The sequence below is a fragment of the Dendropsophus ebraccatus genome, chromosome 9, assembly GCF_027789765.1.
Source record: "Dendropsophus ebraccatus isolate aDenEbr1 chromosome 9, aDenEbr1.pat, whole genome shotgun sequence".
Taxonomy (NCBI): Eukaryota; Metazoa; Chordata; class Amphibia; order Anura; family Hylidae; genus Dendropsophus; species Dendropsophus ebraccatus.
The window spans coordinates 101,346,624-101,479,169 of record NC_091462.1 but is presented as its reverse complement, the minus strand read 5'-3'; the positions used below and the strand labels follow the sequence as shown (position 1 = coordinate 101,479,169).

Genomic DNA, 132,546 nt, shown 5'->3' with positions numbered 1-132,546 from the left:
TATATATAGGATTTATCATCATGGAGCTACAGAGAGGATTTCTCACACACACCTCCTATCCCAGGGAGCTAGCAATCCCATTCTTGCTGTTTGGTGAACTGCTTAAAGGGACAGTCCAACTGAAAAAAGGCAGAATAATGGAGAACAGATAAAATATTAAATTTTCATGTTATAAAGTGACGGCATATAACTTGGGTAAGTCATCTGACCTCTGTGACCCCCACCAATCCTGAAAATAAAGAGGACACAGCAATGTTACAGTGCCATGTCCAATGTTGGTGTATTTTAAAGGGGATATCCAGGACTAGAAATAAAAACAGTGCCATACATGTCATCAGGTTGTGTGTGGTATTACAATTAAGCTTCATTTATTTTAATGAAAGTGAGCTGCAATACCGCACTCAAACTGAGGACAAGAGTGGTGCTGTTTCTGGAATACATCAACTATGATTTTCTAGATAAACCCTTTAAACGAATGGGGTCAGTTGCAGTTCCAAGACTATCTTGTGGCGGCAAGCACTGCTAAACAGGTATGGTGGCACTCCTGCTTTTATTTTTAGTGGGCTGGCTATACCTTTTTCTTCTGTGGCCAGTAACTTGCCGGGCTGTTCCGGGGTCCCTTGGGCAATTGTCATGGTGGTCCGGAGTAGAGTAATGACCCACCCGGAGATAACCCAAGGATGTGATGATTACTGTGTCGGTGCTTAGTGAAGAACCAGAGTCCCGTTAAAATAAATATAATCTTGTTTACTGTAAAGATACTTGATACAGGAGAATACAGTATAGTTTAGTCTTGATAAGTTACCTAATACTGCAGATCTGTACTGAGAGTAGAAGGAGTAACACAGCCGTGCTGACTGAGTTGCGTGATGAGAGGTAGAAAAAGAAGATCAGAAGAGTAGAGAGGAGGATGTTGAAAGAGTCCCAACCCAAGTAGTACTGTGCTTTGCCGGAACTTCAGAGGTAGAATAAGGAGAATACTTGAAAGTAGAGAGAATACTTGTGCCAGTGTTTTGACTCTTTTGGTCTTTGCACCACCTATTGCCCACCAGTGTCGGGTGACCCGTTCTAGAGGATGACACAAGCCCCAGACCTTGTTACCTGGAATGAGCAGAGTGGTCAGAGGTCTCTGATTACACCCGCGCTGCGAGATAGAGTTCATAGGCTTCTAGCAACTTTGCTCTATCCAGATCAGTTCCTTTACTTCTTTGTGGATACTGTCCTGCACTGTGTTCCTCTTTGTCCACAGCATGGGTTAGGATGATCCCTGACTTGTCCTCTCTAGTAGTAACACTGCATAGTGTGAAGTAGAGTTACTGGAAGAAAAACTGTGTCTAGATGCATTTGCTCTACGTCTAGACCACAACTTGGACTGGGGACCTGGCAGGAGCCAGGGCCCAACTTGACTGCTGTAGGGAGCGTCCTAGCTTGCATCCTTCCTCTACAGCAGGGTTCCCCAAACTACGGCCTGCAGGCCGCATGCGGCCCCCTGAAGCCTTTTATCCGGCCCCCGCCACACTTCAAGAAGAGGTAAGAGCTTGTTTACATTTGTGTTGTTTGGCGTCCACTCTCCGCTGGTGGTGCCTGCGGGGTTCGGGGGGCCCTTTGGGGTTTGGTCCTGTGACATTGGAGTTGCAGGGCCATTCCGTGGCCCCCTATCTCTGCTTGCGCACTCTTTGCGGGGATTGTGTTCACTGACCGTCACAGTGATGTTTTTTGGTTAGGGACTCATGTGTATCAGAGTCCTGCATGTTGGTACATGAAGAAATATGGTTTGAGTATGGTTTATATACTTACTTCTGATGTTATTTTTTAATGTAGCTGAACAAGCTTTCGTGTCAACCATGGGTGCGATGTGCAGCCATTTCTGTCTTTTTGGCAGGAGCACCTCTTTCATTGGTGGTCAGTGAGAGGAGCGAATGAATACCGCTCCAGCATCGACAGCAGGTATCCTGCCACAGGCCGAGTGCAATTGACAGTTACGTTGCTCATGCACGCCCCGCTGCGTGACGTCACTTGTCTTGGTCTGCCACAGAACATATAGCTCCCGGTGTGGCGAGTATTCCTGCAGGGGGGCCCGGAGAGCTGGTTGAGGGGGTGAAGGGGGAGTAAGGGGGCTGTTTGAGGGGATGAAGGTAGAGTGAGGGGAGGCTGGGTGGGGGGGGGGGGGGGAAAGAAAAAGGGATGCTTTTACTTGGGGGGGGGGGGGGCATTTTGCATTGGGATTTGAATATAGCTTTTTTTTTAAAAAAAAATTTATATATAGTCTGTCCCTCTGACAGTCTTAGGGACGGTGAACTGGCCCCGTGTGTGAAAAGTTTGGGGATCCCTGCTCTACAGAATCCAAGGTAAAAGACCCTACACTTTCCCTACTCATGTGACTTCCTTCCTACAGCATGTGTAAACTGTGATGTGAGTGGGTAGGAGTGCGTGTAAAGAAGTAAAGAGAGAGATGATAGGTTAAGAGAAGAAAGAACTCTCATTGGTGTACAGATCCTTGTGACACATACATAAACAATAACCTTTTCATTACTACAGCTGTGCAATATCTGGATATACATACTTATAACAACAACATCTAGTGGCAAAACTCTGGTACTGCTACATTACCACTTACACTTTTAAGTACAGGCTTTTGCGAAGGGTGCAACCAATAGCAACACCCCAGGTGGGATACCCCAAGCATTGCCCCACTTTTCCTGTTGTGTAGGCCCATAATGCTATATTACTACTTCCTTGTCTCTCTCTCTAGTAAATTATGTAGTTACAGATAATACTGTCTCCTTGTCTGTAACTATTGTAAGCCGTGTTAGCACTGCTTCCCTGCAAATTATGTAGACACAGATAGTACTGTCTCCCTGTATCTATCTGTACGGACAGAAGATACAAAGAGTACTGCCTATCTCTCTGTAAATAATGTAGTTACAGATAATACTGCCTCCTTGTTTCAACCTGTAACCAGGCTTGAACTGGCCACCAGGAAATGAGGAGAATTCCCTGGTGGGCCCCTGAGGTAGAATGGGCCCTCTCTTGCATCTAGTTTTAACACAGTCGCTCATTGTCTCTATTGCTGACAAGAGCAGCAATGGGCCTATCTTCTCTCCATCTTCTTCACCCAAGTGTACCACAATAAGATGACATTCAAAAGTTCAACTGGTCCTGAAAAAAAAAGAGGGGAGATTTATCAAACTGGTGTAAAGTAGATTTGTCTTAGTTGCCCCTAGCAACCAATCAGATTCCACTTTTCATTTTTCAAAGAATCTGTGAGGAATGAAAAGTGGAATCTGATTGGTTGCTATGGGCAACTGAGACAATTCTACTTTACACCAGTTTGATAAATCTCCCCCTATATGTCACACAGTCATTTTCAATGTGCCCATTCGATCCCCAGCGATATGAACATGCATTTATGTGACTAGATGGGCCCCCAGCCCCCCCCCCCGTCAGGCACTGCCTATAACCATTGTAGGCACAGATAGTACTATTCCCCTGTTCTGTGCAGGAACAGACAGAACATTCTCAGCTTTAGGGTCGATTCTCTTTAATCAGCTCATTCTCTGGGGTCCGTAATAATTTGCGTCTATTTTAGATGTAAATATTGGATAATCCTTCAAAATTGATCTTCGGAGTTAAGATTTTCAGCTGTGGTTACACCTAGCCTTAGGTGTTATATGCATAAATGTATGATTTCATGGAAAACCAACATATCCTGTATAAATAGTGTTCTATACAGAATATAATACTACAACTAGTGGCATATGCTCTATTTAAAGGGATTCTCTGTATTTGACATACTTTTTGTCAGAATAGTTCCTCGATGATCAACTGATCACAGGCCGTCCTGTTGTTGGCACCCCCAGCAATCAGGTGTTTGGCTTCCCTACAGCACCACCACAGGGAAAATAAAGCATTACATAGGGCCACATGTATCATCCTGCGAACGGATGATTTTCGGCGGAAAGTGCCGATTTGCGTATTTTTTTATACGCAAATGGCCGATTTGCGAATAAAATATTTGCAAATCGGCACTTTCCGCCGAGTACGCCAGGGGGGCGGAAAGGGGGCGTGTAGTGGGCGGAGCGGAGGGCGCCCAAATATATGCCGAAAACCTACTCCAGTCCTCAGCTGGCGTAGGTTTTCGGCGGTGCGCACCGGCGCGCACGGGATTTATGTAGAGGCAGTCCGCCTCTACATAAATCTCCGTAGCGCCGGATCTGCGGGGGCATTTTTAAGTCCGGCGTAAAAAACGCCGGACTTAATAAATGCCCCCCATAGTGTCCATCTAGATCAGTGGACCTTTGCAATGCATGGATGTCACAAGCCCTCCAGAATGAGAGATGCTCTTTGTAGAATGTCTACTGTCTAATAGATAAGGATCCGGAACAGGGGCGTAACTAGACATGGCTGGGCCCCATAGCAAACTTTTGATTGGGCCCCCCCCCCCCGACTGACCACTAAACGGTCAAGTGAAGTCATAACTACATAACTGCTAGCTCTGGTCAGGAGTGCTTGCAGTTAAAGGGACATTTGCAAAACCCAGGAGACCAGCAGGGCCACCCAGTGCTGCAAATGATGACGGCTCAGGGGGCCCAGTGTATTGCAGGAGCAGGCCATGGGGCCCCCTGATGCGGCGGGCCCCATAGCAGCCGCTATGGCTGCTATAGTGGTAGTTACGCCCCTGATCCGGAAGCCTTTGCTATTCCAACATGCTGAGGGTTGCAGATTTGCAAAAAATGTGAAGATTGTGTTGCGGTGAGTACTCATCATGGCACTCAAGTGTAGTAGTCTTAAAGGGCCAGCTCGCAGCAGTTTACAATGTTGCAGTGGCTACTGTGGTTCTTTGGTCTGATCACAACTAATAAAAAAAATGGAGGTCCAGCACTGTAGATGTTAGTCTGCAATTGCTTGGGGCATTTCAGGGTTTACACCATCATGGTCAGTGGCAACTGAGGCCCCCTTGGTTGTATGTGTGCAGAAAGAAACCAAGATACCGGGACATGAGGAGCTGCTTCATAATAAGTAACTTTACCCAGACATGAAAGCCTTATCCGCATTGATGTGGTACTCAGCCTAAACAGTTCCAGTGGGTGCTGCCTGTGATGGCAGATGATATTACTACACGGAGCGATTTTTAGCGATTAACGACTAACGATAAACGATTGCAAATGATTGTTTATCGTTAACCTGAAATCGTTCACCATATTACACAGAACGATAATGGTTAGATATTGGGATCGTTACTATGATTGTTTACTCCATCTGATCCCAGCAAAACAATGAACAATGTGCAATTACACTGAATGATTAGTGAACAAATGCAGAACTTAAGCGAACAAATGTGGAATTACAGCGAACGATTAACGATGATTTTAGGTTCAGATCTAAATCAACGATCAATGACACACAAACAATTTTTCGATCATTGCCTGCAATTATGATGCATTTACACGGAGCGATAATTCGCCCGATCGTACGATTAACGATATCGAAAGAACAATGTTTTTTTTAGAACAATCAGCATTTAGACAGAACGATATATCGGATGGAAAAATCGTTTTGCGATCTCTTAAGCCTATTTTGCACATAGGTAAAATCGGTGAACGTCTGTTTACACGGAACGATCTGCAAATTTTTTTGCGAATGACGATGTAAGAACATGTTCAAAGATCAAAATGAACGATTTCTCGCTCATCGCTTGATCGTTCGCTGCGTTTACATGTACGATTATCGTTCGAATTCGATTGTTATCGTGCAAATTTGCTGTCAGCGCTTGTTTGCTCCTCGTTCCTCGCTCACTGCCACCGCTATTGCACGTGGGGGCAGCGAGCGGGTGAGTGCGGGAGGGGCTGTGGGGAGGCGCCCGGGTGATCGCTAGATTGTTCGGGCACCCCATAGAGGATAGTGGCGGTCTGCGGCCGCCACTCCTATTTCACGGTGTGATGGCAGCAGATCGCTGCTATCACAGTCGTTTGTCTTTCAACATGATGTCGGCTGATCGTTGCCTTCTAATACGTCCGATAATCGTTCCGTGGAATAGGGCCTTACGACGATTGGAGCCCTGAAGTGACAGATAAATCCTATTGGTTGGCTTCCGACTGTAGAAAGTATCCCGGCCCGAGAGGAGGTTCACAAAGGTGCTTAAAATTATTTGGTGGTAGCTTTTTTTGTTATGAAGAACTGCAGTTTTGTCCATAAGGAAGGGTATGTGCACACTACGGAATCCCGATGGAAAATCCAGCGGGTGCGAGCTGCAGAATCCGAAAAGGATTTTCCTTCCGGATTCCGTAGGGTGTACGTACCCTAAATGTCCAAAGAAATAACAGCACCAATGCACGCCTCACCAGACTGGGCTTCAGACCATCCAAATGAATCATTTGATCACGCATAATTTGATTCATTTGTCCATAAGTAAGGCTGGGTTCACACTGCGTTTTTGGAATCCATTTTATGCAAAAAACGGATGAAAACATGAAGTCATTTGTGTGCATACGTTTTGATCTGTTTTTCCTTTGACTTCCATTATAAAAAGAACAGATTAAAACGCAACAGTTTTTTTTTTGTACACAAAAATGGAAGTAAATGAGAAAAAGGATGCACACAAATGCATCCATTATTTAATCCATTTTTCATCCGTTTTTTGAATAACACGGATTACAAAAACGCAGTGTGAACCCAGCCTAACAAGTATGGGAGTATTTCTTTTTTAAGTAAGGGTACTATTACACGGAACGAAAATCGTCCGATTGGCCCGATTCGGCCGATTATCGCTCCATGTAATAAATGCAACGATCAGCCGATGACAACGATCATCGGCTGATCGTTGATATAGGTTAGACCCTATTTTTGTCGGGCGCCAAACGCGCACCGCTACGTGTAATATCGGTGCGTGGCCGGCGACTAACGATATACATTACCCATCCACATTCCAGGGCTGCTCCTGCCGTCCGCTTCTCCCGGGGTCCCGTGCGCGCTCTAGCTTCACAGCGGCCTGTCAGCAGATAGGCCGCTCAGCCAATCACAGCCCGCAGCGGTCCCGGCCTGTGATTGGCTGAGCGGCCTATCAGCTGACAGGCCACTGTGAAGCTAGAGCGCGCACGGGACCCCGGGAGAAGCGGACGGCAGGAGCAGCCCTGGAACGTGGATGGGTAATGTATGCCAGTTTAGCAAGAGCTGCAAGGACATCGGTAACGATATCCTTGCAGCTCTTGTCAAACGATTATCGGGCAGTGTAATAAAGCCAGTAAACGAGCAACGATCTAGCAGATCGGCGCTCGTTTACAGGTATTATCGGGCCCTGCTCGGCCCGTGTAATACCACCCTAACAGGTATCTGAGGGTATTGCTGCATACCTGGGGTCCAGTGGTTACTCACCTCTCCAGGTTCCAGAGATGTCCCGCTATCCTGATCACAGAGATAAGTGCAGGGAGTGATGAGAGAACACTGTGCAGCCATAATTGTACCTCTACACGGTTCTCTCTATGCCCAAATAGATTATGAAAGGAAGAGGAAAGAGGTCTGCGCAGCTGTAACTATAGGGGTACACAGTTTTGTCTATGATTATAGAGATAAGTGCAGGGAGGTGACAGAGAGAACTGTGCAGTATTAGCTGTAAGGCCACATAGTTCTCTCATCATAGAGATGAGTGCAGGGAGGCAATAGACATAACTGTGCAGTAATAGGTGTATGGCCACATAGTTTTCTCATAGAGATGAGTGCAGGAAGAGGACAGAGAGAACTGTGCAGTAATAGCTATATGGCCACATAGTTCTCTCATTATAGAGATGAGTGCAGGGATGGCATAGACAGAACTGTGCAGTAATAGGTGTATGGCCACATAGTTCTCTCATTATAGAGATGAGTGCAGGAAGAGGACAGAGAGAACTGTGCAGTAATAGGTGTATGGCCACATAGTTCTCTCATCATAGAGATGAGTGCAGAGATGGCATAGATAGAACTGTGCAGTAATAGGTGTATGGTCACATAGTTCTCTCATAGAGATGAGTGCAGGGAGGGGATAGAGAGAACTGTGCAGTAATAGGTGTATGGCCACATAGTTCTCTCTATCATTATAGAGATGAGTGGAGTGAAGGGAAAAGATAGGGAGAACTGTGCAGTATGCCACATAGTTTTCTCATCATAGAGATGAGTGCAGGGAGGGGATAGAGAGAACTGTGCAGTAATAGCTATATTGCCACATAGTTCTCTCATCATAGAGATAAGTACAGGGAGAGAATCGAGAGAACTGTGCAGTAATAGGTGTATGGCCACATAGTTCTCTCATCATAGAGATGAGTGCAGTGAGAGGATAGAGAGAACTGTGCAGTAATAGGTGTATGGCCACATAGTTCTCTCATCATAGAGTTGAGTGCAGGGAGGGGATAGAGAGAACTGTGCAGTAATAGGTGTATGGCCACATAGTTCTCTCATTATAGAGATGAGTGCAGGGATGGCATAGACAGAACTGGGCAGTAATAGGTGTATGGCCACATAGTTCTCTCTATCATCATAGAGATAGGCGCAGGGAAGGTAGAGAGAACTGTACAGTAATAGGTGTATGGCCACATAGATCTCTCTATTATCATAGAGATGAGTGAAGGGAAAAGATAGAGAGAACTGTGCAGTATGCCACACAGTTCTCTCATCATAAAGATGAGTGCAGGGAGGGGATAGAGAGAACTGTGCAGTAATAGCTATATGGCCACATAGTTCTCTCATCAAAGAGATGAGTGCAGGGAGGGGATAGAGAGAACTGTGCAGTAATAGGTGTATGGCCACATAGTTCTCTCATTATAGAGATGAGTGCAGGGAGGGGATAGAGAGAACTGTGCAGTAATAGGTGTAAAAGGACCTTTGCAGATTGTTTCCATCCAAGGAAAGCAGCATTACAGTGATCAGTTATCAAGAAGTAATTGGGACAGATGTAGCTTAGCAGAGTTATGTGTAATGTGGCACAGTTTATTGTGATATTCTGATGCGTCATCAGTTATTTTACATAGGACTGCAGGTTACTCTCCTGTAGTATCTCAGTTCAGCTTACTATCTCGATATGTAAATGTCTGAAGCACCGATGAATTCCGCTCAGCTGGATTTCCCACATTTGGTGGCCGGTAATGTACACCCGTGACTGTGTGATCTCAGTACAGATCGTCTCGCTGTCTTCCCTGCAATATTCTACCATAATTGCACTCGAGTCACCTCTCAATCCAGCAGTGTACATCAGTCTCTAACCCGTCTGACTGTTACACCTAGGTCTATTTCTGTCTCCTGTGCTCATTACTCCGGCCCATTCCTCCTCTATGAGAGGCGAGCATCTCTCGCCGGTTTGAGTTAGGTATGTTGGGGTCACTGTGTTGTGTGATGCACCCCCCCCCCCCTCCCTCTCGCATTGCTCAGGTAGGGGTGCAGTGCTGTGGGGCGAAGCACAGCCAGGATGAGGCGCGGGGCTGCGGATTGGATGTGAAAGCAATTAAAAGGGCCGTGTTGTGGTGGCTGCAGGCTGGCTCCAGGCGCTGGGGGGAACTGCCAGGACCGATAAGGTGCTTCATTTCTCTGTCCTAAACACTCCCCTCTGAGGCCAAACTGCATCTCGCAAAGTCCTAGAGGTTTACTAGTCCTAGACAATGCAGAAATGTGGTCTCATTCTTTCGGCACCTCTCCCCCCACTCGCTTTCCTTTAAAGCTGCCTTTAATTTTAACCATTTTGCTGCTAGGCACCTATGTGTACAGCCCAGCGCTGCAGGTCCCGCTCACTGAGCCATCACTATTTTAGGAACCTTTTATATTTGACACTTAGATCGCTGTGTGGTTGCTGGGCTCAGATATGCACAAGAACTTCTTCTTTTGGATCCTGAAGAAACTAAGAGTAGTACCGTCAATAGGATAATCTACCAGGAGTAACAGAGTATGATCAGTAAAAATCGCACCAAATTTATCAACATTTAAATAAAAATTTAAAGGGCAGCTCCATAATTTATTAAAATTTATGCGCATAACATTGTTGCTTTCAGAATTCAAAGTCCATATTGTAGAAGCATAGTACTACCGACACACAATGTATTCTCCCCTATGAGGAGGCGCAATATGCACCCATGGTGGTCCCATGGATAGTGCTTTATAACACACAATTCCAACTCCTTGGTAACATGGAGCTGTAATACAGTAGTTGAGGCCTAGGTCAAAGATGATTTATCACATCATTTTTCCATACAAAGCTTTATTAAGATAAGCCCGGCAATCCCTATATCACCAAATGCACCAAATTTCACCATATTAGCCATGTACCCAGATGCATACGCTAAACATACTCATATGTCCACATTCTTGTTGTCTGTGTGGTCAGACATGTATATGTGGGTAGATTTTTGTCACCGGTATGGAGTAGTGCACTGTGTTCTGTATAAAGGAGGCATCTGGGGCCTATAGGTGGAGGTATACTAGTGTATGGTCATTTGCTGGCATACATGGAAGGTATCTTCCTCATGTGTACCTCCAATATACAACATTAATAGTGGTAATGGTGAACACATTCAGTGCGTATGCTGAACATAGTCATAGGGGGAGATTTATCAAACAAGGTGTAAAGTGAAACTGACTTAGTTGCCCCTAGCAACCAATCAGATTCCATCTTTTATTCCTCCAAGACTCTTCGGAAAATGAAAGGTGGAATCTGATTGGTTGCTAGGGGCAACTGAGCCAGTTTCACTTTACACCATGTTTGATAAATCTCCCCCATAGTCACCACTGCCCTCATGGAGGTGTCCTTTTAGTCTCTGTCAGGGTGGTACCTAGTTAAAAGCAGTATGAACACAGTCATGATATTTTATTCATCCACATCCATATGTACAACATACAAGATTCCTGTTATCCATGAGCAGTGCATCGTGGGAGTTCAGCCAACAGTGAAAGGGTTTGTCAAGCATTAGAAAAACATGGCTGCCTCCTTCTAGAAACAACCCTACTCCTCTTCCCTGGGTTGTGTCTGTACTGCACATGGCTTCATTGAAGTGAATGGGGTTGAGCTGCAATACTACTTACAGCCTGTACATCTTAAAAGAAAGCGGCCATGTTTTTTTTTTTTCTCTAATCTGTGACACAAAGTTTAGTTGTTTGGTCACATGATCACAGGGGCGGACCTAAACTTATGTCCGTTTCCAAGGGCAACCAGCAAAACTTTGAAAGCTGTTGCGGGATTAAACGTAGCTCATGGCGCAACTGAAAATGACGTAATAGCTGCATGATATGATGGAGCATGGCGTAATTTTTTTTCACATCCCTATCAGTCTTTATGTTCTTTTTCTTCTATTTGTCATAGAGCACTTAACTTACCACCTTTAAAGGGAACCAATCACCCAGAAAATCAATGTAAAGACAAGGATATGTGCTGATAGATCACCCAGCACACTTCCCAAATATGCCCCTGTAACCTCTGTGCCCCCCTCAATTAGACAGTAATCTTACTTTGTTCAGGTCACGCGCTGTATGTAAATTTTTGCTAACTAGTCCTGGTGGGCGTATGTAGTCCTGGTGGGCGTATGTAGTCACGGTCCGGGGGCGTATCTAGTCACGGTCCGGGGGCGTATGTAGTCACGGTCTGGGGCTGTAATCACGCCCAGAGGGGCGTGATTCGGAGGCTTGCGGTCCAGTGACGTCATCCGGCGGCTTGCGTTCCGCGTCGCGGCCGCGCTGACGTGTTCGGGAACCCGCGCATGCGCAGTACGTCAGCGTCGTCTCCCGCCGTACTGCGCATGCGCGGGTTCCCGAACACGTCAGCGCGGCCGCGACGCGGAACGCAAGCCTCCGAATCACGCCCCTCTGGCCGTGATTACAGCCCCAGACCGTGACTACATACGCCCCCGGACCGTGACTAGATACGCCCCCGGACCGTGACTACATACGCCCACCAGGACTACATACGCCCACCAGGACTAGTTAGCAAAAATTTACATACAGCGCGTGACCTGAACAAAGTAAGATTACTGTCTAATTGAGGGGGGCACAGAGGTTACAGGGGCATATTTGGGAAGTGTGCTGGGTGATCTATCAGCACATATCCTTGTCTTTACATTGATTTTCTGGGTGATTGGTTCCCTTTAAGGCCTGCTTGGATTCCCTTTAAGGCAGTGTTCTTCAACCTGTAGCTCTTCAGCTGTTGCAAAACTATGATTCCTAGCATACAAGGCATGTTGGGAGTGGTAGTTTTTTAACAGCTGGAGAGCCGCAGGTTGGGGAACACTAAACCTTTTGACACGCAGGTTGCTATGGAGCTCTATTGAAATATTAGAACATATATATATATGTGTGTGTTCATATTCATGTATATGACCTTCTGCTGATAGAATCTCATTACAGAAGCCAAAGGTTTACAAGAAGAATTTACGCTTCCTCCCACCGTAGGTGTTAAGCACAGAGTATAAGTTTCCTCCAGCAGGCGGAGGGTTAAGCAGAAGTTCAGGCGCACTGACTGTTAAACTCTTTCTCCAGGCGCACTTGGTGGCTCTTCACTTGTGAAATGTCCCTGTCACTTGGCGTTAGGCTCCACATTACAGAGCAGGCCGCGCGGCGCGCTCGTTAACGCCACCCCTGCTCTTGTCAGCGCTTGTAAACGAGAGGTCAGGGGCAGCGGCCTCAACAACATGGAGCCCCCAGGGAGAGTGAGAGGTGTCAGCCAGGATGCAGGAGAGGTGTGCAGGAGATGTCTGCTCTCAGCTCATCTGTATTCTCTGGATTTGTAAAACGGACGAGAGAACATGGACTCATTGTACGAGGCGCACTATATATATATATATATATATATATATATATATATATATATATCACTAGTATATACATATACAATTCAGTAATCACATACCATATTTTTCAATGGTCACTACTAAGCTGTGGGAGTAGTATATACATCAACACACACATGCATATATAAATGCATACAACAAATATCATACATAAACATATACAATCCACATATGTATATATGCATACACACCTGCATATGTATAGCACACGTCATACATAATCATATCCATACATAAATACATATATATATATATGCGCACACATAGACATACATGTGTATGCACATTTTATTTACCGGTATATATAATCAGATGGCCAGCACTAGGCTTGGGTAGAAATGGAGTGACAAGAATATTTTGACAATAGACCCTCTGAATACAACTGTTGTAAATGTTATTGTTTCCACTAAATGAGTGTGAACAGTTCTATTATAATACAATATGATACATGTATAACTGCAGAATACTAGCTCTACAAAAATCTCTATCAAGAACAATGGCCACCTATCTGTGATTCTCATGAGAACATCATATCTTGGCCTTCAGTTATGGACAGGGCAAAATCAGCCCGACTACAGGAGGAGGAGGGGGAAGCCTGGGAGCTGTAAGTGCTGAGTCTGTGTCAGTGAGTGTATGTATCTGTGGGTATATATGTATGTGTCAGTGTATGTATGTATCTGTGGGTATATATGTATGTGTCAGTGTATGTATGTATCTGTGGGTATATATGTATATGTCAGTGTATGTAAATATGTATTTGTGGCTGTATATCTCAGTGAGTGTATCTACTGTATCTATGTATCTTAGTGTGTGTGTGTGTGTGTGTGTGTGTGTGTATATATATATATATATATATATATATATATATATGTCAGTAGTGTTTGTAACACTGATGTATATGTGTATATGTCAGTAGTGTCTGTGACAGTGGTGTATATTTGTCTGTCAGTAGTGTCTGTAATGCTACACGGAACGATAATTCGCCCGATCATATGATTATCGATTTTGAAGTAACAATTTTTCTTTTATAATGATCAGCGTTTAGATGGAACGATATATCGTTCAGAAAATTCATTTTGCGATCGTTTTGCGATCGCTTAAGCCTATCTTGCACATAGGTAAAATAGGTGAACGACTGTTTACACGTAATGATCTTCAAATTTTTTGCGAACAACGATTTAAGAACATGTTCAAAGATCAAAATGAATGATTTTTCGCTCGTCGTTCGATCGTTTGTTGCGTTTACACGTACAATTATCGTTTGAATTCGATTGTTATCATGCAAATTCGCACAATAAGCGTTCTGTGTAAACGCAGCATAACACTGGTGTATGTGTGTGTGTCAGCAGTGTCTCAAGTGACTGACAAGTTTGGTCCCAAAGATGTTCTGGAGCAGTTTCTATTATAAAGGGGTTATCCAGCGCTTTAAAAACATGGCCACTTTTCCCCCTACTGTTGTCTCCAGTTCAGGTGAAGTTTGCAATTAAGCTGCATTTACTTCAATGGAACTGAGTTTCAAAACCCCACCCAAACTGGAGACAACAGTAGGGGGAAAGTGGCCATGTTTTTGTAGCACTGGATAACCCCTTTAAAGCTGGGCGCTAATAAAGGACCCACCACTAAAAGAAAATGCTGCAGATATTATTTCTGGTTCAATAGTTTTTATTACACTTGGGAGATGATTTCCCTGTGTACAGTCTATTCATGGTGTATATGTCTGCACTAGTGTAATCACATTTCAGCGTAAATGTGTGTATGTTAGTGGTGGCCTCTGTGTGTATATATGTGCGTCATTGTGTTTGTTGGGGAGTTGGCCATGTTTGGTGGGGGGTGTACAGAATTCATGGGGCCCTGTACAGTTTTCGCCCCTGCCAAATACATACACATTTGCACATGTAAAACACACATTTCACAAACATATACACAAATACAAGCACATACGTATATGCCCTACACACAAAACTTATATGTGTATAAAAAACAAATCACACATAAACATACATATGTAAGCATGCCAACTCAAACATACAAAAAAAGACCTTATGGGAACATAGCCATGCATCATATGTATACACCAATCTCCATGTGTATACAAAACAAATCACACATAAACATACTATGCAAGCATGCAAACTCAAACAGCTTATGGGAACATAGCCATGCATCATATGTATACACCAATCTCCAAGCATCTACATATTCAAAATTACAATTAAATATAAACACACATATATGAACAACAGACATCCTACATAGATGTACACGTATACACAATCATAAGCACATAACATACACACCGTCAACAATTCATATAAACATACATACATACATAAACCACACATAAAAAAACACATAGGGAGGCATAACAGTTTTCAAAGTTCTTTACACTTATTTTTTCAAAAGAAGATGCATCAAGTTTCTTTGTCCTGCCTCATGTGGGTGTGTCACTGAAATTGACAAGTAGGTATGTCATTGAAATCGATAAGTGGGTGTGTCAATTAAATCAACAAGTGGGTGTGTCACTAAAATCGAGAAGTGGATGTGTCACTCAATTCAACAAGTGGGTGTGTCGCTCAAATCCACAAGTAGGTGTGTCAATCAGTTAGACAAGTAGGCGTGTAATCGTTAGAGATGATTGAACTGTTCAGACTTTTGGTCCGAAAGCAGTTCGCTCTCTCGTCATGCCTGTGATCCCGGCCGCATAGTTGCGCTCCCGGGAATATGCGGCCAGGATATTCCAGGGAATCGATGTTGAAATCCCTGGAATATCCTGGCCGCATATTCGCGGGATGCCAACTCTGCTGCCGGGATCACAGGCATGACGAGAGAGCGAACTGCTTTCGGACCAAAAGTACGACGGTCCGCTCATCTTTAGAAATCGTGCTTTATGATTGAAGCTGCCAAATTTTTTAACCTTTCTTGACATTTTGTAGTGCAGAAACACAACACACTTTACACAAACCAGACGGTGGTGTAAAACTATCATGTTTTTGCTCAAAACAAGTATAAATCAACGTGTGGTGACTTTCCTGCAATGTAACGACACATACTAATGAAAAGGGATGAGCGAACCGAACCATTACGAACCAGATTCGTTATGAACTTTGAGAAAGTTTGTTACGAATCTGCTAAAAATAACAACGGCGACCAGGATACAAGGGATTATTACTCCAATAATCCCTTGTATCCTGGTTTTCTGTATCAAGATGTGTAACGTCACCCCTGTTAGGGTGAGACCTTAAATTAGTCTCCTCAGATATACCTGGGTGCTGCCTAATCAAAAATGTAATGTGACAGCTGTCTGTGAGTATTAACCAAGACACATGAAAGCAACTTCAATGTTCAAACTTATCGAATTTATTAAGGTAAAATCAGTTCATATCTTTAAAATCAGGTTAAAAAAATAGAAGAACCCCGTTTAGCAGCCACAACAAAAAGTTAATAAAAAAAAGTCCCATCACTCCCAGAAACAAAAAAAGTTAAATAAAAGTCCCATCAGCTGTTCTATCGCCTGTCCCATCACTGCACAGTTGTGTAGAAAAATGTTGGCGACTCATTGGGATTCTTGGTGTCCAAGACCGTGCACCCCAGTGCTGATGTCTGGTCCTTTAATTATGGGCAAGGGCAGTACATGTCTGTTACTGCCCATTGGGTCAACATTATCCCAGAAGACCACCAGAAAGTTAGCCCATTCTTGCCACTGTCACCTCCCCGGTGCTTTACGGGGCCAGTTTTGCACAAGTTCTGCCTCCACCAGCTTGCAATTATCCACCGCTTTGACTGCAGTCCAACCTGCCACCGTGTCTAACCAACATTGTCAGGCCCGGCGCTCTCAGGCTGTCCTCCATCTTGTAAGGCTGGGTAAACAAAGCCACAGTGGGCAGGAGCTCCTCCGGACCATCAGGGAGGAGATATATGAATGGCTGACCCCACGTCAACTAACAGTGAGAAGTGTTGTAGCCGACAATGGGAGGAACATTGTCTCTGCAGTGCAGCAGGGAGGGCTGCGTCATACACTTTGTATGGCACATGTGATAAACCTCATAGTGCACAGGTTTCTTCAAACATGTCGTGCCAATTGTTGATCCCTTTTGAGGACGCGACTCTGTGAGCAGGCATCAAGGACATCATCCCACTCATCCGTATTCTGGAAAGTGCGGTGAACAACATCATCAGCAAGGATTCCCAGGCCACTACTTCTAGGCTGACCATCCTCCTGCTCCATGACTAGTCTGTTCTCAATCATACTGGCCTGAGTGTAATCAGGTGCTGCCTCCTCCTCCAATAGTCGCTTTTTAACCATACTGGGCTGTTTGCAATCAAGTGCTACTGCCTCCTCCTCCCCCTCCTCCACACTGGTCCAATACAGTACTATTACTGCTGCTGGTTCCACTGTCAATGTCTGTTTTCCACCCTACTGGGTCCAAGGAACTTTGTGTCCTATGTCCCGTGTAATCACTTACACCTTGGCTAATTTATTTTCACTAGTTTTGCACTTTGATTTATTCAACTTTTTTCATTGTAATAACAACTGCAACTAAAAAAAACTATACCCTATCACACTCCCACTATTGTGGCTGCAATTATTCAGCCTTATTGCAAGGTTTGTTTTATGTTCGGTTCGGTTCGCGAAAGTCCGCCGGATCGAACCGAACCAAACTTTTCAAAAGTTCGCTCATCCCTACTAATGAACCCATATCATTGCTCATCAGGATTGATTTAAAAAGTCCAAAAAATCATAACGCAGGGTAAAGAAAAGTGTGTTTTGTGCGAATGTAAAGCACAAGCAGCAATAGTGACCGTACATACTGATAAGTCTAAATTTATATGTTGACCTCTCTCTATGGAGAGAAGCCAAAAACCCAGGTAAAGGATGGTTTTTTAATTATATCTAGAGTTGGAATCCTGCAGTATTACCAGCTCGTTACTTATACGTCATGGACACAGATAAGACAATGTATCATGATTATAAGCCTGGAGAAAATGGCCCAAGTTTTATTATGGTCATCACATTTTATAGACAGATAAAATATAGGGTGGTAACAAATGCTAATAAGACATAGATGAGGCGGTGCTAGTGATTTAGATATTCAGTCATGCGCAATGGCATCTATATTAGTATTCATTATTATTATTCAAAAAGGTTAGAACAATACATTCTGTGCAATGATACTTTCACATTATTCCCACTGTAACAGACAGGCAGCTTTCCTCTGAGAACGGCCTTGGACGCTGATAAACATGTCTCTGAGGGAAATAGTTCTTGAGACAAAACATTCTTTCTAGTGTCCATATCAGAAGTTTTCCAAGGTAAGAAATGGTCCAACTATAAGTTAACCCTATCAGGGACTCTCTAATGTACTGGAGCTTCTGAGCAAGAGGCCTATATATATGTGTAGTCATATAGGTACGGTGCAGGTAGGTAAAATCGCATATCCTGGCCTTATCAATACAACATAGCGTGCACCTGATTTGCTTATATCATGCAAAATCCTCGTCAAATGTGCAAAAATTTGTATCCTGAAAACGTTCACTTCTTATTTATCCCCCCCCCCTCCCCCATAGTGCAGAGTACAGGTCATAGAGCAGGCACAGCAGGCCCTCTAGGCAGTGGTGTAGCTATAGGGGGTACAGAGGTCGTAGATACATCAGGGTCCTGGAGCCTGAGGGGGCCCAAAGGCCCCTCTACTATCTATGAGGACATCAGTGCAGTAAATGGCATGTGATGGTTGGGGGCCCTTTTTAAGTCAGAAGAGAAAGAATAATTTTCAGCAAGCAATTTCCCTCCATGCTGGGGGGGAGGGGGGAGGGGGAGATGATAGAAATGTTTAGATACAGGTCAACTGGATCCATTTATCTATTGTTTCTATTAATATATTGATATCCTACAATAGTAAGGACTGTGCAGGGACAGATGGAGAAGGGGAAGTCGGGGGATCTCAGCTCAAAGACGGCTGGTAAATTAAAATAAATAAATAACGTCCGTTATTACAGAATTATAATTATCTGCACTAAAGTCAATGGAATGGAATTGGCGGCCGGCCAATACACAAAGTGTATTCTATGTCCGATATTCTATGTAGTTCACATTTTTTTGACCATATTTTTAACAAAATCCAATGAACCTTTAATAATAGCCAAACTCAAAGGCCTTTGAAAGTGGCCATCAATTAGCCAAAGAATGTTAAACATCGGACGTTATTTTGTGTGAACCTAGACCTGGAGTATAATACAGGATGTAACTCAGGATCAGTACAGGATAAGTAATGTATGTACACAGTGACCCCACCAGCAGATTAGTGAGTGCAGCCCTGGAGTATAATATAGGCTTTAATTGTATATATTTATAGGTATATGTTATTTGTGTTATTGTTATGTTATAGTCTATTATTACTGTAAGTGTGGTGTCCCACCACGGGTGTTTCTTGTTTCTTTGTAAATTCTTTATTTTAGGAACAACGGAGAGGCGGTGCGACAACACACCTATCAATCCTCTCATATACAAATCACATTAACAGAAAGTGTAGGTGCAGAGAGAACATAAAACACACGCTTGACATAACAGATCAGCAGAATAAAAGTGGACAGTCTGGTGATCATGACACAGCTGAAAACTTATGCTCCCCACTTTTATGCGAGGGGTCTCCGGGGTCCTCGACCCCCTCACCGTCATTCGAGATTTTAATATAACAGAAAAGAATGAGGTCGCACCCGAGGTGCCGCCAGCGACCTCAGAAAAACAACTAAAACACGGAACAGGAGAGAAAGGAAAAGTCTGAAGTAAAGGGTCAGAAGCAAAAAGAAGAAAAGGCAAGGGGGGGGAGGGTTTGGAAGGAGGGAGGATCGAGGGGAGTGCAGTGTGTCAGGAAATCCGGACAGGATCAACCGTCCCGCCTCAGGCCTGAGCTGGGTTCCACTATTCCCCAGCACCGAGGATCCCTGTAAGCCAAAGGCAAGAAATCTACTACTGTCTAGTCCCCAGCCTCAGTACACAGCAAAGAGTGGTACTCCGGGGTATCCTGGAAGGACATCCAAGCGAACCAGGTGTTCTTGAAATTGGTATTCTTGTTATGCAGCGAGGAGGTCAAGTCCTCCATCCGCATGATGTCGTTCACCTTTGACACCCACAGGGAAGTCGGCAGGGGAACAGTCTTTTTCCAATATAGTGGAATACAAGCCCGAGCAGCCATAATCAGAAATCGGAGAAGAGACTTCTTATATGCTTTCAGAGTCATTCCACTATGTTGCAGGAGAAGTAGTGCAGGGGTAATGGCCCTATTGGTATTGGTCACTTGTTTAATAGTCCGCTGTACTGCATCCCAGAAGGGGGCAAGTACCGGGCAGGACCAGAATATGTGAAGATGCGTACCCTCCGCCACGCCACATCGCCAGCACATCGGGTCCACATCGGGCCACATAACATGTAGCTTAGAGGGAACTCTATACCATCGGGTCAAGATCTTATATCCAGTCTCCTGAAAGGACGAGCATATTGAGGATTTGTGCACCAAGGTAAGTATTTTCTCCCTTTGTTGGGGAGACAATGTAAGACTGAGGTCAGACTCCCATTTGAGCAAGTATTCCAGCGGTGGTTGGTCAGGCGGCGACTGCAATGCCGCGTATGTCAAGGACAGAGAATGACGCAGTGGGCCCTCATCCAGGCACAAGGCCTCAAAATGTGTGCGTGTAGTGCTGAACGAAGAAGGGGAGGGTAGAGAGTTCAAATAGTGGCGAAGTTGGGCCACTCTCCACATACCCAGCAACGAGGGTTCCGTCAGGGCCCCCAGTGATGTAGATGTCAGCCAGGATGCTCCCGCCCGGAACGTGTCTACTCTGAATTTTTTGGCTTCAAGCCAGGCTCTAAATATCGGGTCCTGCAGGCTGGCGGGGAACGCTGGGTTTCCCAGGACAGGATAGCAGGCGGATCTGTGAGGAAGGATGTATGCCCGGCTGGTAGAGTTGGCGCATGCAGTCAACGTGGGGCCTATTGTCGGATGGTTTCGCAAAGTTGGAACATTAGAAGGGTGTAACCATGGCAAACAAGTGAGGGGAACTGAGGACATAGACTGCTCTATCCCTACCCACATTTTGCTCTTCTCATGTCGGCACCAGTCTACCACTCTAGTTAGAAGGGCTGCCATATGGTACAGGCGGATGTCAGGTAAACCCACCCCGCCGCAGCTCTTCGGGCGAGTAAGCAATGTCTTGCGGAGACGGGCAGGCTTGTTATTCCAAATAAACCTTATCTGGAGAGTCGATAGTGCCTTAAAAAACGACGGAGGGATTTTGGTCGGGATGCACTGGAAGGCATACATCAATTTGGGAAGGATTGTCATTTTGAAGATAGAGCATCTCCAAAACCAGGAGAAGTAGCCCCTGGACCAGATCCCACACTGTTCTTGAATTTTGGCCAGTAAAGGAGGGAAATTCAGGGTATATAATTTTTTCAGGTCTGCCGGCAGCAAAATGCCAAGGTATTTAATCGCTGTAGTCGCCCATTTAGACCGAAAAGATGTTTGGAGAGCCAACATCAAGCCATCCGGCAGGCCGACGCCAAGTGCTTCTGATTTACTAAAATTTATTTTAAAATTGGAAAGGCAAGAATACGCCTCCAATTACCTCATCAAAGAAGGGAGCGATATGCGTGGGTTTGATATGAAGAAAAGCAAATCGTCGGCGTAGGCTGCTACCTTATGGCTGATGTCTCTCACCCGGATCCCCCCAATATCGATGTTCGATCTCACTTTACACAACAGGGGTTCCAGAGTGAGGATAAAGATCAGAGGGGACAATGGGCAGCCCTGTCTGGTACCGTTTGATATGTGAAATTCATCAGATAAGAGACCATTCACCCTCACTCTCGCAGTGGGTGTGCGGTACAAGGCAGAAACCCAGTTCAGAAAGCTGGGACCCAATCCAATATATCGAAGTGTCTCAGAAAGGAAGGCCCAGTTCACCCTATCGAACGCCTTCTCGGCGTCGGTAGAGAGAAGGAGCAGAGGCACGTCCGATATCCTGGCCTTGTGAAGTAAGTTAACGGCGCGAATAGTATTGTCTCTCGCTTCGCGGCCTTGCATGAACCCAGCCTGATCAGGGTGAATGGTCTCTCCCAGCAACGGTGCCAAACGCGTGGCCAAGATTTTGGTAAAAAGTTTCAGGTCCACATTTAATAAGGAAATGGGACGGTAGTTGGCGCACTGCCCACTGTCCTTACCCTCCTTTGGAATAACCGTAATATGAGACCGTGTGGAATCTACCGGCAGAGTACCTGAACCCGAAACATAATTGAATGCTGTGAGAAAATGGGGACTCAGCAAAGGTAGGTATGTTTTGTAATAGGCCAGTGAGAAACCGTCTGGTCCAGGGGCCCTGCCCATCCGGGAGGTTTTTATCGCTGTGGCCAACTCCACATCAGACAGAGGCCGTTCCAAGTCCTCCAGTGCACCTTCCTCCAACTTAGGCATACCCGAACTCTCCAGATATTGTTGGACACGCGACCTGAAGCCAGTGTCCGCTGTATGGGGAGTGGAAGCATCAATGGAATAGAGCCCTGCGTAAAAGTCTTTAAAAGCCTCAGCAATTGCGGCAGGGGTATGAGCAGAACCGCCCTGTAGTGTCTTAACCGTCGGTATATAAGAGCGTAGTTGCTGAGCCCAAAGAGCTCTGGCTAGGGCCCTACCCGGCTTATTGCCGTGTTCATAATAATATCTCCTGCATTTTGTCAGGGTGGCTTTAGCATTATGCAAAAGATGTGTCCTCAGTTCCTCCCGCTTTTGTATTAGGGTACCAGTGGTCTCACCCGTCGGGGACCTTTTGTGCATCGTTTCTAGTTCTCTAAGTTGTTCTAATAGCCGTGTCGTTTTTAGAAGCCGGTCCCTTTTCATACGGGCCCCATGTTTAACCAGTTCCCCCCTGACTACACACTTATGTGTGTGAAAAGGTGGGGGAATGGAGCAGGGGAAGAGAGGAAGAAAAAAAAAAAAAAAGGGGGGGGGGGAAGGGGATCGGGAGTGAAAATACAAGAATAGTGCGCGACACTGAAAAGAAAGGTGTATAGCACCAGAACCAGAAAAAGCAAAAAGGGAAAAGAAATAGAGCTAGAAAATCGTGTGAGTTAGGAAGAAAGTAAAAGTAGAAGGGCAAAGCCCAGAAGAATCTCGCCCAGAGAAGCCTACACGGACCGCCCAGGGGAGACTGAAAAGAATAGGAGGAGTGGAAGACCAGGGAAGAGGCCCATAACCATGCCCCACCAGACCTTAAAGAAACTCTAGAGGGTGGCCCACAGACGCCCCCACTTATTCGGGGGTGAGACCGCCGGCACCCTCCAGGGTAGTATACTTTGTTTGGACTATATATGCAACCATCATAGCAGCCAAAATAACATGTACATTACAAGCAACCTTGTAACCCTCGCACCCCGAAACTGTGCAGTCTTATACATCAGGTCCGGTCATTCCTCGGGTATCATCGGCGAGACAACGGAGGCCCTTCGTGGCGAGGATGAGATTGATCTCCCACGGCCTGTTGTGTAGTTGCAACGTGTTCTGGTAGGAGGTATAGGAACACGGTCCACTGTAAGCCAATTCGGGATCTGGATCGGCTCGGTTTCCAGGAAGGCAAACAAATTGGGTAAGTCCTCCGGGGTCTTGAGATGAAACGTGTGCTCCTCTTTCCGGACTATCACCTGAAATGGATGGCCCCATCTGTAACCAGCTCCACATTCACGGATCAGAATCAACAGGGGTTGCATCAGCCGTCTCATATACAAGGTGCGCGCTTAGACATCGGGAAATAACTTTACGTCAGCATTCTCAAAAGCAAGTGGACCATGGTCCCACGCCTCCCGCAGAATGAGTTCTTTGTCAGAATACAGGTGAAGTCTGCACAACACGTCCCTGGGACCCCCTGTCTGCATTGTCGGCGTCCTGGAGACCCTGTGGACCCGATCAATCATGAAGGTAGCATCAGCAGGCCTATGTGTGACCAGATTAAAGATGGTGGTAACTCTGTGCAGTAAGTCATCTTGGGCCCCCCTTTCAGGTACGCCCTTCAGGCGAATGTTGTTCCAGCGGCCCCGATTCTCCTGATCATCAAGGAGTAACGTCATAGTCTGTATATGCTGCCTGGATTTAGCAGACTCTGCTTCCAGACTTAGGGCAGTTACAGAATCCTCGGCGGCAGTAGTACGTGTATCGAGGGCAGCCACATCCTCCCTCACTGCTTCCAGTGCCTGCTGCTGTGCTGCCTCGATTCTCTGGACAACTGCATCCAGGTCCTGCTTTGATGGCAGGGCCTGTATAAGTCCCCTCAAGGCTGCAGCTCATTTTGCACCACCGCCGCCGGTGAATCTAGCAGTGGCGTGGCAGAGAGTGCCTGGTCTCCCTGGGTCACTGTGCCAGGAGTCGCCTGTCCTGATCCCCACAATATCGGTGGAAAGTCTTGTAGGGGAGAGACCGGAGTCCGGTCACTTACCCCTGCTTTCGGGGCTGAGTCCTGGCGCGCGGTCTTCTCCTGTCCGCGGGCCGTCGGCGCCATCTTGGAGTTCTGTGCCGCCTGTGGGGCCGGTGTCTGTGGGATGAAGAACCGGTCTATGCTGTGCGTAGACACTGCTGATCGGGTCACCGGTCTGCTCGGGATGTCGGGTGGGTTTCCCAGGTGCTTGGAGAGCATACTGTGCGGCTGCGAGTCCCGTAATAAGCCGGTCTGGCGGGATTAGGCACGGAGCTCCTGAGAGACGTGTCCTCACTCTGCCATAGTCAAGCCCCGCCTCCGTTTCTTGTTTCTCTCTTACACCTGTTGCAAAAGCTTCTTACTCTAGATTCAGTGGTGATGAAGGTAGTAGTCTATAGTTTCACTACAAGATGTCAGTATTCTATATGTATGCTTTAATGTATTGCACACCTGAAGTTGATAAAGGGTTACTGTTTTATGTGTACCATGTGCTTTTGCCAGCCTATAGGAGCTCTTTACTTCTAACCTATCACTCTTCTTCTTTCTCTTGCCCACATTCCTTTCCACCACTCTCAGGGTCCCTTACATAGCCCTGTAGGAAGTTACTTGGTGGAAGGAGGTGTAGCGTCAGTTCTACCCAGATTGTCCTGGGAAAAGGACACAAAGAGCAGATATCCCTGCTGTAGCCAAGCAAGGGCCTGGATTTTCCAGGACCCTTGTCCGAGACAAGTCTGTCTTGAGTCTAAGACACGTACGTATGCAGATGCAACTAGCAACAACCAGTTCTTTTAGTATACCTACTATATCTACTATGCAGTGCTAGACACTACAGAGGGAAAGACTCTGGGAACATCCTAGCCCACGCCGTGAACCAGTCTAAAAGGTGCAGGGCAGTATCCTGATACACAATAGGAACTATCCTGGATAAAACAAAGCTACCAGAGGGTCTACGTATCCTATCTCACAGTGCAGGTAACCGGGAAGACTCAGAAGCTTAGCTTCACCCAGATAACCTCTGCTGGGGCTTGTATCACCCTATTAGGATGAGTAGCTCGACATTGTAGGACAGAAGGTGGTCAGACTGTAGTCTATACACAGGTATCTCTCACTCTCAAGTATTCTCTCAAGTTCCGGAAGAGTACATTGCTGCATTGGGTTAGGACTCTGTTGACAAACTCCTCTCCTTTAAGCTGCTGTACTCTACTTTCAACTCTTCAAGCACCGCTACAGCTACCACTACTCTACTCTACTTCTTCAAGCATCTCCTCAGCACAACCAAGTTTAAGCACTACAGTCTGTGTAAAGATTTATCTATTTGCTGCCAAAGTGTTTTGTACTATTAAGAGACTGCACAGTAAAGCTGTTATATTTTTGCATCACTGGGACTCAGTCATCCTTTCTTCCGCACCAGCACCCCTACACACTAGTCGCACACCTTGGGTTATTATTCCCCCTTCTGTGGGTGGCGGTACTGATAGTCCGGGTGGGTCAATTGCCACTCAGGACTATCACGACAAGAGCCCAAAGGACCCATCACAACCGGGCAGGTCACCGACCATTCCTGGGGAATATAGTCGGCCACTATACAAAGCAGGTACCAACATGACACCTTTGTGCTGGACTAGCGCTGGCGTCACGACTATACCACCTCTGGCTGAGTTGTACCATACCACTGATACCATCCACCAAACAATGGCATCCATCTATCTCTCTCGCACCCACCACAGAAGGGTCGGAACAAGATACAAGACTAACACAAGAACTTGCAAGTCTGTAATACCCAACTTTTCTGGAAGCTGAAAAGCAAATCTTCCTATTTATGTGAAATACACTGTCAGGGATGTACCGCAGCATAGGGAAAAAAATTTACCGTTCAGCTGTGTAGAGTCAGGGAGACAACCCCTTTGAGTGGCCATATTGGTTGGTTTGTCACCCAGCTTTCCTAGTGACAGATAGGCAGATGTATATATGGTTTTTAGAGATATAATATACTGCACAGACTGTGACCTCCATCTATACAAGCAATAGACCCCAGTGCTGCGCTGTTTGCCAAGCAGGTTAGCGCTCCTTGTAAACACATCTAATGGGTTCTGGCTGGCAGAGAGAGACGCTGTAGTGATTTCATGCAATGCTACCAGCCAGGCAGGGAATGAGCACTGACAGCCTGACAAGGGTGGGCCCCCTGAATCCTCCGCAGGCCGCAGACCTCAGCTAGAACATATGGCACCGCTCAGCTGCCCCCAGCCCAATAATTACTGCTAACCACCAAGCTGTAGAGGGGTGCGCCAAGCTCACACACACTGCTATAGTGCGCTCAGAGCAAGAACACCAGGGGAGGGGGCGAGAGAGACGCAGGCTTAACCTATAGTGACACAAATATATGTATGTGTAATAACAGCATGATTTCTAATGCTCCAACATAATCTGCACAACCGCATAACATACATAATCATGTACTGAACACAATGGATGCCATCTCTACGAGGGAACGGGAATAAACTCCCTCTAATGGGAAATTACACATTAATAGACAATGTACCGAGCAGGGCCCAGGGCCTGAGCTAATGTGTGGGGGGGACATAGCCATGGCGCTACTGTAACTGTGCCAAGTCTGGTGGCTGCTGGCAAGACGCAACGGGTCTGTATTTGCATGACCCTCCGGAGTACCAGAGGGTAGAGATGAGGGAATGCCGGAGCCCGATCATTCAGGATTTGATTACTGGTGGGGGAGTCCTGGAGTAAGGGGGTTCTGCCCCGATACTACTGCCACATCAACTGCTAATACCGTAGGGGTTAGGGCAGCACGGGGAGGGAGGGGGGAATGGCTGTGTGGTGGCAACGGGAGGGCTGGCGGGGGTGGTGATGGGGATCGGCCCTGGTACTACTCCCCCATCATCTGCTAATACATATTATGAGAGGAGTAGTACTGTGTGTATGTGTCCCACAGCACAGAGCAGGGAGTGGGGGGTAGATAGATGCACGGGCACATCCCCCCCTCCCTGCTCGGTGCCATCCATTTGGGGAGCAAGTGTCCTTGCTCCTAAAAATATTCCACAAAGCTATTCCATCAATAAAGTGCATAGTGTACTGTAACCACTCTAACACTACATTACATCCCGTTCCATAGACTTCTACATATAGTGCCCCCTGCTGGACACTCCATATGAATTACACCTGATTATGATGTCACGGTTTTTTTGAGAATCTGAAGACTGCTTGATCTACTAAATTAAGGGAAATAGCAGTATATGTGCATTTCCCATAATTAATGTACATAAGGAACTTTCCTTATGTAATAACATTAAAAAATATGTTTTAGGTTTTTTTTTTTAGAATGGGTAAGGAGGTAATTTAAAGTTTTGTTGGGGTATATTTTATACAGGGTTTTTAAAAATATATTTTTTAAAGTTTTTATTTTTACACTTTTTTAAATTATCTATTCAGACTCCTTCCCCCAAATCTGAGCTGCTGTTTTCTGTTGAAGGCACAAAAATTGTGTATGAGCATTTCTCTCTGTCTCCTCCTCCTCCTCCTCCTCTTTCCCTACCTTTTGATACGGCTGATGTAAACAAATCCCCATCTGCAACTTTGTAATGCCGGGATAATCACAGTGAGTTTATCAGCAACTTTTACTCAGTTTAACCCTCCCAGCATTACAAGGAAGCTACAAAGTTGAAGATAAAGCCAGTCAGGGACTTGTTTACATCAGCCGTCTCGGAAGGGAGGGGCGACAGAGAGAAAAGCTCACACACAGATTTTTCAGCAGAATTCAGCAGCTCAGAACTTAGGGAAGGAGACTGAATAGATAATAACAAGTATGGAAGAAATTGTCTCACTATGGGCAGCAACATATCAAAACTTATATAGATGAGAGATAAATAGATAAATCCAGCACTCATTGAGCAGATACAGGTAAGTACTTCTATTTCGAGCTTCTTATGTTGCAGAGACTATAAGTAACATGAAATTGATTCTTTCAGATCCCTATCACGTTTGTGGAACTAAAAAATAACTATCACAGCCAGGCTTAATAGAGTATAGTGTCTTCCATGATTACCTCATTTCAGAGTCTCAAAAACCAGCGCCACCCCAGTCCTGAGGTTGTCTGTGGTATTACAACTCAGCTCCATTTACTTCAGTTGAGCTGCACAACCACAGACAAAGTGAGGAAAAGAGTGGCGCTGTTTGTGAAAGAAAGTTTTTCCAAACCTGGATAATCCCTTTAAGAATCTTTTAAAACAGTATTTTAAAAATCTCTCTCACCCTGAAGGACCTGGCATGTCTATGTATTGCACAGGCAGTTTATTAAATTTAAAGGGCTACTCCGGTTAAATAAAATTTTTTCAAATCATTTGGTGCCAGAAAGTTATAAAGTCTTCCAGTACTTATCAGCTGCTGTATGTCCTGCAGGAAGTGGTGCATTCTTTCCAGTCTGACACAGTGCTCTCAGCTGCCACCATTTCCCATGTCAGGAACTGTCCAGAGCAGTAACATCCCCACAGAAAACCTCTCCTGCCCTTGCAGTTCCTGACAGGGACAGAGATGGCAGCAGAGAGCACTATATCAGACTGGAAAGAATAAACCACTTCCTGGAGCAGGACATACAGCAGCTGATAAGTACTGGAAGACTTTCGATTTTTAAATAGAAGTAATATACAAATCTATATAGCTCTCTGGCACCAACTGATTTGAAAACTTTTTTTTTCTACTGGAGTACCCTTTAATGGGAAGTGTGTAAAGCTTAATATTCCTGTGGTGGCGCTGTAGGACAATTGAACACATTCTACCAGGCTCCCCACAATTTACAACCGATTATTGGGGGACCCTATGAACAGCTTATTATCAAGAGACCCTTCTTATTTAGAGGGATTGTGTACCTTAAAGGGGTATACTGAACAAGACAAGGGATAAGTGTCAGGTTGCGGGGGAGTCCCTGCCATCTCATGATTGCAGTCCTGACTCCTTTGTTCTGAACAGATGGCGACACTTCTGCTGCATCCACAGTCCATGGAGTAACCAAAAGTTGTACTCTGCTTTGTCTGGCAGATCCATAGACAATGAATAGAGCGGCAGCAGCGGACATGTGTGAGTCTCTGTAGTACGTTCCACATTCTCTAGAGCAGGGTAAGGCTAGGTTCACACTGCGTTTTCAGCATCCGGTTTTTGCAAAAAACGCATGAAAAACTGATTGCAAAAAACTGATTTATTTGTGTGCATCCGTTTTTCCATTGACTTCCATTATAAAAAAAACGGATCCGTTTTTTTTGGCGGACCAAAACGGACCCAAAAACGTTGCTGACCCTATTTTTCTGGCCGTTAAAAAAAAACGGATCCGTTAAACGGATGCTGAAAACGCAGTGTGAACCTAGCCTAAGGAACCTTGGCTCTTCATCTGCTACAAAACTACAACCCCCATCATGCCAAAGCTTTGTCCAGGCATGATGGAAGTTTTAGTTTTGCAACAGCTGGAGGACCAAGGTTCCCTACCCCAGCCCTAGATCATAGGCGTCCCAGCAGTCAGATACCCCCATGCGATCTGACATCAATGTGCACTAACTCGGATCCGTAATTACGGATCCGTAAATTACGGGACGTGTGAATAAGGCCTTATAAGTAGTTAAAAAGCTTGTACACAGAATTCACAAGGATTTAGAGGCGGATTTTGCTTAGGAATCTGATTGGTGGAAGGTCCCGGCCTTTAAACTTTATATTAAAATCCTAGAAAATCCTTTTAATATAGACATCCATTAGTACATCAAAATTTAGAAATTTAAAATAAAACTAATTTGGATTTAAAAAAAAATAATTTTTTTTTGAATCTTTAAAATTCCCAGTGAATTGCCCAGATGTATGCGGGAATGGAGCCCCACTTTCCATCTCTGGACGCATGTGTGTGCCCTGCCTGCCCCGCATCGTCTTCTTCTCCCACAGAGCTGATACAGAGTGACGGCGGATTGTCTGGAAGGAGAGAGGTGGCTCGCATAGACGGCATCATTGGACAGGCCTCCCAACACTCGGCGCCCCCTCCGCCGCCACACTCTGCACCCGCAGGAGAGATCATTTCCATTGAACAGATGTTCGGTGTCAGAGCGAGTCACTGTAACATTGCAAGACACACGGCACACAATGCATTGAGATTCCCCAGCAGCCACGATGCACCTCTAACACGGAAAGGTTCACGTTCACCCAGGGTAAAAAAAAAAAAAATAATAATAATTAACCCCTGAAATGCCAAAATGTGCAGTTTGTATAATTTAGTATGTCACGCGGTATTATATGCCGGTCATTCAAACTAATGGCCGACTATGGACTGAGTCCACCGCAGTATAAACTAATCACTTCTCTTCACCAAAGGGGGTTCAGCGCATAAGACCCCCCCTTCCTATAAAATCCATATGCTCAAATAAGGTGCAAAAAAAAAAAACATAGACACAGCACCACACCTGTCCTTTGGCTGAGCCTGGCATTGCAGATTTTTGTACAAGGGAATTATGCTGAGATGCAATACCACACACAACCTGTTCACATGGGTGGCGCTGTTACAGGAAGAAAGCAGACTTTTTTTTTTTTTATTCTGTCCATCCCATTTAACAATGACCTATATTATTTATGCATTATGTAGGTTGAAAACCTAATATTTCTCACAGAGGAGGGTTTGTTACACTTGTATGCCGTCTCAAGACTTACACCCTATTCACACATCCTGTTCCTGTCCGCAATTGCGGATCCGCAAAAAAATTGGACCAATGTATTTTAATGGACCCATACACACATCCGTGTTGTGTACTGGGCTGCAATCCGTTCCGCAAAAAAAAAAAAAAAAAAAGGACAGGTCCTAGTACGGACAGCTGACGCACCCAATACAACTCTATGGGGTCCGTATTTTTTTACGGATGCAATACGGATGCAATACGGACTGAATTTGCGGATTGTTACTGACTGAAATTTGCGGATTGGAAAAATATACTGACGTGTGAATAAGGTATTATAATGTTTTCCTGCACTGATACATTGTAGCAACTATCACAATGGCCCTCAGGCCCTCCTAATTAGTCTGTTACTATGTAAAGCCTCATCTTGTCTGGGCTCTGTACTGTAAGGCCCTATGGAATATGTGGGCACTATAGAAATACAAACTAGCAGTAATTATTATCAAGAGAGGGCACGGAGCGGGGACACATTAAAGGGATGATACTCCCCCACTTCTGATGGTACGGTGTTGTTCCCACTGAGATAGGACCCCAGGAACGGTGATGTATAGTTGGAGTGCCATTTGACTAATTGTCAGCTCTTGAGTCGGTGTAGGGCGACTAGGGGAAAAGTTTTGGCACTGATGTTACTAGGCGGCGCCCTGCCAGACCTCCCTTGTTTGTGCATGTGAATATGTGTTATGTAATTTATACAGTATTTATATTCATGTTCGGCCATTTACTCCAATGCTAACTTAAGTGTCCATGGCTTTTGTGGGATATGTTAGAAGGGAATAGTTGGGGTAGATGGGAGAATTTACTGGAGGTTGGGGGGGGCGGTTAATTGTAGCTCTGTACAGGTTGCCATCCTCCGAGTATCTGTGCATTAGGCTGGCACAACCTCTCTGCCCCTCCTTCCCGCCCTCCTCATCATTAGGAATGCCCCAGGCAGGAAGTGATGAATAGGAAAAATACTGCCCAGGGCATTCCTTATGGTGAGAAGAGTGGGGCACAGATACTCTAGGCCAGTGATTTTCAACCTTTTTTGAGCCGCGGCACATTTTTTATATTTAAAAAATCCCGGGGCCCACCACCAACCAAAATGGCACAAAATCACACTAAAACAGTACATATTATACACATAGTTAATAATATAGCTTCTAAATGTATTTATACTCACTCAGTGTGAAACCTGGGCCTGTTTTCTTCTCCCCCCTGTGCTTCTCTCCCCTACTTCTCTCCTGTGCTTCTCTCCACCATACTTCTCCCCCCTGCTTCTCTCCACCATACTTCTCCCCCCTGCTTCTCTCCTGTGCTTCTCTCCACCATACTTCTCTCCTGTGCTTCTCTCCCCTGCTTCTCTCCTGTGCTTCTCTCCCCCATACTTCTCCGCCCTACTTCTCTCCCCCATACTTCTCCGCCCTACTTCTCTCCTGTGCTTCTCTCCCCCATGCTTCTCTCCCCCATACTTCTCTCCTGTGCTTCTCTCCACCATACTTCTCCCCCCTTCTTCTCTCCTGTGCTTCTTTCCACCATACTTCTCCCCCTGCTTCTCTCCCCCATGCTTCTCCGCCCTACCTCTCTCCTGTGCTTCTCTCCCCCATGCTTCTCTCCTGTGCTTCTCTCCCCCATACTTCTCTCCTGTGCTTCTCTCCACCATACTTCTCCCCCCTTCTTCTCTCCTGTGCTTCTCTCCACCATACTTCTCCCCCCTGCTTCTCTCCTATGCTTCTCTCCCCCATGCTTCTCTCCTATGCTTCTCTCCCCCATGCTTCTCTCCTGTGCTTCTCTCCACCATACTTCTCTCCGCCCTGCTTCACTCCACCAAACTTCTCTCCCCCCTGCTTCTCTCCGCTGTTTCTCTCCCCCATCCCCATGTTTCTCTCCCCCCTGCTTCTCTCCCGTTTCTCCCTCATCCCCAGGTTTCTCTCCCCCATTGTTTTCTCCTGTTTCACAGGGGCACCATAGTTTGGGGAACTTTCCCCGCGGCACACCCGACCATGTGTCGCGGCACACTAGTGTGCCACGGCACACTGGTTGAAAATCACTGCTCTAGGCCACGCCAATTTGACACAGGGCTGCAAGTTTAAAAGTTGTTTTTTAGGACAATAACTGCATCACCTGCTGAACGGACCCCAGGACAGATGTTGGATTAAAATCAGCTATCTGATGGTACAAGTGGTTTGGGAGGGTCAGATTGTGGGTACAGAGTCACTTTAAAGTGTAAGTAGAATAAATATTTATATAAGAAATCAACAGGGGTTGTGATCACAAGCATTTCTGCAATATCAACGTTATACATATAGGTGTTTCCCTTTCTGTCAGACTATGTTCCATGCTCTCTTTGTGCTGATATATAATCTTTTTTGTGTTAAAAAAAAAAAAAGAGACCAAATACAGGAAGTCCCAGTCCTTTGCCCATTCACAAAAGGAACGACACCTGTTCATCATACAGGTTGCATGTCAACTCTTTCTAATTCTATTATCAGCTCTGCAGCTTACCAGGAGACAATGCTCTTTGTTATGTAACAATTCGGTCAGTATAATGTCCCTGTGTGGTTACAGAGGTTTTGGTGTGACAGGAGAGCTGACCATACGATGCAAGCATCCCCAGAATTCTCTGCTACTAATTGTGAACACACAGCAGCTGGACACATGAGCAGTAAAGACTTGTACCTCCTTTTTACAGTCTTGTGGGCAATTAAATACTATATAGTTAATATATAGTTCTGTATCTACATTTATATGTTATACATGATTCTATATTCATATATAATCCCATACACCATATAGGTAATATATAATTCCAATGTTAGATTTATTTATTGGCTCCTCTGGGGCGGGGCTTGTAGAAATGATTACTTCCTTTTTACAGGCTTGTGGGCCATTTAACACTATATAGGTAATATATAGTTCTGTATCCACATATATAGGTATATACATGATTCTATATTCATATATCATCCCATACACTATAAAAGTACTATATAATTCCAATGGTACATCTAGTTATGGGCTCCTCTGGGGCATGGCTTGAATGAAGGATAACTTCTTTAATTTTTACTATATAGGTGATGTAAATTTCCATATAAAATAAAGTCTGTAGACTGTTCCCCCCATGTGTCTTGTCCCACAATACTGTGTCAGACACACACCAGATGGCCGCCTACATATTTAAAGGTAAGGGACCAGTCAGTCTTGCACACATCCCTTTGCATTTGCTATAATTCACTGAACCTACATCCTGTATGGACATGCCGGGAGTTCATTAAACTTTTCCCATTCTGTACTTACAATATAGTATGAAAGTATTTATACCCCTCGAAGAAACACATATTACAAGTACTCCACCATCTTACACATAGTTCCATCCTGTCCATAGGGGGCAGTATTACAGGATATACAAATTCAGCAAAACCAGATAAGAAGCTGCTTCATTTGTGTATCCCACATTTTGTGTATCATTTGTTGGGGCAACAAAAAAGGATAGTCTTCTATCAATGTGACCACATTATCAGCTGATCGGTTCTTTAGATCCTGACCTAAAATTGTTGGCGCACATCGCTATGCGCAATAGCAATTTGTGGCCGATGGCTGATGATTGTAGTATAAAATAATAAAATATTAACTCACCTTACCACGTTTCCCTGGTGTCCTCGGGCCTTCTCCAGTGTCTTCAAAGGGTTTACTTGGTTTCTGCCTTATCTGCACTGACTGTCCGCCGGCTGTTCAGCCAATCACTAGCCGATAGAGGCCGCCCAGCCAATCACTGGCTGTGGGAGGCCGCACCAGTCAAGGCTGAGCCCCAGGACACCAGGGAACGTGGTAAGGGGAGTTAATATCTTACTATTTTATACTAAGGCAAGGGCTGCACAGACATCGCTCACGATGTCCGTGCAGCTCTTGCTGCCTGATAGTTGGCCTGCATAATGGCTCTGTAAACGAGCGCTGATCTAGCAGATTGGTGTTTATTTACAGTTTATGATCGGGCCGTGTAATAGGACCCTTAGAAGAAAAACATTATATCCACAATGTCAATTTTCATACAGAAAATTCTGCAACACGTGGATGAGATTTGTTAAGGTTTCACCCATTTGCCTGGAACTGCTTAAAAAAACACCCTCCAAAACAGCATTTCCCCTCCCCTATACGTTAATATTCAGCTCCCATCACCTTTAATGTAAGCTACCAAGCAGGTCCACACCGAGAGGAGTAACGTCACTCCTTCTTCAGCATTGATTTTCAGTGCAGTTTTGAAACTGTCTCAAGCATTTCCCATTGAAGTCAATGGGATTTGGAAAAAATACTTTTTTTAATGTTTTGGGGGATTTTTTTTTGTCCATGTGAACAGAGGGTAGATCCCTGTGCAGCAGAAGTTTACAAAAAATCATGTCCAATCTGCAGGAAATCCATGTGTGTTACATGCTACACTGACAGGTGTGAAAGTCACGGTGAAAATCCATAAACACAAACGGATATAGCACAAACCTAAAAATCTGCACTGCAGGTCAATATCCAGTCTGGATTCATCCCCCCCCCCCCCCCCTCCACTGTATTTCACTATTGATTTTACCTGGGCAAATCTATGGGTAAGGTTCAGAACAATTCTATCTATCTAATATCTCCTATATCTAGCTATTATCTATCTTTCCTATACCTATCTCTTATATCTTTCTCCTATCTATCTATCTATCTATCTATCTATCTATCTATTATCTATCTCTCCTATACCTATCTCTTATATCTTTCTCCTATCTATCTATCTATCTATCTATCTATCTATCTATCTCCTATCTATCTATCTATCTATCTATCTATCTATCTATCTATCTATCTCCTATCTATCTATCTATCTATCTATCTATCTCTCTATCTATCTATCTATCTATCTCCTATCTATCAATCATCTATCTATCTATCTATCTATCTCCTATCTATCAATCATCTATCTATCTATCTATCTATCTATCTATCTATCTATCTCCTATCTATCTATCTCTATCTATCTATTTATCTATGTATCTCCTATCTATTATCTATCTATCTCCTATCTATCTCCTATCTATCTATCTATCTCCTATCTATTATCTATCTATCTCCTATCTATCTCCTATCTATCTATCTATCTATCTATCTATCTATCTCCTATCTATCTATCTATCTATCTATCTATCTATCTATCTATCTATCTATCTATCTATCTCTCTCTCTCATATCTATCTTTGATTTATCTATCTCATATCTATCTATCTATCTATCTATCTATCTATCTATCCATCTTCTTTACCTATCTCATCTATCTATCTATCTATCTATCTATCTATCTATCTATCTATCTATCTATCTATCTATCTATCTCTTTCTTATACCTCTCTCTTATATCTATCTATGTCTATCTATCATCTATCTGTGGGAACTCTACCTATCTATCTATTATCTCTATCTATCTATCTATCTATCTATCTTTACAATATCATCTGGCTATAGATTACTTCTAGCTGCAAAATTCTGAAAAGAAACTTTTAAAATAAACTCTTACCTTCTGGGTAGAATGGGTTAACAATATGGTCACCAAGGAGGGATAAGAGCGCCCCCCCCTCCTTTTCTTCTTTTTTGCCGAACTCCTAAAACATGAAAGAAGGGGGGGGGGGGGGTCTTGGGTTTATTATTTACTGCATGGGGGGATCCCAGACCCTTTTTTCCTATCTCAGACCCCAGTGCATTATTTATGAGAGACAGAAACCTTTACAACATGCTCCTCTTTATCTTCTCCGCTCCCTAAAGCGTTGGTCTGCTCCAGTATCGATCAGGGGGATTTGGGATTTTAACATAGGCCTGTACATTGCAGATTCCCTCCCTGAAAAACGAAGAAGCAAGATTTCGCTTCCCTGCTCACCTTGATGTCTGCGCCTCCTCCAATTGGCTGCAAGCGTGAAATACTTCTTACAACTTTCATTGAGAAATGCGCAGTGCACTACACATCTCAAGTGTCTGGAGTCCTGGGACCTAACAGACAGTCCTATACATTCCCATACCGCCAAGGTTATTGTTACTACTGCAATTTTTATACAATGTCACATACATATCAACATAGGTTGTTATAGACAACATGAGAAGTGCCCTGTGTAATGCTCAGACACCAGTATTGTGTATTATCCAAATAATAGTGTCACACAGCGCCCAAACAATGACACCTAGGGATAAATAATACTGCCATACTGTAAGCTAACAATGTGACCTTAATCCAAATAATACTGCCATACAGTCCTCTTAACAAATGGCACTCAGGACCAAACTAAAGTGCCATAATGTACCCTAATAATGCCACCAAGGTCCATATAATACTGCTATACAGCACCCTAACAGTGCCATGGAGGACCATATCATACTGCAATAATGTACCCTAAAAATGCTACCTAGGACCAAATCCTTCTGCCATACTCTACCCCAACAATGCCATCAAGGTCCCTATAATACAGCTATACTGTATCCTAACAATGTCATCCAGGTCCATATAATACTGACATACTATACCCTAACAATGTCAACCAGGCCATATAATAGTGCTATATAGTACCCTAACTATGCCCCCCCAGACCAAATCATAGTATCATACTGTACCCTAACAATGCCACCTTACTCCAAATATTACTGCAATACAGGAACCCTAACCATGCCATCCAGGTGCAATTAATACTGCTATACTGTACACTAAAAATGTAATCCATATCCAATTTATACTACTATACTGTACCCTAACAATGTCACCTAGGTCCACATAATACTACTATACTGTACGCTAATAATGTCACCTAGGTCCACATAATACTACTATACTGTACGCTAATAATGTCACCTAGATCCACATACTATTACTATACTGTACGCTAATAATGTCACCTAGGTCCACATAATACTACTATACTGTACGCTAATAATGTCACCTAGGTCCACATAATACTACTATACTGTACGCTAATAATGTCACCTACATCCACATACTATTACTATACTGTACCCTAATAATGTCGCTTAGGTCCACATAATACTACTATACTGTACGCTAATAATGTCACCTAGGTCCACATAATACTACCATTCTGTACCCTAATAATGCCACCTTGATCCAAATAATACTGCAATACAGAAACCCTAACCATGCCATCCGGGTGGCAAATAATACTGCTATACTGCATCCTAATAATGTCACCTAGGTCCACATAATACTACCATACTGTACCCTAATAATGTTACCTAGGTCCACATAATATTACTATACTGTACCCTAATAATGTCACCTAGGTCCACATAATACTACCATACTGTACCCTAATAATGTCACCTAGGTCCACATAATATTACTATACTGTACCCTAATAATGTCACCTAGGTCCACATAATACTACTATACTGTACCCTAACAATGTCACCTAGGTCCACATAATACTACCATTCTGTACCCTAATAATGTCACCTAGGTCCACATAATATTACTATACTGTACCCTAATAATGTCACCTAGGTCCACATAATACTACCATACTGTACCCTAACAATGTCACCTAGGTCCACATAATACTACTATACTGTACCCTAATAATGTCACCTAGGTCCACATAATACTACCATTCTGTACCCTAATAATGTCACCTAGGTCCACATAATATTATGTGGACCTAGGTGACATTGTTAGGGTACAGTATAGTAATATTATGTGGACCTAGGTGACATTAGTAGGGTACAGTATGGTAGTATTATGTGGACCTAGGTGACATTGTTAGGGTACAGTATGGTAGTATTATGTGGACCTAGGTGACATTATTAGGGAACAGTATAGTAATATTATGTGGACCTAGGTGACATTGTTAGGGTACAGTATAGTAATATTAGTATATAATATAGTAATATTACTATACTGTTCCCTAATAATGTCACCTAGGTCCACATAATACTACTATATTGTACCCTAATATTGTCACCTAGGTCCACATAATACTACCATAAAGTATCCTAAACACTGTGCCATAAACTGGCCCAACAATGCTATAGGCTTCCTAATAGTAGTGCTATTCAGGGCCCAGTTCACACTTGCATGTTTTTTTAAATTTTATTTACTTAAAAAGGAATGATGGCTCCTATTCATTCCTATATTCTACATCAAGATTATAAGCCCCCCCCCCCCCCCCCCATCCTATCCTTATAGTGCTCAGCTATGTTTGGAATGGTGCTGCGGCTGAGCATGGGTGCCCCGATAACTCAGGGGACCTCCATTCTCATGATCGGTGGGGATTCAACATCCGAACATTGACTGTACTCCGCCATGTCCTGGAGTCCTATAGAGAGTGACTGTTACTGCTCGTAGTCCCATAAACAGCATGCTGGGGGTTGTAGTTTTGTAAGTCACCATTTGTTCACTATATGTGCATTATAATCCATCTTATTACGACCAGCTCAGACTCTACTGCCCCATAAAGTTGTATATTACAGTCAATATCATTGCTTTGTTGGGTGACAGATCCTCGTGGGACGTTTGCTGATCACTTGACCTTGTCGTTGCGGATCATTTATTTTTATTTTATTTGTACTCGCTGGACTCTCTTCTGGCTTTTGCTTTGTTTTGCCATATACAAACTCACACATGCAGCTGAGTATTGGACAGGCCATGTGAACATTGCCTAGTGGTGGCTGCATTCAACCAGAGTTTTAAAATACGATATATATATATATATATATATATATATATATATATATATACATACAGTGGTAACTCGGTTCTTGAACTTAATTGGTTCCGGAAGGCAGTGTGAGAACGAAGCAGTTTCTTCCTATAGGAAATAATGTAAATATGTTTAATTGGTTCCAGCACCCACCAATAATTACTTACAGAACCCATATATTACATTGTATAGTGTCCAGTGTAATCACTTCGGTACATTACAGAGCAGCACTATATACTGTACAGGACATTACAGAGCGGCACTATATACTGTACATTACAGAGCAGCACTATATACAGTACAGGACATTACAGAGCAGCACTATATACTGTACAGGACATTACAGAGCAGCACTATATACTGTACAGGACATTACAGAACAGCACTATATACTGTACAGGACATTACAGAACAGCACTATATACTGTACAGGACATTACAGAACAGCAATATATACTGTACATTACAGAGCAGCACTATATACTGTACAGGACATTATAGAGCAGCACTATATACTGTACAGGACATTACAGAGCGGCACTATATACTGTACAGTACATTACAGAGCAGCACTATATACAGTACAGTACAGAGCAGCACTATATACTGTACAGGACATTACAGAGCAGCACTATATACAGTACAGGACATTACAGAGCAGCACTATATACAGTACAGGACATTACAGAGCGGCACTATATACTGTACAGTACATTACAGAGCAGCACTATATACTGTACAGTACAGAGCAGCACTATATACTGTACAGGACATTACAGAGCAGCACTATATACAGTACAGGACATTACAGAGCAGCACTATATACTGTAGAGTACATTACAGAACAGCACTATATACTGTACAGTACATTACAGAGCAGCACTATATACTGTACAGGACATTACAGAGCAGCACTATATACTGTACACTACATTACAGAGCAGCACTATATACTGTACAGGACATTACAGAGCAGCACTATATACAGTACAGGACATTACAGAGCGGCACTATATACTGTACAGTACATTACAGAGCAGCACTATATACTGTACAGTACAGAGCAGCACTATATACTGTACAGGACATTACAGAGCAGCACTATATACAGTACAGGACATTACAGAGCAGCACTATATACTGTAGAGTACATTACAGAACAGCACTATATACTGTACAGTACATTACAGAGCAGCACTATATACTGTACAGGACATTACAGAGCAGCACTATATACTGTACACTACATTACAGAGCAGCACTATATACTGTACAGGACATTACAGAACAGCACTATATACTGTACAGTACATTACAGAACAGCACTATATACTGTAGAGTACATTACAGAACAGCAATATATACTGTACAGTACATTACAGAGCAGCACTATATACTGTACAGGACATTACAGAGCAGCACTATATACAGTACAGGACATTACAGAGCAGCACTATATACTGTAGAGTACATTACAGAACAGCACTATATACTGTACAGGACATTACAGAGCGGCACTATAAGCTGTACAGGACATTACAGAACAGCACTATATACTGTACAGGACATTACAGAGCAGCACTATATACTGTACAGTACATTACAGAACAGCACTATATACTGTACAGGACATTACAGAACAGCACTATATACTGTACAGGACATTACAGAACAGCAATATATACTGTACATTACAGAACAGCACTATATACTGTACAGGACATTACAGAACAGCACTATATACAGTACAGGACATTACAGAACAGCACTATATACTGTACAGGACATTACAGAGCAGCACTATATACTGTACAGTACATTACAGAACAGCACTATATACAGTACAGGACATTACAGAACAGCACTATATACTGTACAGGACATTACAGAGCGGCACTATATACTGTACAGGACATTACAGAACAGCACTATATACTGTACAGGACATTACAGAACAGCACTATATACTGTACATTACAGAGCAGCACTATATACTGTACAGGACATTATACACAAGAAACATTCAACAAAACCAGCAATTATAGTACAGTTATAGTACAGCTCCTCACTCATTATTTACTGTATAGAGTCGTCGTCGTCCCCCCCCCAGCAACCCCAGCACTCTGGAACAGATGGGAGATGGCGGTGCACAGACTGTACTACTACTGTAGTGTATATGCACTCTAGCAGTCTTATACAGTACTGTACAGTATGGGAGATGGCGGTGCACTGACTGTACTGCTACTGTACTGTATATGCAGTCCAGCAGTCTTATACAGTACAGGATGGGAGATGGCGGTGCACTGACTGTACTACTACTATACTGTATATGCACTCCAGCAGTCTTATACAGTACTGTACAGTATGGGAGTTGGCGGTGCACTGACTGTACTACTACTATACTGTACATGCACTCCAGCAGTATTATACAGTACAGGATGGGAGTTGGCGGTGCACTGACTGTACTACTACTATACTGTACATGCACTCCAGCAGTATTATACAGTACAGGATGGGAGATGGTGGTGCACTGACTGTACTACTACTGTACTGTATATGCACTCCAGCAGTATTATACAGTGCTGTACAGGATAGGTGATGGCAGTGCACTGACTGTACCACTACTACTGTGCTATATATGCACTCCAGCAATTATATACAGTACAGGGTGGGAGATGGTGGTACACTGACTCTACTACTACTACTACTACTACACTGTATATGCACTCCACCAATCTTATATAGTACAGGATGGGAGAAGGTGGTGTACTGACTGTACTACTGCTGTACTGTAGATGCACTCCAGCAGTCTTATACAGTACAGGATGGGAGATGGCGGTGCACTGACTGTACTACTACTGTACTGTATATGCACTCCAGCAGTCTTATACAGTACAGCATGGGAAATGGTGGTGCACTGCCTGTACTACTACTGTACTGTAGATGCACTCCCGCAGTCTTATACAGTACTGTACAGCATGGGAGATGGCAGTGCACTCCAGCAGTCTTATACAGTATTGTACAGCATAGGAGATGGTGGTGCACTGACTGTACTACTACTGTACTGTATATGCACTCCAGCAGTCTTATACAGTACAGGATGGGAGATGGTGGTGCACTGACTGTACTACTACTGTACTGTATATGCACTCCAGCAGTCTTATACAGTACTGTACAGCATGGGAGATGGTGGTGCACTGACTGTACTACTACTGTACTGTATATGCACTCCAGCAATCTTATACAGTACAGGATGGGAGATGGTGGTGCACTGACTGTACTACTACTATACTGTATATGCACTCCAGCAATCTTATACAGTACAGGATGGGGAGATGGTGGTGTACTGACTATACTGTATATACACTCCAGCAGTCTTATACAGTACAGGATGGGAGATGGTGGTGCACTGACTGTACTACTAATGTACTGTATATGCACTCCAGCAGTCTTATACAGTACAGGATGGGAGATGGTGGTGTACTGACTGTACTACTACTGTGCTGTATATGCACTCCAGCAGTCTTATACAGTACAGGATGGGAGATGGTGGTGTACTGACTGTACTACTACTGTGCTGTATATGCACTCCAGCAGTCTTATACAGTACTGTACAGGATGGGAAATGGCGGTGCACTGACTGTACTACTACTGTACTGTATATGCACTCCAGCAGTCTTATACAATACAGGATGGGAGATGGTGGTGCACTGACTGTACTACTACTGTACTGTATATGCACTCCAGCAGTCTTATACAGTACAGGATGGGAGATGGTGGTGCACTGACTGTACTACTACTACTATACTGTACATGCACTCCAGCAATCTTATACAGTACAGGATGGGAAATGTTGGTGCACTGACTGTACTACTACTGTACTGTATGTATAGTACTGTACTGTATGTGAAGCCTTATCAGTGCTAAACTCACCAGGTACAACCCACCATCCACGCTCGCAAAAACGTTCAGATACAGAGTACTTTAAGACTGAAACAGAACTGAAAATTACTATGGAAAGATTGGCCCAGTTTCTGTGTTTTTAACCCACTCCTGGTTTTGGTTGAAAATAAGACTGACAGAAATACTATGTAGGAACCTAGCCCTACATTGTATACTATTCACCAGCACCGAGGTAAGGTGGGAAGTGCAAAGGGTCTGCCTGGCATATAAATTTGCATAGTATATTACATCACTTCATTGTGTACTAGGTAAGGCTATGTTCACACAACATACTACTTTTTAAAAGAACGGCCGCTGTTTTCCATTAAAACGATGGCCGTTCTTTTCATACAGCAATGATATGTGTTGAAGTCAGTAGAACAACAGCCGTTGTTTTTACACAATGCATTGAACAACGCCCGTTGTTTGGCACTCAAAACAAGTCGTTGTTCCATTGACTTCGATGTGTAACATTGCAGTATGAAAAGAAAGGCCATTGTTTTAATGAAAAACAGTTGTGTGAACATAGCCTAAGGTTTAAATTGCATTGGGTCCGCCTGGTATACTGTTCTCATATGCAGAGAAATCTTTACATTGTATATTGAACATCTGATAGTCCAACACCTATCGGGTCCACAATAATAATAATAATAATAATAATAAAAGTATATAGTTATATACAAGTAGCTGGCTGCACAATGAGAGCCCTTTACTGTCAGGGAACCGGCCAAGGCCAGGTTCACTTATCCTATTATCAAGGTGAAAAAGGGAAGGAGGGAGAGCAGACCCCCAGGAGCCTGGAGCATAAAGGTTTATGACCTGGACAAGTCTTGTGGAGCCGACTGCTAAGAACTGGTTATTTTCCTTCCTCCGTATCTACAGAACATCATCCCCATTATCCAAGTTCAGAGTAAATTGTCTTGAATTTGGAGCGCCATATAGGCTGTTGTGGCTGCGCCTGGTACTGCAGCTCAGTCACCTTCTAGTGAAGTGTTCCCACAGGTTGGGGAACACTTCTTTGTAGCAATATCATATATATTTTAAATTCAATACCAGCCCTCTAATTTTTCAATGCATCTAGAAAAACCTTAAAATCTACCACGGTTTTGTGTATACAGCTCCCTTGCAGACCTATGTGTCTCCATGGTTACAGACTACAAACAAACTTTGTGTAGTCTGATCCTGCAGTTATCTGTTAAAGGGAAAAAGCAGGCTACACAAATCTAACTTGTCGATAAGTCTCTTCTGTGCATGGGGCAATAAGGATGAAGGTAAATCTATTACCTTAATTCTCAACATAATTTCTGTATATTTAGTAGTTAATTCCACAGGTTAATCGTGGTGTTTTGGAGCGCTGGGGGCGGGACTATCAACCCCAGATTATCTCCAGCCCCTCCTAAAGAATTTGGGGGGAGGCACTAGTCTCACCCCTAGTTATGCAAAGAGCCTGATTAGCCTTACCTTCATCCTCAGCATCCCGTGCACAAAAGAGAGATATTAACAGACATTAGTATATGTGTATGGCCACCTTTGCTCCATTTCCTCCATTATTCTTCCTAACCTGCAGTCAAAAGAAGGAAAAAGTAAGTTAGTAACTCATGATTGCAGGATCAGACTACACAGGGATTATTTGTAGTCTGTAACTATGGAGACACATAGATCTGCAGAAGGCACAGAAGGCGATTTTTCTTTTTAATCTAGATAAGGAGATAAGTGTCAGATTGTGCGGCGACCAACCAATGGCCGTCCCTGTCTTGTTCATCTGGAGAACAGGGAGCCAAGTCTCCCATGGGACTGGAGTGGTGGGTTGCGTATGCCCAAGGCTGTCCCATTCTTCGTCTATGGGAGCACTAAAGATAGCTTGGCTATATCTGGCATTTCCATAGACAGTTGACATGTGCAACTCGGCACTTTTAAGGTGCGACTAAGGTGCCTATTCTTCGCAAGGGGGGGGGTCCTAGTAGCTTCAGTCCTCTTTGATCTCACATTTATTCCGTATCTTGTGGATGGGGTAAGTGTTTTAAGATAGAAAAGCCCTTAAAGGAACATTCAATGTTACAAAAAAAAGTCTAATTTTAATGTTGATAGTTACAGAAATTAACGTAATGGACTAATCCATGGAATTTACAAAGACGCCCCCTCCCTCTGACCTGCCCCCTACTGTACAGTCAGATAAGAACAAGTACTAGTTACGCTCTCACAAAGCCCCTGAGCAAGAGTTAAAGAGTTATAGATATATTAGCCAAGTCAATGATTACAACTCAGATATAATATTTTATAAACAGGGATTTTTTTTCCCCGTTCCGCTCCAGCTGCTGGTTATAGAGAAGTGGAAAGCTGTAACACACGTAATTTTAGGTGACTGGCCTAACAGAACAATACCTCAAGAAAAATAGGTCAGCAAGTCTGCCGGAGGAGCGTCAGCAGGTAAGTGGCAAATACGATGGGAAAAGGGGCTTGTTTCGCTGCCGGTGCAAAAACTATTCCAGACTCCACCACATCTACATAATCTCATTCCACTCTGCTTCATTTTATTGTGTTAGTGTTTCGATGGAAAAAGCACATTTGTCCTATAAGTATTAGGGGTCGGGGTAAGGTTATTCTGCTCTACAGAGAAGCATGGAGCCACAACCGCCTATTGGGACACTAAATCTGGAGTTATTGCATACATTTTGTATCTACACAATGAAAATGTATATATAAGAACAGATATAGTATAGAAATTGAGGTCTATGAGGCTGAGCTCCTACACCTGCATGTTACCTGCACATGTTATAGTACTAGTTCCACCATATGGGATACAGGAATTTGGACTCTAGCGCCCCCTATAGTCAAATCAGCACGAGCTATGAGTACTCTTAAAGGGGAAGTCCTACAAAATCAAGTTCTTCCCTATTGTCAGGATAGGGCATAACTGACCATGAGGGGGTCAGACTGTTGGCATCTCCAAAACGGGGCGGTGAATGAAGTGGCGGTGTTACCACTGCTCCATTCATTCTCTATGGAAGCTTCTGGAGATAGCCAGCTAGGTGGCTTCCATACAGACTTAGGGGGCTGTTCTCTAAATCATGGGGGATCCTAGGAGTTGGACCCCCAGTGATCAATTAGCTATGCCTTATCATGAGGATTTCATGGGACAACCCCTTTAAGCTAGTCATATATATTGTGTAGTTATCCCTTGATAAACTACTGTTTACAGACTTAAAACTTCTTGTATGGTAATTTTTTAGGGGGAAAAGATTGAGAATGTTGGCTGTTAATATGTTCTATATTGTATTCCTGCTAGATAAGTGGCATTGGGTGCTTGTAGACGCTGATCCTGTCCTGCTGATAGCAGTCACACCTAAAGGGCTATGTTCACACACTGTCAAAATGACAAATAACGGGCATTATTTGAAAATAACATCCGTTATTATGCAAATAGCAGCGTTATTATAAAATAACAGCGGTCCAATACTTTTGACGGTGTGTGAACACAGCCCTAGGCTATGTTCACACACTGTATGAGACTGGCCGTTCCCAGTGCCGTAGCTACTATAGAGGCAGGGTAGGCAGTTGCTATGGGGCCCGTGCAGGAGGGGGGCCTGGGAGAGAAGGTAAGAGCATGTGTCCTTCTGCTTAACTCCTTACGTACTGCAGTGTGTAAGTGACCCAATGTTTACTTACATGCTGCAACACAAAAAAAGGGTTAAAAAGCAGAAGACAGAGATCTCTGCTTCACTGCTCTGATAACCTGTTCTCCAGCTGGCAATCAAGTAGAAAAGGAAAATGTGCAGAGCTCCTGCAGAGGTCAGGGGTTATCAGTGCACCAGCAGTAAAGCATATATATATATATATATATATATATATATATATTAAAATATATATATATATATATATATATATATATATGTTCAGCGCTTTGCGTTGTGCATAGGGGACCCCTTAAAAAATTTTGCTATGGGGCCCCATGAATCCTAGCTACACCCCTGGCCGTTACGTGACCTGGCCAGGCTCATTAAAGATCATCCCGGCCGGTACCGCAGTACCAGTCGGATGATCTCTAGCGCCGCAGAGTTCTGATGCGAGTGCATCCATGCGCGCCCGCATCAGAACTCCCCACTGCACACTATAGAGAGTGCGGCCGGAGCCGCACACTACATAGTGTGCACTGACAGGGTTTTCTGCGGACGCAGAAAACTGACATGTCAGTTTTCTACGGCGCAGCTAGGGATCCCGGACAGAGTGTATACTATGAGGGAGATTTATCAATCATAGTTTAAAGTGAAACTGGCTCAGTCGCCCCTACCAACCAATCAGATTCCACCTTTCATTTTCCAAAGAGTCTGTGAGGAAAGAAAGATGGAATCTGATTGGTTGCTAGGGGCAACTGAGCCAGTTTCACTTTACACCATGTTTGATAAATCTCCCCCATATATGTGTATGCGCTCCGGACGGGATTTTATAGAAGGCAGGTTAGCGTATAAGCACGGCCATTGTTGCAATCGGCAACAACGGCCATACTTTTACTAAAATTTACGTTGTGTAAACATGGCCCTATACTGTATATACAGGTCTCTGCACAAAGCAGGGCTTCTTTTGTATAAATGGATGAACACCACAGTTAGACTATTTGGAACGGCTGATAACAGAGAACAATATTCTGTATTTTGCAGCACAGTGCATGGAGATAAAATAGACTTTTCGGTTTTCAGTCTTTCTTAATGTAAAGCAGAATGAAGAAGTTCCTATTGTCAGTGATGTGGTATATAGGGGATCAGGAGCCTCCTCTTATAGGTAGAGAGTAGGGTTGGATGTGGCCAACCAGCTGCACAGAGGGAGGCTCCACACCATCCGCAGATAGCTTCCTACATTGAAAAAAACTGCACATTTTTTCTAAGGGAGAGGAGCCAGGGAAGGTCTGGAACTGTGGACACGGCCAGCACTGTGAGTACTTACAATATCGCTTTTCCAATCTTGCCAAAATTCATGTAATATTAATACTGAGAAGAGATCCAGAGAATGATTAGGATATAAAGTGATAAAGCAAAGTAGGCACATTATTACACATCGTGTATAGGGATAGAATAGTTTCTTCATGTTCATAGAGGGAATACTGCTACATTATATTAGTTATTATATTATATAGTATATAGTTACCAGAATGTTCTGTAGTTATTATATAGTTATCAGAATGTTCTGTCTATGTAAATATATCTACCTGCCGCAGAGTTCAGACTACTTGTAATAGTATGGACCAAATATTACAAGGCGTAACGATGGCGAGAATGTTGACTGACTTTTACATGGGATAGATAGAAAGATAGATAGATAGATAGAAAGATAGATAGATAGATAGAAAGATAGATAGATAGATAGATAGATAGATAGATAGATAGATAGATACTGTAGATAAATACTTAGAGATAGATAGAAAGATAGATAGATAGATATCACAGACGAAAGAAAGAAAGAAAGAAAGAAAGAAAGAGAGAAAGAGAGAAAGAGAGAAAGAGAGAAAAAAAGAGAGAAAGAAAGAAAGAGAGAAAGAAAGAGAGAAAGAAAGAAAGAGAGAAAGAAAGAAAGGGAAAGAAAGAGAGAGAGAAAGAAAGAAAGACCGAAAGAGCAAACTAAAGAAACTAGAGAGAGATACGACATAGGTAGGTAGATAAATAGCAAGCAGATAGATGATAAATAGCTAAAAAAGGGAGAAAAAGAACAAACTAGATAGATGGATGAGAAATACTATAAAACTGTATAAAACAAAGAAAAGGAAACTAGATAGATAGATGATAGAAGATATATGACATATAGGAGATAGATAGATAGATAGATAGATAGATAGATAGATAGATAGATAGATAGATAAAAAGGCTCAAACAAGAAAAACAACAAAGTACATAGGTAATATAAAAGATAGATAGATAGATAGATAGATAGATAGATAGATAGAAGATTGATAGATAGATAGATAGATAGATAGATAATAAATAGATAGATAGATAGATAGATAGATAGATAATAGATAGATAGATAGATAGATAGATAGGAGATAGATAGATAGATAGATAATAGATAGATAGATAGATAGATAGATAGATAGATAGATGCAAGTTAGATAGAAGATAGATATCTTTTAGTAAAGTCAGCAGCACAGTATAAAGATGAGGGTGCCAGATATAGCCACTTGTTTGCTGTGCTGTACACTCTGGAATAAACTCAAGTTTTTTGTTGCACCTTACCTGGAGTGCCATGAAGCTACTTTGCATAGATACATAGACGCTAGATACAAGTTAGATAGATAGGAGATAGATAGATAGATAGATAGATAGATACTATTTTCCACATGCTTTGACAATGCTAATGTGTAACTTGGACCTGCCAATAAAGCTTTTTTTTTTTAATTTGATTTGATAGATAGGAGATAGATAGATAGATAGATAGATAGATAGATAGCAGATAGATAGATAGACAGGAGATAGATAGATAGATATAGATATTCAGTGTATGTTTAGCAGCACAAGAATAAGAGAAATGGGTGCCAGTCGTAGCTCCAACCACAGGCTTCCTTATATAGTAAAGTAAGCCCAATGGCACTCCAAGATAAAGTGTAGAAAAAGTGTTTATTGTAGTGTCCATATATTCAGCACAGCAAACAAAAAGAGGCAACGTTTCTGTGGCCTCACGCCGCCATTTTTAAGCCTGAAAATGGTGTGGATGGATATCCGTTTTCAGGATCCCACAACCCCGATAATAATGTAATACAGTAAATCTACCCTATAGCAATCCCTTGTGTGGCTAATCCTATACTGTTCTATACTGAAGTTATAGGGAACCTTTCCAGATGAGGTCATTAAATTAATTAATATTCCCAGAAAATGTATAGTTTTATGTTCTATATTAATGGTTGGTTCTGTTTATTATCTGTCAAAGAAGAGGGATCAGCCGCTGCCAGACCCACCCTGGTAACTGCTATCTCTCATGGAACCAAAGGATCAGCCATGGTTACATCCAATATACCCAATCCTTGTATCCTTGTACTACGTTAGGTAGTCAGACACTGTGGTTTTGTTAGCCTGGCCACAGGACCCAACGTATAATAATGTGGTTACTACGTCTTGTGCCCTTTACCCCCCCCCCCCCCCAAAACTGCAGATCCAGGTGGGAGAATCTGTCAGCAGAGCTCCATGACCATAAGCTGCCTGGTCCCATAGCTACAGCTATACCTGGCCCTGCTGAGCAGTCATGCAGCTGTACTGCTGGTGGCCTGTGGGGGTGCTGCTGCAGGTGAGTGGGACATAGATATTACTTAGACTGCATTGTTAAGGATGGTAAAATCTAAGTAGGTCAATCTCCGATGGGGTTCAAGGCTAATTCTCTCTGTCCAATAGCCTCTCCTTCAGACAGACCTATATTTTAAAAAATGTTTGAACTCCCAGAAAGAAACAGATAGATAGATACTAGACAGATAGATAGATAGATAGATAAATAAATAGATAGATAATAGATAGATAGATAGATAGATAGATAGATAGATAGATAGATAGATAGATAGATAGGAGATAGATAGATAATATATAGGAGATAGATAGATAGATAGATAGATAGATAGATACAAGTAGTTCAGCAGCACTAGAAAGCAGTGTAGACGGCTGCCTATTGTAGTCTCAACCACGGACTTCCTTATATATTCTTAGTAAATTCAATGGCACTCCAAAAGATAAGATGCAAAATTGGTGTTTTATTCCAGTGTCCAAAAGGTATAAAAGCACAGCAATCAAGGAGAGGCAACGTTTCTGTGGCCTCACGCCACCATTTTCAAGCATAGATAGATAGATAGATAGATAGATAGATAGATAGATAGATAGATAGGAGATAGATAGATAGATAGATAGATAGATAGATAGATAGATAGGAGATAGATAGATAGATAGATAGATAGATAGATAGATAGATAGATAATAGATAGATAGATAGGAGATAGATAGATAGATAGATAGATAGATAGATAGATAATAGGAGATAGATAGAAGATAGATAGATAGATAGATAGATAGATAGATAGATAGATAGATAGATAGGAGATAGATAGAAGATAGATAGATAGATAGATATTCACAGTATTCATATTTGTATGTATTGCTACCATACAGGATTTCTTTCTCTACCCCTTATTATAATCTCCATTCTAGAATCCTCTGGGGCTCAGGCATGGGGTTATGGTGGAGGGCAGACTTGTAGGTTAGCTGTGGCTTCCACCTTGTATGAATATTAGTTATGCTGATTAACAAACAAGTTATTAGTAACTCAGTAGATGTGTTATGTTCTGGTGTAGAATGATCTTGGAGCGTCTCTGTGCCCTGGATATGAGGATAAGTAATTCCTGGCAGGGAGAGGGTTAACAATGTTTTCCGTTGGTGCTCAAGATGTAACCAGCAGTCTGTGCTCCCCCAGGGGTCTCTGTCTGGCCCTCGGGGGTCCCATACACAGGAGGCTGCACCATTTGGTGGTTGTTGGGAGCAGCCTGTAGCATTAAACTGTGGAATATGAAAAATGGGTCTGTACCAGGCTCTCTCACCAGCAGCTGCTGCGGGAAATGGGCATGTCCTCCCCCACCAACATCCGTGCCATCCCCCGGGGTGCAATCTGTGTGTACCAACACAACCCTCCACCAGGCTGCTCCAAGACTCCCTCCCTGCACCCACAACCCTCTTCTACTTCTTATTCATCTTTGTCATTGACATCTAGCCCAGGAGGACCTGTGAGGATACCTCACCTGCACCTTCTTCTTTACAGCCAAATTTCTTCTAATGTATATGTGCACCTTACGTGGCGTCTGCTGTATCACCCCCACAGACATCAGAATGGGTGCAGATCTCCCCAATGGTCTGCAGATAAATATCTCATGTGAAGAGTCTAGAATCCGAGCTGAGAAAACTAGGATAACATTCCAATCATAGAACAAATTTGTTGGGGTGCAGGAGAGATCTAAGGCTAAGAGGATCACATGGTATTATTGGATAACAGCTATCTCTCCTAATGCCCCCATACATATAACTGAGTGGGCTAAATAGGCAGAAAGCTGCTGCCAGAAACCTCAGGTGGTGGCTTATCTTTTCTCAAAACGATCAAGCACTTAAAATCCAACATGGCCGATTCTTCTTTACGACAACAGTCAGGAGACCTGCAAGCATATCAGAAGGTTGGCAGGATACTCAGAAAATCTTCAGGTTTGGCTGACATGTCTAATGAGTATGGCCGGTTTTAGGTTTTCTAGACTAAAGCCCCTATTCCACGGGGCGACTGAGAGGAGCAAACGAGCACTGTCAGCACTGGTTTGCTCCCCGTTCCCCACTCCCTGCTGTCGCTATTCCACACGTCGGCAGCAAACGGGTGGGTGCAGGGGAGGCCGCGGGGAGCTGCGGGGGGTGGGGGGGGGGCTGCCGGGGTATTTGCTAGATCGTTCGGGCAGCCCATAGAGGATAGCAGCGGTTTGCTGCTGCCACTCCTATTCCATATCACTGTTATCATTGTCGTTTGTCTTTGAACATGTTCAAAGACAATCAACAGCAACAATCAGCAGACATCGTTGATGTCAGCTGATCGTTGCCTTCTATTACACAGGACAATTCGGTCGAATATGGTTGATAATCGTTCCGTGTTATAGGGCCTTGGTAGTACGGAGTTCAATGAAACTGATCCATACCCATCCACACTAAATATATGTAATTGTGAGTTAATATTCATCATAGACTCATAGTCCAACCTCAAGGAGATCAGCCCCAACTTGCTTTGAATTGTAACTTTTATATTCTAGAACCTTTAATGTTTTCCATCTATTTCCCCGGTGATTCTGTTCTTTGATTTATTACATTGCATCTCCACCTCATTTCATCTGTAACTTTTTGCGTCTCTCCACCTCTCCTGCTGCACGTTCCAGTCTTTTCTGTCTCTCCTCTTTCCCATCACTCCACTCTATTTCTCCTCTCGCCTGTCTCTCCCCCCGGCTGGTTAGAGGCTGCCCTCAGTGTGAGACTGTGCAGTGATACAGTAATTCCCATGCACAGGTGCAGGGTCCCTGATGCTGTGTTACCCTGAGGCACGTCCCCCCCGTGCCTTGCCTGACAGACCAGTGGAAGTAATGTCTTGTGGCAGGTAGAGGAATCCAACAGACCAAGAAGATATGTTAAGAAGTGTTTTCAGAAACCGCAGCTCAAACACCTGTCTCTTCCCCCTCCGTCTTTCATGTTTTCACTGTGGAGCTCCGTCAGGTATAGTCAAAGCAGAGGAGCCAAAAAGAAGTTGCGTTGTCGAAGAATTTAATTGTTCATGCAAAAGACTCTAAGTACGTGGCACCTTCCGTGACCTAAATTTTTTGTCTAGAGAAATACGGTTGAACGTAACTTTTATACAGTGTGGTGCAGACACTTGGTAGATACCTTATGGAATATATGGCCAATCTTCATTTATTTCTATTGTAGTCCAACTTAAAAGTTGTATGTGTCGAATATATTCAACCAGGGTTGAGTTTGAAAAACCCGTCTTCATACAAGTTATTCTGAGTGGGGTCCTCATCTCTTGACCAGAGAGAGTGGAGAGGGGTGTTACAAAGAGTCGTGGAGGACCTGCAATACAAAGATAATTCATTGTAGTGAATGGGCATTGAGTAATGCTCCATTTCACCTGTGGTGGCACTGTAGTGCTTACTGCCATGTCATTGAGTGATCAGCTTATTATAGACTAGCCCTTCTTACTAGACAGTGTCAAAAATGAAGCTTGCCGCTAAGATTTCATTTTTTATTGTCTTCTCCATTATCTTTATCCTTCTTTATTTACCCTGCTTAATTTTAACGGTCACATCTATATCTTTGACTTCAAATCTAATATATAGTCTCTATCAAACAACTTTTCACTTTGTATCGTATCTTATTTTCTATCTATTCTCCCATGCATGTGGCTGTCCATGTAGGTGTACTATGCCGGAACATTGACCGAATGCGCCTACAGTTTGGGGGAAAATGGCTCTAAATGTATTTACTTTCTCGCTACAGGTCAGTTCTTAGTGGAAGAACACAAAAAAAGTCTACATTTTCATAAAGAATCTTGTAATTCATAAGAATATCAGAAACAATGTCAAAAGACGAAGAAGCTGGATGTAAGTTGAACTCTACATGTAAGCATAAAGAACGGAAACCCAAAAAACCTCATTATATTCCCAGGCCATGGGGCAAGCCATATAATTACAAGTGCTTCCAGTGCCCCTTTACTTGTATGGAGAAGTCACACTTGTACAACCACATGAAATACAGTCTGTGCAAGAACTCCCTGTCACTCCTCATAGAGTCCGACTGGCCCTACAAAAAGAACAGTTTCCTTGTCCCAGAAATGAACCTACAAGAGCCACATACAGAAGGTAACCAAGACAAACAAGAGGCTTGTGATTCCACTGGAGGATCGACAAAGGCCAGACAGGTTGGTGAGAAGATGACTTCTGAAATTCAGAGATTCCTAGAAGAAGATGATGAAAGACCAGAAGAAGAAGAGGAGGAGGTGGTGGGCCAAAGTCGGAAGGAAAAAAGTAAGAACATCCCGTCTTCACAAACCACAAGCAAAACTGAAACTGGACTAAAGGGCAAAAGGGAGACAATGAACAAAGAGGGAGAGCCAGAGTTCATCATCACTGATGTGTTCTCTTTAGATGGACACTTTGAGAAGGAGAGGGAAGAACAAAGATTTGTCAAGGCTTCTCGAAAAACTTCAAGCAACCTTGGAGCAAGTCGGGTGGATCAGTGGAAACTATTGACCAGCACACTTAAAAAAGCGGGAGCAGACACATCAGTTGGGTGCAATGGAACAAACATCATTCCTTGTTACCCACCACCAACATACTCTGATTACCAAGAACACCAGGGTCTTTCACTTTTGGGCATTAACTACCCACTAAACACCAACCTGTTCTCATATCTAAACCCCACCATGACAAGTGGTACGGCCCAGCTCCCCTTCCTAGCTTCCACGGCCCAACTAATGCACAATCCACACTCCACTCACTTCCAGACTTTACAGAACACAGAGAGAAGCTCGTTCCTTCCTCGCTTCTACTACCCCTTGCTGTTTGAGCACGCTTTTAACACAGATGCCAAGATAGCTTCAGGCAAGCCAATGAACCAAGGTCAGCCAACAAACACATTTATTGGTACTCCAAAACCAAAGACACCCACGGACCCTCTAAAGACCTGCTTGCTTAAATCGGAAGAAGGTAACACCACCATCTCTTGGGCACCTGGTGACAAGTTGCAGAATCAAACATTGGCTCAGAATAAACCAGAGGGAGATGGGAAATGGGTTCCCCAGATGGTAAGAGACATCATTCAACAACAGAAGGACATTTTAGGAACTTATGGGGTACAATCAACCAGAAATAATGATGTCTCTACACAGAAAAGCAAGATTGAGGTGTCTCCCTGGGAAAAACTTAATCTTTCAAGATGTGCGAAGAGGAAGCCTTGGCTAGACAGAGATGGAGTGAGTGAGCAGACATCATCTTTGATGGAAGGCGAACGGACTTCTCATAATAGGTAAGACCTTTTGACATATACAACTTTAGTGTTGCTCGGTAGGGTTAATAGATGATCACTTTTTGCAACTGTCAGCAGGTCCAATACTAATATCACCACCATCACTAATGTCATTACATCAACATCCCTAAAATACATAATTTTCCATTTCTCGTTTTAATTTATGTTTTTTTTTCTTCTCCTCACAGCACCTGTTCTCCTGTTACTCCTGATATTTGGAGTGAGAAGAACTCAATTTTAGAGGTGGCTGCTTGCAAGAGGAGAAGACCATCTGAGCCTAGCAGTGAAAAGTCAGAGCCTGTGGTTGTCAATGCATCTCTACTCATTGGAGACCTCTCCAGAACCCTGGAGGAATATGGAAAAGTGGAGAGGAAGTTGGCAAACCTAACATCTGATGACAGTGGTCGACAAAGGACTCTCGGAGAGCAACTTGGTAAGATACGATTAGAACTCCTTCATATCCACCAGGCCCTTGAGAAGGCTTCGTGCTCACATGATGGGCCATTAGACCTCTCTATAAAGAGGGCAGAAGATATGGATAAAGAAGATCCAGAAAAGATCCCATTGAGAGAAGATCCCCAAACACCTCCACCCATTGAATGCTCACCCAAAGAGGTGGTAAAAGTGGAACTGTTGCCCCCAGAGTTGGTGACTTGTTATGCCCGTCCCACCAAGTGTGAAGCAGACTCCAGCGTGCTCCTGTGCCCAGATGGAAGAGTGGGGAACACTGGGATTGCCCAGACACATGTAACTCTTCAAGAGGAGGTGGGAAGTGTTGGGTTTGGAAGAAGCCGACTGCAAATGGAGAACATTTAAAGCCAACAAATCTTCCATGATCATCTTCACACCCTAGGAAGCTTTCCCCCTATAGACTTAAAAGACGTTAAATGCAGGAGCTCAGCAGAGCCAGCTCTGCATGAGTAAAGCGTTCAGCAGCCACCTCACTGTGACAGATTTGCAGAACACTGTGTCATTACTTGGCAGGAGTTCTGGAGATGAATCCTTTTTCCCAGGAGAGATGGTTTCGTAATGATAGTACTAGCCTTTAAAGACAAGAGTGCACAGACACCAGTGGTGGCCCCTGTGGCCGCGATGGAGGCCCAAGCTCAGGTTAGCGACATCCCCATATTCCCATGGGCAAAGTGAACTTATGCAAGAATTTACCACTTGCCCAACGGTTATGCCACTATACTTTCTTACAAGGGGTGGGAAAAGGGCACAAATAGACACTTTGTTATTCTGGGAGGTGTGGTGGCATGACTCTGGAGGGGGCACTCTTTCTATCTTTGCGGAGTGCTTGCTTTTCTCTAGGTAAAATCATGCTCGGAGATCATTGCCACCTTCTCGAGGTCTCCTCAGACAAATATATCAAGACTCCTACAGGGTAACGTCCTCAAGAACAGACATGTCGGCTCTGCACTTCTCTCAAGGACTCTCAGAGGACATTTTGGTCAGTGAAACGTGAAGATCTTGTCATTATTGTCTATAGATAAAAGTGGGAATGTGGCATAGGATATCACTGAGGTCTTAGAGTCACAAGTGTAAAAAGATATTTATCTTACGTTGCTCACAAATGAAAGTACTTTGTTGATACTGATATTTAATAATTGTAAGTGATCTATTAAAGCAGTGACTGTGAACGTGTGTTATTTATTACAGGACAAAGAACCGTACCATAAGGTCATAAGCTATTGTAAGAGACATTGGGGCAGATTTATCAAACATGGTGTCTCAGTTGCCCCTAGCAACCAATCAGATTCCACCTTTTTTTCCTCACAGACTCTTTGGAAAATGAAAGGTGGAATCTGATTGGTTGCTAGGGGCAACTGAGCCAGTTTCACTTTACACCATGTTTGATAAATCTCTCCCATTATCTGTAGTAGTGAGCAAACTTACCAAACGTTCAGGTTTGACCAAACCCAAATGCTCGCCATTTGCCTTCCAGTAGTTTGAGAAGTTCGATGCAGCCCTAGGGCTATCAGGGAAACCGTGGATACAGTCTATGGCCAAAATAACGTTTTCCAGGACTGCATCTTTCTTCTCCAACCACCAGGAGTCAAATGCTTTGCGTTTTGGTTCGGCAAGTTAGGTCATCACTAATTATCTAGTATTGGAACACATGTGGGCAGGCAAAAAAAAAATTTTGATTTTTAAAAAAAAGTTTTTAGAATACACCCAGACTCCGAGAGTGGTTTTACTTTCTTGCTACACAATTCAGTTCCCAAGATTTTGCTATTTGGGTGACTATCTTTACTTTTCACTTTTAAGCTGAGCAACATCTCCCTTTCACTGCTTACCAGACACAGCGCCATACATTACTAGTGGCTGTGTCTGGTACTGCAGTTTAATTCCATTCTTGTTAACTAGGCATAGCCATTGCCAAATGTACAAAGATAGTAAACTAATCAACCCATGTGATAATAAAGAACTAATCTAAAAGATAGGAAGACCCCCTTAACTCAATGCACAGTTGCAAATTTTGGGGAACCAATCCACAAAGTGGGGAGACCTCATACCATGAGGATGCAAAAATAAGTAAAGGAGTTTTTGGCTGGGATACTTCAGTCTTCAAGTGGGGGTAAATATGCAGTGTTTCCTAGAGAAGTCATCACTAGATGTGAGCAAACTTTCAGAAACTCATTTTGGGTCAAATTTGGTTAAATTGGCAATCGGATTCAATTTTCACTAAACAAATTTGCTCCAATGTATCTGCTTCTAAAGAGAAGCTGTCCAACATGTCATCCCCTCTGTAGGCATCATGTTATATAGCAGATTGGTATATAGATTTGTGCAAGAAGATTCAGAATAACTTGTAATGTATACTTACAGTGAAACCTCTATGACCACCTACATTTATGCAAAAAAGCGGTCCTTAATGGGGGGTGGTCATGTGAAAGAAAAGAGTACACCGAATGCGGGTGTAATGGAGTCAGCAGGGACGTACAGCACACGAATAGCCACAAATGATGAACGTCTTTTTATGTGCTGAATGTCTGCTCTCCAGCATTGTACACCCTTATTCATAGTGCAGGACAGTATGATTCCTCTCTCAGTCCTGGTCCCCAGCATGGTTCTCCATCTTAGTCCTGGTCATATACATAGCTCTCTATCTAATCCCCAGCATGGTTATCCATCTTATTTTTGGTGCCCAGCATGGTTCCCCATCTCTTCCCTCGTCCCAAACATGGCTCCCATCTAATTACTGGTCCCCACAGTGGCTCCCCATCTCTTTGCTAGTCCCCAATATGGCTCCCTATCCTATTCATGGTCCCCAGCATGGCTCCCCAGCTTTTTCCTAGTCCCTAGAATGGCTCCTCATCTCATTCCTGTCCCCAGCATATCTCCCCATCTCATTCCTGGTCCCAAGCATATCTCCCCATCTCATTCCTGGTCCCCAGCATTACTCCAGTATCATTCCTGGTCCCCAGCATGGTCATCCCTCTTCTTTCTAGTTTCTAGCATAGATTCCCATGTAATTTATAGACCCCAGAATGACTCCCCCATTAACCTTGGCCTCCAACATGGCTTCCCATTTTATTCCTGATCATATACATAGCTCCCCACCTTACTCCTAGTCACCAGCAACAGCTCCCCATCTCACTCCTAGTCACCAGCATGGCTCCCCATCTCACTCCTAGTCACCAGCAACAGCTCCCCATCTCACTCCTAGTCACCAGCATGGCTCTCCATCTCACTCCTAGTCACCAGCATGGCTCTCCATCTCACTCCTAGTCACCAGCATGGCTCCCCATCTCACTCCTAGTCACCAGCATGGCTCCCCATCTCACTCCTAGTCACCAGTCCCCATCTCACTCCTAGTCACCAGCATGGCTCCCCATCTCATTCCTAGTCACCAGCATGGCTCCCCATCTCACTCCTAGTCACCAGCATGGCTCTCCATCTCACTCCTAGTCACCAGCATGGCTCCCCATCTCATTCCTAGTCACCAGCATGGCTCCCCATCTCACTCCTAGTCACCAGCATGGCTCCCCATCTCACTCCTAGTCACCAGCATGGCTCCCCATCTCATTCCTAGTCACCAGCATGGCTCCCCATCTCACTCCTAGTCACCAGCAACAGCTCCCCATCTCACTCCTAGTCACAAGCAACAGCTCTCCATCTCACTCCTAGTCACCAGCATGGCTCCCCATCTCACTCCTAGTCACCAGCATGGCTCTCCATCTCACTCCTAGTCACCAGCATGGCTCCCCATCTCATTCCTAGTCACCAGCATGGCTCTCCATCTCACTCCTAGTCACCAGCATGGCTCCCCATCTCACTCCTAGTCACCAGCATGGCTCTCCATCTCACTCCTAGTCACCAGCATGGCTCCCCATCTCATTCCTAGTCACCAGCATGGCTCCCCATCTCACTCCTAGTCACCAGCATGGCTCTCCATCTCACTCCTAGTCACCAGCATGGCTCCCCATCTCACTCCTAGTCACCAGCATGGCTCTCCATCTCACTCCTAGTCACCAGCATGGCTCCCCATCTCATTCCTACTCAGTATTGTTCCCCATCTTCCTGGTCTCCCCAGTTAATCTATACATGACAGTTTTTTCTTCCTAGAAATAGGGATAACTAGCTGATCGGATAACACTGTTATGCTCAGAAATCCCATAGACACTGAATGGAGTCGTCTCTGTTAGACAGCTGTGATAAATTAGGCCCAGTTTAAAGACGTGACTGGCAGTGGATTACATATTCAGTCAAGTATGCATGTATATGGAAGTCCAAAGAGATAGCTATGAGTCAAACAAGAATATAGAGGCGTCATCTATATCTATATATAGTGCATTATCACTGAGGTAACTCCTACATCCAGCCAGTGGTAACATGGGCCCATCTCAGATAAGCCCCACAGGGCCCGCTACTGCTATGCAAATATTATATGACTGTCCTGTTATAATTAGTGAGCATAGAGATATGTATAGGAGGGTGGAAGGGTGAAAAAGTTTTTATAGGACAGGACACCAAAAATGAGCTGTAATACCATACACAACCTGTGGACAGGTGTGGCGCTGTTTTTGAAAGAAAGCAGGTATATCCTGTAAAACCTCTTTCCCGTTAGGAGCAGGGTGACATGAAGCCGAAAAAGGCCCTCAGCAACAGCAATAGGTCATGGTCCATATTACTAGGTGATCCTTTCTTCCAGAACAAAAGGAACTTGTTACTGTCGGGCAGCCTTGCACCTCTTTTAATATTGGCCGCTAAGCAGCTGTCTTGCTATTTTTATGGGGTTGTTAAATATGGTTGCTTACCTCCAAAAAAAACAGCACCACACCTTTCCACAGGTTGTGTCCAGGATTGCAGCCTAACCTGAGTGAAATGAATGGGAATGAACTGCAATACCGCAAACAACCTGTAAACACATGTGGCGCTGTTTTAGGAAAAGAGCAGACAGATTTTTGCAATACTTGAAAGATTTGTTTCCAAATTTCCCCCGTCAGACAGTTTTTTCCTCCATATGCTGATCATCAGGAACGGCTTAGCCCGGGCACTTCTGAAATCAATAACATTGCGCTCAGTAACACCATAGCCCCCGATTGTCTGCGTTGTGAACCCCCTCCAGATCACCATGCTATCTGGAGAGATCCTGCCTCCCAGTAGGATGTGTGCTTACAGTGCAAGCCATGGCAGAGCCTCGCACCAGCGGGCACCGCTGCCAGCCCATGCAGATGAGTAAATAAGTAAGCCAGCAGAGTTCACATAACCCTGGGGACAGCCATAGGACACTGTCACCGCAGATCAACGTCACTGTCACTGGACCTCACTGCTGCCCCATTAAACACAGCTCGGGGCTCATGTAATTGGCTCAGACTGAGGGTTACCCTTAAACACGAGAGCATGGCTACCAGCACTCATTTACAGCAGGTCCTGGACTCTTAACCCCCTTCATGCCAAAAGATCTGCAGCAGCTCATACTCGGCTGGGTCTGATAACACGTGGGATATATTGTGTAACAAGACTGATGAACCTGAACACAGATTAATTCTGCTCAAGACTGGGGCCACCCATGAACCGCCTAATAGATGGTATCTCTCACTATGGTGGACCTGGATCATCCATTTATTGCATCACATTCCAATGGCTACATGTAATACTACATCTCTCCTGTAGAGGTGCTGCAGGAAAAAAAGATTGAGTGCCAACGTAATCAAGACAGATCGCATATTAAAGACCTTAGTTTTGAAAAGAGAAAAATAATAGATAGATAGGAGATAGATAGATATAGGACAGAGTAAGCTCTTTTTCTGTTCTAAACTCCCATTTAATATATTTAATATACACTTGATCTTAGCCAAAAGGCCGAGAAGCGATATGGTTGGCTCTTATATTATATGTACAGATATGTGTCTTTGATATGTGTACACAAATATTGATTATACCAAATATTTTTATACTGCTCCAGATACTCAGCAGTGATGGACACTCACTTCAGGAGAGTCTATGATCTTTTCTCAAACCTTATGGAGGAGGAAGAGAAACTGCCCATCCTACTGGGGGAGGAAGAACACAGGGTGGAAATAGGAGCACAATGACCCAGATTTTTTTTTTACTGTTGTAGGTTTTTACCCAATTTTAATTTTATTTATTTATTTTTTGTGTCACAAAGGCTGACAATAAACTGTCAGGATGGAAACAGTACATCTGGGTCAATACTACATGAGAGGAACACGATATGCTATGGACTCCTATACCCTTACCCTGAAGTGTCCTCAGCTCCCCCCCTTCTCTATTTCAGATAGATAAATAAATAGATAGATAGGAAATAGATAGATAGATAATAGATAGACTATAGTTTATAATATAAATGTCATCCTTTCCTGACTTTTTAGTGTTCCAGAACTTTCTGGTGCCACCTTAAATGTGTCAGACTAGTATAACGGGTCAGGATTGGTGTAATGCCGGCAGATGGAGATGTTGGTCCTCTAGATCCCTACAGTGATCCCTATTGCGTGATCCCTTTTCAGCACATCTCTGGCTGCGTTTTCTCCTCAGAGTCCTCCTCTCCCTTCGCCCCTCTCCCTCCCACTTTCTCTCGCCCTTTCCTCTAGCTGGATGGATTGGTTGTGTCAGACTCAAACAGCCGTGTCCCTTCATCCCCCCCAGCTTGGTGCTATCATTTATCCCGATCACAGGAGAGAGGGGACCTGTCAGATTGCGCTCATGTCTTTATTTGCAGGGCTGAACTGAGCGGCGGTGACAGAGCTGTGAGTGTGTGTTATTATGTGCAGCGGGGTTATAATGTGCGTCAGTATGTCTGGGTAACGCACTACAAATCGCTGACATCAAACCTAATGGAAGAAGCGCCAGGACCCACTTTTTTCTACCTGGCGTACAATCTCAGAGGTAGCGTCATGCCAGGACCGTGTGCGCAGAAGCGGCAAGGCTCATAATAGGAATAATAGAAAATTCTTTAGCTCACAGGGAAGATATATATATATATATATAATTTTTTTTTTTTAACTTTGATTTACACATTAAAATTGTTGAGATCTATGTATTGGACGTAACAATCAAACTAAGGGCGCTATTCCACAGGAATGATAATTGGCCCCATTCGGCCGATTATCGCTTGGTGGAATAGAGAGAACGATCAGCCAATGATCATGTCATCAGCCGATCGTTCATTTAGGGCCAGACCTAAAATCATCGTTCCTCCACCGCGCATCGCTTCGGTGGAATAGCGGTGCGCGGCGGGCGACCGACGATTTGAGAAGCGCAGCATACATTACCTGCAGGGCTTCTCCTCCGCTCCGTCTTCCTCCCCAGGTTCCGCGCGCTCTGGCTTCAGAATGGCCTGTCAGCTGACTGAGCGCTCAGCCAATCACAGGCCGGAACCGCCGCGGGAGGCCATTCTGAAGCTAGAGCGCGCGGGAACCGGGGAGGAAGACAGCGCGGAGGAGAAGACCTGACAGGTAATGTATGCTGCAAGGGCTGCAATTACATCGGTAACGATGTCCCTGCAGCCCTCGTTCAACAATCATCGGGCCGTGGAATAGGCCCAGTAAACGAGCGGCGATCTAGCAGATCGGCGCTCGTTTACATCATTGATCGGGCCCCCATCGGCCCGTGAAATAGGACCCTAAGGGTTAATTTACATGGAAAGATTACCTGACAGATAATCTGCCAAAGATTTGAAGCCAAAGCCAGAAACAGACTATAAACAGAGATCAGATCATAAAGGAAAGCCTGAGATTTCTCCTCTTTTCAAATCCATTCCTGGCTTTGGCTTCAAACTTTGGCAGATAATCTGTCAGATAATCTTTCCGTGTAAACGGACTCTAAGCCATGATTATCATCACGGGGCCCAATGTCTGTTTCCCCTCCACACCCTCTGCATTACCCATAGCCCAATTCCAAGAGGCCCCGTGAACACTAATCAGGTGTCAGAGCCTTAGATTTTGTCGGAAATGGCTGATTTCCGACCTCCCGACTCAAGTTCTAAAAGATGGCGTTGAGGGAGAGAAGACTCAAGCTTGTTGGATTTCAACTGGCTGATCCTTTTGTTCTTAGGGAGATAAACCACCACCTAAAAGGTGTCTAGTAGCGTCTTTTTTTTTCTCCACCCAGAAATGGCGCCACACTTGTTAGTAGGTTGTCTCTGGTATTGCAGCTCAGGTTTACTTATTTGAAAGGAATTGTCCGGGATTAGAAAAACATGGCTTTTTTTCTTCCAGAAACAGTGCCACACCTGCCCTGTGGGTGTGTGGTATTACAACTAAGCTGTAATACCATACACATACTAGAGTGGCGCTGTTTCTAGGGGAAATCAGCTAAGTTTTCTATTCCTGGATAACACCTTTGTTGCTGCATTACCTGACATAGTCAGGATTATTATAATGGACCATTCAACATGTCTAACTGATATGTCGGATGATATTATACCCCGAGAAGTCCTTTATATGGGATAATGGCAGTCGGTGAGTATTAGCTGTGAGACTGCCGGAAGTTTCTCGTTACTTGTAGCAGAGGTTAGCGGATTATTACAAGTCACCGCTCTGGTACAGTCTGTATTCCCTCACATCTGACAATCCTTCAATCCATACAATGTCTTCCATCTAGGAGACATGATGAGACTGGAGCTGGCAGCTAAGTAGACGGACTGATGGATGTATAGTATGGCCAACCCCCCCATAATGATAATCTAGTAACTGTGCAATCATTGCTGCAAGGTAAATGGATCTATACTATGTGGTATTATTTATAAGGGCATCACCCAACACATCTGAAGCGTTTCGCAGGGACAAGGAACATCATGTATATAGATTGAGAGGGATGAAAGGATTAATGGGTGGAATAATGGACAATTACATGGGTTTACAGGCGTTTTGGAGGGGTGGGGGATCTAACATCCACAGTCACTATAATGAAGGGGCCCAAGTATTCTTCTCAGCACCATAAAGAGCTATGAACATTGTAATGACCACCATACAGACGCCCCAGTGCCCCTCTGAATACCATACACAGGCCCCAGCGCTCCTCTGAGCACTCCTTTGACCACCATACAGAGACCCCAGTGCCCTTCTGATCATCATACAGAAGCCCCTGTGCTACTCTGACCACCATACACATAGGCCCCAATGTCCCTCTGGCCACCATATATTGCCCCCAGTGTCCCTCTGGCCACCATACAGAGACCCCAGTGCCCCTCTTATGGTCATACAGAGGCCCCTGTGCTCCTCTGACCACCATACAGAGGCCCCAGTGTCCCGCTGGCTACCATACAAGTGCCCCTTTGACAACCATAAAAAGACCCCCAGTTCTCCTTTGACCATCATACACAGGCCCCAGTGTCCCTCTGGCCACCATATAGAGGCCCCAATGCTCCTCTGACCACCATACAGAGGCCCCAGTGCTCCTCTGACCACCATACATAGGCCCAAGCACCCCTCTAAGCATTCCTCTGACCACCATACAGAGGCCCCAGTGCTCCTATGTCTACCATACTTAGGCCCCAGCGTCTCTCTGGCCACAATTCAGAAGCCCCAGCACCCCTCTCACCACCATGCAGAGGCCCCTGTGCTTGGGAGCACCACACAAAGGCCAAAGTACTTTTCTGATCACCATAAGGAGGACTAACCACTCTAAGCTAAATGTTGATGAATGGGTCTGGTTGGCGGATTACGTCAGACAGTCTTACTATACCCCTTGTGGCCATGGGCAGTAAGTAACAGGGGCCATTTTTACTACCAACGGAGCCATTGCATGGTCACAAAGTCACTCGAGCATTACTCCTGCCCCTGTGCCTTCTATGGCTTCTCTAAGTGTCTGATCTGAGACAGATTGAAGGTGTTAGCTAGAAAACTATTTTTCTCATCAAATATGATGGAATCTGTGTGAACAGTGCCTTACCCATCTGAGTGCTACAAGAAACCACAATGTAATACTACAACGTGCTGAGAACATCTCCACATGAATGGTAACTGGATATTTCTAGGCACCATTTAGAGCTCGGCCCCTCGGCTCTTGTTTACTGTCCACACAGTAGTCGCTGATCTGCTAATATGATACCAGTACAAGGCCTGATTCTCCAATGTGACCCAGGCCTGAGCTGCACTTACTGGTTCTGGCAGGGCTGGAGCAGCACAGCGAGACCCGATAGTGGACGAATCAAAGGATTAATGACCCATGGTAGATGCCTCTTCTCTGCCAGGCCCTTAGGCTTGATCTACTAGATAGTGACTGATAGTGATCTGTATAGGTCACAGGTGAATTGCGGTGTGCGCTGTACACGATCGCTTTCCCATCATTACGACTGTTCATTACTGTGTGCGGATCACTGCTCCTTCCCTGGCTCCTGTCCACATGTATTCTCAGCTATTATACAGCATTTTCCTCTAAGGTCAGAACATCCCCAACAAATGGACGTCCTTGAATCAGGTTATCGAAAAATTCCATTAAGCTCTTAGTTTGAGTGGGGAAAATAAGTATTTGATACACTGCTGATTTTGCACGTTTTCCCACCTACAAAAAATGGAGGGAGGTGGAATTATTATCGAAGGTATACGTCACCTGTGGGAGACAGAATCTGCAAAAAATAATAAAATCCAGAAAATCACATTATATGGTTTACAAATAGTTAATTAGCATTTTATTATATGAAATTAGTATTTGATCACCAGCACAAATTCTGTCTCTCACAGACCTGGAAGTTTTTATTTAAGGGTGTCTTTACACAGAGAGATTTATGTGACAGATTTTCGAAGACAAAGCCAGGAATGTATTTGAGAAGAGGAGAAATCTCAGTATTTTCTTTATTATCTGTTCCCTGCTTATAGTCTGTTCCTGGCTTTGGCTTCAAAAATCTGTCACATAAATCTCTCTTTGTAAAGGCACCCTAAGAAGCTCATCCTACTCTGCACTCATTACCTGAAAAAAATTGCACCTGTTTGATCTTGTTACCTGTTCCCACACTCAATCGCATTCCAACCTCTCCACCATGGCCAAGACCAAAGAGCTGTCTAAGGACACCAAGGACAAAATTGTAGCCCCGCACAAGGCTGGGATGGGCTACAGGACAATTGGCAAGCAACTTGGTGAGAAGGCAACAACTGTTAGCGTGATTATTATAAAGTGGAAGAAACACAAGATGACTGTCAATCTTCCTTGGTCTGGGATTCCATGCAAGATCTCGCCTTATGGGGTAAGGATGATTCTGAAAAAGGCGAGGAATCAGTCCAGAACTACACAGGAGAACCTGGTCAGGGGTCAAGTGTGAGTTCCCATGAGTCACATTCTGATTTCAGCAATGAGCATTTCCTTTTCTCCATCCCGACACATAGGAAGTGTCTGATCAACCGATCACCTATGTGTCAGGGTGGCAGCAATGGGCAATGTCAGTGTTGAATCAGCTGCTGCTGAGTATAGTCCCCCCCCCTCCCAACACCCTTTAGACTTTTAAATGTAGAAATATTTATTAATGCTTCTTTTTTTTTTTTTTTGCTTTCTGTATCCTCATCCTTCTACTTTTGTTTAGTTTCTAATTCATAAATATTTTTGAATATGAAAATGAATATGTGATCAGCCGTCAGCTAATTATGTCTGGGAAAGTTACCTTTGACCGTGCTTTTCCCTACAGTGGCCACTAGTGGGAAAATGTAGCTTCTTAGCACCTCTCCTCCTTGGCTCACAGAGTGACTTTCCCAACAGGTGACCCCTCCCTCTATAACATCTATATATCCTCATTGTGCAAATGGAAAGAGATTGTGGTTAATTGCAGGGTGTCTCTTCCCTTGTGATCACATAAGTATCATAGAAATTTAACCCCTTCCCGCATCAGTCAGTACATTCAGTACAGTCAGTACAAAGGGGTTGCGTGACGAAACCACTGCGATCCCGGGTGCTATGTGTAGTCCGGGACCACAGCAATTAGCAGGCGCAGTCCAATCGCAGCGCCCGCTAATTATACATTTAAATGCAGCTGTCAAAACTGACAGCTGCATTTAAATGTATGATCTGCCCCTTTCCCTGGTGTTTAGTGGGGGGGGGGGGGGGGGTGAAATCTCCCTTCTGCTTAGCGTGCCGGGGCTCAGCAGTCCATCTATCTATCTGATCGACCATTGCTGCATTAAGTATACTGCAGTGATCTCTATGGGACTAAATGTTAAAGTATAATGTAAAAAAAAAAAAAGTGTTTTTATTAATAAAAAAATCCCCTCCCCTAATAAAAGTTTGAATCACCCCCCCCCCCTTTTTTTCCATTTTATAAATAAAAATAAATAAATAAACAAACAAACATATTTGGTATCGCCGTGTGCATAATCGCCCGAACTATAAAATTATTACATTCCGGATCTCGCACAGTAAACAGCGTAAGCGCAAAAATCCGCAGAAAGTGCAGAAATCTTGTAATAAAAAGTGATCAAAAAGTAAGGTACCGATAAGAGTACATATCATGGCACAAAAAAATGACACCTCAATTAGCCCCATGGACAAAAAGGTAAAAGCGCTATAAGGCTTGGAATAGAGCGATTTTAAACACACTTAGTTTTTTGTTTTTTTTTAAAGGTTTTACATTTTTTAAAAGCGGTCAGATAAAATAAGTACTATAAATTACATATCATTGTAATCGTAGCGACTTGAGGAACATAAATAACATGTCAGTTTTACTATAGAACGAATGGCGTAAACACGAACCAACCCCCCCCCCCCCCCACACACACACACACACACACACACAAAATTAAAACAAATTCCTTTTTTTTTTTTCACTGAACAAATAATTTTTCTCTGGTTTCACAGCATACTTTATGGAAAAATTAAGTCTGCCATTGTAAAGTACAATTAGTGGCGGAAACAATAATGGCTCATGTGGGTCTGTAGGTGAAAAAATGCAACTGCTATGGCCTTATAAACACGAGGAGGAAAAGACGAAAAAGCAAAAAAAAAACACGTAAATTTGCCCGGTCCTGAAGGGGTTAAGTCATACAAGGAGCATAGAGGGATCCGTTGTTTTGTAAACACCAAACATATCCATAGACAAACAACAGAGGTCAAAACCTCTCCCCAGCCATTGAGGCTCAAACATGTTTTTTATTAAGGGGTTAATCCCCCAACTAGTCATTGAGCGTCTTCTGGGTTTCTCTATTCCTATAAAAGTTCCCACTTCCACTGCCCTACATATCTCCAACCCTTGGTTCATTTAACCTCTGCTGAGCTGGAAGACAGGATTCCTTACAGAGCAAGAATGGGAGCTGAGTGAGTGACAAGCACGTCCTCCTGGCTGGGGGAATCTCTGTAAAGGTCAATGGAGAGGGTGGAGTATGTGGTAAAATGAAGGAAAGCTGGGATATTGCCCATAGGGACAATCTGTTATTGTCTACAGAACCCTTTAACCTTTTCAGTACAGAGGATGAGCTTTATGGTTACAAGTGGTGAAAACTGTGACGGAGGCTGAAGTGTCTGACCATGTGGACGGGGTTAACCATCTACTGAACAGTCCTGTATACTCTAATCTACAATATGAGGGTAGAAATCTTGTATATTTGCACTTTTCATGTACAATACCGTATATAAAGTCATATGGATTTACACCAATTAATAGAGAAATAATTCATTTATTCAGTAGCTGGGCCTAAATGTGAGAAGTTGTGTTAACATGGTCACTACAGGATACCTGATAGGTACAGATAGCGAACTTTCAGAACTGTTTGTATTTTAGGGGGTCATGGACCCCCACCAATCACTAGGATGAACTTTAAGAGAAAATGACAGGATGTGGTTAGTGTTGAGCGGGCTTACCAAACAGTTTGGGTTCAGCAATGTTCTCCAAACCCAAATGCTCTGCATTTGACTCCCGGCGGCCTGAGAGATTGGATGTAGCCCAAGGGAGCTCTGGGAAACACTGTATGCATGTTTTTCTGGCAGTCCTAGGGCAGCATCCAATTTATCCGGTCGCCGGGAGTCAAATGGCAAGAATTTGAGTTTGGAGAACATTGCAGAACCCAAACAGTTTGGTAAGTCAGCTCAACACTAACCACATCCTGTAATTTTCCCTCCTAGCCATTGGTGGGGGTCTCAGAACCATGACCCCCCCCTAAAATACATCCTTTTGACATGCCAAAAATATGTTAAAATATGAAAATGTGTGCTTCAGTACAAATATTGCCTATGATGAGGAGTATTTGAGGGGTCTGGCAACAAAACATACTCATCTCGTCCGCCAGACAGATCAGTGCCTGACTGGTGGTGATGGTTCGATCACTAGGATCTCACTATCACAAAGAAAGGGGTCCTGGTTTAATGAAGCGGAGGTGTGATGTGTGCTGCATTAGTACAGCACTTGGCTATCATTATGCAGTCCATAGTGTTGAATGGTACGGCAGCCCTCAGACCTGGCTGTTTAGCTCAAAGTTGGTACTGACAGTATCTAATACCACCAGCATAAGGGCCCTATTCCACCGGACGATTATCGTTCGCATAATCGTTAACGATTAACGATCTCAAACGACCGCTATTGCGAAAGACCTGAAAACGTTCACTCATTTTCATGGAACGATAATCGTTACTTATGTTCGTATTTGCGATTGTTTTTTCTTCGCTATTGCGTTCGTATCTACTGCAAACGACCGAACGACGTCTTATTCAAAGCGAACGATTTGCAAACGTTTTGCGAACGAGCAACCATAAAACTAGTTCCAGGTCTTATAAAGCGATTAATGACCGAACGAGAAATCATTACATAGTTACATAGTTACATAGTTAATACGGTTGAAAAAAGACACATGTCCATCAAGTTCAACCAAGGAGGGGATGGATACAGGGAAGGGGGAGCGGTGATAGGTTCTATACATAGGCATTTATAGTATTTTGCTGTAAGAACTTGTCTAGCCCTGTTTTGAAGCCCTCTACTGTTTTTGCTGTGACCAGATCCTGTGGTAGACTGTTCCACAGATTCACAGTTCTCATGGTAAAGAAGACTTGTCGCCTTCGGAGATTGAACCTTTTTTTCTCTAGGCGGAGGCTGTGCCCTCTTGTCCTTTGAGGGGGTTTTACCTGGAACATCTTTTCCCCATATTTCTTGTAGGGGCCATTTATATATTTAAATAAATTAATCATATCTCCCCTTAAACGTCTCTTCTCCAGACTAAACAAATGTAATTCTTTTAATCTCTCCTCATAACTAAGATGCTCCATTCCCCTTATTAGTTTAGTTGCCCGTCTTTGTACCCTCTCCAGCTCTAGAACATCCTTTTTATGAATCGGGTTCCAAAACTGGACGGCATACTCCAGATGGGGCCGCACCAAAGCTTTATAAAGCGGTAATATTATATCCCTGTCCCGAGAGTCCATGCCTGTTTTAATGCATGACAATATCCTGCTGGCCTTAGAAGCAGCTGACTGACATTGTGTGCTGTTCTGTAGTCTATTATCTACAAGTACACCCAGATCCTTCTCTATCAGTGACTCTCCCAAAGTAACTCCCCCCAGGACATATGATGCATGTGGGTTATTAGTACCCAGGTGCATAACTTTACATTTATCCACATTGAACCTCATTTGCCAAGTGGACGCCCAAACACTCAGTGTGTCTAAGTCATCCTGTAACATCTGCACATCCTCCATAGACTGTACTGTACTACAAAGCTTGGTGTCATCTGCAAAGATAGAAACATTGCTGTTAATTCCATTCTCAATATCATTAATAAACAAGTTAAACAGAAGAGGGCCCAGTACTGACCCTTGGGGTACACCACTTATTACCGGGGACCATTCGGAGTAGGAATCATTGACCACCACTCTCTGGGTACGATTATTAAGCCAGTTTTCAATCCAGTTACACATTAAATTTTCCAAACCGATAGACTTTAACTTACCCATCAGACATCCATGAGGACTGTGTCAAACGCTTTTGCAAAATCAAGGTACACGATATCCACAGCCGCGCCGCCATCCAGGCTTCTACTTACCTCTTCATAGAAACATATTAGGTTGGTTTGACAGCTTCTGTCCTTAGTAAAGCCATGCTGGTTATCACTTATAATACTATTAGCCACTACATATTCCTGGATGTAGTCCCTTATAAGCCCCTCAAATAGTTTCCCCACAATGGACGTTAAGCTTACAGGTCTATAGTTACCTGGGGAAGTTCGAGAGCCCTTTTTGAAGATCGGCATTACATTTGCCTTACGCCAGTCCCTCGGCACAATACCAGTAAGCAAAGAATCACGGAATATTTCATACAAGGGTAGTGAAATTACAGAACTGAGTTCCCTAAGAACTCTGGGGTGCAATCCATCAGGCCCTGGAGCTTTGGTTACATTGAGTTTGTTTAATTTATCTTGGACCATATCTATAGTAAACCAGTTCAGTACATTACATGTGTTAGCAGCACTGGCCCCACCCACCTCAGTACTGGCCCCACCCACCACAGCTCCATCCTCTTTTGTATATACAGAACTGAAGAACTTATTAAGTAACTCAGCTTTCTCCTGATCCCCAGTTATTAATTCCCCTTCACCATTATTTAGGGGTCCTACATGCTCTGACCTTGGTTTTTTTGCATTAATATATTTGAAGAATTTTTTGGGGTTTCTTTTGCTTTCTATAGCTACCTGCCTTTCATTGTGAATTTTTGCTGCTTTTATTACATTTTTACAGGTTTTGTTGACTTCTTTGTAATGTTTAAATGCTACAGCTGACCCCTCTGATTTATATTTTTTGAATGCCCCTTTTTTTCTCATTTATAGCCCTTCTAACCTCGGTTGTAAGCCATGTGGGATTGGATTTTAACCGTTTATATTTGTTACCCATAGGAATATATTTGGCAGTACAGTTATTTAATGTGGATTTGAAGATTTCCCATTTATTAGCTGTATCAGTATGCAACAGCAGCAGCTCCCAGTCTATGCCCTGAAGTTCTGCCCTTAACCCAGGAAAATTGGCCCTTTTAAAATTAAGAGTTTTTGCCCTCCCGACATGTTTTTCTTTTCTACACTTTAAGCTAAAAGTCAACCGAACGATTATCGTTTAGATTTGAACGATTTAACGATAATTTGAACGATAATCGTCTGGTGGAATAGGGCCCTAAGGCAGCTAGGTAGGCATCACACCAGGCCTATCCTGCTTTACTAATTAAATTTCTCTCATGATAAACATAGGTGGTAAACTTCTTAAAGGGATTACCTGGTTTTGCAGACAACTCAAAACTTTATTCTGTCCTTAGCACCTCTGGACAAAAAGTCTGATTGTAACAAATGCACCCCCCATCCTATTCATCCACTCCAAGAAACAACATAGAATAGGAAACACTATGAAGAATGGCGTCCTTGATTATTACTGTGGCCCACAGTAATATGCTCCATCGTCATGCCTTCATCCCACTGTGGTTACTGGGTCTTCAGTCAATGTGCTCCTCTGTGAGGTCAATATGAGATCATGCAAAGTCCTGGCAGAGTTGGGCTTCTACCCTAGGACATAGATTCTATTAAAGGCATCATATAAATTGTGTGGCAGTCTGATATACTGGAAAGGTAAGGGCCAACCATTCCTCCTCAGGTTGGTGATCTTCTCCTATCATTAGATCCCGTATTCTCCATTGTGTTCAGTGCAGTAGCAGAATATAGTCCTGTATGGATTTAGGAACAGGCAACTCCGTCACCACCTGAGACAGCTGGCATTCACCAAGGCTGCCCCTCACCACCCGCCTCGACAAAGCCTTCAGAGATCCCGGGACTGAACACAATGCAACAAGACGCTGACAAAGCTGGGCATCACGGGCAACCTCAGGGGGCACACCACCTTCTCTCCTCAACCTGAGGGTACCACAAGCTCTGTGCAGCAATTCAAGGCATTCCTCCTCCCTCTCACCCCCGAGGCCTCTAGCCATCAGAACCGCAAGCCGCCCCGCTGGGTACTGACCCTTGAGGTTAGCAGTGTCGGGTTGCGCCCCATATTCCAGGAGCAGTCTCACACTCTCCAGGTTGCCTTTCATTACTGCCCAACTCAATGGGGTGTCCTGGTTATAGTCCCTCACATTAACCCTTGCATCCGCTTCTAGTAGTGCCTGTACACAGCCGTCCATATTTCTGAAAGCTGCCCAGTGTAGAGGTGTGTCCTGGTTACCATCCAGGGCATTGGGGTCAGCACCGTACTCCAAGAGAAGCTCAACACAGGTCTCGTCTTTTTCTGCTGCATAGTGCAAGGCCGTGCGCTGGTAGCCATCGATTGCATTCACCTGCAGAATAGAGAAACACAAGAGACTATTATATGGTATACATCCTGCCTTCTCACAGCTGAGGGTCTGCTTCAGTGTATACAGTCTAGGCCTAGGCCAGAGAACCTTCAGCTCTCCAGCTATTGTAAAACTACAATTCCCATCTAGATGATCCTCAAAATGACAAATCATACTCCTGTCCTGATAGTTTGTTACAATGTAACAGTGCAGGTAAAATATATCAGCATGGAGTCAGCCTGTATCGCATAGTCTTACAGAACTAATGTCCATTGTTGCCCATAGCAACCAATCACAGCTCAGCTTGCAAAGATTTATGAGGCCTGGTAAAATGAAAGCAGAGTTGTGATTGGTTGCTATGATTAATGGGGTTTTCTATAGTAACAAATTATTACCAATCCAAAGGATAGATGATGGGTTGATGAAAGCTGTGACCCCCAGCAATTAGGAGAATGGGGGTCTCAATTGTCTCTGTTGAAATAGAGTGACAGCGATGACCATCCTAAATCTATGGGATTGTCGAAATGGGCAAGTACAGTTCAATGCACATACTTGGCAAACTCAGCTCACAAAGAGCCACTTGGGACCCCTGTTTTCTTAATGATTGGGGGTCTCAGCGATGAGACCCCCACTGATCTGATACTTATTAGAAATCCTGGGGATAAAGGATAAACTGTACATAAAACCAGAACCCCCCTTTAAGAAGATACTGACATTAGCTCCGTTCTCCAGGAGAAGCTCTACGCAGTCGTCATCGCACACCATGCAGGCACTATGTAGAGGCATCAGGTTGTCATGAGGACTATTCACATCGGCCCCCTGCAGAAAAAACAGGTCCAAAGATAAAGGCGATACATCATAAATGTCTGATGAGCAGGGGGAAAACAGCCAATCAACTAAAGTGGATGAGGGCACTCCGATTCTGGCAAATATAAAGGGAGCCAAGGACTGTGAATGTTGTATTTCAAAATGTCAGTCCTTCTGTTCTCAGGGAGATAAGTTACTCTTCCATAGTATGGGCGGGTTGGAAGAGACAGTTGTCAGATGGACAAGCAGGTGACAACTATCTGAAGTGGAGAGGCCATAGTACAGTTTAGGACTGCCCCGAGCATGAATCCACCGTAATGTGGTGGGGCAGTTTATATCATTTTCAAGTGGTAACCAAGAGCCTCATTATTTTTATGGAAGTTTTTTTTTGGCAGTTGGGGGGGGGGCTGCTTTTAACTATTTTCATGTCTGTAGTGGGTCTGTATCTTGCCATTGCAGTGGGCTGTTGCATTTTTCTGTGCTTTTGTGTGTTTGCAACTTCAGCCATAGCTCCTGCCTAGTGTGAATGGTGTTCTAGGAGAGCTGACCAATTTGTCTTTTTTTTAACTATCTGAAGTGTATGTCTAGTCCAAGAAAGATAAACTTTGGCACTACACATGGTTCCTCTTTCTGCGCTCACCTTACGGATCAGGGACTCTACGGTGTCTCCGCGCAGAGAGCGGATGGAGGAGATGGTGCGTATCAGTCTCTCCGACAGGGAGCACTTCTTATACATGTGGAGCATGGTCAGCGATCTGCAGGAAAACAAACATGTTTCACAATGGGTTAATCCATAATGAAAATATAGTGAACTGGTGTCAGCTACTGAAATAAGAAAAATCCCTTCACTTACCCCCATCTAGTATCCTAGGAAAGCTGAGTGATGAGCAATATTGCTGCTATTCCAGATTACAAGCTTTCCGAAATCACTCAGTGGGCCCAATAATCACTTCCCCTTCACCCTATCTGCTCTAGGGAAAGCTGGGTGACAACCATTATTGCCTCCATGACAGCTTATACAACTTTTTAAAACCCTGAGCAGCAAGCCTGCAGTAAACAAGGCTGTTTGATTAAACTCCATCTTTTCTATCTGACCCTAGGAAAGCTAGGTGACAACCCAGGGGACCTTGATTCCCCACCATCTATTATATGTGAGCCCAGGAAAAGCTGAGTGACAACCATTATCTCCTCAATTCCAGCATATACAATATTCATATACTCTAAATGCCAAATCTACCATAAATATGGGTGCTTGATTCATCTCTATCAATCCTATATGATATTGGGAAAGATGGGTTATAATAATTCCAGCCTCCATTCCAGCTTATACAACATTCAAATAAATTGAATGGCAAGTCTGCTGTAAATATGAGCATCTAATTCACCCCTTACCTATTCTATCTGATCCTAGGAAAGCTGGGTGACAACTATGACCTCCATACACAACTTTTGTACAGAGTGGATCTCTGTAATCTCTTATATCTGATTCCAGGGAAAGTTGGGTGACCTCCATCTTACACAGCTTTCTGGAACCCTGAATGACACATCAACCTAACACAGTAATGAAGATGAATCAGTGAAGTAAGTATGATGGCGGTCATATTGGTTATCCAAAAAATTGCTTGGAAATCATTTTTAACAACTTGAAAGAAAACTCCTGAAGGATTCCTATTGTTAGATGTCGGAGTGCAGGAATGTAACGTAGACGATGCAGAAAGGTTCCTGGTCTTGGCCCGGTCTCCCCTCTCCGCACGCTCTTCCTCGGCTCCCGGGGGGGCGGCTGAGGTGCTTTTTCCTGCCTGCACTCACCCTCGGGGGAGGCTCCCTGCCTCTGGCACTCAGCGGGCACATGAGACGGACCAAGGCGATGCCTCCTAGGGCTGCTTTTAATGGATGAAGAGCAGAGAGCGTCTCCTTCCATTAATTCTTCCTCAGATGGGATGAAATATTCAGCAGGAGGAGGAGGAGGGGGGCACGGAGACGGGCTTCCTCCTAGGCAAAAAGCGCGCTCTGCCAACTCCTCGCACACACTGAATATTAGGGGAGACTTTAACCAGTTTGTTGCCGGGGGGACCAGCTATATTGCTGAGTACAGGACATGACAGGACTGGGAGCGATGCGTTAGCGCACAGCAGCTGGAATCTGTCAGCGTCGTGACGGGATGGAGGCCATTTAATGCGCGCTATAAACTTTTAGCTGCATTTAGCTCCCCTTAGAAGATTCTAGCACATATGACATGTAAGGCGCATGTAAAGTTGCACACGATGCAACCTGACATATAGCAGACGCTACTCTGCCAGTGCCGGGGCAGAAATCTATTCCATCGCCGCCGACATTTCAAGCCAATGATAAAAAGACAAACTAAATATATAGAATATACGGACGTGCAAATTGGGCTCATACTAATATATATTTAGATCTGTTACCAATACGTTTAATGTATGTAGAATGTGAGTGGTTTAGGGGCAACAGGATAAACATTGCCCCCTGTAGGTTTCATGAAAATTCCTTAAAGGGGTTATCCAGGATTAGACAAAACACATCCACTTTCTTGTAAAAATAGCACCACCCCTGTACTCAGGTTGTGTGTGGTATTACAACTCAGCACCATTCACTTCAATGAAACTGAGCTGCAAAACTGCACCCAAACTCAGGATAAGAGAGTTGCCATGTTTGTGTCCATGTCTGGACAATCAGGTAAACCCCATTAGATTGTGAGCCCCATTGGGGACAGGGACCTGAGTGAGTAATGATGCTATAAAAATAATCTGTTATATTGATACAATATGCCATCATATTAAAATCGATGGTGGTCTGACCTTTGGGACCCCACAGATCCTAAGAATAAGAGAATCATGGTGCTAATTTAGCACTGCTGCATCTTTTCATCCTGCCATGCTGCGCTCTTGCTATCTGCTGTGTAGCTCCAGAATAATGCACCTTAAAGGGTTTTTCCAGAAATAGAACAACATAGCTACTTTCTTCCAGAAACAGCACCATCTTGTCTTCAGGTTATGTGCGGTATAACAACTCAGCTTCATTTACTTCAATGGAACTGAGCTGCAATACCACACCGAAACTGAAGTCAGGAGTGGTGCTGGTTTTGGAAGAAAGCAGTTATGTTCTTCTAATCATGGAAAATCCCTTTAAAGGAGAAGTCTGGCGAAAATTTTTATTAAAGTATTGTATTGCCCCCAAAAGTTATACAAATCAACAATAGACACTTATTACGGGAAATGCTTATAAAGGGCTTTTTTTCCTGCACTTACTACTGCATCAAAGCTTCACTTTCTGGATAACATGGTGATGTCACTTCCTGGATAACATGGTGATGTCACTTCCTGGATAACATGGTGATGTCATTTTCTGCATAAAATGGTGATGTCACTTTCTGCATAAAATGGTGATGTCACTTTCTGCATAAAATGGTGATGTCACGACCCGACTCCCAGAGCTGTGAGGGCTGTGGCTGCTGGAGAGGATGAGGGCAGAGGGATGCTCAGTGTTCCTCCAGCGCCCTGTGTCACTCAGTGTCCTGCGCCATTATCCTCTCCAGCAGCCATAGCCTGCACAGCTCTGGGAGTCGAGTCGTGACATCACCATGTTATGCAGGAAGTGACATCACCATGTTATGCAGGTGTTATGCATAGATGTGTCAGATCTGTCTATATAGACGCTCTTTGAAGTCAAACTGGTTGCCCCTTTAATGGGAATCTGTCACTAGGTTTATTCCACCTTAAATAAGGGCAGCATAAACTAGTGACAGAAATGCTAAGCAGATCAGTGTATTACTTACATTATTCAGTTCAGCCATTCTCCTAATATGCAGGAGAATAGGATTCTTGCCACACCCCTCCCCCCAGCTGCTGATTGACAGTTGACTGTCTATCCAGAGCATGAATAGATAACTGCCAAACCGCAGCTGGTGGGTGGTTTTTTGTGTCTCATGAATATCCAGGACTACTGGGCTCATGCACATAATGGAGAGGACTACTTATTGTCCATATTATTCAGGAGAAGATCTCTGGACCAGCTGCACAGAACAATATAAGTGATACATCATTCTGCTCAGTTTCTCTGTCACTAGTTTATGCTACCCTGAGATAGTACAGCCTAAACCTGCTTACAGATTCTCTTTAAATACAGTCCATAAACACAACAAATTGATTGCTATCTAGTTTTTTCCATTCATTGTCCCATAAAACAACTAATAGGAAAAATGTACGTCATCCTATTAACGTTACACTGAGTAACAGATGCAATGGTGATAACTTTTATCAACAGCTCTATTCAATAAAATGGATTTAAACAGGGAATGTGTCATCAGAGAAGCACTTATTGTTTAAATAAATGTTTTTAAGTTAAAGGGGTATTCCACCCAAATGAAAGGCTAATCCCAGCTGGTCTTACCAAGTCCCCTTGAGTGTTTTGAGTCGTCTCCCAACTTTCTAGCTGCCACCGTACCTGAGTTACAAGTTTTTCTAAAAGCTGGTCTATATCCAAGATGGCCCCAGTCGGGAAACTACATTTCCCAGCATGCATTGCACCTCAGAGACAACTGCTGAATATCTGCGTCATCTTGTAGTATCTGCCCATCGCTGGCTCAATCTGCTTTACACTGTAAACAACCTATCTATCCATCCATCTACATAGATTAAAAAGAAAGGGAAATGAAACAACTATGTCTCCTTTCCCCTATACTGCTCAGGAGGCTGTCACTGTTTTGTTATTTGCCCCCTTGGCCAGGTGTTCACAGATTGGTTTGATGTAAATGGTGCCAGACCTGGCAACACAACAGACAAAGATCATGTGACTTTGGAATCAGAAAGGGGGGCCGAGGAGCAGAGACATGCACTAGGAAGTGAGGATTTTCTGCAGCTTCAGGGTGTGAGTTAGGATGTACAACATAAGGACCAATTCATGTAATAGCAACTTTTTTTCTATGTTATCAAATAATCCTGAAATCTGCAGTTTTCATTCTCACCATTGGGGCTAAAACTAAGCTGAGACTTCCTGTTGTGTCTGTGGTGATAAGAGGAGGCTGCCATAAACTGATCTGTGCAGCATTGCAGCGACAGTTGACACCAGTGAATAGAGGAAGCAAGAAAGCTCAATAATGTTTCACATTCATCTCAAGGGAACATACTCTATTATCGTCTGTACAAAATAAAATAAAATAAAAACAGAAAGTGCAACAGCAACCCACAGGTGCAAGTGCTTACCATATAGATTCCCCCCAGAATACACACAATAAAAATCTGCTTTGTCGATATTGAAAAAATGAGGATCTTAGCAAACTTTTTGATTTAATAGCGTGTACCATGTCACCACGTTAAGGTGTCCTCAGAGACATGGACCCTACTCTAGCAATTTTTACACTAGCAACGGCCTCTCCTTGGCAGAACAACTGGGCAGATAGGATCCAAATCTCTATATACAGCACTTACAAGACATGGGTGGAGTGCAAGCCAACAGGAGGTAGCCACTTTGGAGTCACAAACAATTTTGTGTTTTCCATGAAAAGTCACACTTCTTCACCACCATACGTTGTGAAATGAATAGAAAATAGAGCCAAGACATTGACAAGGTGAGAAATAATGATTTGTATGTGAAATAACATTGTTCTTACATCACACTTTGCTTTCGTCAAAGAATCCTCCTTTTGCAGCAATTCCAGCATTGCACACCTTTGGCATTCTAGCTATTAATCTGTTGAGGTAAGCTGGAGAAATTGCCCCCCACGCTTCTAGAAGCAGCTCCCACAAGTTGGATTGGTTGGATGGGCACTTCTGGCGTACCATACGGTCAAGCTGCTCCCACAACAGCTCAATGGGGTGGTGATCTGGTGACTGCGCTGGCCACTCCATTACCTATGATAGAATACCAGCTGCTGCTTCTGCTGTAAATAGTTCTTGCACAATTTGGAGGTGTGTTTAGGGTCATTGTCCTGTTGTAGGATGAAATTGGCTCCAACCAAGCGCTGACCACTGGGTATGGCATGGCGGTGCAGAGTGATAGCCTTCCTTATTCAGAATCCCTTTTACCTGTACAAATCTCCCACCTTACCAGCACCAAAGCAACCCCAGACCATCACATTACCTCCACCATGCTAACAGATGGTGTCAGGCATTCTTCCAGCATTTTTTCATTTGTTCTGCGTCTCATAAACGTTCTTCTTTGTGATCCAAACACCTCAAACTTAGATTCATCCGTCCACAACACTTTTTTCCAGTCTTCCTCTGTCCAATGTCTTTGTTCTTTTGCCCATCTTAATCTTTTTCTTTTATTGGCCAGTCTCAGATATGGCTTTTTCTTTGCCACTCTGCCCTGAAGCCCAAAATCCCGCAGCCGCCTCTTCACTGTAGATGGTGACACTGGTGTTTTGCGGGTACTATTTAATGAAGATGCCAGTTGGGGACCTGTGAGGCGTCTGTTTCTCAAACTACAGACTCTAATGTGCTTATCTGCAACGCGGCCTCCCACTTCTTTTTCTACTCTGGTTAGAGCCTGTTTGTGCTGTCCTCTGAAGGGAGTAGTACACACCGTTGTAGGAAATCTTCAATTTCTTAGCAATTTCTCGCATGGAATAGCCTTCATTTCTAAGAACAAGAATAGACTGTCGAGTTTCAGATGAAAGTTCTCTTTTTCTGGCCATTTTGAGCGTTTAATTGACCCCACAAATGTGATGCTCCAGAAACACAATCTGCTCAAAGGAAGGTCAGTTTTGTAGCTTCTGTAACGAGCTAGACTGTTTTCAGATGTGTGAACATGATTACACAAGGGTTTTCTAATCATCAATCAGCCTTCTGAGTCAATGAGCAAACACATTGTACCATTAGAACACTGGAGTGATAGTTGCTGGAAATGGGCCTCTATACACCTATGTAGATATTGCACCAAAAACCAGACATTTGCAGCTAGAATAGTCATTTACCACATTAGCAATGTATAGAGTGTATTTGTTTAAAGTTAGGACTAGTTTAAAGTTATCTTCATTGAAAAGTACAGTGCTTTTCCTCCAAAAATAAGGACATTTCAATGTGACCCCAAACTTTTGAACGGTAGTGAAAAAAGATGGCAGCCTCCATAATAATGTGCAAAATTTTAAATAAGAAAAATGTCAGTAAGAAAATGGAAACAGATTGGAATTAAGAAAAAAAAAATTATTATCTGACTCTAATCAGTAAAAGAAACTTTAGGTGATAAATGCCCTTTAATGGTGCGTTCACACCTACAGGATCTGCAGCTGATTTTCTGCAGCAGATTTCATTTAAATAACTGAACACAGCATCAAATCTGCTGCAGATCCTGTACGTGTGAACGCACCCTCAATAAATTTCCTGAAATGAGGAAACTACCATTGTAAAGTGCTGCGGAATAGAATTGTAAAGTGCTGCGGAATCTGTTGGCGCTATATAAATAAAAATTATTATTATTATTATTATTACCTGTACACAGGCAGCAATGTCAGGGCTCCTGGTGATTTCTTGTAGTCAACAGTGACACCTGGTGGTGAGACTGGGGTACTGCATATACAAATAAACCGTTTCACCTTCTACACATCTGTACCCAGGTTAAACTCTCTATTGATCACTTTACTAAAACTAAAAAATTCTGGTTAAACTTCAGGTTAAACTCTCTATTGATCACTTTACTAAAACTAAAAAATTCTGATTATTATAATGTCTCAGTATGTGTGACCTTTTAACTAGGAATTAATAGGGATCATCTCCTGATGCAACAACTTGGCAGAAAAAAATCATTAGCATATTTCTTTAGACCGTGATAGATCATGAATAGAGATGAGCGAACCAGGTTCGGGTTCTAGTCCATCCAAACCCGAACGATTAGCATTTGATTAGCGGGGGCTGCTGAACTTGGATAAAGCTCTAAGGTTGTCTGGAAAACATGGATACAGCCAATGACTATATCCATGATTTCTACATAGCCTTAGGGCTTTATCCAACTTCAGCAGCCACCGCTAATCAAATGCCGAACGTTCGGGTTCGGATGGACTCCAGCATGCTCCAGGTTCCCTCATCTCTAATGGGGAACCTTCGGCCCTCCAGCTGTTGCAAAACTACAATTCCCATCATGCCTGGACAGCCAAAGGCTGTCCAGGCATGATGGGAATTGTAGTTTTGCAACAGCTGGATGGCCGAAGGTTCCCCATCCCTGCATTAGATCATGGGTGCATACAAGCTGCAGCCTTGCAGCTGTTGCAAGACTACAATTCCCACCATGCCCTAATAGCCATGATGGGAATTGTAGTTTTGCAACAGCTGAAGGACCAGAAGGTTCCCCATCCCTGTCATGATGATTGTATGGGCACCAGTACTGTGTCTGTGATCACCTACCGGAAAATCTGGCGAAATGTTCTACGTTTTTCTTATTTGCCATCAGAAAGAGTTAATAAAAGTAAATATATAGCATGTACCTCGAAAAAATTAGCTGGTTTTTAAGGGGTTAAACAGTAATTTAGCCGGCGCTGTAAAACAGCGCGGCGTTAAAGCACAAGTTCTGCAAACCTGCCCCCTCGCCATCTGCTGTGGAACTACAAATGCCTGCATGTCCACAGGCGAGCAGAGCATGCTGGGATCTGGAGAGGGGGAACAGCTGGTGAGCCACATGGCCGACACTCTGTGACCTAATGTGAAGACCCTGGACCATGTGTTACCAAACACGCTACAACTACCGGGGGTGAATGGAGCAAAGCGCCCTATAATATGCTGTGTGAACGGGATCCTGGACCCCTATACCAAACCTGCACCCCAAATTATTCAATGCAAAGTTGGGTGCCATGATGCAAAGTTGCAGGCAGGCTCCTGTGGTACAAGCACACCCCACTACTACTTTGCAGTCTCATAGCTATGACTGAGAATGCAGGACCATATGTTACTATATGTCTGCACCATCATGCAACCTTACTGCATTCCAATAAGTTGCAAAATTGCATGAAGGCAACTGTATAGAAACAGATATTTACAGGCCTGTTCTCATATTACCGGATATTGCAAAACTACAACTCCCATCATGCACTAATCGCTGAAGACTGCCATGGCATCATGGGAGTTGTAGTTTTTCAGCAGCTGTAGAGACCCAGGATGGGGGAAAACTGCTCTAAAGCACGACAGACACAATTACAACCCCGCACTCACCTATAACACAGCACTGCACTGGCCAGCTCAGAGCCGCTGACGCCGTGGACTCAGGTTCAGCCAATCAGCTGTTTGCAAATATAGATTGACGGAGGGGCAAGCCAATGAGTGTAGACGCCGGTGAATAGGCGGGGCCAACGTGGGGAAGTCATTTTTGACGTAGTAGGCTGTGCGCGTTTTTCATACTACTTTGGTCAGTGCGGAACACCGTACGCCGCCATTTTTGATGTTGGCAACTGATTTGCCATGAAATCATGGTTTCTGCAGATTTATCTCCAGAGCTGTAGTGCACTTCTTATGTGAAGTTCTTTTTTTAATTAATCTAAAGGGAAGGTGTCTACAGGACAGGAGGGCTGATGGTTGCCTATAGCAACCAAGGAGCTCACTTCTTTCAGTTTCATGCAGACTTTTTTTTTAAGTTACAGCCTGACAATCTTCAGTCTTTAGAGCAGGTATGGGGAACCTTCAGTCCTCCAGCTGTTGCAAAACTACAATTCCCATCATGTTGGGACAGCCAAAGCTAAATCTCTATACCAGGCATGATGGGAGTTGTAGTTTTTCAACAGCTGGAGGGCCGAAGGTTCCCTATCCCTGCTTTAGAGATCTGTCCACATCCATGATTCAGCGTCTTGTTAATGGGGTTATCCAGCACTACAAAAACATGGCCACTTTCTTCCAGAGACAGCACCGCTCTTGTCTCCAGCTTGGGCGGGGTTTTTCTGCTCAGTTCCATTGAAGTGAATGGAGCTTAATTGAAAACCGCACCTGAACTGGAGACAAGAGTGGCATTGTCTCTGAAAGAAAGGGGCCATGTTTTTGTAGCACTGGATAACCCCTTTAAATATTCTCCATTGAAACAAAGTGAAAACAAAGGAGACCCTTTCCATCTTCAGTCTCTAGTATACACTCACTGCCTGAGATCTGGTCTTTTGGAAGCATATTGTTAGGGGGGCTTCTATAGCTGGCATGTTGTTACGGAGTATCTCTGACATTGTTATGGGGGCTTTTATGGCTGGCTTGTTGTCATGGTGGCCTCTGTGGCTGGCACATTGTTATGATGACCCCCCCCTATTCAGGGTCCAGGAGGTTGTACTTTTAGGGGCTGACATACTGAATTCTACAGGACTGGCTGATGACCATATGTGTGGGGCAAACCTGCAGTCTATGATGGCAAATACTGTAGGGACAAATGGAGCAGTCACGTTACACCCTACCAAAAAAAATCCCCATTAGAATAAACATCGGCTAGAAGAAAGTGCAGGGTTATAGAAAGTCAGACAGACCCTGTCTGCTATATGTGTGTGCATGTATGGAAGTGGTGCTATGTTAACCTGGATAGATGTCACAGACACTTTGGTGTGAATAAGAAACCTTTATTTTCCCACATGGTAGCATAACACACTTGGATGTAGTGTAATACACAAACATAAAGGTTAAATCCTCTAGAAGAGGTACACATGTTGTTGCTCACCTTTGGTGGACACTATAGCATTATTCTTGCGGGGGCACACCAGTCACATCCATGTTATGCACTTCCACTCTTCATAAATAAATTCTACCCTTTACCAGAATCACCTTGAACAGCCCATCCTGTGCCTGCAGCATACATACCCAATACTATTTCATATATACAGGGAACAGTTCATTTAATTCTGCGGTCTCAGATTGGCTTGCTGCCACATACGATTGACACTTCTACATGTTGGAACACACAGCATGTCAGTAACTTTATATTTGCAGCACTTGTCTCTGCGAACTCTTGCCCTGTTGTCTACCTTGCCAGAGCAGAATTACTACAGTGGGATCCAGTATCAGTCTGTGACTGGTGCTCTCACCTGTAGACACAACCTCTTCTCCTGTTTTCACTACATAGGCCTCTGCCAGGGCGTGAGATACCCGGTCCCTATACTAACATGTTGGGCCTGAATGATGCCATTTGGGGTGTGTCTCTTAGAGACCCCTCTGTCTACAGCACCATCTGTCACACATCAGCACACACCATCCTGGCATAGTGGCATCATGAACCCACCCCACCCACTTCTACCCACCCCAGTCATTTCTCTGACCTCAATGGTTGCCTAGGCCCAGACCTACATCTAGCCTTTGCAGCAAGTTTCACCATCACTTGTGCACTTGCTGCCCACAAACTTCCTTGAAGAAAAGATCCTACAGATCTTGGCACTACAGTGTCCACCACCACCAGGTTGTACGAAAGTGTCACATCTGGCTAGTCCTGACCAGCACCTCCTGAGGGATGACATACAGGAACACAGGAAGCTGTCTGTGTCACTGGTGCTGCAGACACAGGACCCTGTAACAGATCGATCAGTTTTTGACAGTTATCCAAACTCGCTTTGCTACACTATGCTGTGGCTGCACCGCTAGTGACACAGGCAGCTTCCCCAAGCGTAATGTCTGTTATAAAGTGAATGTACCATCAAGTAAATTGGTGGGGGGTTTTTTAACCTTAATCGATCTGCGCTATGCTTCTCGCTGAACTGTTCCTGAGCACCAGCACTCCATTGATTCTAACAGAGCCGCGTCACAGTGGGGAGGGTGTTTCGTCACACTGGGGGGCGGTGGGTCTGCCCCCAGTGCTCTGGAGCGGGCTAGTGCTCGGGAAAAGACCGGCGCTGAACACAAGAACCGGACGGCATTTCAAAAAAAGGACCGGGCCACCTTCATCCCCGCACTGGCGCCAATCGATTAAGGTAAAAAAAAAAGCAGCAAGGCACCTGATGGTACATTCACTTTATGGTTTACATGTATTATATAGACATCAGGGGAGGCTCAGTATTGTTAGCGATGTAACTGTGCCAAGACCAGGGCTTGAGCAGCCCTACAGTTTCTGATGGAGCCATTGGTGGCAGCAGTGATGCCATGTTGCCCCTTCATGCAGCTTCTCAATGTAAAAATTAATAAGGCGGATGAATATGGGTGCTTGCAGATCACCTTACTTACATATGGCCACTTTGGAAGGATATATGTTAGTGGGACAACATATGAAGTGGTTGACCAAGCCAGAACTACTGGAAGGGACACGGTGTCCCTATGACAACTCCGAGCTTTATAACAGGAAGTGTTATCGTGGATGTGACACAAAGGCTCTTCTCCCAGGTGGCCTTCATCTCCATCTGTTAATATTTCCCATCAGCCTGTAAAACTTGTTACTCTTAGTATTTATTGTGTTGTTTTTTGATTTATTTTACTATGAACGTGAAGTCTTAATAGAGCAGCATTAAATCACTCTTATATCCCGATAGGTGACTGAGTGTTGGCCGGGGTTCGTGTTTATAGTGTTTATTCAGTGCCCTGTTAATAGGTGTTGCTCAATCTCGGTCTCTAACAACATAATATCCAGGGAAGTGAGTGTAGTAGATCTGATAGCGAGAGGCGGATTATTACTCCAATATAGCACAGAAGGATACGGACAGAGCTGGAGCTGAATCATCTATCGCTTGTAAGTGCTGAACTGGAATTATCTCTATGGATTTAAAATACAGATGTCAGACATAGACGGAAATTAAAGATGTAAAGGGGATTTTTGGCAATAGATTTTTATTATATCTTTAGATGCCATGTAATGACATTATATAGTGTCCAGGTGCTGGGGCCGCAGTGCTTAAATGGGCGTGGTCCAACTGGTATCGTTACCATTCTGGGCCCTACTATTGCCCTTACAGAGGATCCAGGTGCGGAAAAGCACTAGGATGTGTTATACATTGGCACAGGCTGGCATCACACAGAATCATCTGGAGGAAAAGGGGCTCAGGAGCTATAAGTAAATTATGTAATGAACCCCTACCCCCTAAAATCATAGGCGTGACCCTATAAAATGTCTACAGTTCAAAAGGAATGTCTGAGTTCAAAGGAAAACGGACCATGGCTTAAAATCCATAGTAGCTATTGATGTCTATGGCTGGGGAGTTGTTTATTGTGGTGGTCAGTGACAAGACACCCACGCGTTTTGGATTAGATGATGTCTGAGTAGCATTGTGCATTATTACCATTGTTGACATGAACATGCTGTCAGCGCTCGTTTGCTCCTTGTTCCCCGCTCGCTGCCGCCGCTATTCCACGCGACAGCAGCGAGCAGGTCAGTGCGGGAGGGGCCGGGGGGAGCTGCTCGGATAAATGCTGATCGTCCGGGCAGCCCATAGGATATGTCGCCGGTCTGCTGCCACCGCTCCTATTCCACGGAACAGCGGCAGCAGATCGCTGTTATATAAGTCGTTTGTCTTTCAACATGTTAAAAGACAAACGACTTCAACGATCAGTCGACATGAACAATGTCGGCTGATTGTTGCCTCCTATTCCACGGGACGATTATCGGCCGTAACGGACGATATCGGCTGAATACAGCCAATAATCGTTCCGTGGAATAGAGCATTAACACTGGGGTCAGGTGTGAAACGTGTCATTCACTCTTTTGTGTTAAACAAACAAGGAGTTTTTTTTTTAAATATATACCATGTCTGACCACTGGCATAGCTATATAGATTGCAACAGTCACTGCTGTGACTAAGTCCATAAATCCCCATAGAAAACATGTCCTGCTTTGGCCAGTTCCTGGCATGGAGAGAGGTGGCAGCAGAGAGCACTGTGTCTGACTGGGGATGATACACCACTTCCTGCAGGACATACAGCAGCTGATAAGTTCTGGAAAACTTGTGATTTTTTAATATAAATATATTACAAATCTGTACAACTTTCTGACACCAGTTGATTTAAAAGAATTTGTTTTACCGGAGTACCCCTTTAAGGTTCACTGCTTATTCCTTGCATGATAAAATTCAGCTCCAATGCTTAGCATTACACAAAAAACATATAATTAATAAAATCTAGATATATGTGAGTCCACCTTAAAAATAGTGGCAAGTGGGGTTGTTTCTGTGCGACCTATGGGAGCCTGGCCCTAATGGAGCATCATCTAGTAGAATGTTGGGTCAGTCTGGGCCAAACAGATGGAACCCCATTGATCAGACATTTAGGGATATGCTATTGAAAATGTCCCTACTTGTGTCCCTTACAGAACAATGGATGGCTCCCTGGAATATTCTCGTCATAAGGAGGACCTGGTGCGCACCGTTCGGAGTCTTCAGGTGGCCTCACAGAACACTCTTCAAAAAGCTGTCCCTCTTCTCTCCTCTCAGCCAGGACTTGGCCTGTTGAAGCCTTCACATGTACAGCAACTCTCCAAAAAGACAACCCAAGTCTGCCGAGACCTTGAAGACGTGGGGAACCTGCTCTTGTTCCGCCAGGATGAACTCACTCAAAAAGTAACCATACCTGGTAAAGGGGGTGCGTCTTCTGTCCACTGGTGTTCGGATGGCTCCCTCTATGTCTGTGGAGACAACGGTCCCTATATCCATGTGCTGAATAGTCATGGGAAACCCACCCAGGCCTTCCATTGCCGTGATGATGTTCTCTTTCTTCCAGAGTGCGTTACCATGACTCGTTCCGGGGCTGTAGCAGTCACTGACATAGCTGAGGGTATACTCCGAATCTACAGTCCCAATTCATATCCACCTTGGATTAGGGTGGGTGGTCACTTTAAGTCTCCAAAGGGCGTTGCTGTGGACTCTTCTGGACGTGTCCTAGTTGCCCAATACACCTGTGGGGAAGTGCAAGCTTTCCATGTAGATCGAGGCCATCGTATCCATGGAGTCAAAAAAGCCTCAGGACTCCGTGGACCCCAGTATATCTGCCCAACGCCAGATGGCGGCTTTGCAGTCAGTGAAGAATGTGGAGATGTCAAGCTATTTAGCGCAAATTTAAAACTATCGGGTTCCCTATCAGTAACCTACCAACATGAGTTTGGAAACCCGGCAGGAATATGTGCCGATCCTGAAGGAAATATATTAGTAGCTGATGCCCAAAAAAGAAACATCACCCTCTTTCCACCCAGCGGGTCACCCATTTGCATTGTTTCCCATGGTGTTTGCAAACCGGCAGGAATTACATGTTCCCCTTTTGGGCTCTTGTATGTGGCTGACTCTGGGGATAATTGTGTAAAGGTGTACAAATACCGTGCAAAACCGTACTATACCCCAACCAGCCCCCATAGATCGGGAGAAGCCCTGGCATAATATTCTATATGCATTGACTAGTCTTTTTTTCCAGGGATCCCTTGATTGGTGTGAGTCTGATCGCTGGTGTTAAGGTTAAATTTATATGTTGACCTCTCTCTATGGAGAGAAGCCAAAAACCCAGGTAAAGGATGGTTTTTTAATTATATCTAGAGGTGGAATCTGCAGTGTTCCCACTCGTTACTTATACGTCATGGACACAGATAAGACAATGTATCATGATTATAAGCCTGGAGAAAATGGCCCAAGTTTTATTATGGTAATCACATTTTATAGACAGATAAAATATAGGGTGGTAACAAATGCTAATAAGGCATAGATGAGGCGCTGCTAGTGATATAGATATTCAGTCATGCGCAATGGCATCTATATTAGTATTCATTATTATTATTCAAAAAGGTTAGAACAATACATTCTGTGCAATGATACTTTCACATTATTCCCACTGTAACAGACAGGCAGCTTTCCTCTGAGAATGGCCTTGAACGCTGATAAACATGTCTCTGAGGGAAATAGTTCTTGAGACAAAACATTCTTTCTAGTGTCATATCAGAAGTTTTCCAAGGTAAGAAATGGTCCAACTATAAGTTAACCCTATCAGGGACTCTCTAATGTGCTGGAGCTTCTGAGCAAGAGGCCTATATATATGTAGTCATATAGGTACGGTGCAGGTAGGTAAAATCGCAGCGCAGGCCTTATCACTGGGACCCCACTCTTCATGAAAATTGAGCTCCCTTGTCACCCCAGTGAATGAAGTGGTGTAAGTACATGTGCTGCCCCTCTATTGCAGGAAGTGTTGTATTTTTTCCAGTCTGACACAGTGCTCTCTGCTGCCACCTCTGTCTACGTCAGGAACAGCGGTAGCAAATCCCCATAGAAAACCTCTCCTGCTCCAGACAGTTCCTGACATGGACAGAGATGGCAGCAGAGAGCACTGTGTCAGACTGGACAGAATACACCACTTCCTGCAGGAAATACAGCAGCTGACAAGTACTGGAAGATTCGAGATTTTTAAATAGACCTAAATTACAAATCTATATAACTTTCTGACACCAGTTGATTTAAAAGAAAAAGATTTTAGCTGGAGTACCCCTTTAAGATGGCTTCTCATTGTTAGCAGCGCTTTGTCCAAGTGCATAGAATGAGTTATGAAAGGGGTTCATATACTTTACTTGAACACTGATCGTCTTGATACGACCTTTAAAAGAGATGGCCGTGGGATAGGGAAAAAGTGTCAGATTATGATGGTCTGACCACATGGATCACATGAATTAAGGGTCCCATGTTCCTCATTTAAATGGAGTGATAGTCAGACTGTCACTCTATTCTACTCTATGGGCTGGACATAAAGAGCTGAGCGTTAGCTTCATGATCGATGGAGGTCTAAGCAGTCGGATCTCAGTGATCAGTCATCCCACATACAACACAGAATTTCTTTCATGGGTAACTGTATTAATTACCTTTACCAAGGGGGTAGGGAACCTTGACTCTGTTGCAAAACTACAACTCCCATCATGCCAGGACAGCCAAAAGTTTTAGCTTTGGCTATCCTGGCATAATGGGAGTTGTAATTTTGCAACAGCTGGAGAGCCAAGGTTCCCTACCTATCCAGAGAATCCTATACCTCTTGTATATGTGTTTGGAATGTACTATGGTAATACGTGTGGCTTTGTGCTTCCATCGTAATATATATTTGTATTGTTTACTATGTTATGTATTATCTAAAAGAACTAAGGTTTACAATAAATGAATGCAGCATTACATATAAGCTTATCTACAGTCTTACATGATTTCTGTTTATAAGTGAATGTTATACTCACTATGGCTTAAAGGAGAAGTCTGGCGAAAATTTTTTATTAAAGTATTGTATTGCCCCCCAAAAAGTAATAAAATCACCAAATCCACTTATTACGGGAAATGCTTATAAAATGCTTTTTTCCCTGCACTTACTACTGCATCAAGGCTTCACTTCCTGGATAACATGGTGATGTCACTTTCTGGATAACATGGTGATGTCACGACCCGACTCCCAGAGCTGTGCGGGCTGTGGCTGCTGGAGAGGATGATGGCAGAGGGATGCTCAGTGTCCCTCCAGTGCCCTGTGTCCCTCAGTGTCCCCCTGCCATCATCCTCTCCAGCAGGGAGTCGGGTTGTGACACCACCATGTTATCCAGGAAGTGACATCACCATGTTGTCCAGGAAGTAAAGCCTTGATGCAGTAGTAAGTGCAGACAAAAAAAGCACTTTATGAGCATTTCCCATAATAAGTGTATATTGGTGATTTGTATGATTTTTGGGGGGCAATACCATACTTTAATAAAAAAATCTTGCCCGACTTCTCCTTTAACCAAGAATGCCCACAGGAGTCGCACCAGCTACAGTGCCACATAGTGCCTCCCCTTGCGTTCTCCATAAAAAAATGGCATGCAGATTCCACCATATTTAGTGCCTGAGTATCCACATGATTGGTGTCAACCATACCGCTCACATGAAGATCACCTGCAAGTGTGTATGTGTGCCTAAACATGTGGAACTGGTGGGTCTTCGGTGATCTTTTGAAAGGCTGGCAGCTACCAGCATTGCACAAGATTTGTCTTACCTGCTCTGGATCAACACAGTGGGGTGGTTGAACATGATGGACCGTATTAACTATGTGCAATAAATCAGCATATACACAAATGTAGGCTGCAGGCTTTATTATGTGGCGGTGTAGCCATACTGCACCATCAGCACTGGGCGGTTTCTCCGTAGCCCTGGAGGGAGGGCGGACTCCTTGTTATCTGTAGTAGTTCAGATCCCCTATGCCGTTACATACATTCCCTGTGCCGTTACATACATTCCCTGTGCTGCCTGTGAGTATACACCATATATCTAATGTCATTTTATTACTACAGTCGTTCATTTATAATACCGCCCTGTGTTTCTCTGCCTAGAAGGTGTGCGACATATTCAGCATTGTGTAACCCAGTTTAGCCTTATTGGATTATAAAGCACTCCATGATGAAATTACTAAAGAGTGTCATTATACAGATAGGCTGTAATAAGGTTACTGCACTATTACAATCCGCTATTATAAGATTAGTGTAAGCACCACTAGACCGCACTATTTATTATCAGCCCACGCTTTGTACCTTCTTATTGTCGTACCAAACCAGCAGTGCAATGCATTAAAGGGGTAGCTCAGCAAAAAAATTTTTCAAATCAACTTGATTTGTAATTTACTTCTATTAAAAAAAATCTAGAGTCTTCTAGTACTAATCAACTGCAGGAAGTGGTGTATTCTTTCCAGTCTGGAGAGCAGGACAGGTTTTCTATGGGGATTTGCTACTGCTCTGAACAGTTCCAGACATGGACAGAGGTGGCAGCAGAGAGCACTGTGTCAGACTGGAAATAATACACCACTTCCTGCAGGACATACAGCAGCTGATAAGTACCGGAAGACTGGAGATTTTTTTAATAGAAGTAAATTACAAATCTCTTGTACTTGCTGGGACCAGTTGATTTAAAAGATTTTTTTTTTTTTTTTTTTGCTGAACTACCCCTTTAATAATTACATTGGAGGTTGTAGGCTTTGGAAGATTTTTTTTGTCAAAATTGTCAGCTTGTAGGAGGTCTGATTGCTGGTACCTCCTGCAGTCTTGAGAACAGGGCTCCCACTCCTTTGTTTTTTTTTACATTATGATGCTGACCTTATATGAACAAGCCCTTGTCATGATCGCAATACTCGTACCTTGAGTTAGACGTTGACAAAAAGGGGCCACCCTGGTATTTCCCTGTCTATGTTCCAATACTCGCAACAGAGTGGGACTTAAGGGGTTATTTATCAGGGTGGTGTGGTGCTCTCCCCATCATGGAGGCAGCGGCCGTGGCAACAGGCTAGAGATATCTGGCTATCCCGTGTTTTGAGACTCTTGATTTGCATATTTACATTTTTGGGGGCATCAGTGGAGACTCTTGATTGAGTTTTTTTTCACTGTTCTCCTTGAGTTCAGTGATTACTGTGTTTTGTTGGTTGATTTGTCATTGCCCCTACTAGCCAGAATCCTACTCCACACTGACGAGGGGCAAATACCCCGAAACGGCTGTCTGTGGATGGAGGCCTGCCTTGGCAAGCCCTTGTCATGATCGCAATACTCGCATCTTGAGTTAGACATTGACAAAAAGGGACCACCCTGGTATTTCCCTATTTATGTTCCAATACTCGCAACCGAGTGGGACTTAAAGAGGACCTGTCACCCCCCATGCCGGGGTGACAGGCTCCTGACCCCCCGTTAGAGCGCCCTATACTTACCTAATCGCTTCGGGTCCCGCTTCCTGATGCGGTCGGGTCACGGAGATAGCAGCTCCCGAAGCCCGGCAAGCGCGCACACAGCAGAGTCCGACACTCATAGAGAATGAATGGGGAGTCAGATGCTCCGTCATTCTCTATGGGCATCGGACTCCCCTGTCAGCACGCGCGAGCTGATATCTCAGTGACCCGACCGACTCAGAAAGCGGGACCCGGCGCGATTAGGTAAGTATAGGGGGCTTTAACAGGGGGGTCGGGAGCCTGTCACCCCGGCACGGGGGGTGACAGGTATCCTTTAAGGGGCTATTTATCAGGGTGGTGTGGTGCTCTCCCCATCATGGAGGCACCCCGTGGCAACAGGCTAGAGATATCTGGCTATCCCGTGTTTTATCCCGTGTTAGATGTTTCATAAGTACTGGCAGTTGTTTTTCACTTCATATTAAAGCAAGGGGGGTAGTGGGAAAGTGTCTGCACTGTTGTATAGCAACCGCAGGGTCACAGTTCCGAGAGGAAACCAGGAAGTGAATAGATACATGGGGAAGAAAACTGGTACAGTGATGGAAGTTGCTTTACTAAAAACGGCATATTTGTTTGCCTGACACTGTACACATCTGATTCTACGTTCTTTGCTTTGTGACACTACCTTTAAAGTGTCACTGTCATTTCATTTTTTTTTGCAATAGTATAGGTGATTTTAAGAAACTTTGTAATTGGGTTTATTAGGCAAATATGCCATTATCTGCATTCATAAAGGCTTTCCCCAGGTCCCCCCTCCCCCTCTCATTCACTGCTCATTATCAGGAAATCTTGACCAGTTTACATGGGTCATAAACTGTCTAATCTATGGAAAGGGGAGGGGGAGGGGGAGGGGGAGGGGGGGGGGGGGGGGGGGGGGGAGATTAGTCACCAGCAGAGAACAAAGGGAGCTGTGTGAAAGCCCCTATTCAGAGGTCAGAGCAGTCAGTGCTGACTAGAGGAGATAGCCCGGTGATGTAGCTGTAAATTAACTCTTTGTTGTCCTGTTTTGGTGCCTCATCTCTCTCCACCCCTCCCCATAGAGAATCATGAAAACAGGGGGAGCAGGATGTGTGTGCGTGCATGTGTGTGTGTGTGTGTGTGTTTTCTGTATACAGTCCCCCCCACGCACCAGTCCTCTCCCCCTGTATACAGACCCCACGCACCAGTCCTCTCCCCCTGTATACAGACCCCATGCACAAGTCCTCTTCCCCTGTATACAGACCCCACGCACCAGTCCTCTCCCCTATATACAGACCCCCCACACACCAGTCCTCTCCCTCTGTATACAGACCCCACACACCAGTCCTCTCCCCTATATACAGACCCCCCACACACCAGTCCTCTCCCTCTGTATACAGACATCACAAACACCAGTCCTCTCCCCCTGTATACAGACTCCACACGCACCAGTCCTCTCCCCCTGTATACAGACCCCCCCCACACACACACACCAGTCCTCTCCCCCTGTATACAGACCCCACACACCAGTCCTCTCCCCCTGTATACAGACCCCCCACAAACACACCAGTCCTCTCCCCCTGTATACAGACCCCCCACACACCAGTCCTCTCCCCCTGTATACTGACCCCCCACACACCAGTCCTCTCCCCCTGTATACAGACCCCCCACACACCAGTCCTCTCCCCCTGTATACAGACCCCACACACACCAGTCCTCTCCCCCTGTATACAGACCCCACACACACCAGTCCTCTCCCCCTGTATACAGACCCCACACACACCAGTCCTCTTCCCCTGTATACAGACCCCACACACCAGTCCTCTCCCCCTGTATACAGACCCCACACACACCAGTCCTCTCCCTATGTACAGACCCCCCACACACCAGTCCTCTCCCCTGTATACAGACCCCACACACCAGTCCTCTCCCCCTGTATACAGACCACACACACCCCAGTCCTCTCCCCCTGTATACAGACCACACACACCCCAGTCCTCTCCCCCTGTATACAGACTCCCCACACACCAGTCCTCTCCCCCTGTATACAGACTCCCCACACACCAGTCCTCTCCCCCTGTATACAGACTCCCCACACACCAGTCCTCTCCCCCTGTATACAGACTCCCCACACACCAGTCCTCTCCCCCTGTATACAGACTCCCCACACACCAGTCCTCTCCCCCTGTATACAGACCCCACACACAGCAGTCCTCTACCCCTGTATACAGACCCCACACACACCAGTCCTCTCCCCCTGTATACAGACCCCACACACACCAGTCCTCTCCCCCTGTATACAGACCCCACACACACCAGTCCTCTCCCCCTGTATACAGACCCCACACACACCAGTCCTTTCTCTCTCTCTTCTTTCCTCTGCAGGAGTGAATGGTGCACCAGCTCACTACTTCCTGCTTGTAAGATCAATACTGTCCCGCCCCTCCTGCTGACATCACACTCAAAAGAGGATACAGCTTAGCATCTTAGCATCTACCTAAGAATCTCTCCCATAGAACACGAGACTTTGAATAGGGAACTATAGATCGCGTTCATGTTTCACCCGGTCGCGTTACACGGCTGCACAGCGTCTCATAGTAACGGAAGTTGGGGAACCGGAAGTGGATTTGAATGACAGATTGCGGGGACCGTGACCTCCTGATGCGGGCAATTAACCCTAGGATGGCAGTCATGTGACGGGGTAATATCGGTGTATATCGGGGAGCCTCCGGGGGCAGTCCTAGAGGTGAGCCGCAGATCATCCGTTGTTGTTGCCCGGGGGCTATGTTATTAGAGGGAGCATAGAAAGGAACTACAAGTCCCAGTATGGTGTAATAATAAATGCTGCGACTTGTAGTTGTACAAATGCTGGGGAGATAGCAGAAGCTGTCAGGGCAACCTATCTGCATGATGGGAGTTGTAGTTCTGTAGAGCTGTGCCTGTTAGGGCATGATGGGAATTGTAGTGTTAGAATAGATCAGGGATGGAGAACCTTTTGCTTTCCAGCTGTTGCAAAACTACAATTCCCATCATGCCTGGACAGCGCTGGAGGACCAAAGGTTGGACAGAGGTGGCAGCACTGTGTCAGACTGGAAAGAATACACCACTTCCTGCAGGACATACAGCAGCTGATGAGTATTGTAAGACTAGAGATTTTTAAATAGAAGAAAATTACAAATCTGTATAACTTTCTGACATCAGTTGATTTAAAAGAAAAAGATTTTCGCTGGATAATCCCTTTAAACTTTGGCTGATGGGAATTGTACACACATGTATATCAGTCTTATCCTCTTTTATCTATTTGCAGTCATGGCTATAAAGATCTTCTTTCCGACCTGCTGCTCAGCGGCAGAGAATGGACTTCTGATCGGACGCTGGGTGGGAGAGCACCGGTCCGCCATCGTCCTGGCCGTCCTGCACTTTCCGTTCATTCCCGCCAGTGTGAGGAAATACCTGAGTCAGCTGGAGCAAACGACGGGCGTCAGCCTCTCCGTCCTGGGAACCTGGAGCCATAGAAAAGCAGAGGCCGACGAGAAGATGGAGAACTTTCTGGGGGAGCTGAGCAGCATCTTTAAGCACCAGCCCTGGCTGCGGATGGCGAGGGAGTCCACCAGCAAGTTCTGGGACTGTCGGATTGAAGGGTTGGAGGATGAGGCCTCGGAGGACGTGGTCCTCGTCTACTACGATCAGAGGAAGGTCATGTTATCCGAGCTGCACTCCGCCACTGAACATTCAGAGATAGCCGCCATGTTTAATACAGTGGCCAAGAACCAGAACCTCTTTGCCAATGATAAGTACGACGAGGGGCCCCTGAAGTTAACACACTGGCAGTCTGAGGGCATGGAGGCCAGTATTATTGTGGAGCTGGGGAAGCAGGCGTCCGTGCCAGTGTGTGCTGTTCTTTCATTCTGCATCTCGGTGATCACAACCATCTGTAGCCTCAGGTACTAGCATAGTGCAGAGAGTGCCATGTATACTGTAAACATCACGTGGTCATGTGGTCACCTCGGTCAGTGGTATAAGAAACTTTACAACATACCTTATTAGAGGAAAATTCCTCCTTATTCACTTCCCAGGCTCCTTTCAAACTTCCTCCCCTCTGTTAAACTTATAACTTACTCCAAAAAAACATTTGGCTATGGATCAGATGTCCACACCAGTCTATGGAATATAGAGGAGGAGCTAAAGTGTCACTGTTGTTGTTTGTTTTTTTTTTTTGCAGAAATCAATAGTCCAGGCGATTTCAAGAAACTTTATAATTGGGTTTATTAGGCAAATATGGCATTATCTGCATTCCCCAGGCCCCCCCCCCCCCCACTTCCTGCTCTCTCTGTCACTGCTCATTATCAGGAGATCTCGACTAATTTACATCAGTCGGGCCCTGTGTAACCTATGGAGGAGGGAGATTTGTGGGCAGCAGAGAGCAGAGAACAAAGGATTACACAGCGGGACCTGTGTGAAAGCAGGTATTCAGAGGTCAGAGTGGTCAGTGCTGACTTTAGAGGAGATAGCCTGGTGATGGAGCTGTAAATTAACTCTTTGTTGTCCTGTTTTGGTGCCTCATCTCCCTCCACCCCTCCCCTCTATATAGACAACCATAAAGACAGGGGGGAGAGCTTCAAACTGCATTTTCATGATTTAAATGCATTTTTTCGGCCAATAAACCCAATTACAAAGTTTCTTAAAATTGCCTGTACTATTGATTTTTGCAAAAGAAAAATTAAACGACAGTGACACTTTAGGTGCAGGAAGAAGCACAGTGAAACTGCTAAAAAAACAGTGTTATAGCTAACATCAGGGCTGGATTTACAGCCAACACTGCGCAGTGCTGCTCTAGAATGTCCTCCACGCTGTTTGTGAAGGTGTGCCATAGAGACAGAAGACATTGTGCAGTGCATAGGAGACGTCATAGCAGCTGGTCTCTACCTACTAACTCAGGGACAACAGAAGTGTCAAAAGTTTTGGTTGGTCAGTGTGTGGGTATTGAGACCCCAACCATCTGCTAAAGTGAAGGGGGAGAGAATCTTGGCTAAGGGTCCTATTCCACGGGCCAAGGAGGGCCCGATCAACGATATAAACGAGCAGCGATCTGCTAGATCGCCGCTTGTTTACTGGGCCTATTCCACGGCCCGATGATCGTTGAGCGAAGGCTGCAAGGACATAGTTACCGATGTCCTTGCAGCCCTTGCAGCTTCATACATTACCTGGCTGCAGGGCTTGTCCTCCGCTCCGTCTCCTCCCCGGGTCCCCCGCGCTCTATCTTCTGAATGGCCGGTCAGCTGACAGGCCACACTCAGCCAATCACAGGCCGCGGCGGTCCCGGCCTGTGATTGGCTGAGCGCTCTGTCAGCTGACCGGCCATTCAGAAGATAGAGCGCGCGGGACCCGGGGATGAAGACAGCGCAGAGAAGAAGCCCTGCAGTCAGGTAATGCATGATGATGCTGCTTCTGTTTCTTCTTAAATCGTCGGTCGCCCGCCGCGCACCGCTATTCAACCGTAGCGATGCGCGGTGGGGGAACGATGATTTTAGGTCTGGCCCTAAATGAACGATCAGCCGATGACACGGTCATCGGCTGATCGTTCTCTCTATTTCACCGAACGATAATCGGCCGAATCGGTCCAAATGGGGCCGATCCGGCCGATTATCGTTACTGTGGAATAGGGCCCTAAGTGTCATGGATTTTTTTTTTTTTTTTTTTGGAGCCACCACATGTGACCAGTCAAAGCTTCTGACTGATGTGTCTCTCTCTATGACAGTACAGTTACAGTTAAATTGAATGTACCTGGTCGGTGCTGGCGTAGAGATCCCAGTGGTGCGGTCCATTTTTCAAAACATTACCTGGTTCCCACGCTCAGCGCACTGGAGGCAGATCCGCGGTGCCACCAGTGTAACAATATCCCCTCCCCTTGGTGACACAGCCATGCTCGACCCCAATGGAAGTGTGTCACCGAGAGGAGGCATTATCATTACACTGGTGGCACCAGGCCTACCTTCAGTGCATAGAGTGGGCACATGAAAAAAAACGTTGCCTAACATGGGAACCGGGTGGTGTATTGAAAAATGGAACCACTGTGATCTTTGGGCCTTTGTCAACTGAAAAAAAAATGTATTGGTACATTCACTTTAAGTAGATAACATGCTGTTCTTTTTTTTTACACAGGGTTCTTAGCGGGAAGCCTCTCTCCTTCCTTTGGAACAAGCTGTCTACTTGTGAACAACTGGGGAAACGCCTGGAGAACCTCCGAATTATCAGCAGCTCTGAGAAGGCCCAGGACCACACAACGTTCATGAGGTATCAGCTGCTAGTCCTCCAGGACAAATTATATATATATATATACAGCATGTGGGCAATGTCCTCATACCAAGTTTTATTTCTTGTTATGATGAATTAGGTTTTATATGTGACTTTGTCTTGTAGAAAGGCCAACACTGTCATGTCGCTGCTTCTAGACATTGTTCTTGGGATCTTCCTTATGTCCTGGCTGTATCGGGGGAACCACATAGGTCAGCTGGCTGATGCCCTCATGCCCGTGGCTGATGTGAGTCATGTCTCTTTCTCTTTTAGGATGCTTAGGGGGTGGGGGTCTTGTTTCTGTATAGTAATTTGTTTTGTTTCCCCCATAGCGTGTGGCTTTAGAACTTCAGAGCCTCCTGCAGTGGCTGATGGGAGCCCCGGCTGGGCTGAAGATGAACCGGGCGTTGGATGAAGTCTTGGGGAGATTCTTCATGTATCACATCCACCTGTGGATCAGTAAGTTACATGTGGGCCCAGGTGGTTATGATCAACTGAGAGCTGCATAAATTGGACAGGACTTGGTCCCATTGGAAACATATATATAATTTTTTTTTTTTTTTTTTAACAGTTTGGGCGAATAATATGAATTTGAGTGTAATGCACTTATAATGTATAGGTGTTCTTCTTTATGCCGATGCATTCTTCCCTTGTCACTGTAACACAGGCTGCTGTTAGGGACCACAAACTGTTATTCTAACATCAGGCTGAGTGTACAAGAGGCTAATTGCACAGGGGTGCCCCAGTCCTTAAAGTGTCACTGTCATTTGGAAAAGCATGTCATACAGACATGTTAAAAGTTCTAATCAGTCCTGGTTTGAGTGTTCAGACCTGTAACAATCGTGAGGATGAGCGGGGAATGGACCACTCTGCAGTGCAGTCTGCTCCCCGCTCTGTGTCAGTGAAAGAGTTAGGCTCCATAGACTTACAGTAGGAGCCCGACTCATCACGTAATGAGAGAGGACTGCGCTTAGCACGCTCTTCTCCGGGCTCATTCTCCCAATCAGTACAGGTCTGAACACTCTGGGAAAACATTTGACATGTCACTATAACATCTTTTGATTGTTCTGGGTCAAACAACAGTGACGCTTTAATCCCATCACAGGGAGGTATCCCTTCATCATGTAGTTAATAGAGATGAATGAACCTCGAGCACACATGGGTTCATTAGAACCTGAACGCTCTACATTTGATTACCAGTGGCTGAAGAAATTGGAAGCAGCCTTAGAGAGTCCTGGAAAGCATGCATACAGCCTTAGGGAGTCCTGGAAAGCATGCATACAGCCTTAGGGAGTCCTGGAAAGCATGCATACAGCCTTAGGGAGTCCTGGAAAGCATGCATACAGCCTAAGGCTGGGTTCACACTACGTATATTTGAGGCTGTATTTTTGAGGCTGTATAGCAACCAAAACAAGGAGTGGATTGAAAACACAGGCTCTGTTCACATAATGTTGTAATTGAGTGGATGGCCGTCATTTAATGGTAAATATGTGCTGTTATTTTAAAACAACGGCCGTTGTATTGAAATAATTGAAGTTATTTACCGTTATATGGCGGCCATCCACTCAATTTCAACATTATGTGAACAGATCCTTTCTGTGTTTTCAATCCACTCCTGGTTTTGGTTGCTATGAGGACCAAATACAGCCTCAAATATACATAGTACACAGCCATAAGGTCCTATTCCACAGGCCGATGGGGGCCCGATCAATAATGTAAACGAGCGCCGATCTGCTAGATCTGCTCTCGTTTACTGGGCCTATTACACGGCCCAATAATCGTTTAGCGAGGGCTGCAGGGATATTGATACCGATGTCCTTGCAGCCCTTGTTTAAACACCATACATTACCTAAGCATGTTGCAGGGCTTCTCCTGCACTCCTTCTTCCTCCTGTCCTGTGCGCAGCAGCAGCTTCAGTGTGGCCTGTCTGAGCTGACAGACCGCTCAGCCAATCACTGGCCGTGGCGGTCCTGGCCAGTGATTGGCTGAGCGGTCTGTCAGCTAAGACAGGCCGCACCGAAGCTGCTGCTGTGCTGCGGGAGGAAGAGGAGCGCAGGAGACCTGCAACATGTTAAGGTAAAGCATGGTGCTTCTGAAATCGCTCACCGCGCATCGCTATTCCACGCAGCTATGCGTGGTTGGTGCCCGACGATTTTAGGTTTGAACCTAAATAAACGATCCGCTGATGACACGATCATTGGCTGATCGTTGTCTCTATTCCACGGAGCGATATTCGGCCGAATCGGTACGATTATCGATCCATGTAATAGGGCCCTTAGGGCGGCATCCAACTTCTTCAGCTCCCAGTAATGAAATACAGAGCACTCAGGTTCAGATGAACCCAAGTGTGCTCGAGGTTCACTCATCTCTGGTAGTGTACAATGTTGACCATAGCAATCAAAGGTTAAACAAGCATGATGGTTCCCCCAGCTCTGGTCCTAGAACCAGCCGACCCTTATTCAGGGATGCCAAAAACTTTGCTGCAGACTGAGGAGCTGCAGGGGTCACAGTCAGAAGGTAGCTGGCACTGCTGGCTCTGTGTCAAGTGACTATGATGGCCGCATAAGTGTGTATAAGCCTATGGGGGATGTCTGGCGCACAACTCAGACCCTTATCGATTTACAAACTTTTTTACCTGTCTCTGCAACAGGTCAAATGGTTTTTCTTGTTTTTTTTTACCCCCTTACAGTAGTGATGTAGTTTCTGAAGCATTATGTAAAATAATGGGATATAAGATGAGCAGGAGACTGGAAATTAACAAGTAGCTTTAACTGAGATGCAATGGCAAAAATCCATTGTCTCCACTCCCTGTAACCACTTGTCACATGGTGCTGCATGTAAGTAGTAAGTAGACTGGTTATATATGAATACACATCACCCATCACTGGGATGTTTGCTTGCTAACTGCACAGAGCATGTACTTCATTGCCGCTTCACTCCCCTCCCTAACCCTAGTGCACTGCTTGCAGGTTACATCCGCCTGATGTCTCCATTCATTGAGGTCATCCTGTGGTACATTGGACTCTCAGCCTGCCTGGGGCTGTCCGTGGCTCTCTCTATCCTGTCTGATATCATAGCACTCCTCACCTTCCACATATATTGCTTCTATGTGTATGGAGCCAGGTAAGCAATCCCGTCACTTACACCATTATAAGGCTGGGTTCACACTACGTATATTTGAGGCTGCATGTTTGAGGCTGTATAGCAACCAAAACCAGGAGTGGATTAAAAACACAGAAAGGCTCTGTTCACATAATGTTGTAATTGAGTGGATGGCCGTCATTTAATTGCAAATATTTGCTGTTATTTTAAAACAACGGCTGTTATATTGAAATAATGGAAGTTATTTACCGTTATATGGCGGCCATCCACTCAATTTCAACATTGTGTGAACATATCCTTTCTGGGTTTTCAATCCACTCCTGGTTTTGGTTGCTATGAGGACCTGACATGAGGACCAAATACAGCCTGAAATATACATAGTGTGAACCCAGCCTTAGGCTGACATCAAGAGTTTATTTTTGCCTGAGTTGCATATTCAGGAATTTGGGTCTTATTTGGCAACACTGTAATTCAAAGTGTGGCACAGGGGTCCCATTTTGCCTTGGAGTGGGTGCTTGTCTCTATGATGACGGCTTAGCTCCTGTTCTATTGAACCGCAAAGGAAGAACTTGTAATTCAGACTATTTAATCCCTCTGTTCTGTTTTTCTTTCTTTGCTGTGATCAGAACACTGCAGCATGATGGACGCCAGTTCTTTTGGCCTTGGGTTACCAGGTTTGCCAGGAAAGTGATCAGTCATCCCTCAAGACCTAGCAAGGCCCCCCTGTTAGACCACAACAAGTGTTAGGGCCCTATTACATGGAACGATTATTGCGCGAAAAATCTTTATATCGTTCAAATATAAATGATAATCGTTCTGTGTAATTGCAGGCAGCGATCGAAAAATCGTTTGTATGTCGTTGATTGTTGATTTAGATCTGAATCTAAAATTATTGTTAATCTTTCTTTAATAGTTCGTGTAATTCCACATTTGTTCGCTCAAGTTCCACATTTTTTCACTATTCGTTCTGTGTAATTGCACATTGTTCATTGCTTTGCTGGGATCAGAAGGAATAAACGATCATAGTAACGATCGCAATAACGATCATAACTAATCACCACTGTTCTGTGTAATATGGTCAATGTGTAAATCTCATTTGCGATCGTTTATCGTTAGTCGTTAACAGTTAAAAATCGCTTTGTGTAATAGGACCCTTAAGGTCCGTTTACACGAAGCGATAATTTGCCCAATCGATCATTTAACGATTTTGAAGCAACGATTTGGTTTTTATAACGATTACCGTTTAGACGAATAAATTGTTAGAAAAATCGCTAGAAAATTCGATCAATCGGGAACGATATTGCGATCGTTTTTAAGATCGCTTAAGCCCATCTTACACATAGGGTGAATCTTTGAAAGACTATTTACACGACGCGATCTGCAAATTCTTAGCGAGCGACCAACGACGATTTGAGAACATGTTGAAAGATCACAATGAACGATTTCGTCATTTGATCGTTCACTGTGTTTACACAAACCGATTATCGCTCAAATGCCATCGTTTTTGCAAAAGTTCAAGCGATAATCGTTCTGTGTAAACGCACCATTACTTTAATGGGCACATTAGAGAGAAGGAGACGGGAGAAGTCTACTCTTAATGTGTTCTCTCCCGACTCTGTGTCACGTGACCAAGACCGCTGCATATTGTAAGTCTGTCTTGCTCACAGACAAAGAGCCGAGAGAGAGACAGTGAGCGTCTTTACCTGTGCTTATTTGCAGAACCTTCATAAGGTGCAAGTAGTTGTACGATCGGGTCACACTTCCCTGTATTGTTCATGTCGCTATTTAAATACATTGTTATCAGTCGCACATCATCTGTTTACCCAGGCAGATGTGGGGCCCATAAATTTTACGGCAAGCACAAAAGATGCGATCGGCCGACTAGCGGGCATTTTCCTCCTCTTCTGCTGATTGCTGACACTTTTACATGGGCCAATTATCATCTGAAGTAACATCTCTAGCAACGCAGGGCCTTAAAAGGTTTATCCAGTGCTACACAGACATGGCCACTTTCTTCCAGAGACAGCACCACTCTTGTCTCCAGTTTGGGTGCAGGTTTTGCAATTCCGTTTCATTGAAGTGAATGGAGCTTAATTGTAAACCACACCTGAACTTGGAGACAAGAGCAGTGCTGTCTCTGGAAGATAGGGCCATGTTTTTGTAATGCTTGATAACCCCTTTAAGCAAGCACAGATCTAGCAGATAGGCGCTTGCTTACGGTCCAGAGTCAGGCCATCTAATACGGCATTTAGACCCCCACAGATAATATTGGTCATTTATCACTTCTCTGGGAAACCCAATGCACCATCTGGATAGACAGACCACTGTGATCACGCTGGTTTTGCTGCTTTGGTTAGTCTTCGGTTTGCATTGCAGCCATACTGACCGATAATAACTTCTATAGCTCTTACACTAATGTGTGTGATCCCTATGGGCACCTGTTCTGTGTGAGATCAGTCGCTGTGTGAGGACTTCCTCTTTGACTGGTCTTTTCTCATCTCTCTATAGACTATACTGCCTGAAGATGCATGGGCTGTCTTCTCTCTGGCGTCTGTTTCGTGGGAAAAAGTGGAATGTCCTGCGACAGAGGGTGGACTCCTGCTCCTATGACTTGGATCAGGTACACATTCTCTGGTCTCTGTTGCCGGTCATAAGGTTCACTGAGATGGCAACTAGCGAAACATTACTACCAGAAACCCCTAGAATGCATTATGTTGTAATAACTATTTTTATCCTGACTTTTCTGCTGCAGCTATTCCTCGGGACCCTGCTGTTCACAATCCTGCTCTTTCTACTGCCGACCACTGCCCTTTATTACCTCGTCTTTACCCTGGTATGTATTGAGCACAACATATTGCAGTCCTAGCGACATGTCATGTATTATTGACCTCGCGCCGTAAGGTTTGGTAGGAAATTGCAGTCTGCCATTCTGGTGACCAGTGTTGCAGTTATCTGCTATTCATTGGATTGGAGTGCGCTCCACTCTCCACCCAGCAGGGACATGTGACTTGTTTGCTCCATCAACTTTAATGGAGCAAACGATTTGGATTTGATTGACAGCTCGGGAGTGAAGCTCAGCTGTATCTCGGGTTGCAGCAGGAGTGACACCCGATCAGTATCTTTTGGCATGCTCTGAGGGTAATACCCCTTTAAAATGCAGTTTATTCCTTATTGTTACATTGACTCATCTAATGATAACCAAGGGAAGCATCTTGACGTTAGAACAGATGGGTAAATATTAGATTTGTAAAACCAGAATGAATTTAATAAGAAAAAATGATATATATATATATATATATATATCTAGTGCTGGCAGCAACGGTTGTAGCACTGAGCCTATCTGCAAACATTTATCAAGCGATGAGATCCATTACTTAGGAAGGTGCCCAGAAGGGAACTGACGATGCACGTCTTTATTAGAAATAGCCGCTCTGTCTGTTATGTCATTTTCGCTATTGATTGTGACAGCTGAGGGGTTAAACAGCTGAGATTGACGTTATGTAAAGAATGCAGATTTAGTGAGCCTGTCCTGCCGTCAGCTTATACTACTGTATACTGCCTGGTCCTGGTACATGATATGTTTTCCTATCCTCCTTCCGATAGCTGCGGCTTGTCATGATAGCAGTGCAAGGCATCATCCAAATGACTATAGATCTGCTCAGCACCCTCCCGTTCTATGCACTGTTACTGCGTTTATGTCGCTCATACAGGCTGGCAGGTGAGTTTCTGCTAATATCCTAGCATACATGCTCAGTGTGTATAGTGGTCTGCTTACTGTAGTAATGGCATTCTCTCTCCTCTTACAGCGGGGGTTAAATTTCACATGCTGGAGCAAAAGAGCGGAAAACCTCTCAGGTTATTGATGCAGGTAAAGTACTGATTTTAATTTCCTAAAGTTCTCAACATTTGCCATGGTAATACTAGGGGAAAGAGGAATCGGACATGTTCTTAAAGGGATTCTCCAGCGTTAAAAAAACAGACACTTTCTTCCAGAGACAGCACTGCTCTTGTCTCCAGTTTGGGTGCAAATCTTGCACTCAGTTGCATTGAAATTGCAAACCACACTTGAACTGGAGACAAAATGGGTGCTGTCTGTGGAAGAAAGTGGCCGTGTTTTTCTAACCCCTTAAAGGAAGATAAGTCGCCACCAGAGATTGTAATGTGGAACAATCACATGCATTCTCCGCTGAACTGAATGTACACTTATTCAGAGACTATAGGAGGAGAAGAGGTGCTTATATCTAATATTTACTCTTGTCTTGCCATAGATTAACCCCTTACCCTATGGAGAGGTGCTGCACACTTACCGACTGCCATCCTGGAGATGCTACCCCAAGGATTCCTGGGGCTCCCTATGCAAAAAATTGTTCATTGGAGAAGTGATCTACCCCTGGAAGCAGAAGAAGAATAAAGAGCATTAAGAGAAAGTATCCGCAGCCTTACTGTGATGTGACAGGATGAGACATTGGAACATTCCTTACCCATACAATAATATTTCTATCAATGTGATCAGACACAATCGACAATGAAACGTGCCATCCCTCTTGCTGCATTTACTTGTGCACTTTTATATGACACTCATATTGAATAGGAAAAGTTCTGACAGTAGCCTGCACTAACCAGCGACATGCTCTGGGGGTCAGAATCTCTCTCAGTAATAGCCATAAACAGCGCCTTCCTTGCCTATAGGCTGCATCTGGTATTGCAGCATAGTCATCTTCATGGTGACTGTACTGCAATACCAGGCATTGCCTATGGCTGCTTCTGGAAGGGGGCAGAACTCCTTATGAATTCTGACAGATCCTCTGTAGAAGTTGCTATCCCTTCTCAGAGACTTTTGCTATTTGATATATTGGAGCATGGCAGCTATGCACACGTTACCCCGCAGCAAGAGAGGCTTCTAGATCTATACTATATACATAGAGGTGATATGAGGCCAAAATGAAGGATTAATATGTGCCACATAGAAACCTTATGACCTACAGGTATTGTAGCCACGATGAACAGTCTTATAAAACTTAGTGGACAAAATGAACAAAACACACCTAGTTTTATGTAAATTATAACGTGCAGTTTTCTGATATACTGAGGGGGAGATTTATCAAACATGGTGTAAAGTGAAACTGGCCCAGTTGCCCCTAGCAACCAATCAGATTCCACCTTTTATTCCACACAGACTCTTTGGAAAATGAAAGGTGGAATCTGATTGGTTGCTAGGGGCAACTGAGCCAGTTTCACTTTACACCATGTTTGATAAATCTCCGTCCTTTGTGTTTAAATTCCTCGCCATTTCCAAGATGGCGGCTTTCTGTCAGCGAACTAAGAAATTCATCTATATACCCAGTGATTAAAAACCTGCGGTGATGATGATGGCCAGCCAACAGGGTGTACAGCTTCTTACAATGTGTCAGTGACCCCTCTTATAATTTAATTGAAACCTTATATAACTTTATTGTACAATAAACATTTTATATATTTAGTTAAAGTTGGAGAAGTGAAGGACACATAGATTTCTAAAGACAAATGAAGCTGGGACCATAAAAAGTGTATTAACATTGGGACTGAGAAGTTTTTGGGACTGAGAAGTTTTTAGCAGTGTATATGTGTGTGTGTGTGTGTGTATATATATATATATATATATATATATATATATATATATAATATATTTATATATATATATATATATATATAAGATTTCTCAATGTATACTCAATGTAAGAGGTTAGATGCAGCCCTATGGAGTTTTGGAACACATGGGTATATAGATGTATCCATGTTTTCCATGGCTCCCTAGGGCTGCATCTAACTTCTTCAGCCGCCGGGAATCAAATGCTCAGTGCTGGGGCTCGGATGAACCAAAGCGTGCTCAAAGTTCATTCATCTCTAGTAAAAAGTTTTGATTGGTTGGGATCTGAGTGTTAAAGTGTCACTGTCACTTCACAAAACTTTTCACATCATAGAGACATGTCAAAAGTTTTGATTGGTCTGGGGCTGAGTGTTCAGACCCGTACCGATCGGGAGATAGAGCCAGGAGAAGACGCGCTGCAGCGTGTCCTCTCCCAGCTCTGTTATGTGATCAGTCGGGCTCCATAATAAGTCTGACTGATCACGTGACACAGAAAGCGCAATCTAGAGCCAGTTCACACAGTGTAAAATCAGCTGAATTCCGCGGTGGAGAGAATTCTTGAGGGGAGAGAGGCAGAAGCGGAGGTGCGAGCCGTCTCATAGAGACAGACGACAGGCAGAATTCAGCGGCGGAGAGTTCCGCCGATTTTACTCTATGTGAACTGGCCCTTACAGTTGAAAGGATACTCCTTTGTGCTCTGATGTCTAAGCAGAAAGCATTATAGATTTTGTTTCTTTAATTCTCTTCCTATTTGTCTACATTTGTACTGGTCCGAGGTGCCATTTAACACTGCATTAAGATTTTTTTTTTCTTTTTACCATTGTTATTATGTGTAGTTCATTGTTCCCCTTCCTGATTTATTATTAGAGCCCGGCCGTTTATTACACAATCCTTCTGTAGTGATTCCAGACTAATCCTCCTCTTTATGGTTACAATCCAGATCCTTGTACTTCTATTTCTCATTATACCCCTGTACCTGGAGACTGATCTCTATTCCAATCATTGATGACGTCTGTGAATAGTTTTTTGTACAATTTTTAATTGTGGAAATTCCTAAAGAAAATATATAATTTTCTCCAGATTGGTTGTGATTTATTCTTTCTGGGTTTATATCAATGTGTTTCCTATCCATCCCACATTTTTTGACAGCACCGGGAGAGGGGGGATCCATCCTGCAGGTATATGGAGATAGAACTTTCTTCAAAAACATCACCACTCTTGTCCTCAGTTTTTGTGTGGGGTTTTGCATAATCATTCCATTGGAGTTGTAATATCACACACAACCTGAGGACAGGGGGTGGCGCTGTTTTTGAAAGGAAGCAGCTGTGTTTATCCTAATCCTGGACAACCCCTTTTTAGAAGAAAATAAGTGGTTTAAAGGACAGTGAAACAAGGGCATTGGAGGGGTTTTCCAGGGCTTTTATACTGATGGCTTATCCTCAGGGTAGGCCATCAATGTCTGACAACCCCCACCAATCGGCTATTCACCAGAGACGTGTCTCTAGCATGTACACAATGAATGTGTTCAGGAGCAGACCACCCTCTGGTCATTGTGTAGTGTCTGGGCCAGGAACATAGCACAGCCATTACACAATAAGCTGTAATGGTTCTATTCATTATGTATATGCTGGAGCTGAAGACCTCATGAAATCGAAAACTTTGACATCAAAAGCGATGCCAAAAGTTTTATACTAATGATGCTTAACCCCTTCAAGACCGAGCCTATTTGCACCTAAAAGACCAGGCTCATTTTTCAAAATCTGACCTGTCTCACTTTATGCGCTTTATAGCTCAGTGATGCTTTAACGTATGCTAGCGATTCTGAGATTGTTTTTTCGTCACATATGGCACTTTATATTAGTGGCAAAATTTGGTCACTACTTTGTGTGTTTTTTGTGAAAAAAACATCAAAATATCATGAAAAATTGAAAAAAGTAGCATTTTATGAACTTTGAAATTCTCTGCTTCTAAAAAAAGATGTTGTATTACATAAATTAGTTACTAAGTCACATTACCGATATGTCCTCTTTATTCTGGCTTCATTTCATAAACATATTTTACTTTTTTAGGGTGTTACGGGGGTTAGAAATGTATCAGCAAATTACCACATTTTCGTGAAAGTTTCCAAAACTGATTTTTTTTGGGGACCAGTTCTTATTTTTAGTTGATTTAGGAGGTTTGTATACTGGAAACCCCCATAAGTGACCCCATTTTGGAAACTAGACACCTTAAAGAATTAATCTAGGGGTATAATGAGCATTTTAACCCTACAGGGGCTGGAGGAAAGTATTCACCATTAGGCTGTAAAAAAATGAAAAATTAAAATTTTCCAATAATATATACATTTAGATTAAAGTTTCTCATTTTCAAAAGGAACATGAGAGAAAAAGCACCCCAAAATTTGTAACACATGTTCTCTTGAGTACTACGGTACCCCATATGTGGGCGTAAACCACTGCATGGGCACACAGCAGGGCTCAGAAGGGAAGGAGCGCCAATTAGCTTTTCCATTGCAGATTTTGCTGAAGAAGTTTCCGAGCGCCAGGTGCATTTGCAGTGCCCCTGTAGTGTCAGCAGAGAGAAAAAAACCCCATAAGTCACCCCATTTTGGAAAGTACACCCCTCAAAGAATTCATCTTGGGGTAGGATGAGCAATTTGACCCCACAGGTGTTAGAGGAAAGTATTCAAAATTAGACAGTAAAAATGAAAAACTCAAATTTTTTCCAATAATATGTTCCTTTAGTTTGAAATTTTTCAATTTCACGAGGAACAAGAGAAAAAAAGTACCCCAAAATTTGTAACGCAGGTTCTCCTGAGTAAAAAGGTACCTCATATGTCGGTATAAACCACTGCATGGGCACACAGCTGGGCTCAGAAGGGAAGGAGCGCCAATTAGCTTTTTCAATGCAGATTTTGCTGAAGAAGTTTCTGAGCGCCAGGTGTGTTTGCAGAGCCCCTGTAGTGCCAGCGGAGTAAAATCTCGCCATAAGTCACCCCATTTTGGAAAGTCCACCCCTCAAAGAATTCATTTTGGGGTGTGGTGAGCATTTTGACCCCACAGGTATTAGAGGAAAGTATTCAAAAGTAGACAGTAAAAATGAAAAACTCAAATTTTCCCAATAATATGTTCGTTTAGTTTGAAATTTCTCAATTTCACGAGTAACAAGAGAAAAAAAGTACCCCAAAATTTGTAACGCAGGTTCTCCTGAGTAAAAAGGTACCTCATATGTCGGTATAAACCACTGTATGGGCACACATCAGGGCTCAGAAGGGAAGGAGCGCCAATTAGCTTTTTCAATGCAGATTTTGCTGAAGAAGTTTCTGAGCGCCAGGTGGGTTTGCAGTGCCCCTGTAGTGCCAGCGGAGTAAAATCTCGCCATAAGTCACCCCATTTTGGAAAGTGCACCCCTCAAAGAATTCATCTTGGTGTGTGGTGAGCATTTTGAACCCACAGGTATTAGAGGAAAGTATTCAAAAGTAGACAGTAAAAATGAAAAACTCGAATTTTTCCAATAATATGTTCCTTTAGTTGGAAATTTCACGAGGAACAGGAGAGAAAATTCACCCCAAAATCTGTAACGCAGGGTCTCCTGAGTAGAACGGTACCCCATATGTGGGCATAAACCACTGTATGGGCACACAGCCGGGCTCAGAAGGGAAGGAGCGCCAATTAGCATTTTCTCTGCAGATTTTTCTGAAGAAATTTCTGAGCACCAGGTGCGTTTGCAGAGCCCCTGTAGTGTCTACAGAATAGAATCCCCCCAAAAGTCCCCCCATTTAGGAAAGTACACCCCTCAAAGAATTCATATTGGGGTAGGATGAGCATTTTGGCCCCACAGGTATTAGAGGAAAGTATTCAAAATTGGCCAGTAAAAATGAAAAACTTGAATTTTTCCAATAATATGTTGGTTTAGTTTGAAATTTCTAAATTTCACAAGGAACAGGAGAAAAAATGTACCCCAAAATCTGTAACGCAGGTTCTCCTGAGTACAACGGTACCCCATATGTGGGCATAAACCACTGTATGGGCACACAGCAGGGCTCAGAAGGGAAGGAGCGCCAATTTGCTGGAGCAAAACCGCAGCTAGTAACAGTTATTAGAATAGCGCAGTTACTAAAATACAGTAAAAAAAATTAGATTACAGGTAATGTGGGGTGGTTACGGGTAATCTGGGGTGGTTCCGGGTAATCTAGAGGTGGTTTCGGGCAGTCTGAGGTGGTTACAGGCAGTCTGGGGTGGTTACGGGCAGTCTGGGGTGGTTACGGGAAGTCTGGGGTGGTTACGGGTAATCTGGGGTGGTTACGGTTAATCTGGGGTGGATACGGTCAACATGGGGTGGTCACAGGCAACCTGCTGTGGTTACGGCAACCTGGGGTGGTTACAGGCAACCTGGTGTGGTTAGAGGCAACCTGGGGTGGTTACAGGCAACCTGGGGTGGTTAGAGGCAACCAGGGGTGGTTATGGGCAACGTGGGGTGAATACGGACAACCTGCTGTGGTTACAGACAACCTGCTGTAGTTACAGGCAACCTGCTGTGGTTATGGACAATCTGGGGTGGTTGCGGACAATCTGGGGTGGTTACAGGCAACCTGCTGTGGTTACGGACAATCTGGGGTGGTTGCAGGCAACCTGCTGTGGTTACGGATAAACTGAAGTGCTAATAGGTAATCTGAGGTGGGTACCTGTAATCTGGAGTGGGTCACTGGCAATTTGGGGTGGTTAGAGGCAAGGTACAGTGTTCAGAGGCAAGGTGCGGTGGTCAGATGCAAGGTGCGGTGGTCATAGGCGATGTGCGGTGGTCATAGGCGACGTGCGGTGGTCAGAAGCAAGGTGCGGTGGTCATAGGCGACGTGCGGTGGTCATAGGCGACGTGCGGTGGTCAGAGGCGACGTACGGTGGTCAGAGACGACGTGCGGTGGTCAGAGGCAAGGTGCGGTGGTCAGAGGCAACCTGCGGTGGTTGCGTGCAATCTGGGGGGTTACATGTAATCTGGCATGATTATGGGCAATCTGCGGTGGTTATGCCCAACCTGCGGTGGTTATGCCCAACCTGCGGTGGTTAGGGGCAACCTGGAGGGGTTACAGACAATCTAGAATTGTTACGGATAGAGTGAAGTGCTTATAGCTAATCTGGGGTGGTTACATGTAATTTGGGGTGGTTACAGGCAATCTGGGGTGATTACGGACAATCTGGAGGGGGTCACTGGCAACGTGCGGTGGTTACGGGCAACGTGCGGTGGTTACGGGCAACGTGCGGTGGTTATGGGCAACGTGCGGTGGTTACGGGTAATCTGGGGGGTTACGTGCAATCTGACGTGATTACGGACAACCTGGGGTGGTTACGGGCAACGTGCGGTGGTTACGGGTAATCTGGGGGGGGGTTAGGGGTAATTTGGGAGTAAACTGTAATTATTACTATAATAAAAAGTGTGTGTTTTATTTTTTTGTATGTTTGTCACTTTTTGTACTTTATACATTCATTTTCACTGTATTACTATGATTACTGTGATATTTTCTATCACAGTAATCATAGTTCAGTGACAGAGACCAAATTGGTCTCTGTCACTTTAAATTTTCAGAGCTTGGCTGGTTGTGGAGCGCATGCGCACTTCATAACCAGCCAGGACGTCGAGGAGGAAGGAGCTCCGTGGATCCGGTGAGTATATGGGGAAGGGATGGTGACTCGGGGACGGGGGTGACAGGGGGGGTGGGGGGACATCACTTCTTATCCCCTGTCACCAATCATTCATGGTGACAGGGGATAAAAAGTGCCGGCGGCACATGGTACAAGCGATCAGCGGTATATAGTATATACCGCTGATCGCTTGTACCGGGACCCCACAGGGGGGGTCCCGATGACTGCCCCATGCTCTCCGCTACCTCCGGTGGCGGAGAGCATGGGGCTTTCATTCATTTTTCTTGATTGATCACTGTGAACAGACATTAGTCTGTTCACAGTGATCGCGGCGGCCATCTTGGATCCGATGGCCGCCGCGGGAGGGGGGGTTAGTGACTGGGGCACTAGGGGGCTGATCTGGGGTCTGATTTTTACTTATTTCATCTCCCCCCACCGTGGATTCACGGTGGGGGGAGATGAAATACAGCGGCGGCACCGGCCCATTAGTGACCGCCGTTTCGGCGGTCACTAAGGGGTTAATGGGGGTCAGCTGCGGGATCGCAGCTGATCCTCATTATCTCCGGTGCTGTACACAGATGAGAGCGGGATCGCTGTCCCTGCAGCGATCCCGTTCTCATCACAAAGCCCCTGTCAGTCAGGAACGTATATGTACATTCCTACTGCACGGGGCATGTGCAATAGGAACGTATATATACAGATGGCTGACGTGAAGGGGTTAAAGGGGTACTCCAGCGAAAATCTTTTTCTTTCAAATCAACTGGTTTCAGAAAGTTATATAGATTTGTAATTTACTTCTATTTAAAAATCTCCAGTCTTCCCATACTTATCAGCTGCTGTATGTCCTGCAGGGAGTGATGTATTCTTTCCAGTCTGACACAGTGCTCTCTGCTGCCACCTCTGTCCATGTCAGGAACTGTCCAGAGCAGGAGAGGTTTTCGACCTGGACAGAGATGGCAGCAGAGAGCACTGTGTAAGACTAAAAGAAAAGACCACTTTATGCAGGACATACAGCAGCTGATAAGTATGGGAAGACTTGAGATTTTTAAATAGAAGTAAATTACAAATCTGTATACTTTTGAAACCAGTTAAGTTGAAAGAAAAAGATTTTCGCTGGAGTACCCTTTTAAGATGCTTCTCCGATGCAGCCATCTCCATTCAGTGCCTCCTTCCTCCCTTTGGCTGATGACTGATACTATTGTGCCTGCGCTGGGTTGGGGCACATGCCACAGCCCAATGCTGCCTGTCACCTACATTGACATATATATGCACAGGTGTGACATGGATTATAATGATGAAGTATACCAGCCGCAGCAGGCTTTAGGACCATGTGGGGTCCCGGCTTGAATAGGGCGCAGGTGTCCAGTAAACCACAGATTAAAGCGGTTGTTTCATGGAAAGGGTATTTATTAAAATCACGACGCGTTTCGGCCGCCAAGTATGAGGTGGCCTTTCTCAAGTTTTACAAAGCATACTGAAGGACAGGGGTTTAAATGGTGTATGGTATGACATGAATAAAATATCACTTCCGGGGCAACAACATAAATATAAGTGATGCCACAGATATATATACATAAACTAATACAAGAAACCAGTACAAAAACATAGTATCCGCAACATATATAAATGAAAATTGCATAAACTTACATTTCCTGAGAGTTCCGAAGGTCAGCGTCCGGATCCGGCATAGTCACGTGAGCGGCCAGGCGTCCTTACGTCATTACGATCGTGCGCTCCGGCGTCACATGATTCCGGAGTTCCGAAGACGTGGCTAACGAAAACTGCGTAAAACATGTTTAAAAATAGCATAGTAACGTAAATGGAGTAAGACTCGGAACTAGGTCTCTAAGAATACAGAAGATATAAAAATATATATAAAAAAATAAACATATAAATGATGAATGCATCCATCCGTCCAATGAACAGAAACTGAATAGTTGCCTTAAATAAGTAGATAAATAAAATACAATGATAAATAGCATAAAATAGGATATATGTGTTCAAGACGCCATCTAGTGGTTAAAGGATAGTTAGCAGGATGATTAAATATATTAATAAAAGATAGGTATAAATATGTGTAGAATAGTATATATATGTATATAAAAATAGAATATGTATATAAAAAATGTGTATATAGAAATGCATGTATAAATAATATATGGGGGCTGATTGGATGTATAAGTGGGTGAATAAATACCATATGTAAAAAAAATTTTCCTTTTTGTGTATATATCTGTATATGGGGCTCAATCTGTTAACTCTATGCATTCGTTAAGGCCATCAGGTGTCAAGGACTGAACTCGATAAATCCAAAAGGACTCACGTTTACATAAAGACGACCAACGGTAAGTATTGTGGGCAGAAATTTGTTCAATAGGAAAAATTTTTATATTGGAAAAATTACTATTGTGGTGTTCGGTGAGATGTTTGGATACGCTTTGTTTTAAAAAGCCTTTGGCAGTGTTGTGACGGTGGCCGTTAATCCTTTTGTGTAAGGTTTGTTTCGTGCGTCCGATGTACTGGAGGCCACAGACACATGAAAGTAAATAGATGACATAGGTACTAGAACAGTCGAGTCTTTGTTTGATGGGATATGAAACTCCCGTAACGTTAGAGCTAAACGTTTTTTCACCGCTAGCTATGTTTTGACAACACAGACATAGAGATTTTCCACATTTAAAGATGCTATTCTTAAACATGTTTTACGCAGTTTTCGTTAGCCACGTCTTCGGAACTCCGGAATCACGTGACGCCGGAGCGCACGATCGTAATGACGTAAGGACGCCTGGCCGCTCACGTGACTATGCCGGATCCGGACGCTGACCTTCGGAACTCTCAGGAAATGTAAGTTTATGCAATTTTCATTTATATATGTTGCGGATACTATGTTTTTGTACTGGTTTCTTGTATTAGTTTATGTATATATCTGTGGCATCACTTATATTTATGTTGTTGCCCCGGAAGTGATATTTTATTCATGTCATACCATACACCATTTAAACCCCTGTCCTTCAGTATGCTTTGTAAAACTTGAGAAAGGCCACCTCATACTTGGCGGCCGAAACGCGTCGTGATTTTAATAAATACCCTTTCCATGAAACAACCGCTTTAATCTGTGGTTTACTGGACACCTGCGCCTGCACCTATTCAAGCCGGGACCCCACATGGTCCTAAAGCCTGCTGCGGCTGGTATACTTCATCATTGACTGTACGACTCCCTTGGACGTACCCCGGCAGGAGCTGCGGTGTTCTATCTACCATGCCTGATATAGAGTTGTGCCTATAATCCAGCACAACTCTACTAGGTGAGTGCAACACTTTCTTCCCCTGTGCTTGCTACTCTTGTCATCTTTTATTGCACCAGGAGGTGCCCCCACCCCTTCCCCTCTTCTCTCCTTTCTATGGATTATAATGGGGGCAATTGGCTTCCGACCCTGGCAGACATGGAAAAGACCACCAAAAAACTGATTGATAAATATGGGCTGATGTATTTTCCGATCTGTTTAGGGCATATGACCCCAGGATGATTGGCACTGCCCCCTTACTGATACTAGGGATGAGCGAACCGGCTGAGGTTTGTATGAACCTGAACTCTCAGCTTCTGATTCCCGCTGTCTGCCCGCTCCGTGGAGAGGGTGGATACAGCCTGAGGACCGCCTAGAAAACTAGGATACAGCCTATGGCTATGGCATTATCCCAGTATCCCAGCGGTCCTCAGGCTGTATCCACCCTCTCCACAGAGCGCACAGACAGCGGAAATCAGAAGCCGAGAGTTCAGGTTCATACGAACCCAAACCTCAGCGGGTTCGCTCATCCCTAACTGATACACTGGTAAGGGTTATTGGCAAAATGACCCTGAAACTGGAGTCACATGTTCTTTACTTCTTATAAGCACTAACAATGCGTGTAATGCGCGTCCACTGGGGGGAGGGGAATAATTACACGTTTGTCCACCAGAATTGTGGTTCAGAATCTGTTCTTCTGTTCTTTTTTAAACAAACTAGATGGAAAAAAAAAAGGTTTGCACTATGTCTGACAAATGGGCGGAGCTAACAAAAAAAGTAGGTGTGGTTTTATATATAACAGACAATATCTAAACCAAATTAGGGCTATGTTCACACATAGTCTTTTTTCAACCAAAACCAGGAGTGGGATGAAAACTCAACACTGCAAATCTTTCCATTATCTTTTTGCCCGGTCAGTTCCACTGCTGGCTTTGGTTGCGTGAATGAGGAAGGAGGAGTTCGTGCCTCCGACACGTCCGCAGTGGAGGATGTACCTGGGCGTCCGTGAGATGTCAGACATCGGCTGGGAGCTATGTTATATGCCGCATCTATGACCGAATAAAGAGAAAAATGTATGTCATTACAGACACCATAGGGGAGATTTATCAAACATGGTGTAAAGTGAAACAGGCCCAATTGCCCCTAGCAACCAATCAGATTCCACTTTTCATTCCTCACAGACTCTTTGGAAAATGAAAGGTGGAATCTGATTGGTTGCTAGGGGCAACTGAGCCAGTTTCACTTTAAACCATGTTTGATAAATCTCCCTGTGAGTATTATTCGCCCGGTTCTTTCCAGTGCGAGTTGGAAACTTATCGGATCCATGATGTCGGCGCTGTGGTAAGAGTGAATCTCTTTTTTTTCCTCCATACCTATTGTATTGAAGATTGCAAGTGCTGGACTATGGTGGAGTCAGGCAGTGTGGAGGTTGTAACGTACCGAGCCAGTGCGGACTTTTAGCTTGTATTTGGACTGACAGCGCCTATGTCTGGTAGTCGCGGTCAGCACCATCATCTAGAACACTGGTGTCAAACTGCCGCCCTCCAGCTGTTGCAGAACTACAATACAATAACTTTAGCTGCCCAGGCATGATGGTAATTGTAGTTTTACAACAGCCGGAGAGCCGTGACTGTGAAAGCCGAAGGTTCATTCAGCTTCTAGATGAGGGTGATCAGGGGGGATCTAGAAGCTGAATGAACCTTCGGCTCTTTCACGTGTACAGAACACAGCGGGAGCGCACAGCTCATTCAGTACAGACTAAAGCTCAGGAGCCGCACAGCTGCTGACCGGGAAAGTTTTACATAAAGGAAATCCATTAGTTGTATTGTAGAATATTAGCAGCGAGTTGGGTTTGACCTCTTCTAGCAGGACCGGTCTCGCCTCCTGACACATTTGCTTGGTAAATCCTAATATTCATCATGAAACTACATCATCTTCTCGGAGATCTACTAACATTCAGTTTGTCTGAATGTGATTTTTTTTTTTTTTAATTGGTTTACGGTTTGTCAAATTCCATGTACAGGAGCAGGAACTCTTATTGAAGAGAGGTGTCCCTGCTCCTGCACAAAGACTGTATATCCTGACACTTGGCCCTTCTATTTTTGATCATACCCAATCTCGGCACTCTGGCGGGTCTCAGTGTTGGTTTCAGCTTTGGTCACATGACCGCTGACGACAGGAAGTACTGATGTGGTCATATGATTGCTGCTAAAAAAGCCGGTCCCAAACATTACAAAACTACATAAAAGTGAATGTACCACTAGGTACATCGCTTTGCATTTTTTACATTAAGGCTAGACTCACACAGGATGGATCCCCAGCAGATTTCACGATACGAGTTCACAGCGAAATCTTCTGCGGATCCCAAACGGCCATTTTCAATGAGATTCCATACTCGCAGCGGGATTTCAATCCCACTGCCGCCCCCCTTAAAGGTGAAGTCTGGTGATAATTTTCATTAAAGTATTATATTGCCCCCAAAAGTTATACAAATCCCCAATATACACTTATTACAGGAAATGCTTATAAAGGGCTTTTTTTCCCTGCACTTACTACTTTATCAAGGCTTCACTTCCTGGATAACATGGTGATGTCACTTCCTGGATAACACGGTGATGTCACTTCCTGGATAACGTGGTGATGTCACTTCCTGGATAAAATGGTGATGTCACGACCCGACTCCTAGAGCTGTGCGGGCTGTGGCTGCTGGAGAGGATGATGGCAGAGGGACACAGGGCACTGGAGGGACACTGGGCATCCCTCTGCCATCATCATCTCTAGCAGCCACAGCCCACACAGCTCTGGGAGTTGGGGCATGACATCACCATTTTATCCAGGAAGTGACATCACCATGTTATCCAGGAAGTGACATCACTATGTTATCCAGGAAGTGACATCACCATGTTATCCAGAAAGTGACATCACCATGTTATCCAGGAAGTGACATCACCATGTTATCCAGGAAGTGACATCACCATATTATCCAAGAAGTGAAGCCTTGATGCAGTAACTCTTGGGGGCAATATAATACTTTAATAAAAAAATTTGCCAGACCTCTCCTTTAACCCGCCCACTGGAGCATACTTTACCTGGTCTGCGCTCCGGCTGTATCTGAGGGTCCCAGTCTCCATAGGTCCTGTTCAGCCAATCGCTGCGCGCTCCCGCCGCAGTCCCCTGAAACGCGTTGTTCATTTTACCAATAAAAGAGTTCCTGTTCACTTTCTGTTGGACACAACTTTTCATGGATCCTGAAGGGTATGAGCGCCTTAGGAAGCTATCCAATTGTCTACTTCCATCCTGTTGATCTACTTAGCGTCCCCAGGAGGGTGACGGCCGCTCCCATCTACTTTCACGTTGTATTTTGAGTTGTGTCAAACAACACGACTGATCCAGGTGAGTAATACAGAGCTGTTATTGCATGCGAGCGCCCTGCTTTAATATATATATATATATATATATATATATATATATATATATATATATATAGAGCTGAAGACAGTAAATCATTGCTCATTGTTCACTAAATAATCGTCTTAGCGATTTAACTGTACGTGTGATAGGACCCCTACACTCACCAGTACAGTGCTGGGATGATTACTTTGAGGATCTATGATGTATAATGAATTGATGTGATCTCTGCACACCTCCAGCCAGTCATTACTGTATATCTCTAGATCTTCACTAGAGAACAATGGAAATGAGTGAAGCCGCCGCAGCGACCAGGATGTGGTGTACCTGACCGTTACCACAGGGAGTGTCTCCTGCAGGATCCGGTTACCTTCAATCCTTACAATAGATCCGCAGTAACCTGAGCGCTATGTAAATACGGCAATTAGTTGATTTTAGGCTTTGCTGCCCGAGATAAGACCAGAGAAATGTTGTCTGTAAATCCCATAGGATTACTGCAGAGATAGAATGCAATGTATATAGTAATCCAGTCCGCGCACAGCTCCAGACGCTGGCTTCTATAAGAGACACAAACCCTCGAAATCACCAGGGAACCATGAAATGCCATAGCTCCATGGTATGGTTTTTTTTTTTTAAGAGATGAGCAAATTTACAGTAGGAAGCGAATCGATTTGCTCTAATCTGAATTCTGCTCATCAGGCTGCGGGCTGTGGAGTCGGTAAGCCGCAGCTCCGACTCCAACTCTGACTCCTGAATTTTATCAGGACCGACTCCAACTCCCAACTCCGACTCCTGCTCCTTCCTTATGTCTTCACCTCCTCCTCTATATTACACACCCTTATGTAATAGGGCCAGTGTCCTATTACTGATATATTCCCCGACCACCCTTATGTAATAGGGCCAGTGTCCTATTACTGATATATTCCCCGACCACCCTTATGTAATAGGGCCAGTGTCCTATTACTGACATATTCCCCGACCACCCTTATGTAATAGGGCCAGTGTCCTTTTACTGATATATTCCCCGACCACCCTTATGTAATAGGGCCAGTGTCCTTTTACCAATATATTCCCCGACCACCCTTATGTAATAGGGCCAGTGTCCTATTACCGATATATTACCCGACCCCCCTTATGTAATAGGGCCAGTGTCCTATTACTGATATATTCCCCGACCACCCTTATGTAATAGGGCCAGTGTCCTATTACTGATATATTCCCTGACCACCCTTATGTAATAGGGCCAGTGTCCTATTACTGACATATTCCCCGACCACCCTTATGTAATAGGGCCAGTGTCCTATTACTGACATATTCCCCGACCACCCTTATGTAATAGGGCCAGTGTCCTTTTACTGATATATTCCCCGACCACCCTTATGTAATAGGGCCAGTGTCCTTTTACTGATATATTCCCCGACCACCCTTATGTAATAGGGCCAGTGTCCTATTACCGATATATTACCCGACCCCCCTTATGTAATAGGGCCAGTGTCCTATTACTGATATATTCCCCGACCACCCTTATGTAATAGGGCGAGTGTCCTATTACTGATATATTCCCCGACCACCCTTATGTAATAGGGCCAGTGTCCTATTACTGATATATTCCCCGACCCCCCTTATGTAATAGGGCCAGTGTCCTATTACTGATATATTCCCCGACCACCCTTATGTAATAGGGCTAGTGTCCTATTACTGATATATTCCCAGACCACCCTTATGTAATAGGGCCAGTGTCCTATTACTGATATATTCCCTGACCACCCTTATGTAATAGGGCCAGTGTCCTATTACTGATATATTCCCCGACCACCCTTATGTAATAGGGCCAGTGTCCTATTACTGATATATTCCCAAACCACCCTTATGTAATAGGGCCAGTGTCCTATTACTGATATATTCCCCGACCACCCTTATGTAATAGGGCCAGTGTCCTATTACTGATATATTCCCGACCCTCCTTATGTAATAGGGCCAGTGTCCTACTACTGATATATTCCCCGACCACCCTTATGTAATAGGGCCAGTGTCCTATTACTGATATATTCCCCGACCACCCTTATCTAATAGGGCCAGTGTCCTATTACTGATATATTCCCAACCCCCCTTATGTAATAGGGCCAGTGTCCTATTACTGATATATTCCCCGACCACCCTTATGTAATAGGGCCAGTGTCCTATTACTGACATATTCCCCGACCACCCTTATGTAATAGGGCCAGTGTCCTATTACTGATATATTCCCCCACCCCCCTTATGTAATAGGGCCAGTGTCCTATTACTGACATATTCCCCGACCACCCTTATGTAATAGGGCCAGTGTCCTATTACTGATATATTCCCCGACCACCCTTATGTAATAGGGCCAGTGTCCTATTACTGATATATTCCCTGACCATCCTTATGTAATAGGGCCAGTGTCCTATTACTGATATGTTCCCCGACCACCCTTATGTAATAGGGCCAGTGTCCTATTACTGATATATTCCCTGACCCCCCTTATGTAATAGGGCCAGTGTCCTACTACTGATATATTCCCCGACCACCCTTATGTAATAGGGCCAGTGTCCTATTACTGATATATTCCCCGACCACCCTTATGTAATAGGGCCAGTGTCCTATTACTGACATATTCCCCGACCATCCTTATGTAATAGGGCCAGTGTCCTATTACTGATATATTCCCCGACCACCCTTATGTAATAGGGCCAGTGTCCTATTACTGATATATTCCCCGACCCCCCTTATGTAATAGGGCCAGTGTCCTATTACTGATATATTCCCCGACCACCCTTATCTAATAGGGCCAGTGTCCTATTACTGATATATTCCCCGACCACCCTTTTGTAATAGGGCCAGTGTCCTATTGCTGATATATTCCACGACCCCCCTTATGTAATAGGGCCAGTGTCCTATTACTGATATATTCCACGACCCCCCTTATGTAATAGGGCCAGTGTCCTATTACTGATATATTCCCCGACCCCCCTTATGTAATAGGGCCAGTGTCCTATTACTGATATATTCCCCGACCACCCTTATCTAATAGGGCCAGTGTCCTATTACTGATATATTCCCCGACCACCCTTTTGTAATAGGGCCAGTGTCCTATTGCTGATATATTCCACGACCCCCCTTATGTAATAGGGCCAGTGTCCTATTACTGATATATTCCCCGACCACCCTTATGTAATAGGGCCAGTGTCCTATTACTGATATATTCCACGACCCCCCTTATGTAATAGGGCCAGTGTCCTATTACTGATATATTCCCCGACCATCCTTATGTAATAGGGCCAGTGTCCTATTACTGATATGTTACCCGACCACCCTTATGTAATAGGGCCAGTGTCTTATTATTGATATGTTCCCTGACCACCCTTATGTAATAGGGCCAGTGTCCTATTACTGATATATTACTCGACCACCCTTATGTAATAGGGCCAGTGTCCTATTACTGATATATTCCCTGACCATCCTTATGTAATAGGGCCAGTGTCCTATTACTGATATATTCCCCGACCACCCTTATGTAAAAGGGCCAGTGTCCTATTATTGATATGTTCCCTGACCACCCTTATGTAATAGGGCCAGTGTCCTATTACTGATATATTACTCGACCACCCTTATGTAATAGGGCCAGTGTCCTATTACTGATATATATTTCCCGACCACCCTTATGTAATAGGGCCAGTGTCCTATTACTGTTATATTCCCCGACCACCCTTATGTAATAGGGCCAGTGTCCTATTACTGATATATTCCCTGACCATCCTTATGTAATAGGGCCAGTGTCCTATTACTGATATATTCCCTGACCCCCCTTATGTAATAGGGCCAGTGTCCTACTACTGATATATTCCCCGACCACCCTTATCTAATAGGGCCAGTGTCCTATTACTGATATATTCCCCGACTACCCTTATGTAATAGGGCCAGTGTCCTATTACTGATATATTCCCCGACCCCCCTTATGTAATAGGGCCAGTTTCCTATTACTGATATATTCCCCGACCACCCTTATGTAATAGGGCCAGTGTCCTATTACTGATATATTCCCCGACCACCCTTATGTAATAGGGCCAGTGTCCTTTTACTGATATATTCCCCGACCACCCTTATGTAATAGGGCCAGTGTCCTTTTACTGATATATTCCCCGACCACCCTTATGTAATAGGGCCAGTGTCCTACTACTGATATATTCCCCGACCACCCTTATCTAATAGGGCCAGTGTCCTATTACTGATATATTCCCCGACCCCCCTTATGTAATAGGGCCAGTGTCCTATTACTGATATATTCCACGACCCCCCTTATGTAATAGGGCCAGTGTCCTATTACTGATATATTCCCTGACCACCCTTATGTAATTGGGCCAGTGTCCTATTACTGATATATTCCCTGACCACCCTTATGTAATAGGGCCAGTGTCCTATTACTGATATATTCCCCGACCACCCTTATGTAATAGGGCCAGTGTCCTATTACTGATATATTTCCCGACCACCCTTATGTAATAGGGCCAGTGTCCTATTACTGATATATTCCCCGACCCCCCTTATGTAATAGGGCCAGTGTCCTATTACTGATATATTCCCCGACCACCCTTATGTAATAGGGCCAGTGTCCTATTACTGATATATTCCCCGACCCCCCTTATGTAATAGGGCCAGTGTCCTATTACTGATATATTCCCCGACCACCCTTATGTAATAGGGCCAGTGTCCTATTACTGATATATTCCCCGACCACCCTTATGTAATAGGGCCAGTGTCCTATTACTGATATATTCCCCGACCACCCTTATGTAATAGGGCCAGTGTCCTATTACTGATATATTCCCCCACCCCCCTTATGTAATAGGGCCAGTGTCCTATTACTGATATGTTCCCCGACCACCCTTATCTAATAGGGCCAGTGTCCTATTACTGATATATTCCCGACCACCCTTATGTAATAGGGCCAGTGTCCTATTAGAATGTTGCTCATAATATATTCATGAGCAAAACTTGTAAAGTTCATATTAAAATTAAATTCTACATATTTTTTTTAAAGCTGGAGTCAGAGTCGGTACATTTTTTTTCCGACTCCAGCCAAAACTAGCTCCAACTCCGACTCCACAGCCCTGCTGTGAAGTGTGCTCCTCTCTGTGCCGTTCCTCCCCAGGTGCTGGGAAAAGATGGATCCTGTCCTGGGACACTTCTCCCAGTTTCCCAGGACTGGATCCATTTTATCCTACTGTAAATTCCCTCATCTCTAGTGTTTTTGTTTCTGATGTTTTTTATAGTTTTTTTTCCCATCCTTTAGGGCCAGTTCACACAGAGTAAAATCAGCGTAACTCTCCGCCGCGGACTCCCGCCTGTCTCAGTGTGACACTGTTTCTCTATGGGAGGGCTCGGGCGCCTCCATTCTAATGGGGAGATTTATCAAACATGGTGTAAAGTGAAACTGGCCCAGTTGCCCCTAGCAACCAATCAGATTCCACCTTTCATTCCTCACAGACTCTTTGGAAAATGAGAGATGGAATCTGATTGGTTGCTAGGGGCAACTGAGCCAGTTTCACTTTAAACTATGTTTGATAAATCTCCCCCTGAGAATCGACACGTCAATTCTTAGAGCGGAGGCGCACGAGCCCTCCCACAGAGAAACAGTGTCACACTGAGGCAGGCGGGATTCCGCCTATTTTACTCCATGTAAACTGTCCCTTAGGGTGGACTCACACTAAGGCCTCATTCACACGTTCCATAGTTGTTCAGGATCCTATATATCCTATCTTTTTCCGTTCTTGATCGCAGATCCGTAAAACTGCAGACAGTGTGAACAGCCCAATAGAAATCACTGGAGCCTAAATTCGTCTGAAATTGCAGATCTACAGATACGGACATATTTAGTGGACCTTTGAATGCCCCCTAAACATTTTTCAGAAAAATACCCCCAAAAAATGATAAAATTGGCTCAAAAACGCTGCGGGAGTTGATGGGGAAATCCACAACAGGATGTTTTAGCGTGCGCCGTTTTTGCCCTGTTAAATTGCAGCAGGCTATGCGGTGTTTTTTTTTTTTTTAAATAAAATAGTTAGACTTTTTTCTCTCCTATAGACTTCAATAGGGGAGGGGGGGATCTAATGTTTATAGTATATTGGTGATATTTTTTAATAGGAATCCTGGAATCCCATGACTTACATAAAGAATCAGCTCTTCTCAGTATACATTTGTATATAGTTCTGTCCTATGGCCCGGATATTGTATACTGAACAGGGCCTTAAAGGAAAAACACACACACACACACACACACACACACACACAGTGCCTCCGTGTCAGCAGCAGCAGCAGCTTCCCTGGTCTCCACTGACACAGCCCGGTGACAGCAGGCGGATCAGCCCTATAGTCAGTGACTGATCGGTAGATGCTAGAGTGTATCCTCTCCTTTGAGGTGTGATGTCACCAGGAGGGGCGGGGCCTCGACCGGAAGTAGGAAGTAGTGAGCTGCTGCACCATTCACTGTGCAGAAACAGAGTGAAGGAAGCTGCAATATCCATAGTAGCATGGAGGGGTATACAGGGGGAGAGGACTGGTGTGTGGGGTCTGTATACAGGGGGAGAGGACTGGTGTGTGGGGTCTGTATACAGGGGAGAGGACTGGTGTGTGGGGTCTGTATACAGGGGAGAGGACTGGTGTGTGGGGTCTGTATACAGGGGAGAGGACTGGTGTGGGGGGTCTGTATACAGGAGGAGAGGACTGGTGTGTGTGGGGTCTGTATACAGGGGGGAGCACTGGTGTGGGGGGTCTGTATACAGGGGGAGAGGACTGGTGTGTGGGGTCTGTATACAGGGGGAGAGGACTGGTGTGTGAGGTCTGTATACAGGGGGAGAGGACTGGTGTGTGAGGTCTGTATACAGGGGGAGAGGACTGGTGTGGGGGGGGGGGTCTGTATACAGGGGGAGAGGACTGGTGTGGGGGGGGGGGTCTGTATACAGGGGGAGAGGACTAGTGTGTGGAGTCTGTATACAGGGGAGAGGACCGGTGTGTGGAGTCTGTATACAGGGGGAGAGGACTGGTATGTGGGGTCTGTATACAGGGAGGAGAGGACTGGTATGTGGGGTCTGTATACAGGGGAGAGGACTGGTACATGGGGTCTGTATACAGGGGGAGAGGACTGGTGTGTGGGGTCTGTATACAGTGGGAGAGGACTGGTGTGTGGGGTCTGTATATAGGGGAGAGTACAGGCGTGTGTGTGGGGTCTGTATACAGGGGGAGAGGACTTGTGTGTGGGGGGGTCTGTATACAGGGGGAGAGGACTGGTGTGGGGGGGGGGGGGGTCTGTATACAGGGGGAGAGGACTGGTATGTGGGGTTTGTATACAGGGGAGAGGACTGGTGTGTGGGGTCTGTATACAGGGGGAGAGAACCCCTGTACACAGACACCCCACACTGGTCCCCTCTCCCCCTGTATACAGACCCCACACACTAGTCCTCTCCCCCTGTATACAGACCCCCCCACACACACACCAGTCCTCTCCCCCTGTATACAGACTCACACCAGTCCTCTCCCCCGTATACAGACCCCCCCACACACACACACCAGTCCTCTTTCCTGTATACAGACCCCACACACACCAGTCCTCTCCCCTGTATACAGACCCCACACACACCAGTCCTCTCCCCCTGTATACAGACCCCACACACCAGTCCTCTCCCCTGTATACAGACCCCCCCCCCCACACCAGTCCTCTCACCCTGTATACACCCCCCCCACACCAGTCCTCTCCCCTGTATACAGACCCCCCCACACCAGTCCTCTCCCCTGTATACAGACCCCCCCACACTAGTCCTCTCCCCTGTATACAGACCCCCCCACACTAGTCCTCTCCCCTGTATACAGACCCCACACACACCAGTCCTCTCCCCTGTATAAAGACCCCACACACACCAGTCCTCTCCCCCTCTATACAGACCCCCCACACACCAGTCCTCTCCCCCTGTATACAGACCCCACACACCAGTCCTCTCCCCTTTATACAGACCACACACACCAGTCCTCTCCCCCTGTATACAGACCACACACACCAGTCCTCTCCCCCTGTATACAGACCCTACACACCAGTCCTCTTCCCTGTATACAGCCCGCCCCCCACTCCAGTCCTCTCCCCCTGTATACAGACCCTACACACCAGTCCTCTCCCCCTGTGTACAGACCCCACACACACCAGTCCTCTCCCTGTATACAGACCCCACACACACCAGTCCTCTCCCCTGTATACAGACCCCACACACACCAGTCCTCTTCCCTGTATAAAGACCCCACACACACCAGTCCTCTCCCCCTCTATAAAGACCCCACACACACCAGTCCTCTCCCCCTGTATACAGACCCCACACACACATCAGTCCTCTCCCCCTGTATACACCCCCCACACACACCAGTCCTCTCCCCCTGTATACAGACCCTACACACCAGTCCTCTCCCTGTATACAGACCCCACACACCAGTCCTCTCCCCCTGTATACAGACTACACACACCAGTCCTCTCCCCCTGTATACAGACTACACACACCAGTCCTCTCCCCTGTATACAGACCCCACACACCAGTCCTCTCCCCTGTATACAGACCCCCACACACCAGTCCTCTCCCCCTGTATACAGACCCCACACACCAGTCCTCTCCCCTGTATACAGACCCCACACACGCCAGTCTTCTCCCCTGTATACAGACCCCACACACCAGTCCTCTCCCCTGTATACAGACCCCACACACCAGTCCTCTCCCCTGTATACAGACCCCACACACGCCAGTCTTCTCCCCTGTATACAGACCCCACACACCAGTCCTCTCCCCTGTATACAGACCACACACACCAGTCCTCTCCCCTGTATACAGACCCCACACACCAGTCCTCTCCCCTGTATACAGACCCCACACACCAGTCCTCTCCCCTGTATACAGACCACACACCAGTCCTCTCCCCCTGTATGCAGACTCCACACACACCAGTCCTCTCCCCCTGTATACAGACCCCACACACACCAGTCCTCTCCCCTGTATACAGACCCCACACACACCAGTCCTCTCCCCTTGTATACAGACCCCACACACCAGTCCTCTCCCCCTGTATACAGACTACACACACCAGTCCTCTCCCCTGTATACAGACCCCACACACCAGTCCTCTCCCCTGTATACAGACCCCCACACACCAGTCCTCTCCCCCTGTATACAGACCCCACACACCAGTCCTCTCCCCTGTATACAGACCCCACACACGCCAGTCTTCTCCCCTGTATACAGACCCCACACACCAGTCCTCTCCCCTGTATACAGACCCCACACACCAGTCCTCTCCCCTGTATACAGACCCCACACACGCCAGTCTTCTCCCCTGTATACAGACCCCACACACCAGTCCTCTCCCCTGTATACAGACCACACACACCAGTCCTCTCCCCTGTATACAGACCCCACACACCAGTCCTCTCCCCTGTATACAGACCCCACACACCAGTCCTCTCCCCTGTATACAGACCACACACCAGTCCTCTCCCCCTGTATGCAGACTCCACACACACCAGTCCTCTCCCCCTGTATACAGACCCCACACACCAGTCCTCTCCCCCTGTATACAGAACACACACACACCAGTCCTCTCCCCCTGTATACAAACCCCACACACCAGTCCTCTCCCCCTGTATAAAGACCCCACACACCAGTCCTCTCCCCCTGTATACAGACCACACACACTAGTCCTCTCCCCCTGTATACAGCCCCCCCCACACCAGTCCTGTATACAGACCCCACACACCGGTCCTCTCCTCCCTGTATACAGACCACACACACCAGTCTTCTCCCCCTGTAGACAGACCACACACACCAGTCCTCTCCCCCTGTATACAGACCCCACACACACCAGTCCTCTCCCCTGTATACAGACCCCACACACACCAGTCCTCTCCCCTGTATACAGACCCCACACACCAGTCCTGTTCCTTGTACAGACAATGGTGTATTACACCAAAGGTTTCCTGGCCGTTACGTCTGATAATCATTTGGTGT

The 132,546-nt window shown here is 44.6% G+C and overlaps 4 protein-coding genes and 1 long non-coding RNA gene across 9 annotated transcripts; 3 read left to right on the top strand and 2 right to left on the bottom strand.

The window, feature by feature from the left end:
- The first annotated feature begins 48,407 nt into the window (after positions 1-48,407).
- PRR35 (proline rich 35) lies at positions 48,408-57,787 on the top strand. 2 transcript variants are annotated; one of them, XM_069982103.1, is made up of 4 exons: positions 48,408-48,516; positions 54,621-55,926; positions 56,011-56,147; positions 56,336-57,787. In XM_069982103.1, exons 2-4 carry the CDS (start codon positions 54,700-54,702, stop codon positions 56,961-56,963), a joined length of 1,992 nt encoding a protein of 663 aa, XP_069838204.1. In that variant the 5' UTR covers positions 48,408-48,516; positions 54,621-54,699; the 3' UTR covers positions 56,964-57,787. The 2 variants fall into 2 exon arrangements, with proteins under 2 accessions (XP_069838204.1, XP_069838203.1); XM_069982102.1 differs by having other exon boundaries at positions 54,621-56,147.
- Positions 57,788-73,327: 15,540 nt separating this feature from the next.
- On the bottom strand, positions 73,328-84,856 carry ASB8 (ankyrin repeat and SOCS box containing 8). Of its 3 annotated transcripts, none has more exons than XM_069982100.1 (4): positions 84,792-84,856; positions 76,274-76,388; positions 75,541-75,645; positions 73,328-74,829 (listed from the first exon to the last, which is right to left on the bottom strand). In XM_069982100.1, the coding sequence occupies exons 2-4, from the start codon at positions 76,376-76,378 to the stop codon at positions 74,197-74,199; spliced, it is 843 nt and encodes a 280-aa protein (XP_069838201.1). In that variant the 5' UTR covers positions 76,379-76,388; positions 84,792-84,856; the 3' UTR covers positions 73,328-74,196. The 3 variants fall into 3 exon arrangements, with proteins under 3 accessions (XP_069838201.1, XP_069838200.1, XP_069838202.1); XM_069982099.1 differs by lacking the exon at positions 84,792-84,856 and adding an exon at positions 83,082-83,159; XM_069982101.1 differs by lacking the exon at positions 84,792-84,856 and adding an exon at positions 79,430-79,523.
- A 3,309-nt stretch (positions 84,857-88,165) lies between these two features.
- Positions 88,166-92,397, top strand: NHLRC4 (NHL repeat containing 4). Its single transcript, XM_069982097.1, has 2 exons — positions 88,166-88,251; positions 89,824-92,397. Exon 2 carries the CDS (start codon positions 89,828-89,830, stop codon positions 90,878-90,880), a length of 1,053 nt encoding a protein of 350 aa, XP_069838198.1. The 5' UTR covers positions 88,166-88,251; positions 89,824-89,827; the 3' UTR covers positions 90,881-92,397.
- A 1,314-nt stretch (positions 92,398-93,711) lies between these two features.
- On the top strand, positions 93,712-109,648 carry PIGQ (phosphatidylinositol glycan anchor biosynthesis class Q). 2 transcript variants are annotated; one of them, XM_069984081.1, is made up of 11 exons: positions 93,712-93,732; positions 98,452-99,088; positions 101,307-101,438; positions 101,565-101,685; positions 101,771-101,897; positions 104,408-104,561; positions 107,049-107,160; positions 107,293-107,373; positions 108,144-108,258; positions 108,347-108,408; positions 108,809-109,648. In XM_069984081.1, the coding sequence occupies exons 2-11, from the start codon at positions 98,454-98,456 to the stop codon at positions 108,959-108,961; spliced, it is 1,692 nt and encodes a 563-aa protein (XP_069840182.1). In that variant the 5' UTR covers positions 93,712-93,732; positions 98,452-98,453; the 3' UTR covers positions 108,962-109,648. The 2 variants fall into 2 exon arrangements, with proteins under 2 accessions (XP_069840182.1, XP_069840181.1); XM_069984080.1 differs by lacking the exon at positions 93,712-93,732 and adding an exon at positions 97,663-97,890.
- Positions 101,500-117,577, bottom strand: LOC138801353 (uncharacterized). The gene is made up of 3 exons (XR_011364606.1): positions 117,450-117,577; positions 108,848-108,930; positions 101,500-101,887 (listed from the first exon to the last, which is right to left on the bottom strand). It is a non-coding gene; the product is annotated as an uncharacterized lncRNA (long non-coding RNA).
- Positions 117,578-132,546: the final 14,969 nt, after the last annotated feature.

Bases quoted from the DNA above. Each gene is read 5' to 3' on its own strand.
- PIGQ (XM_069984081.1), top strand. From the start codon at position 98,454: ATGGCTATAAAGATCTTCTTTCCGACCTGCTGCTCAGCGGCAGAGAAT. The intron at 101,686-101,770 runs GTGAGTCATGTC...TTTCCCCCATAG, and splicing joins CCCTCATGCCCGTGGCTGAT to CGTGTGGCTTTAGAACTTCA. The intron at 101,898-104,407 runs GTAAGTTACATG...CACTGCTTGCAG, and splicing joins TCACATCCACCTGTGGATCA to GTTACATCCGCCTGATGTCT.
- PRR35 (XM_069982102.1), top strand. From the start codon at position 54,700: ATGTCAAAAGACGAAGAAGCTGGATGTAAGTTGAACTCTACATGTAAG. The intron at 56,148-56,335 runs GTAAGACCTTTT...TTCTCCTCACAG, and splicing joins GAACGGACTTCTCATAATAG to CACCTGTTCTCCTGTTACTC.
- NHLRC4 (XM_069982097.1), top strand. From the start codon at position 89,828: ATGGATGGCTCCCTGGAATATTCTCGTCATAAGGAGGACCTGGTGCGC.
- ASB8 (XM_069982100.1), bottom strand. From the start codon at position 76,378: ATGCTCCACATGTATAAGAAGTGCTCCCTGTCGGAGAGACTGATACGC. The intron at 75,646-76,273 runs GTGAGCGCAGAA...TTTTTTCTGCAG, and splicing joins TAGAGTCCCTGATCCGTAAG to GGGGCCGATGTGAATAGTCC. The intron at 74,830-75,540 runs GTCAGTATCTTC...TCTATTCTGCAG, and splicing joins TCCTGGAGAACGGAGCTAAT to GTGAATGCAATCGATGGCTA.